We start from the raw sequence: 144179 nt of genomic DNA, 5'->3' as shown, positions 1-144179 counted from the left end.
GGAGGAGGAACTGTTACCTATCCTCACTGGTTGCAGTCTGTGGTCAGAAAGCTAAGGATCCAGTTGCAGAGGATGGAGCTGAGACCAAGGTGTCAGAGTTTTGAGATCAGTCTGGCGTTTTTATCCACGCCAGAGTGTTGAAGGCAGAGTTGAAATGCTTTAGTCGAAGAGCAGGAGTCTGAAGTAAATGTTATTGTTGTCCAGATACCTCAGAGCTGAGTGCAAGGCTAGGGAAATGGCATTCACTGTGGGCACATTATGTCGGTAGGCAAATCGTAGAAGATTGAGGCAGTTTGGAAGACTGGAGTTGACATGAGCAACCTCTGGAAGCACTCCATGATTATGGAGATCACAGCCACTGGGCAGTAGCCATTAAGGCACACTGCATGTATTTCCTTGGATATGGGGATAATGGTGTTCTTCTTGAAGCAGATGGGGACTTCAGCTTGTAGGAGAGACAGGTTGAAAGATGTCAGTGAATCCCTCCGCCAGTTGGTCCTCACAGGATCTGAGTGCTCAGCCAGGGCACCATCAGGGCCTGTAGCTTTTGTTGGGTTTACTCCCAGGGAGATGGATCTGAAGTCTGCAGCAGTCACCGAAGGAACAGATGTGTCTGAGGCTGCTGGGGCACGTGTCACCACACCATTGGCATTCTGCTCTAACCAAGCATAGAATGCATTGAGTGTCAGCGAGGGGTGTGTCTTTGTTTGCCATCTTGTTCTGCTTCATTTTGTATCCCATAATGTTGCTTAGGCCTTGCCATAGGCAGCAGAAGTCTGGTAGTTTTGAGACTCGGTCTGGGAATTTGGTCTGGTACTGCCTCTTGTCCTCCCTAATAGCTTTGTAGGAGTCATAGCTGGAGTTCCTGTATTGGTCAGGGTCATCTGACTTCAATGCTACACATCTGGTCTTCAGTATGGAGTGGGTTTTCTGGTTTATGTTTCTGTAAGATTGACTTCTGTGGCAGGCACAGTCCTCCACCCACTTGCTAATGAAGTCAACGACAGTGCTGGCGTACTTGCTGGGTTTTCCACTGAGTACTTGAATATGGTCCAGTCCACTGATTCCCAGACGGTCTTCCACAGGCTCAGACCAGCATTGTACTTCCTTTTGTGAAGGGTCCTCCCATTTCAGCTTCTGCTTGTAAGCTGGGTGGAGCTTGTAAGCCATGTGACCTGATGTTAAGAAGTGTAGTCAGGGAATGGAGCAGTAGGTATCTTTGATGGTTGTGTCGCAGTGGTCCAGAAGGTTCGGTCCTCTGGTGGAACAGGAGATGTGTTGGTGGTACTTTGGCAGCACCCTCTTGAGGTTGGCTTGGTTGAAGTGAAATGAATAAGGCCTCAGGGAATTTTGTCCCTGGAGTGTTCATGGCAGTATTGAGAAACTGAGTAACCAATGTCTACCCTGCCCCCACAGGCAGCAAGTTCAAATGAAGAAAATGAATTCTGGGTTGATTCAGCTCCCTCCCAGCAATGTAAGCCTCAGGAGTGCCGGTGAGAGGGATGAAATAAAATATCCAAAGTCCTACCAGTCCATAGGGCTGCTCCATCTTGAGAGAGAGATGATTGATGGCAGCTTAACCTGAGAGTCACCACACCTTCGGCAAGGCGAGAGTTTGAGATGGAGAATCCTTCTGGGTGACCAATGCCAGTGTATGATAGCATGCTGTTGGTATCACTCTGCATCACAAACCGGCCATGCAGCCAACCCTGAGCTCACTGATCCCAGGTTTGTTTGGGTGAGAAGGAGAAGAGCAGCAATAAGGTAGCCTGGAATTGGAGAAAACCTCCTGCTAATTCTGGCTTCACAGCAGCAAAGACTTATTTGCTAGTCATAGCCAAAGTGTAGGGCTCGACAGTTAGTGAAGGATCTTAAATAGACCTGTCCTGGCATCTGCTGTACTCATTGACAACAGCAGGATCATTCAATGCACATTAGGCCCCTTATTAACATTTCCTGGGGCCTTACTCTTGGTCTATTTGACTCTCTGGGACATCTAAAATGGACTAGATTAATTTAGTTGTGGTTCAGACTAATGGACAGTCTGAGGCTGAGGCCATCCCGCTGTTAAATTCGTCAGTCATTGCACCATTTCTCAGCTGTAAATTATATGCCAATTTAGCCCCCATTTAGCGTAGTTATGTATCGTCATTGGTGTGTGAAAACATTCTCAAAAACGGAAACCCAATTCTCACTATGGTAATATGATAAAATTACTCAACTGTGTAAAACCTTGTCATCAATCATCATGTGATCTGGAACAAGTTCAGACATTGTGACAATCGTAAATACATCTGATAAGCTAAATGACATGTACGTGTTTTCTCCTGCTATTGAAATACACCTCTTTTTGGTGTTTGAAACTGAAGAGCTCCTTATAACTGAGACAGTAATCATATGAGATACAAATGATCTCAGTGAATTCATCATGAGGGGTTCTGCTGGCCCTGGCCATTCCTGTGTGCACACACATATTGCTGTATGTGTGATCAATGTCATGGCCTATGAGTTTAACAAGTAGTGGGTCTGGCAGCCTGCCAGGCATTCACATGAGAAACGTAGTAAGTTTCAGGCATGTGTTGACCATGGGTCTGTATAAACCACACACCCATTTATTTTTAGATTGTTTTATCATGTGTACTCAAGTACAGAAGCACAGTAAAAATTGTATAATGTTGTCACAAATGGAGCTATCTCATGTACCAAGGTACCTAGGTAGAAAAAATGTTAGGTGCTAGGTAGCAATAGAAATGAGAGTTAAAAATTAAGCATTACTTCATAGAATTGTAGAAAAATAAAGAATTAAGGCAATAGTTCACAATAAAGATTTTCATACTTTCAGCTAGGAGAATAAAGGAATAAGTTAGAAGTTCATCAGTCTTTAATGAGCCGCCCTCCCCCAACACCCCCCCACCGATTTATCTCACTCTCTGGGAGACCACAGCAGTCTGTTCTCAATGCCACGCCTGCAGGTACTATTGCTGATGCTGAAACTGCCCCCTCTCCCATCTCCCAACCATTGCCTTTGGAACATGCCCAAGCAAGATCCACTTCCTTGCTGAGCCAAGACACTGCAATGAGCTGCAAAGGGGCCAGCCGTCATACTGCCGAGAGACCAGGCTGAGAGCTGCTGAGAATCCAGGCCGAGACCCACTAAAAGTCATCAAGAGACCAGGCCAGTACCCACAACGAGCCACCAAGAGACCAGGCCGGGACCCACCATGACCCACCAAGAGACCAGGCCGAGACCCACCATGACCCACCGAGACACCAGACCGGGACCCACCATGACCCACCGAGACATGAGGCCAGGACCCACCATGAGCCACCGAGAGACCAGGCCGAGACCCACAATGACCCACCGAGAGACCAGGCCAGGACCCACCATGACCCACTGAGAGACCAGGCAAGGGCCCACCACGAGTGACCGAGAGACGAGGCCGGGACCCACCATGACCCACCGAGACACCAGCTCGGGACCCACAATGACCCACCGAGAGACCAGGCCGGGATCCACCATGGCCCACCAAGATAGCAGGCCAGGACCCACCGCAAGCCACCGAGAGACCAGGCCAAGACCCACCATAACCCACCGAGACACCAGGCCGGGACTCACCATGACCCATCTAGAGGCCAGGCCAGGGTCCACCACGAGCCACCGAGAGACAAGGCCAGGCCCCACCACGAGCCACCGAGAGACCAGGCCGGGACCCATGACAAGCCACCGAGAGACCAGGCCGGGACCCATGACGAGCCACCAAGAGACCAGGCTGGGATCACCATGAGCTGTCAAAAGTCGATCTATTGTATTTCCACATTACTAAATCCTGATTCTCGAATGCTGATTAAAAATAAAGTGTGTATTCTTTCAATTCTTTAAGGCTATTGTTTATCACACACGTTGGTAATCTAATCCTAGTCATCGTTCATGCCTTTCCCTTTTCTCATTGATATAGGGCATATTAAATATTGAACTATGAGGAACATACAAGGTTATTTCACACAAAACTTTATTGGAAGACAAGGCGCATTCCTCTATCGTTCAGTTTTGCTTGACTTCAGTCTGTAATTACACTTGACGTGCAGTCTATTAGAGGAAATGCTGATTCTGCACTCCCAGCACATTCTGCAATAAGCTTCATGTAATTACACCATCAGAGCTCATGATTTTCTTGGTACTAAAACTTCTGCAAATTAAATCACTGCTACTGGAATAACTTGGGAATTCAGCATTCACGAATAAGACACAAATCACATTTTACATGTACACGTGTCGCTTGACAAGTCAGGTAGGTGTAAAACTTCATGGTCAACATGCATCAGGAATATACAGTCTATATCGTTGACTGGTAATTCATTTTGACTTTATTTAAATCAATATTAGCATAGTGGTAATGTTACTGGTAATTAGCATAGTGGTAATTGATCTAATAATCTGGACCAATGCTTCAGAGATAAATTTTAAATCCAACTTTGGTAGTGGTAGAATTTAAATTCAATTACTTGAATAAATCTGACATAAAAGATTGTTCTCAGTGAAGGAATTGATCAAATGACAAGATCGTTGGAACAACTCATCTAAAAAAGCTTACCAATGTCATTTAGGAAGGAAATCTTGCATCCTTTGCTCAACGTACAAATTGAGGCCCACAGTCATCTGGCTGATTCTTTATGGCCCTCTGAAAGTGTTCAGGAAGCTACTTAATGGTTTCAAAACTGCTACAGAAATGTCAAATACAAATTAAGCAGTTGGACCATTTGATATCAAACTATAGCTCTGGAAATGCTGATAAGATCATTCTTCCCTGCCAACTCTGCAAAGCCATCCTCGCTGACATTTGGAGATTTCTCTCAAAATTGGGAGAGCTGGACCAATGATGACTCAAACAACCAGTTGAGATGGTCTCACTTATTGAATGCTACCTGACCAATGAATGTTCCAGATGACAAATCACTATTCCTATGTATATTCTATCCCACTGCCAGAGTTAGAAGTACAGTGTATACAGTTAGAAGGGAATTACTCAAACCCAGACCACACGGGATCAGTTCAAACGAGGACAAAAAATGCCCTGTTGATTAACACGAAGCGTCTTCTTTCACATGATAATTCTATAAGCTTTAAACAATACAATTGAGACGCTTAGCTGAACTCGTCCTCACCCTCAACAATTTCTCTTTCAATTCCTCCTGCTTCCAACAGACAAAGGGGTGGCCATGGGAACCCACATGAGCCCAAACCCTGCCTCTTTGTAGGTTACGTGGAATAATCCCTCTTCTGCACCTACATTGGCCCTAAACCCCACCTCTTCCTCCATTACATTGATGACTGTATCGGCACTGCTTCATGCTCCCTCGAGGAGCTCAAACAGTTCATCCACTTCACCAACACCTTCCACCCCAACCTTAACTTCACCTGGACCATCTCCAATACTTCTCTCTCCTTCCTGGACTTCCCTATCTCCATCTCAGACAACCACCTAGAAACCAATTTCCATTTCAAGCCCACCTCCTCCCACCCACCTTCCTGCAAAAATGCCACCCCTATTCCCAATTCCCTCGCTTCCGCCGCATCTGCTCCCAGGATGAGGCATTCCACTCCCAAACATCTCAGATGTCCTCGTTTTTCAAGGACCGTAACGTCCCCCCCTCAGTGGTCGAGAACACCTTCAACCATGTCTCCCACATTTCCCGCAACTCATCCCTTACAGCCCCTCCCCACAATAATAAAACAAAACCAAAACAGAATCCCCCTTGTCCTCAAGTACCACCCCACCAACCTCTGGATCCAACGCATCATCCTCCTACACTTCGCCATCTGCAATCGGACCCCACCACCAAAGACAATTTTCTCTCCCCACCCTTATCTGCTTTCCAGAGGGCCCACTGTCTCCGTGACTTCCTTGTCCGCCCCACACTCCCCTCCAGCCCCACTACCCCCGGCACTTTTCCCTGCAACCGCAGGAAGTGCTACACCTTCCTCTACACCTCCTCTCTCACCCCCATTCCAGGTCCCAAGAAGATTTTCCACATCAAGCAGATGTTCACTTGCACATCTGCTCACGTGGTATATTGCATCCGCTGTTCTCGTTGTGGCCTCCTCTAAATCGGGGAAACCAAGCACAGGCTTGGGGACCACCTTTGCAGAACACCTACGCTCAGTTCGCACTAAACAACTGCACTTCCCAGTCACAAACCATTTCAACTCCCCCTCCCATTCCTCTGATGACATGTCCAACGTGGGCCTCCTGCAGTGCCACAGTGATGCCACCCAAAGGATGCAGGAACAGCAACTCATATTCTGCTTGAGAACTCTGTAGAACAATGGTATCAATGTGGACTTCACAAGATTCAAACTCTTCCCTCCCCTGACCACATCCCAAAACCAACCCAGCTTGTCCCTGCCTCCCTAACCTGTCCTTCCTCCCACCTATCCCCTCCTTCCACCTCATGCCCTATCCCCATCTCCTACCTACTAACTTCAACCCCCAACTTGATCTATCGGTCCTCCCTGGACTGACCTATCCCCTTCCTAACTCCCCACCTACACTCACCTTTATTGGCTCCATCCTCGCGTCTTTGACTTATCTGTCTCTTCTCCGCCTATCTTCTCTATCCATCTTCAGTCCGCCTCCCCCTCTCTCCCTATTTATTTCGGAACCCTCTTCCCCTCCCTCATTTCTGAAGAAGAGTCTAGGCCCGAAACATCAGCCTTCCTGCTCCTCTGATGCTGCTGGCCTGCTGTGTTCATCCAGCTCCGCACCTTGTTATCACAGTTCAGATGTTTCCTTATTCTACTTCGCAAATATGCTATATACGGTACAGCTATTTGATAACTTTACTCAGAAGTTGTATGTCTCAAGGGGGTGTTTCAAAGGAGGAAGATAAGGTAGAGAGGTGGAAAGGTACAGGGCAAAATCATACAGGGTCTGAGCAACATGAATCCAAGTGACGCTTATGGCAGAATTTGGTGACAAGTCTAGCAATGCCTAGCTCCACATTGGGAGTACCTTGTTGCATCTTTTCTGCAGTTGTGAGGCTAGACAGCAGAGAGTAGCCTATTAAAGAGGGAGGGCTGTACTTTGGTAAATGTCTTATTAATATTGCAGCTCATCTCATTACTATTCAGCTTCCTATCTTAGCGACTGTGGCAAACCAGATTGATGTTGAGAACTTACAATGTGGAAGCCAAAGCGGATACCTGGCTGCCGGCTTTGAACCACCTCATTGGTGCTAAGCACCAAGTGGCATCTTGGGACAAAGTCTGTGACCACCATCCTAATACATCCCTCATCCACAGACATTGGTATCTACCATTTGCCAACACCTCTTGCACCTCCCCTGTTTATTTGCAGCCCCCTTCAGAAATACAGACGAGTGCAGTATGCACTGGCAACTAGCACTGAAGTGCTGCTGCAAGGACATTGTGCACAAAGGGAGAGATTGTAGATTGGACCAGGCTATGTGTCAGGCAAGCCCAGTTGCTCTCCTAACATCTATGTACATACACTATCCATGCCGTGCCATTCCTGTTGGTGTGTTGGCACTTCAGTGGCAGACACACCGAGTGTTTACATAGCCATTTCAGAAACTGGGTAGGACCTAGTCCTCAGTTCAGTTAAAAATGGCCCTCTTTATCAGAGGGTCTTCACAGCATCAGTCGCAGGCACAGTCCACACACAGTTGGCATCTGCCTGGGGCCACTCATTGTGAGCAATGAGTAATCCACAGTCCAGTAGGGATATCCCCAGTAGCGTAGGGTATCACACATCATGTACATACTGGCGATGTCCTCTGAGCAGTTTAACTTTGTGGTTGCAGACCATTGCACTGCCACTGAGAACCAATGCTGGATTGCCAACAGGCTTCCAGGAGCGGTGGCCTTTCTAAGGTAGTACATGCGTAAGGAATGCCAGTCTTTCAGCCGGTATCTGCTGAGTGATACATTGTTCTGGATAATAAATTGTGAAGCTGGATGAACACAGCAGGCCCAGCAGCATCTCAGGTGCACAAAAGCTGACGTTTCAGGCCTAGACCCTTCATCAGAGGGGGACTGGCGCAGGGTAAGACTGGGTTAAAATCAGACGTGAGGACCAACGGGGCAGCGTAGGTAGTTAATGAGGTGAGCTTGGTAAGGTCTGGCAAACCTCAACAGGCCTCATGGCAAGAAACCCTTCAAAATATTTGATGCAAATCACCCTTGGCCAAAATAAAATATTACCCACACCACTAAGAATCATGACAGCACACAAACCAGCAGTCACACTAAGACAGCAACAGACCAGGGTTAAAGACCCAATAGATACCATGATCAGGACAAATGTAGTTTACAAAGTACTGTGCAGAGACGGCACAAAGTAGTACATGGGACAAATAGGCAGTCAGCTAGCAATCTGCATCCCCCAACACCAACTAGCAACTAAATGACACGACCAAATGTTCTTTGTTTCAATACACACAGATGAGAAAAACCGCACTTTCACATGGGACAACACTAATATCATAGGACAAGCCAAACAGAGGACACTCAGGGAATACTTGAAGGTGTTGTATTCTTCCTTGGAGCCCATCAACAAACACATTGAATTAGACCCGATATCCCCACCGTTACAACGTACAGCCAGAACTGGCACCTACCAGAAGCATATATAAACCGGACCATACATAAGTTTGAGCCAGCACAAGACAACAATGCCTCACAGGAGGCTCCACAGCACTGAGGATGTCACCTAGTAAGGGGACAAAATATCTGGTGTCAAACCTCCAAGCTTGGCGAACATACCAACATCTACGGCCAGCAGCTGAGCTAGAAATCTTCACTCAAACCCTGAAAATAATATTCAGCCTCTCGGGGAATTCTAGAGCTTGGTAGCTGGGCAACTGAAGCTGCAGTCACCAATGTTGGATCTTTGAATTTGGGTCACTCAAAACATTAGAATTAAAGATGCACGGCTATCGTTGCAGGTTTATAGGGCTGGAGGAGATTACTGAAATAGGGGTCATGGAAGAATTTAAGAACAAAGATAAGAATTTTCAAACATAAATGTTGCTTCATTTAGAGCCAACATACATCAGCAAGCAAAGGGGTGAGGTGGAAACTGGGCTTGCTGTTGGTTAAGACACAGAATACCTGAGCTTTGGATGACCTTAAATTTAAGGCTTAAATGTGGGTGATCAGGTTGGAGTGCGTTGGAATATTTGAATCTAGACAGACCAAAGACACAAATGTTGGTTTCATCAACAGATGAGATGCGACTTGGGTGATGTTGTGCAATGTCACGGAGGTGGAAGTTCATAGCCTGAGTGATCACACATCCGTGAGGGGATTGAAACAAAAACAGAAAATACTGGACAAACTCAGCATCTGTGGAAAGAAAGCAGAGTTAACATTTCGAGTCCAGAGACCCTTCTTCGAAACTGATAGGTTAGGAAAAGGTAGTATTTATGCTGATGACAGGGGGTGGGCAAAAAAGTGTGAGAAAGATTGAGTATATGCTGGCAACGGAGCCCAGAGAGAGGAAGACAGTTCAGCAGACAAAGAGGATGATAGCAACCCAGGAAAATAGAAAAGCTGATAATGGGGGCCATAAGTAGGTGAAGATGGGTGGGCTGTACAGAAAGCTGCCCATGTCACGACTGGGTCTGGCATGGGGGATGGATAAAGGATAGGAAGGACTTGTTCAGGGTCCCCAAGCAAATGAGATGGTGTTCTTCCAGCTTGGACTGAGCTTTGCTGGAGAACTGCAACAAGCCTGAGATAGAGATTAAAAAAACAGAAATTGCTGGAAAAGCTCAGCAGATCTGACAGAACCTGTGGAGAGAAATTAGAGTTAACATTTTAGGTCAGGTGATCCTTCCTCAGACCTGACGGGAGCTTGGAAAATTATTTTAATACAGATGAGGTGTTTATGAGACAGAGATGTTGGCCAGGGAGCAAGGAGGGTGTGTTGATGTAGCAGGCAACTGAGAGGGTGGGGCAATTTTTGAAGACAGACCGTAGAAATTCATTTCAGAATCAAATACGACATTAAGATTTTGAAAGCCTCATTTTATCCCAGACCATCGTTGGGGAGAAGGTTGGAGTCAATAGCTGGGGACAAGAATTTGGAGTGAGAATGAGAAAAAAAGGCTCCTGTCTTCCAAATATTTAAAATTATTTTAAAATCAAGCAATTACTTTCGTGAAGACATGCTTGCAAGTATTATTTGCCCTACACAAATAGCCCTCAAACAATATTATCATGCTTTACTGATTGTTTTCACTCCTAAATCAAAGTTGATTCTTTTAATATGCATGGTTTGCTTGCAATGTAAGAAAATAAATTAACAATAGGGCTAGACATAGAAATCGTGTGTGAGTGAAAAAATGGCTGGAAATGAAAAAAATTGGCAAAATCTGAAATATAAGCAGAAAATACTGGAAGTATACAGTCAGCACCTTTCAAGACTGAAAAAACAGTCTGGGACATTTCATATGAATCATTGTGCATCTACCCTAAGCACTGTTAAACAAAAAGGCATGTTTGCCCCTCGTTGTCCCTGTTTTTTTAAAAAAAAATTGCTCAAAGAATGTGGGTGTCACTGGCTAGGCTGGTATTTAACACCAAAGGTTTTATTTGTGTGAAGTGGAGTGTCTTTGAATAAACCTGTTGGGCTATAGCTTGATGTCATGTGATTTTTGACTTTGTTTGTGAGAGTCTTGGCTTTAGCTTTTCATCCATAGATCAATGATTGTTTTCAGCTTAGGAGATGATTCAGCTAATTTTTGCTTATGCCACCTTTTTACTAGGCTGGTACAAATGAATCACATTGGCCGACTTTCTCCATGGCTCTGTGATTCCCCTGCTTCAAATATTTACCAGCTTCTTTCTTTAAAAGATGAAATTGCCTCCACCTCAGTCATCCCTTGCAGTGAAGCATCCAACGTTCCAACTATTTGGTGACTTCAGAATAAAAATTTCTAATATTCTCTATTTCATGTTTTTGTTAAAAAAAAGTGTACCAATAATGGCATTTTCCTGGCTCCCCAAACAGAGAAAATAATTTTCCCATTCATTCTATCAGACTGCTTTCATAATTTTATTTATTTGTCTTATTCTTCACTGTTCCTGAAGAAATATACCCAAATTTTTAATTATGAAATATCACCTTAAAATGGCCAAAAATTTATTGCTTAAATGTAATTAATTAAATTAATAATGAACTAATTTAATCAGTTCAAGCTATTTACTCAATTAATTTACTTAAACTTGTTTAATTAAGTTGCCTTTTTTTTTGGTTATATATAGTATAGCAGGACCCAATTGATTATTTTCTTCTGAATTGACCAACCAACTAGTGCAGTTAATGTCTGAGAACCTACTTTCCCTGACCCTTGGATACCAAACTCAATGGGATAAATGTTTGTCTTCAATACTTCCATGCAAATGTTGAGAATTTCTCGAAATGTAACTTAACTCTCAGCACTCTAAAACCATTTACTTTTAAGTTCGTTCAGCTTTTGCAACAAATTCCTGCCACAATTCCAAAAGAATCCTGGCAGAGTGGCTTGAAATGTCAATGTGAGCAAAATATGCCAGGTTTTAAGTCTTCCAGTCGATTTGGTTTTGAGCACAGACTCTGACTCAGGATCAATGCGTAGGCCCAAATTCCTCATTTAGACAGGTAACTGATTATGCATTTGAACAAGATACCTTATACTTGAATTTCTGGAGATGGAATGCCACAGTGGTGCTTCCACACTGCCCAGAAAGTCTTCCTCCGACTCTATGATCTTTAACAACCTCAGCCACAGAATTCCACATGCGACAATCCCAACAGAATTGTCAGGAATGTGGTTCACTGGATTTTGGAGGTCATTCATCTTCACTGACCCCCAGGGCCACCCATCGATATTCCAGTGTGGAAAATTTTGCAATGGTAGTGATGAGGTGAAATAAATTTCAAGTGTGGCTTCAGCGCGAACTATGTGAAATTAGGATACCTTATTTCAACTTATAATCAAATGACCTTGAGAGAGATTCCAGTATGATTGTTCTTGTTGATAACGACTTCATCTGTTTTCATTCCTGCTTAGGTACGTGTCATGAAAGATGCAGAATTATTGTTCTGTTGTAACATTTGTTTGGAAAGCAATGCTGTTGCAAAGATCATAAATGATTACCAATGACTTATTCTTTTTAGTATTGGCCACAGTGTAGTCAAGGAATGGGAGCACTGCCACAAACAGTATAATATGATTATGGAAGAACTTAGGAGTTCTGAAAATAATACATAGCACAGTTACATTTTCAAGGAAAAAAATACCAAATATAAAACTAAATTGTTATAAAAGAACTACAAAGAATTTTGCAGGTATTAACGCCTCTCAATCTGAAGTTGGAATCAGAGAACATCCTGCTTTAGGACATTAGAAATTTCCTAGAACCATTTTTTCTCTCAACAATTTAATACTGGTTCCTTTAAAAAAAATGTTGGAATTTGGGATCTGTAGCTTTCTTACTAGGGACAGTCACATCAATCATGCATTCCTGTCCAAAATAGAGCAAAAACAGCAACTTGCACCTCCCATTCCTCATGTGGTGCCAGCCATTCACTACTGTTATTGAACTTTGGGTTGGCATTAGTGAGGTTTGAGCTTTGTGTCACTATAATGTCTTTCAGTACACAGACACAGGATGACTCCCACCATTACCTCCTCATTGCTTCCCCTTCCCCTCTCACACACCCAATCCTGCAAGCTTCCTCTTGTCTCCAGGCACCTTTCAGCCAACAGCCTGCCTGACCTGCCTTTCTGGTTGAGCCTCTTGACCGTTTGTGACTACCTCCTGACTGACTGTAGACCTACTTAACCCCATTAAGGACTGCTCCTCTTTGACATTCAGATATCAGTGTTTGACTGAATCAAAGGCAGTGTCTTTGCTGTGTAAGCTGCTGGCACATGCTCTCGGTCTGACGTTGACAAAGCACAGGCCATACGGCAACATTTCCACCCCCTTCACTGTATAGGGCGCCTAACCATGACAATCTGCCTGCCTCTCTTTCCCCATTTAAGAAAGCAGTGTAAGACAGAGGGGATGGCAGTACCCAGGTAAGCACAAAATGAGGGAGTGTTAGGAAATGAAGCTAAAGCCATAAGATGCATCCTGTTTAGATGCACGTGTAACTGAGTGCACAGGGACTTGGCAAAAACATGCAAGCCCTAAGCATGAGAGATGCAGATGCTGGAGAATCCAAGATAACAAAGTGTGAAGCTGGATGAACGCAGCAGGCCAAGCAGCATTATGCATTCCTGAGTTCCAAAGTCCAGTCCAAAAGGGTTGAAGAGATGTGAGGGGTGGACCAAAAGCAAGCATGATGTTGCAGAGGTATTTGACTTGATTTATTTATTGTCATGTGTATCTTGTTACAAAATACAGTGAAAAACATCACCACTCTCCAGTGCCATCTTAAAACACAGAAAAATAAACCAAAGCAAAGAAAATAAAGGCAGAATAATAAAGGAAGAAAGATAATATGTTCCATTTTACAGTCTCTTGCTAAGTTCTCTGTCATGGGCCATGGGCCTATTGACCAGGCATGAGACCCATTTGCGGCTCCAACACTGCTGGAACAACAGTTGCCCACTCTTCGGCACCATCTCACCTCCACCAATGCCCTCACTACTCTGAGTCCTCACTAACACAAATGGCACCAATATCATAGGGAGCAGCACCAGCTCAAACATGACTCAGCCGCTGCCACTCGGGCCCATCTCACCAATGCAGCTGCTGCGAGGTCTTGCACTGGGCCCAAACTCACCTCTGCCGCTGCCTCGGTGAATTTATGCTGGGCGCATATGCCACCACAAACACAAACTTGCCTCTGATGCTGTAGCCATGAGCCTGCGCTAGGACCATCACGATAGTGCAGAAGTCGCTGGGACCCCAGTCTAGCCTCCCACGCCATCACCACGAGTCTCCGCTGGGCCTACTCACTGGCAGCATGCCATCATCACAACTGAACTCTTCAACAAGAGATAAGTAAAATAAAAAGGAGAAAAGAAAATGAGAAAAGAGTGAAATGAAACAAAAAGAAAAGTGGACAGAGTGGACAAGCCCTAGCTCAGAAGCCCTACTCCATTGAAGCTAATGGTTTGCCTTTTTGGATAAAATATCAAGGAGGTTGGTATCCATTGAGCATTCAAGGACATTTTGATAACAAAGACTGAGTTGGATAATGGCCAGAATAAATAATCAGTGAGCTGTAGGCGTCAAGTACCCATTCTGAGCTTCATGTCAGGAATTTGCACTTTCTAGTTTCTTGGAAGGAAAACTGAATTAGATGTGCATAGCAATAAGGTGAGTTGGTCTATTAACGATTCGGAAATAATTGGAAATAAGATAGTTGCCACTCAATTGCAATATTCTGAAGTTTAACTGGAAAATTGGGAAATTTGTTCATGCCAGGGCTCACAGTGGGAAACTCTCCTAAAACTTGCCTAAACTGACACTCAGCTGATTTCTGGTAAAATTCAGCCCCATGTTGGAGAGTCCTTCCAGAACCATTCAGTATGCTGAAACATTCAGTATTAGGGCAGCACAGTGGCTCAGTGGTTAACACTGCTCTCTCACAGTGCCAGGGGCCTGAGTTTGATTCCAGCTTTGTACAACTGTCTGAGTGGAGTTTGCACATCTCCCTGTGTCTGCTTGGGTTTCTTCTGGGTGTTCCTGTTGCCCCCAAACAGTCCAAGATGTACAGCTTAGGTGGATTGGCCATGCTAAATTGCCGATAGTGTCTAGGTAGATTCGCCATGGGAAATGCAGGATTACAGGGATAGGGTAGAGGAGTGAGTCTGTGTGGGATGCTTTTCAGAGGATTGGTGTGGACTCAAAAGGCTGAATGCCTACTTTCTCATTGTAGGGATTTGATGTTTCTCTGTGTCAAAGGGCAGACAATTGCGTACACCTTATAGTGTTAATGGAAGATTTGTCAAGTTTACAATAAGGAGAGTAAACTTTGAAAGGATTGAGCTTGTTTCTAGTTCTGGATTATCGAGGACAGTCTTTAGCTTGGAAACACAGAGATTGAGAGTTGTTTGGGAATATCTTGGATGAGACCTAAATGGGCTTGGAAGCAAATTCAGTTTCCTCACCAACAAACAAATACAGGATAGCTTAATTACCTTGGGCTAAAATTCAGCTTGTAAAATTCCCGACCACAAATATTTGGCTAGAAATGTGTGAATTACTAAAAGACTGAGCTAGTCTAAGCTTTTAGTTCTGAGTATTGATGTAAGAAGACTCCCTAGCTCACAGATTAGAACAAGAGAGATGCAATTAACTCAGACCTAAAGATTTAATGTAGAATAGAAAGCAGCACCTTAAACTTGCTTTCAGATAAGATAAAAATTAGGGTCTAGGGTGTGTCCTTAATTTGAAGGAGTTTGGATTTATTCATGTCAATAGGTTTACAGCTGCTGTGGTCCTTCAATGTAAAGATCTACAGGACCTGTATGGTCTAGTGCAATAAAGGAATACTACTTATTGGTCCAATTAGAAAAGGCTCTTATCTTGAGCAAGAAGGAAGTCATTGCAGGTCAGCATCTAGTTACAGGTTACATTGATATGATTGACATTGTTATACAGGTGATGAGGAGGACCTAGATGTTCAGCTTTCTCCTTTGGCTGTTCTGACCACAAGTACATATCACATTATCATAGCTGATACTTAAGGCACTCTACAATATGAATACTTTCGGATCAACATATGATAGATACTTACACATTTTATAAGGAAATAGTGCAAAGGAGAACAGCAACAAAAGGAAAATTTAACAATAATATTTGTAGGTGATGCTTTTGTCACCTGTTACAAATGGTAAATTTCATAAAAACTTGCGTCACACTCTCACTCACAAAGACATGAATATTTCACATCATCAGTTAACTTTGAACATCATTCCTTCTGAAATGATATGACTCAAATACCCTGCCAAAAACGTTGGGATAACTTGACCACTGAAAACTGAAAATGTTGCCCTTGTGCTGGGAGAAACAAATTTATTCACAAATAATTACTGTTGAGATTGGGGTCCCTTTTTAAGAGGAATGAACAGGTCATTTTCTCATTTTCTGAGTGGTGAACAGTAGGACACTGCAGGGATCAGTCTTGGACCCGGCTATTCACTATATATATATAGATGAGGGAATGGTGGATGTCTCATCCACAGAGAGCAGCTGAGGCCAAAACATTGAATGTTTTCAAGAAGGAATTGGCTGGCATTCTTACGACTAAATGGATCAAAGGGTAAAAAGACAGAACAGGATAATGAGTTGGATGATCAGCCATGATCATATTGAATGGTGGACCAGGCTTGAAGGGCTGAATGGCCTACTCCTGATTCTATTTGCCATGTTCTTTTTTAGCTATATAAAAGAGATGAGGAATCTGAATGATTCCTCAACACAAACCACAAATACTGTGAAATCGACTTTAATGTTGAAAATGTGGAAAGGAACTCTTGTAGATATGCAATCAAAACTAAATAAACATAGAGCCCTAAAGAGGAACTATTGCACACATATGCAGGGCTAGTAACATTATCAGTGACGTTGATAACAAATGAAATTAAGCTTTTAAGAAAGAGACATTTATTGGCAGGCGCTTAGCTGCCACAGCAGACTCAGAGAAGACCTGATCCAACACTCTACTTAACACTGACAAATTTTGTTCAGGGGGTCCTCAAACAAGCATTCAACTCTTCAATGGTGTCTATGATGGGCTGGGCATATCGTCCGCATGACCAATATGAGATTCTCCAATCGGGTGCTCTATTTCAATCTTTGAAATGGCAGGTAAGCCCCAGGTAGTCAGCGGAAGCACCTCGGTGATTCCCTCAAGGCCTTGCTGGCAAAGCGTGGTATTCCCACGGACACCTGGGAATCACTGGCCCAAGACCATGCAAGGTGGAGGAGGAGCACCCAGGAGGGCATCAAGTGCCCTGGGACCTGCCATCGGGAACAAATCGAAACCAGGTGAAAATAGCGAAAGGTGCACACTGCCACACCAACGCCCCAGCCACACCTTCCTGCGACCACCACCTGCCCGAGGTGTAATACAGCCTGTGATAGCCATATGGATTTGTACAGCCAACTCTGGGCTCACCCTGAGAGTGGAAAGAGAGTCACCCTTGTCTATGAGGGACTGCCAATGATGATGACTATCTACACAAGACTCCTGATCCTCTTCAAAGTGGTTGCCTGTGAGACCTGAAAATCCTTCAATGCCAACACAGCATTTTTTACACACCTTGCGTCATAAGATGTAGTGCTGCTTCCCCCTGTATCCAATTGGACCAATTGTTACCCCTCCACCTTACCCTCAACTTATCTAACAACAAACAGCCCTGATGTTGCAGTTTTGTTTGCATTCTCAAAACCCTCGATGCTTTTCCTTATTTATGCATTTCATAACAGCATTGTCCCTTCCTGATTATGATCAAACTGCTTGTATAATAATGAAGCATATAACAGATATGCACAAATAAAATTAATAGAGTACAGACTTTTAAAATATGTTCAAGGTGAAATGTTGACTGAGGGCGCAACGTCTGAGTGAGCCTGTGATGCTGGCTGGATCCATTATGAAGTCAAGAATGTGACCTGCAAATGTTATTGATGTTTCTACAGAAAGCACGTCTCTGTAAATCCTTAAAATGTAAATCCGTGGCCTGACAGCAGACACAAACAAAGTTTCTATCTGCATGCATTCCATCACTCATCGCTCATTCATCTTCTTACAAAATGAGCCAGGTTACGCAGAATCTTTGTAATTTAGATAAGCAACAGGGAAATTAATTTACCAAACTCCACTGTTTTATAGAAGTTCACCAAAACCAATAAACTGAGGTAAATCTCAATTAATAGTCTATCTGACTCATAATCCAGCCAAAGAGCCAATATTGTATAACATGTCAGGTCATAAAAGAGTCTGCTTTGTACTTTCAATTGTCAATTTATATAAAAATCTCTGGCTTTGATTAGTGCACTTTATAATGACCATATGCAGTGAGTAATACTAACCAACATGATATGATCAGCTGAAATCATTCCTGTTTTAAGAATAAGATGACTTTGAAATGAATGCATCAAAATGTTAATGATAGAGGTAATTGCATTCTCCCAACCTGACAGCATCATTCATCAATATGTCAGACTTTATCCAGACGTGTGTGCTGTGGAAAGTATAGTTAAATTAAATGAAAGAGCTTTATTGTTATCTGATATCAATCACATCATTTATCATTGTAAAACATATCTATCCGGCAAACATTTATCAGTCCATGGAGAATGGAATTTCTACATTTAAATTTTTGTAATTCAATGCTCCTACAAATGCTTGCTGTGTAGTGGATGTGAGATTCAAACCCTCCCCATTCATCAGTCCACTTTCTTTAAGAAGAAACACATGAAGCTATGGGTAAGTAAATTAGATGAAGTGAAATCATATAATCTTGAATTAAAATTGACTTAACAAAGCAGCTAAATATCCTTGGAAAAGCAATGCAGTTACTAACTATTCATAAAATACAAAATGAAGGCTTTTCTTCAATTGACAAAAAGTGGTGAGCATATTAATTATTCCTAGTGATAGTTACATATGAGTGCTCAAAGTATTTAAGATAGCAGAGAAAGGAATTAAAACAGCAGAGCTGAATCAATTAAACCTCAATATAACACAGTATGATACCAAATACATTTTCTAAACTAAATGTCACAGATTACGTAAACATGCCAGCTAACTTGTGAACAACTATGTTCTGCAGGGAACAAATGGATAAATGGCTAGGTTTGATGATTTTATTAAAAGAGAAGTGTCAATTAGAAGACTACTATGACAAGATTTACACTGGGTCTGATAAAAATCTCAAAATGAGAATAGGAATTTAATAAATAATTCATGTGAAACAATTTTGCTGCTCAATGCAAACTGGGTGAAATTGATCTTAATTGGTAGAAAACAGATTGTGAAAGGAATGCCTTTCCTTTACATCTCCATTTCTCATGACAGTACACAGCACACATTTTTCATTTACCATAATACATTCTTTGGTGGTCGTTTGAAAATCAATCTGTATTCTGTGAGGACCTGTCTTACCCTGATGAAGGTACAATGAATATTGATCCAATTATCCAATCAAGGCAGTCTATCTTGATGGTCAGTTGACGCTTTTGCGGATAATATATGCTTCTGAGTACTCTTGTGGCACAGCAATCATGTTCCTATCTCTGAGCCAGGAGGTCCAGGTTCCAGACCCATCTGGATGAGCACTTGAAGTGCAAAACATTCAAGGCTTTGGGCCTAGTACAGGAATTAGTGCTGGTAATAATGTATTGTTGGCAGCCCAGAGTTAATGCACCAAAATGTCTCTTCCATAATATATGGTTCTCTGAATAGGACCTAACATTGAGGTCTCTCTTCTCCCTGCCTGGAGGAGGGGGAGAACAGTTTTACATCGGGTACATGCAGATGTGTTTCATAGCATGTCTGAACAGGCTAACTAAATTAACTCTAATTTTCTGCAACAGATCCCAGCAGCAAAGTGAGATTAAGTTTGAATTTATCATTTCCACAAGATCTTCTGCGAAATATTGGAAAAGATCAGGAGTTTCCCAACACAAATGATGACAAACAAAATAGTTGCTGTACATTAGCAATCAGTTATAAAGTTACTTTAGAGCGATAAACTTTGTATTAAGATGGAGATGAATTATGTCGATGAGCCTTGTTTCCTGAAGAATATGAAACAGCCCGATGTAAAACTGTTCTCCCCCTCCTCCAGGCAGGGAGAAGAGAGACCTCAATGTTAGGTCCTATTCAGAGAACCATATATTATGGAAGAGACATTTTGGTGCATTAACTCTGTGCTGCCAATAATACATTATTACCAGCACTAATTCCTGTACTAGGCCCAAAGCCTTGAATGTTTTGCACTTCAAGTGCTCATCCAAGTACATTTTAAAGATTGTGACATTTTCTGCCTCAACTACCCTCCCAAGCAGTACATTCCAGACCCCCACTACCTTCTGGGTGAAAAAAGGTTTCCCTCAAATCCCGGTTAAGCCTCTGGCTTTTCACTGTAAAATTATGCTCCCTTTTTATTGACTGAGGTGAACAGCTTCTTTCTATTCACCCTATCCATGCTCCTTGTAACAGAAAACAACTCAATCAGGTTGACTCTAACTTTCCCTGCTCCAAAGAAAGCATTCCAAGCTTATCAAACTGAAATGCTCCATCTCAAGCATACATCCTTGTGAATCTCTTCTGCAGCCCCTTGAATGCAATCACATTCTTCCTATAGGTCTGCCGTTATTTTTCTGAGTCCATTGACATAATTGAACTGAGTGATACTTAATTCATTCCTCAGTTTTGAGCCTTGACAGACCAACACAATCTTAGAGAATGCATAGAAACTTAAATGGGAGCAAAAGAATGCTATCAGGGATTGGGGGGAGACTAAATCGTCTCACTTCAGAAAATAAACAAGGGGTTTGCAGTACACAAATAGCCTTCACTCAGTCATTAAACCAAACCACTGCTGCCTGCTCCTGTTAAATGATTATTGTATTAAAATATCTTTGCTTTTCATGGCTAAAAGCATCAACAAATGAACTCAAAAGCACAATATAAAGACAGCTACACCTTTATAATGAAGTGTGTGTAGCATCAAAAAGTAGTGGAAAATTTGTTTATAAAGTGAACATAGGTGGACTTGTGATAGTTTAAAAGATAGCTAAACTTGCAGAAGTGGGGGTTCATGAATGTCTAATATTATCTCACAAGTAAGCAGCAAAAGTTTTTTTTTGTTTATTTTCTTGCCAATTGGACTCTTCTTTTTAACATGATTTGTAGAGACCCAGCTGTTCCTCAATAAATCTGTGCAGTTAAAATTTAATAGATATCTTGTCAGATTTTAGATTTTGTCATTTCTTACAATTAAATTACCATTGTACTTTAGCTTGCTTATGTTGTTGCATTTTTCAGAAAGAAATTGAAGCAGCACAATTTACTTTGATTATTTTGTGTACAGTCTATAGACAGGCTTCAAAATATCCTTTAAAAGCAAAGCTCCAAAACCACAGGGTAAACTGGGGGTCCACGTAGGCAAATCATTATTCCACACTTTTATTGTCCAAAATGATACTTGAAAACATTACAGACACCGTACAGTCTGAATTTTAATCCAGTCTACTCTTCCCCCTTCTCCACACCTCCCCTGAGTTATAATTTAGGTCTTACTCATTGTTGCTTCTCATGACTTTTCTTTTGTAGTCTCTTAAATTTCTCCAGATTATTCCTCTTCTTCCTTTAAAGTATAATTTGCGTACTGGAGATTGTTTCGGAGTGACGATTGCATTCTAAAACCTAGGCCTTTTGGGGATTATACATTTATCATTGTTAGGAGACTACTTGACCACAGGGAGACATCACAATGAAACCTGTTCCCATCTTTGTCCTACAAGAAGAGTGCATTTTTGACACAGGAGAAGGCACATTGTTCCTCTTATTAACTGAGGCATTCAGTGAACTCAGAGCTGAATCTGGACCCAACTTGATCTTTCTGACTCAGTCATTCCATGGACCAACTGACTGAGTTATTAGGGCAGTTTCTGCTTTTCTGAAAAAGCTCATAATTTATAAGTACCTTAATGTTCATAATGAAATACAATGACCTTTGTACCAATAAAAAAATCGCTCTGACTACTAGATTAGAATATGCTTCCTTGCAATGAATACCCATACTGCATCCATTAAATAGTGTTGTAATTAAACATGGGTCTTCAGGCATTATTGAGAAAGTGCTAAATAACTCATTGGCCTGGTTGAATTTGAGAATTTGAACTCCAAGCTTTCATCAGTTCCTGCTCTCAATATGCAGATGGTATAAAGGCAATGTCCCTATTGCTTCTGTATCCATGGTAAGTTAATTTCTAACAGCCTCTTAATTTTCCCAGCTGTATCTAGCACAAAGCAGTTTTAAAATTGCATCTCCAGTGGCACAAAGAACAAAGCAGCTGAAACAAATTCAGCAGCATCCTTCTCCTGAGGCACATTTAAATGTCCATGGATAAGTTCCAAGGATGTTAACATAAGCTTTATTTCAAGAGGAAAGGCGCTGATAAATTAGTGAAAAATATCGCATTGCATTACCAAATGGAGATTACCAATAGGTGGAAAATTAAATTGAAAGTTCAAGCCTTCTGCAAACAAAGGCTGGCATATGTCAGAGCAGTAATTACTGTGATGTTGCATTTAACTGATGGTGCAAAGGTCTTGTGTGGAAGATAAACAAATGCACAGAACAATTGAGATGATTGATTGGCTCATCTGCTGGAAATTGCACCTCAAAATCAGCTGAGTAGTTTTAGTAAAAATTGCCGCTTAAGTGAAATCTAAAAATCTTGGGATGTGAACCAGCAGCATCCATCTTTACTGACCCGTTCTTCCACCCTGCGTTGTTCCTCTCTGGCAAGCCCTCGACATTCGCTGGAATAACACTGTATCGGCAACACTAGGCTCTGTAGCACAGTCAAATGACTGTTGCTCCTGAAGGAAACCAAAAAGGGATGCCAGCAATTGTTTTCTTATTGTATACGTAACAGCTGAGCTTGAAGCTTCTCCAAGGTTCACACGTTGTCATAGAGTCATAGAGAGTCATACAACATAGAACCAGGCCTCACCATGTCAATGCTGACCATTGGGTGGCACGGTAGCACTGTTGCCTCACAGCACCAGGGACCTGGGTTTGACTCCAGCTTCAGGCGACTGTCTGTGTGGAGTTTGCACATTCTCTCCGTGTCTGCGTGGGTTTCCTCCAGGTGCTCCGATTTCCTCCCACAGTCCAAAGATGTGCAGGCTAGGTGGATTGGACATGCTAAATTGTCCATAGTGTTCAGGGAGGTGTAGATTAGGGGTGTGGGTCTAGGTGGGATGCTCTAAGGTTCGGTGTGGGCTTGTTGGGCCAAAGGGCCTGTTTCCACACTGTAGGGATTCTATTCAACAAACATCAACTATGCTAATGCCATTTACCTGCTCTCGGTTCATACTCTTTTAAACCTTGGTGTTTTAAGTTCTTCTCTAGATCCTTCTTAAATGTTGTGAGAGTACCTGCTTCCACCCTCCTGAGCCGCACATTTCATATAACTACCATTTTCTGGGTGAATTTTTTTCTCTTAGATCCCCTCTAAACCACTTACTCTACCTTAAACCCTCTGATCTTAGACACATCTGCATAGGTTTATTCACAGGTTGTACTACCACACATTTCAGACGGACTCATTTGTCAGCGACCAGGAGCTTGAACTCTGATACGCCCAATCAGCCCCTTAAGCCCTGCTCAGATCCTTTCACCACATCATTATCAGGCCTGCTGTGTCACTCAGATCCCTAAGGAAAAGTAGTTGTAATGTACTATTCTTATAATGAGTAAAGCAACAGTTAAAGCAGCTGAAGGCAGTGTTTGTTTCGCATCGTAATAAATCTCACTCCAAAGCATAGCAACTGACTGAGTCATTGCATTGAATGTCACAGTAACCAAAATCTACAAAATAACACCAAGTTCATTACTTCAGATGTTCAATTTACAGAACACAGATGGTCTGCTGCCTCCAGCTATAAAGTTCTTCAATGGATTAATTCCAGGAACTGCCCGTTAGTGAAGCTCACGAGCCACTATTTCAAACTTCTTGGCCTTTTAGCAGCCCTCTTTTTACAGACTAGTTTAAAAGGAAGGATGGAAAACAATTGAAATAGTTGCCTCTCAACTTCAGTGCATTTTCAAGTAACAATCAAATTATAAAGACTTGTTGATAATGAAATGATAATAGACTACTCAGAACTGTTATTTAGTAAACTAAGCTGAATATTGGAAATATGATATGTTAGATAATTTTTCTAGAACTTTACTAAAAGTTTTTTTGGTCCCCTTGATGAAAAGAGACAGAAAAATTAATATCTTACAATATTTCTGATTGTGAGCATTAATGAAAAAAGATACATTTTGTTGAAGATGTTTGTCTGGTACTCATGAGGTCAATTTGCAAGAATGTTAATAAAGAGGAAAATCAACATTATGTGAGAAAAGAGTGCTAATTGATTGGTATCGATTAGTATAGGCATTGCCATGGCATTTGTACCAGTTAATGATGATTGACTGTGAACTGCCAGATTTTACTTAGATTTCAATCCGGCAGGTTAACTCTAATTGGTCAGAATTAGTGATGATTGCCACCTATTTTGAGAAGGTTAAATCAAAACAGGCATAACATGAGCAGACTTTTATTTTCTGCCTATAAAAATACAAAGCCATATGTGTTAATCTATATTGTTCCCAGGCTACAGAATTGCACTGTACTGTGAGACTGAATGATCATCCAAAATTGGTTGTTAATGTATTCTTTGCACACTCTGTTTGATACAATCCTTTTGGCTTTGGGATGTAGAGCCCACATAGCTAGCATCACACCCTGCACAGAAATTCATGCACCACATTACTCATTTGTGTGATAGGCAGAATATCTTTTTGACTTGATGGCAGCATCCTGTTAGTTGCAAACAAACCAATGTTTCTGCTATATTGTAGCACCCAAAATTAGCTAACTTCACGTGTTGCTCAAAAGTTTGATATATCTTACCCTTCCAATGGTAAACTGAGCTGAACTGGGTACTTTTCATGAGTTTGTGTATGAAGCTGTAAGAGATGACTAATCAGTGTCTCCATTATCAAGCACAGTGGTCTTGATGCAAGCAAAAGCTAAAATCTCCATAGTCTTACCAGATCAGCGGGGTGGTCTCTCATTAGAGAAAGAGAGAGAGGGAGAGAGAGAGACAATGACGGGTGATGGTTTAAATCAAGGGTCACCATACATCAAGCGATAGGGTATAAGTTGAGAAAGACAGTCCTTCATAGTAACCTCAGCCAGTACGGAAATTGAACCCAATTTGTTGGTGTCTCTCTGCGTCATAAACTACTGTTCAGCCAACTGAATGACTCAAGTGGAGCCTATTTCAGCATCACACTATAGTAAACAAATGGCTTGAGCTCTGTTACAAGATTGACATTAAGGCGAAACTTTGAGGGTTTGGAAATGTAAGAATTTAAACGGCACTGACCAGTGAAGGTAGGCTTACTGTAGATACTTGTTATTTTTTTCCCTTTAAACCAACATCAGTAGCCATTGGTGTGGCTAACTCAATACTCACAAGCAATGCACACCATCAAAAGTGAAGGGGAGGTAGAGAGAGAGGGGAGGATGAAATCAAAAGAGATTTGGAGTGGAAAATAAAGTACTGTATCTCTCATGATGCCCACATCTCTCTAAAGGCCTGGAGATAGCTAAAGAGATGCCCTTGGTTAATTTCTCAACTAGCGTATTAAGGAAAAGGAACTCATCTGTCTGTTCCATTTCAATGTGTAATAAAACACAGGATGGAATCCATTAAGATATTAAGGAAATCCTACATGTAGCAAATTCAAACATAGCAGAATCATCTTCACATTGGAAAAACACAAGGAAGTTAAGTGTCATTGCGTCAGACACCTTTCTCATGGAATTTAACAAAAATGTTTGCTGGTTTTAAGGATTCCATGGCAACACCATTTTCTCTGGCACGTACATTGTGCTGCTAAAATTGAACTCAACTGTGCAAGTTGCTGAGATCACAAGTTCAATGAACACTGATTCACACAGTTTGCCATGGCTGTTCTTAATGGCAGGTTCTAAATTTGTTACCGTTGGACTTGCCTCTTTATGACCAGATACACTTCCAAAAAACAAGCTTACAAAGTAAAAAGCTGAATTTATCAACGATAAACCAGTGATGATGGATATCTACAATAAACTCATGGCTCACTGCATCTGAATATGTACAGGCTGCCAGGGCACACAACAATGATGTCTCTCTATTCCTTCCTGCTGACTGCTACTACATACTGTGGACTAGCTAAATAGTTGTGAGAATTGGCACAACTAACTTTAAGCAAAGTTTTGACTTACACAGTGAAGGCCACTCGGGACATGCAAATCAATAGCATTGTCCATTGTGTTCTTTCATATTGTCAGAAACCATATGACACCACATTATAACCCAACAAGTTTATCTGGAATCACAAGTTTTTGGAACACAGCCCCTTCGCCAGGTGAAGTGAGAGAGAAGGACACTGACACAGAATTTGTAGGCAGAGAGATCAAGGGCAGCAAATTCAAAAGATCATACAAATAGTGTGAGTGGAGTGTCGAATAATTATATGTTTCTATAAGATAATCAAAAGTGTCAGACAATATGAATAAATAGTCAATATCTGAATAACAAGCAAAGGGATAACCTATAATCCAATTGAGTGAGGTAGAGGGATAATTATAAAAAATTAAAAATAAGGTGATGCTGGAGACAAACCAGAAGACTGGAATAACATGGTAGGTATAAGAGTCACATGCCAAGGGTCTAACCAAAGTAATAAGTAATCTAAAACCTACAAACTAATTAAGGTAGAGAAATCATAACAATCTGTCAAGATAATAAAGTGTGGAGCTGGATGAACACAGCAGGCCAAGCAGCATCTCAGGAGCACAGAAGCTGACATTTCGGACCTAGACCCTTCATCAGAGAGAAGGGCCTCTGATGAAGGGTCTAGGCCCAAAACGTCAGCTTTTGTGCTCCTGAGATGCTGCTTGGCCTGCTGCGTTCATCCAGCTTCACACTTTATTATCTTGGATTCTCCACCATCTGCAGCTCCCATTATCACTGATACAATCTGTCAAGGTGATGGTGTCAAAACAAAACAGTAAGGAAGATACGGAACTGAGTGGGGAGGGTCACATGTAGCGACACATGAACCCAATATCAGAGCTGAGGCCGTCTTCATGGGGACAGAACTTGGCTGCCAGCTTCTGCTCAGCGATTCTACATTGTTGTGTATCTCAAAGGCTACCTTGGAGGATGCTTACCCGAAGATTGGAGGCTGAATGTCCCTGACTGCTGAAGAGTTTCCCGTCTGGGAGGGGAGCATACCTGTCTGGTCATTGTTGCATATTGTCCATTCATCCACTTCATTGATATTGCTAGCTTATTTATCAATGTCCCACTGAAGCCTTAGGCATCTACACTACAACACCAGAAGCCACATTAATACATAGTTGAGAGTTGAGAGGGTTGGATTATGAGGAGACACTGAGTGGACTGGGCATATAATCATTGGAATTCAGAAGAATGAGGGGAAATCTTATAGAAACATATAAGGTTATGAAGGGAATAGATAAAGTGGAGGCAGGGAGGTTGTTTCCACTAGCAGGTAAAACTAGATCTAGAGGGCTTCGTCTCAAAATAAAGGGAAGCAGGTGTAGGACTGAGATCAGGAGGAACTTCTTCACCCAAAGGGTTGTGAATCTGTGGAATTCCCTGCCCAGTGAAGTGGTTGAAGCTACCTCACTGAATGTTTTTAAGGCAAGGCTAGATACATTTTTGAACAGTAAAGGAATTAAGGGTTATGGTGAGTGGGCGGGTAAGTGGAGCTGAGTCTCAAAGCTCAGCCATGATTTTATTAAATGTCGGGACAGACTCAAGGGGCCAGATGGCCTACCCCTGCTCTTAGTTCTTATGTTCTTATAGAGCAATTAATACAATGTGGATCTGGAGGAACACAGCAGGCCAGGCAGCATCAGAGGAGCATGGAAATTGCATGCACTGCACCTGTTTCAAGTCAAATAAATAGCAGCCATTCATTGGTTTATGTCTCAATGCAATGTCTTGACCACACAGTCAACCTGCTTAATTTGAAATCTAAAGAAAGCCTGGCAGTTATCCATCAATCATCATTCACTGCTGTATTTTCCTTGAAAATGGAGTTACCAGTCAAGGTTCCCTTGACAACTGATCAATACTCTTCTCTCATTCAGCACAAATGCTTTTTCCTCTATGTTGCCATCTGTAGGCCTTGTTCTTCCAGATGGAAGTAGTAATAGGTTTGGAAGATGCTGTGAAAAGAGGTTGGTTGAGATGCTACAGTGTATTTTGTAGATGGTACATGCTGCTGCTGCTATACGTTAATGGTGAAGGGATTGAATGTTGAAAAAAGCTGATTGGTGTCAATCAAGTTATACCGCAAACAAGGTTTCGAACAGTTTGACAGCACGGTTGTGTATTGTTTAACTTCAGAGCACTGTGCAACAGGATCTCACCTCAGGAATTTAAAGACATTGACGTCCACGGCGATCATCTATCCACTAATTATCTTTGACGATTGGTGTTAAACATTTCCAATATGTTCTTTTGGCTCAGTAAGTTGGGAGAGTGGAATATAAAATTAACTTTCCCATGTTTTTTTCTTACAGATTTGGCAGCTGAGGACATGGAAACCAAATATTTGAGTTACAGCAGTGATTGTATGTGCCCACAGAACAAAAAAGAACTCAATAGGATGTTTCTAGTTAAAAAAAAATACTCTGAGTCGAGACTGTGCATATGATGAAGCAATGCCTTGTTGATAAAGCCACCAAATCCCTCTAAGAATGGAATGTAAACAGTTATGTATAGTTGGAAAACACTTCACAAAAATGAGATGTCAATTTTTGCCAGGTGGTTACAGGTTAGGCAGAAAACAGTTGAATCAGGGTTTGTCATTATTAAAGTGATTAGTTACGTTCAGACTCAGCAGTCTGATACATCTGCTTCATGAGTGGCATGGTGGCACAGTTGTTAGCACTGCTGCCTCACAGTGCCAGGGACCCAGATTCATGTAGAGTTTGCTTGTTATCCTCACGTCTGTATGGTTTTCCTCTTACAGCCCAAAGATGTCCAGGTTAGGTGGATTGGTCATGCTAAGTTGCTCATAGTGTCCAGGGGTGTGTTGGCTTGGTGGATTAGCCATGGGAAATGCAGGCTAAAAGGGATAGGCTGAGATACTCTTCAGAGGGTTGGTGTGGAATCAATAGACTAAATGGCCTGCTTCCAAACTGTAGGGATTCTATAAACCCTACATGGAAGGATTGTTTTCAAAGTGTTGTGCAGAACTGACCGAAGCCTTTATCTCAGCCTTACCAGATCCCTACATAATATAACCAGAAACATCAAATGAGAGAGCTGGATGAAGAGAAATGGCAGCAGGTTCATGTGGAAAGCAACTGCTGGCACAAATATAATGGGCTGAATGGCCCGCTCTGTAATTATGTGATCCCTAAATAATGCTGCTAGTATTGCAGAAAATGGTAGCTTTCAATGTTTGCACTTTCATTTCTGGAAGAATTCAGATTAATAACATAAGTAAATCACCAAGGTTTCTTTTCAGACAAACAATTTCAACAGACTTTCTAAAGAGTTTGAAGAAATTACCTATCATGTTCTCCTGTAAGAGTAAATGGACAGCTGATGTAAATCTGTCTTTTTCACATGCCTCAGCTGGTGTTTAAAGTGACTGATGATTTCTCAGAAAGCCATTCTGTGTAACAAGTCTGTATAATTACTTGATGTTTGCAGAAACTACTCAGCATCCTGGTTAATTAGGTGTTGTCTCTTATTAGAAACTACTGTTTAAGTCAAGTGTATTCCTGCCTTTTATTTAGGATGGATAAGAACCAGGCTGCGTGTCAAAGATAAACAGCTTTATGAAAGTTACATATTGACAGCACAACAGTTGTTAGCACAGCCTTTGTGAGGGAAAATAAAATGTGCAGAGCCTTTCAAAATATTGCCTGGAGCCTCAAGGTTCTTGCTGCAATCTGAGGTGATCTTTGTACAGAACCAATCTGTGACATGCAGTAACCTGATGAGACAGGTCATCCAGTCTTTATTGAACCCATCCACACTTCATTTTGTTTATACCAAGGAAAGAAAATTGAGAAGGCTCGGTATAGGACGTATTATGTACCCACAGGATTCCAGATGAATGCAGCAAATACTGAAATGCGCCACGTCGTACTTCTTGGTAATAGACCAGTTTATTTGCAGGCTGGTTAACTTACTGTTTGGTAGAAGGTAGGTGAAGCATGCCTCAAGGAGAATCAACGGTTCTGGGAAAAGGACAGGAAAGTGGACATGAGGAATGTTGGATCAGCCATGATCCTATTGAATAACAGAGCAGGCTTGAGGGGCTGAATGGCCTATTTCTTATGGTCTTATGTTCTGCACTCTTCCTGTATGATAGAACAAGCTTCACTATACAGGTACAAATTGGGCCCATATCGAGTGATAGTTGATTTTTGGGGTAAGGTGGGTGAGGGGCAGTATTGGTGGAAATAATTTTGTTTGTGCATCTGGTTGAGCACTGATGGCAGACTGCTAAAATCAGCACAACCATGGTAAACGTTCAAAGATTGAGGGATATTTCTGCTTCAACAGGAAGTGCCATTTAGGTAGGATATTCAATGGTGCACAAGCATAATTTCTGCAAGCCCTTGTGAGTAACACCCACTTCCTGAATTACAATATCTGTTTCACATAGGCAGTAGCCACTGCTCAAAAGGTTATGATGAAACACTTTGGCAGATGACATTGGATAACATCTAACTGGTAAGCAAAGTTGTCTTTATGCAGCCCATCCACACAACGTAGCGTAAATCGAAATCAGCCAATTCTGCCCTCTCTAGATATTCTCGATCATCAATAAAGTGATGGAAAGGGTTGACCACAGTGTGAGTGACTAAAGGCAGCGTGCTTTCAAATACATATCTTCACCTGAGTGCTGTAATTGTCAAGATCAGGCACGGCATGTTTTAAAATAAGCTAAATGTTTCAACGCCTGAGTGTACCCACTCTCCCGCTCATACAGACAACTAAACATTCAAGATAAGAATTACAATTAAAAAGGGATGCATTTAGGGCTTATAATTTCAAGAGTTTCATTGAGTTTCTCCTGGAGGGAAGACATGAAATAATGAAAGCGTGTAAGCATTTTTTGATTAAGAGAAGCTCTGGGCGATGAAGAAGATGGAGTTGTTGTTGTTTTATTTCTGCAGGTGTAGATTTCTATTGTTACACTCCAGCCAAGCTCTCTATGATGAAACCCTGAGGTGGATCGTTGATATCATTCCTCACGTGAAGAGTTCAAGTCTCTGTCTATGTGTTGTTGAAAACTGGTATTTCTCAAGTGTGATCATCTTTGCTAGCGTAGTTGGTTCTATCTCTGTTTGACCCAAAACTTTCTTATTAAAAACTCTGATCAGAATCTTAGGTCAGTGGAATAACTGCACAGGGGCTGGTATCCCATCACCAAGTCACCCTTTATTTACATGCGCACAGTACATGGGGTTTGACTAACCCATCTCAGAGCCAGTCCCTAGAATGAGGAGACTCTCTGAATCTCCTGTTTATATCTGTCAGCCAGGGCTCCTGATTGGCCTGTCAACAGCTCCAATCAGGGATCTCATATTCAAAGAGATCCACCAGTCCCATATTCCAATCACTGCATTCAGTTAAACTACTGAGGAAAGGGGTGGGGTATGAAAAGGTGACTTTAGTTTACAGGCTCAGAAGAGGCGTGTTCGACAGCAATAACATGCTGTGGGTGGGGCAGGCAGGCTAGCGTCAGTAATGATGGGACTTCTGCATCTCAGTGTAAGGAGGCTCCACTCCATGGATCCGACTGGTTGGTAACTCCAGCAGTCTCAAAATGCACTAAAGCTGGATAATGATTTCTGCTGGGTTAAAGCTAGCGCCAGAAGAAGGCCCAATGGATCCCAGCAACAATCTAAATCTGGGGCAGGGAGGGTTTGGCACCTTAGCAGGAGGGGGTAGCATAGGTGGTGGGGTAGATTTGAAAATCTAGTTGAAAAGCTACAAAGTAGCGGCTGATGGACAGGACAGTGAAGAAGGATTTGATATGCTTGTCTTTATTGGTCAGTGCATTGAATAGAAGAGTTAGAAAGCCATGTTGCAGCTGTACAAGACGCTGGTTAGGCCACTTTTGGAATACTGTGTGCAGTTCTGGTCTCCCTGCTATAGGAAGGTCGTTGTGAAACTTGGAAAGGCTCAGAAAAGATTTACAAGCATGTTGCCAGGCTTGGAGCGGTTAAGCTATAGGGAGGGGCTGAATAGGCTGGGGCTATTTTCCCTAGAGAGTCAGAGGCTGAAGGGTGACCTTATAGAGGTTTATAAAATCATGAAGGGCATGGATAAGGTAAATAGCCATGGTCTTTTATCTGGGCTGGGGGAAGTCCAAAACTAGAGGGGCATAGGTTTAAGGTGAGGTGGGAAAGATTTAAAAGGGACCAGAGGGGCAATATTTTCATGCAGAGGTTGGTATGGAATGAACTGCCAGAGGAAATGGTAGAGGCTGGTACAATAACAAGATTTAAAAGGCATCTGAAAGAGTAAATGAATAGGGTTTAGAGGGCTATGGGCCAAAAGGTGGCAAATGGGATGAGGTTATTTTAGGCTACTTGGTCGGCATGGACAAGTTGGAAGAAAGGGTGTTTCCGTGCTACCTATGTAGCTATGGCTGCTACCTCAGAGGGAGGGATGTCCCCAGTGCACACAGAACAACATGGTATTTCTCTTTCCTACCTGTCCTTCAAAGCCATTCTTAGAAAAACACGCTGCCCATGCCAATGAAATGATGGCTCTGACAAGATAATATAATATTGGAGTCAATTGACCCTTCATTTAGATGGGCTGGTTGTCAATTATGTCCACCCTCTGTTATGGGAGTCAGGTGCAGATGGGGAGAACAACATGGCTGAGGCATCTGCCCAATTTTACATGCCCCTGCCACCATAACCAAAACAAGCCCAGAGCGTGCATTTAAATTCCAGCCCCCGAGCAGCTGCCAAGTATCTCTTTCCATAGTCCTTAAGTAGACCATTGTCAGATAATAGAGCATGGCTATCCTCTAACTCCATGCATTGTTAAAACAGAACTCTTCGCACCCTTTTTCTGCATTGCAAACTTGGGGGAAATCAAAAACCCTAGAATGGTATTGTGAAAGCAGTCTTTTTATTAGCTGGAGAGTGTAGCTAGTAACCACAAGAAGAATTATTTGCTTTGAATGACTTCATCAAAACTTATCCAGACACGAAAACTAGCTCAGAGTCCTCAGTTTGTGAACTGGCAACAAAGAAAAAAGCCACTTGACATTTTAGCTCCATTATAGTTTACAGGAAAGTGTCCATTTAAGGTTTTATTTGATAAGCTTATATTTATAGCTCCTAAATTCATTCTGTGGGAGAACCTCACTGAGAACTCTTGTTCCTTCTAACTCCTTCAGGAATTTTCCTTTCCATTTATACATTAACAATCCCCATCTAGAAAAACCTCAGAAAATTCTCAATCAAAGTTTACTTTCAATAGTTGATCCATCCTCTTCAATAGTTGTTGCAGTTATTTAAATAATTGTTTCAAAGCCAGCAAACAAATTGGCAGCACATTGTATGTCAGTAACATATTCCCTGCTAAAGTGTTTTAATGTGACAAAATATGAAATAAGCTAATTTAGTGATCGAAAGCCATTCTTTTCACACACAGTACAGAGTTCTCCTTACATATACCTCTCGAGATAGCTAAAGAATAAAGAAATATACAAAGGAATATTTAAGATAGAAAACACCTCCAGGTAAAATTTAAAACCTTAATTATTAAGACCATAAGACATAGGAGCACAAATTAGGCCATTCAGTCCCATTTAGCCTGCTCTGCTATTCAACCATGGCTGATCATTTTCTCAATCCCATTCTCTTGCTTTCTCCCTGTAAGCTTTGATCCCCTTGACAATCAAGAACCTATCTATCTCTATCTTAAATCTGACCTCTCCCACACTCCTTCTGTGGCAGTGAAACCCATAGGTTCATCACTCTCTGACTGAAGAAGTTTCTCCTTATCTTCATTCTAAAGGGTCTTCCCTTTACTCTAACGCTGATCCCTCGAGTCCTAATTTCTCCTGCTAATGGAAATGCCTTCCCAATGTCCAGGCCATTCAGCATTCTGTAAGTTTCAATTAGACTCCCCCTCATCCTTTTAATCTTCTTCACACATAGGCGAAGAGTCCTCAAACGTTCCTCATATGTTAAGCCTTTCATTCCTGGGATCATTCTTGCGAATCTCCTCTGGATCAGCTGTTGGGCCAGTACATCCTGCTTGAGGCATGAGGCCCAAAATTGCTCACAATATTCTAAATGTGTTCTGACCAGAGTCTTAAAAAGCCTCAGAAGTACATCCCTGCTTTTATATTCTTGTCCTCCTGGCCCTATCCTTTAGATATTGGCTGGTCTTTTATTTTCTCCTGGTAAAGATCACAAAACTCTCAAAGTCAGGACTGCACTTAACTTCTAGAGCTCGTCCATGAGCATCCACTCCCAGAAGCTGTGCCTTTGGTTCTACATTTCTCAGTAGGGTTCATTGTTAAGACACCATTCTATAGCCCAATGTTAAATCAATCAATTGAAAAGAACCTTGAAGAAGTCACACCTTGTTGAATTGCATGATATGTTCAAAATTACTTGTAGGAGTCAATTACAGGTATGGAATTTTAAGACTACATTATGATAAACATATTGTAAATACATTCTAAATGTTACTTTATGTTGATACTTCAGCTTCAATCTAATTCAATATTTCTTTACTGATTCATAGCATGTATTATAGCTGGCTGGGCCAACATTTATTGCCCAATATCTGAGTATCCTTCAGAAGGCGGTGGTCATCTGCTCATTTGAACTGCTGCAGTGGTTTGGATATAGGGCCACCTGTGTTGTTAGGAAGGGAGCTCCAGCATTTTGATCCAGTAACAGCGAAGGAATGATCATTTGGATCCAAGTCAGAATGATATCTGGCTAAAGAGGAATTTTCAGGTTGTTGTATTCCCATACATCAACAGCTTCAGTCCTTCTGCATAGTGATGGTTTTGGGTTTATAAGGGCTTTTGAAGGTGGCCTAGTGAGTCATTGCCAGGCATCTTGCAGGTGGAATGCTCTATTGCCACTGATCATCTTTGTTGAAAGGAGAGAATGTGTAAGATAGAGGTAAGGGTGCCAATCAAGTGGGATTCCTTATCGTCAGTAGCATCTTGAATGTTGTTATACTCATCCAGGCAAGTAGTGAGAATTCCATCACACTCATGAAATGTACTTTGTAGATAGTGGGCGGTTTTCAAAGAGTTCAGAGTTGAATTACTCACCACAGCATTTATGCTTTATAGTAGGTGACACAGTAGCTCAGTGGTTAGCACTGCTGCCTCACCGTGCCAGGGACCTGGGTTCAATTTCACCTTTGCGCAACTATCAATGTGGAGTTTGCATGCTCTCCCCATGTGGGTTTCCTCCCATGGTCCAATGATGTGCAGGTTAGGTTTGTTAAAATGCCTGTAGTGTTCAGGGAGGTGTCGATTAGTTGGGTTATAAGGGGATGGGTCTGAGTTGGATGCTCTAAGGGTCAGTATGGAATTGTTGGTTCAAAGGGCTTGCTTCCACACTGTAGGGATTCCATGATTCATAATACCACTGAATTTTGAGGTTGGTCTAATTCAGCTTCTGCTTAATGGAAACCTCTGGGATTTTGATAGTGTGGGATTCAGAAATGGTAACTGCATTGAATATTAAAGGGGTGATAGATGAATTTTTTTATTGTTGGAGATTGCCATTGCCTGACAATTCTGTAGTGTAAATAGTATTTACCACTTATCAGCACAAGCCTTGATGTTGCCCAGCTCTTGTGACATATGGACCACTGTTTCATTACCTAAGGAGATGTGAATGGTGCTAAGCATTGTGAAATCATCAGTGAATATTATCGTTCATACCTCATGATGTAGATTGATTTTGCACATAGACGAAACAGCTGAAGAGAGTAGGGCTTAGCACAATATGCTGAGCAACTATTGCAGTGATGTTCTATGACTGAGATGATTGACCTCCAATGACCAAAACCATCATCCTTTAAGCTAGGATCAGAGATAATGGGAACTGCAGATGCTGGAGAATTCCAAGATAATAAAATGTGAGGCTGGATGAACACAGCAGGCCAAGCAGCATCTCAGGAGCACAAAAGCTGACGTTTCGGGCCTAGACCCTTCATCAGAGAGGGGGATGGGGAGAGGGAACTGGAATAAATAGGGAGAGAGGGGGAGGCGGACCGAAGATGGAGAGAAAAGAAGATAGGTGGAGAGGAGAGTATAGGTGGGGAGGTAGGGAGAGGATAGGTCAGTCCAGGGAAGACGGACAGGTCAAGGAGGTGGGATGAGGTTAGTAGGTAGCTGGGGGTGCGGCGTGGGGTGGGAGGAAGGGATGGGTGAGAGGAAGAACCGGTTAGGGAGGCAGAGACAGGTTGGACTGGTTTTGGGATGCAGTGGGTGGGGGTTAAGAGCTGGGCTGGTTGTGTGGTGCAGTGGGGGGAGGGGACGAACTAGGCTGGTTTAGGGATGCAGTAGGGGAAGGGGAGATTTTGAAACTGGTGAAGTCCACATTGATACCATATGGCTGCAGGGTTCCCAGGCGGAATATGAGTTGCTGTTCCTGCAACTTCGGGTGGCATCATTGTGGCAGTGCAGGAGGCCCATGATGGACATGTCATCTAGAGAATGGGAGGGGGAGTGGAAATGGTTTGTGACTGGGAGGTGCAGTTGTTTGTTGCGAACTGAGCGGAGGTGTTCTGCAAAGTGGTCCCCAAGCCTCCGCTTGGCTTCCCCAATGTAGAGGAAGCCACACCGGGTACAGTGGATGCAGTATACCACATTGGCAGATGTGCAGGTGAACTTCCGCTTAATGTGGAATGTCATCTTGGGGCCTGGGATAGGGGTGAGGGAGGAGGTGTGGGGACAAGTGTAGCATTTCCTGCGGTTGCAGGGGAAGGTGCCGGGTGTGGTGGGGTTGGAGGGCAGTGTGGAGCGAACAAGGGAGTCACGGAGAGAGTGGTCTCTCCGGAAAGCAGACAGGGGAGGGGATGGAAAAATGTCTTGGGTGGTGGGGTCGGATTGTAAATGGCGGAAGTGTCGGAGGATGATGCGTTGTATCCGGAGGTTGGTAGGGTGGTGTGTGAGAACGAGGGGGATCCTCTTAGGGCGGTTGTGGCGGGGGCGGGGTGTGAGGGATGTGTTACGGGAAATACGGGAGACGCGGTCAAGGGCGTTCTCGATCACTGTGGGGGGAAAGTTGCGGTCCTTAAAGACCAAACCATCATCTCCAACACCATTCACGACCTCATCACCTCAGGGGACCTCCCACCCACAGCCTCCATACTCATTGTTCCCCAACCCCGCACGGCCTGTTTCTATCTCCTTCCCAAAATCCACAAACCTGCCTGCCCTGGTCGACCCATCGTCTCAGCCTGCTCCTGCCCCACCGAACTCATCTCCACCTATCTGGGCTCCATTTTCTCCCCTTTGGTCCAGGAACTCCCCACCTACGTCCGTGACACCACCCACGCCCTCCACCTCCTCCAGGACTTCCAATTCCCTGGCCCCCAACACCTCATATTCACCATGGACGTCCAGTCCCTGTACACCTGCATTCCGCATGGAGATGGCCTCAAGGCCCTCCGCTTCTTCCTGTCCCGCAGGCCCGACCAATCCCCCTCCACCGACACTCTCATCCGCCTAGCTGAACTCGTCCTCACACTCAACTACTTCTCTTTTGACTCCTCCCACTTCCTACAGACTAAGGGGGTGACCATGGGCACCCGCATGGGCCCCAGCTATGCCTGCCTCTTTGTAGGTTACGTGGAACAGTCCCTCTTCCGCACCTACACAGGCCCCAAACCCCACCTCTTCCTCCGGTACATTGATGACTGTATCGGCGCCGCCTCTTGCTCCCCAGAGGAGCTCGAACAGTTCATCCACTTCACCAACACCTTCCACCCCAACCTTCAGTTCACCTGGGCCATCTCCAGCACATCCCTCACGTTCCTGGACCTCTCAGTCTCCATCTCAGGCAACCAGCTTGTAACCGATGTCCATTTCAAGCCCACCGACTCCCACAGCTACCTAGAATACACCTCCTCCCACCCACCCTCCTGCAAAAATTCCATCCCCTATTCCCAATTCCTCCGCCTCCGCCGCATCTGCTCCCACGATAAGACATTCCACTCCCGCACATCCCAGATGTCCAAGTTCTTTAAGGACCGCAACTTTCCCCCCACAGTGATCGAGAACGCCCTTGACCGCGTCTCCCGTATTTCCCGCAACACATCCCTCACACCCCGCCCCCGCCACAACCGCCCAAAGAGGATCCCCCTCGTTCTCACACACCACCCTACCAACCTCCGGATACAACGCATCATCCTCCGACACTTCCGCCATTTACAATCCGACCCCACCACCCAAGACATTTTTCCATCCCCTCCCCTGTCTGCTTTCCGGAGAGACCACTCTCTCCGTGACTCCCTTGTTCGCTCCACACTGCCCTCCAACCCCACCACACCCGGCACCTTCCCCTGCAACCGCAGGAAATGCTACACTTGTCCCCACACCTCCTCCCTCACCCCTATCCCAGGCCCCAAGATGACATTCCACATTAAGCGGAAGTTCACCTGCACATCTGCCAATGTGGTATACTGCATCCTCTGTACCCGGTGCGGCTTCCTCTACATTGGGGAAACCAAGCGGAGGCTTGGGGACCGCTTTGCAGAACACCTCCGCTCAGTTCGCAACAAACAACTGCACCTCCCAGTCGCAAACCATTTCCACTCCCCCTCCCATTCTCTAGATGACATGTCCATCATGGGCCTCCTGCACTGCCACAATGATGCCACCCGAAGGTTGCAGGAACAGCAACTCATATTCCGCCTGGGAACCCTGCAGCCATATGGTATCAATGTGGACTTCACCAGTTTCAAAATCTCCCCTTCCCCTACTGCATCCCTAAACCAGCCTAGTTCGTCCCCTCCCCCCACTGCACCACACAACCAGCCCAGCTCTTACCCCCCACCCACTGCATCCCAAAACCAGTCCAACCTGTTTCTGCCTCCCTAACCGGTTCTTCCTCTCACCCATCCCTTCCTCCCACCCCAAGCCGCACCCCCAGCTACCTACTAACCTCATCCCACCTCCTTGACCTGTCCGTCTTCCCTGGACTGACCTATCCCCTCCCTACCTCCCCACCTATACTCTCCTCTCCACCTATCTTCTTTTCTCTCCATCTTCGGTCCGCCTCCCCCTCTCTCCCTATTTATTCCAGTTCCCTCTCCCCATCCCCCTCTCTGATGAAGGGTCTAGGCCCGAAACGTCAGCTTTTGTGCTCCTGAGATGCTGCTTGGCCTGCTGTGTTCATCCAGCCTCACATTTTATTATCCTTTAAGCTAGGTCTGGAGTCACAGAGTCAAATAGCATGGAGACAGGTCCTTTGGTCCAACTAGTCCAATCCAACAAAGTTTTCCAAACTAAAATGGTCCCACTTGCCTACATTTGGCCCACATCTCTCCAAACCTTTCCTATTCATGTACTTACCCAAATGTCTTTTAATTGTTGTAACTATACATGTATCTATCTTATCCTCTAGCAGTTCATTCCACATACGAACCACCCTCTGTGTGAAAAAGATGCCGCTCAAGTTCCTTTTAAATCTGAAACGCCTTTTAAATCTCTCTCCTTTCACCTTAAGAATATTCCATCTAGTTTTGATTTGCCCCACCCTGCGGAAAAACCTTTGCGATTCACCTTATCTCTGCCCTGCATGATTTTATAAACTTCTACAATGTCACCCCTCAACCTCCTACACTCCAGTGAAAAATGTTCCAGCCTCTCCAGCCTGTTTTTATAACTTAAATCCTCTCGTCCCAGCAATACCCTGGTAAAACTCTTAAGTATGCTCTCCATTAAATAATATCCTTCTTATCACAGGGCAACCAGATGTGCATACAGTACTCCAAAAGTGGCCTCATCAACATCCTGTGAACTGCAATATGATGTCCCAACTCCTATACTCAATGGTGTGAACAATGAAGATAAGCGTGCCAAACATCTTCCTAACCACCCTGTCTACCTGTGGCATAACTTTCAAAGAACTTTTTATCTGAAGCTCAAGGTCTCTCAGTTTGACAACACCACCCAATAACTACTGTTAACTGTATAAATCATTCCCTTGTTCATTTTACTAAACTGCAACACCTCATATTTATTCAAATTAAACCCATCTGCCACTCCTCAGGCCTTTGGCCCAACTGATCAAGATATCTTTGTAATCTTTGATTACCTTCTTCACTGTCCACTATACCACCAATTTTGGTGTCATCCACAAACTTATTAACACACCTCAGGAAAGATCTTACACCATCCCCCAAACCTAATTCCCATTGACCCCCTTTACCTAAGCCTCCTTGATGCTACATTCTGCCAAATGCTGAACCAATATCAATGGCAGTCACTCATATCACACCTACAGAAGATTTACTTTGCTATCTGAAAAAATAAATTAAAAATGAACAGTAAATTGCAGTTAACTTGCAGCTGTGTAAAACTGAAAGAACTGCAGATGCTGTAAATCAGAAACAAAAACAGAAGTTGCTGGAAAAGCTCAGCAGGTCTGGCAGCATCTGTAATGGCTCCAGTGACCCTTCCCCAGTTGACTCTGATTTCTCATCACAGATGCTGCCAGACCTGCTAAGCTTTTCCAGCAATTTCTGTTTTTGTTTGTAACTTGAAACTGTGTTGTCTGTGAGAATACTTCGATGCGATTTACAGCATTGTGCCTTTTCACTCACAATCCTCCACTTTTCACAATGGCTCAGTGGTCAGCGCTGTTGCCTCACAGTGCCAGGGACCCAGATTTAAATCCAGACTTGGGCGACTATCTGTGTGGAATTTGCACATTCTCTCTGTGTCTGTATGGGTTTCCTCCGGGTACTCCAGTTTCCTCCCACAGTCCAGAGATGTGCGGCTTAGGTGGATTGGCCATGCTAAATTGTCCCATAATTTCCAGGGATGTGTAGGCTAGGTAGATTAGCCATGGGAAATCTGAGGTTATGGGAATGTGGTGGGAGGTCTGGATCTGGGGGAATGCTTTCGAAGAGTCGGTGTGGACTTGATGGGCCGAATGGCCTCTTTCCGCACTGTAGGGATTCTATGATTTACTGCTTATCCACTTACTGCTGTCAGATTAAACCTGCTATCAGGAAAGACAAAAAACATGCCACAGAATGTAAATCTTTGCAGGCAACTTTTGTTGAGGTCAGCCACAAACGCACTTACCTCACTGCTAACCATGATATCTAGCCTCATCTCTCAATAGGCCAGAAAAATCTGAAGCACCACTATCTATGTATTACACTTGTCTAATTTTTTATTGTTGATTTTCCAGCAACAGTTAGAAGATTATACACAGAGTTCATTAAGATTTCTGATGAATTCCAGACAGTTTAAACTTCCTACCAGTAGAACAAAATCAGAATACTATCATGAGACTAGCATTCCTCATTTTCTCTTCACTTTCTAAAATTAAACTTAACTAGAATCTTCACAAGTTAATATCACATTTTCTAAGACAAGTCAATGTCTCTGGCAGAGGAAAGCTGTATTTGAAAATAATTCATAACTTGGCACATAGATTTGAGAGAAGCACATCTCCCTGTTTAAAAACAAAAACATTTCACAATATGAAGTAGGACAGGAACAGCTACAATGAAAGCCAAATAAAACTTGAGCAAAACACTACATGGAAAATTCCAGTTCAGGATTTTTGCCACATGTTAAAGCTGTTACGTCTTGCAATTGTACTTGATATGAAAGCACTCTGCAAAATGATCCTCACTTTATAAAAATTAACTGCCTGTAAATTAATTGCTGAAGGTTAACTTAAAGTTTATTGCATTTATTTAGTTCATGCACAGAGGAGCTGTCTCCAGCAAAGGGAAACATTCCCCTTCATCAATCCCTTTAAACCCTCCATGAATTGGCTTTGTTTCAATGAGGTCCCCTTCATCCTTCTAATTTCCAGAGACCATAGATTCATTCTACTCAAATGTCTCCTCATAGGACATTCCTTTAATTTCAGGAATCAACTGAGTGAACTTTTGTTGCACTCCATCTGTCTTGAGAAATAATGGATTGCACCTAGGGTGCATGTCACTTCTAGATTAAACATTGGTTTCAGAGGCTGATTCATCAGTGTCAGCTCCAACCGCAGTTGTTACAGATAGATGGCTTTGACCCAAGATCAACTAATATGTTTCTCCTTCCAGCAGGCTCCTTGATCTCTGTTGGTCATTTCTGTTGACCCCAGTTTTTTTCATGCTTTTCCTAACTGCTCAGCTTCAGGCTCTCTGATCAGAGACAAGGGCTTCCTTCACAAGGCAACTGTTGGTCTCATGACAATGCCAAGATCACCATAGCGAACATGTCTTTGGGAATGCAGTTATCATCCATTTGTTTCATACGATCCAGTCAATGGTGTGGCCACTGTCTCGAACACACATGTTGGAGATCCCTGCATGCTGGTGTTAATCCATATTCAACTGTTTTGGTCTACCAGGAGATGCCCATTATTCATCTTAGCAATAGAGATGAAGATGTTCATCTGCTTTTCTAAGCTTGTATAAGTGGTACATGTTTTGCTACTGTAATAGTCAGTGCATAAAACATAAACTTGATTGTATTTTTGTTTAGTTTGTAGTTAGTCCACACTTGATTTCTCAATTTTGGACATGACATCTCAAGTCATGGCTTCCTTGTTGCTGATCTTGGCAGCAAAGCAAAAGTTGCTGAGAGTTATTGATCCAAGAACCATGATGCTGTGCAGAGTGAGGCCATCCATATTGATGGAATTGCTGTGCCTGGTACATTATGCTTTCCTTACTCTGCCTGGCACTTATTGTCAGTCTGTCAGTTCAGATTGAAGACTCAGGAGAACTGATCCATCTGCTGCTGGGACTGAGCTACAGTTTACTCTCACACTCTGACATTACACACAGTCGACTACAACATTACACATTCTTGGACTATAACATTGCAGACTGTGCATTCCTGCAAAGTTCAACAGTGTGCTGTCAGGTCCGGCATACAGGTGGACACCCTCGTTGAGTTACCAAAACTGTACAACGGGCAGCATGGTGAAAAATCCTTCATAGAGAAACTTGGCACAAGGGCACAGCTCTGCTTTATACCACTGCTGATCTCCAAAGTGTCGGATGATGCCCCATTACAGCTGACAAAACTCTCTGCACCTTGTGGGAAGAAAGGAAAAATGATCAGGTGTCCAAGAGAGCAGGCTATTTTGCACAGAAAGTTTAAAGAATCGGTCTCTGCTGATGAGATCAAAGATTTCAGTGAGGACTCTGAAAGTAATGTAGAGTGATGAATGCTTTTTGTTATAATTCTATTGTAATTATGAGAAAATCACCAGTCAGCTGTTAATCTGCCAGTTTTGAAGCTGCACTAAATCTCGGGGTTAAGGTACGAGATATTGCTCAGCAAACTGCCTTTCCCCACAGCACTCAATAAGGTGGTACCTTGACAATTGTTGCAAATCCCTTTGTTTTTGTACAAGTTGATGACATCATGTGCCTTTCCTTCCGACAGAGATGCATTTACAGATATACTGTCTTTCTTTTTCCACCTTTCCATTACTTCAGGTGGAATGCCAACATTTCCTGAGGCTTTCCTACAGGCGCGACCACCAGGCTCTTGTTGAGCTTTGATAAGGTGGGTACTTGCCAAATAACTCATCCATAATGCTGACAGTTGTTTCACTGCTAATGTTCTCTGTTGCAGTTTGAGGTACTCCACACATCTTTCCAACTGCTTGCTATCTCGGTGTTTGTGTTTATGGCAGTTGATTTCATTATTGCTGGGACCTGCATCTTTTTGATTCCTTCATGTATTGCTTTCACATCTCAGGATTCAACAGCAGGTAGCACGCAGTACTAATGGCTACAGCACTAAGCATCAGCTGAGATTCGATTCATGCAGCTCTGAGAGCAGCGAGATTTTGTTTCGATGGGACTCACTTGGATTTAATTAGGGATTTCCCCTATTCTGCATAATTGGCTCCAATTCTTTCCAAACAGCATCAAATCTGTCAGTATTCCTTCTTTTCCCACGCGGTGCATGAGTGCAGAGTTGCACAGATGATCCCAGTTTGACACTGCACTCCAGCATTGATCGATGTGGAGGAACTTCCTGGGTTCTCTCCAGGTCAATGACGTACCAAATGTTGATCCAAAGTCAAACTTTCTTCTTGGAATAGTAGTTTCCTTGGCTGAAACCTGACACTGCTACTCTCTGGTGGATGGTCACTGATTGGTCTGCACCATGGTCGCAAAAAGTGGATGCGCACCCTGTTGAAGAGACAATGCCTGGTGATGATGAGATCTGGCCAGCATCATGGCTTCGGGCATCTCCAGAACAGGTGGTATGGTTTGATTCACAGCAATGGCTCAGGCCCAGCAAGCTTTGTTCATTATTGTCAGCTTGTTCATTCCCTGATGCCCTGTTCATGATGGCCAAGCTGTGTGGCTGGAACTAACTCCAGAACTGACATCCCCATGAAGTTACAATCATCAATGCTGGAAATTTTGCCGATTGTGCTGTCAAAATCTTCGCTGAATTAACCCTTGCTCTTTCACCTAGAGTTTAATGTCTGAGGCATAGGTGCGCCTGAGGTTAACAGGACCCTTTCTTGTTGACAAACAGATAGTAAGAAGTCTCTCTGAACTTTATATGCCAGGGGGATGGGGAGGGGCTTCAATTATAACAAGGATAAGTGATTTTTACTACAAAACCCACTCCATGCTTGCATGTTGCCTTTTTGTAATTCTACAGCAAGGAGAATGTGTGGTGTTTATATTTTTAAGGGACCCATGTTGAGTGAGGCGAGTTTTCTGCAGCACAGCACATTGCCCACATTGATCCTTGTAAGTTCCTTGTCAAACACAGTCGTCTTGTGTACGCAACTTAGCTACAGCCAGTTGTTTGTAAAGCCAATATGCCTGGTCTTTATGTTCCAGCCTACATTGCAAAAGACCGACTGGCCTAGTGCTCAGATTAGAACATAGAACACAGAACATAGAACAATATAGCGCAGAACAGGCCCTTCGGCCCTCGATGTTGCGCAAACCTGTGAACTAATCTAAGCCCATCCCGCTACACTTTCCCATCATTATCCATATGCTTACCCAAGGGCTGTTTAAATGCCCCTAATGTGGCTGAGTTCGCTACATTGGCAGGAAGGGCGTTCCACGCCGTTACCACTCTCTGAGTAAAGAACCTGCCCCTGACATCTGTCTTAAATCTATCACCCCTCAATTTGTAGCTATGCCCCCTTGTACAAGCTGAAGCCATCATCCTCGGGAAAAGACTCTCACTGTCCGCCCTATCTAATCCGCTGATCATCTTCTATGTCTCTATTAAATCCCCTCTTAGCCTTCTTCTCTCAAATGAGAACAGACCCAAGTCCCTCAGCCTTTCTTCACAGGGCCTGTGCTCCAGACCAGGCAACATCCTGGTAAATCTCTTCTGCACCTTTTCCAATGCTTCCACATCCTTCCTGTAATGGGGCGACCAGAACTGCACGCAATATTCCAAATGAGGCCGCACTAGCATTTTGTACAGTTGCAGCATGACATCATGGCTCCGGAGCTCAATCCCTCTACCAATAAAACCTAACATACCGTAAGCCTTCTTAACAGCACAATTAGTGAGCCAATGAGTCTATAAACTTTAACCACCACTGGAGCAAGTAGGACAGAGCATGGCATGACAGCAATTGACCAGCCTGTGGCTGGTGCAGTAATCCAATTTAATGGGATGATCTTTCCCACAAAGTGACCCTTGGCACTATTGTTCTGCATCATTTGAATGACAGGTTACAACCAGTAACTGTTGAATCTGGTATTGTGCCAACATAAGCATGTCATCACAAGTGTTTTTTCCAGGGTGTGGGTAAGCGAAAATATTACAGAGAGCCTGCAATGCCCAAGAATCAGACCCCACTATCAGCATTGTTAGTATTGTCCAAAGGACAGGATGAAACCAATACTGAGCAGTCCCAGCTCTGTGCAGGATTTATTGGGGTCCTTCCTAAAAATGACTGTTTCTCTCTGATTGGATCCTGCTCCTGATTTCCAAATATTTGTCATCTAAAAATGGAAATGTTTTAAACTGCCATGTAACAATAATGTACTTCAAATTCCAAGAAATAGTGCATGATAAACACAGATTTAAATTATACTTTAATATTTTGAACACATTTTAAATCTTGGCCATACAGAAAACTCAGGTTTAGTTCAAGTTTTATCAAATATACTTAGCATGTTGGAAGTTTACCTTGAAGTATTGTTCAGGTCAGCCAACAGTAACATACAGCGATAATAAAATGTGAGGCTGGATGAACACAGCAGGCCAAGCAGCATCTCAGGAGCACAAAAGCTGACGTTTCGGGCCTAGACCCTTCATCAGAGAGGGGGATGGGGGGAGGGAACTGGAATAAATAGGGAGAGAGGGGGAGGCGGACCAAAGATGGAGAGTAAAGAAGATAGGTGGAGAGAGTGTAGGTGGGGAGGTAGGGAGGGGATAGGTCAGTCCAGGGAAGACGGACAGGTCAAGGAGGTGGGATGAGGTTAGTAGGTAGTGGGGGGTGCGGCTAGGGGTGGGAGGAAGGGATGGGTGAGAGGAAGAACCGATTAGGGAGGCAGAGACAGGTTGGACTGGTTTTGGGATGCAGTGGGTGGGGGGGAAGAGCTGGGCTGGTTGTGTGGTGCAGTGGGGGGAGGGGACGAACTGGGCTGGTTGAGGGATGCAGTAGGGGAAGGGGAGATTTTGAAACTGGTGAAGTCCACATTGATACCATATGGCTGCAGGGTTCCCAGGCGGAATATGAGTTGCTGTTCCTGCAACGTTCGGGTGGCATCATTGTGGCAGTGCAGGAGGCCCATGATGGACATGTCATCAAGAGAATGGGAGGGGGAGTGGAAATGGTTTGCGACTGGGAGGTGCAGTTGTTTTTTGCGAACTGAGCGGAGGTGTTCTGCAAAGCGGTCCCCAAGCTTCCGCTTGGTTTCCCCAATGTAGAGGAAGCCGCACCGGGTACAGTGGATGCAGTATACCACATTGGCAGATGTGCAGGTGAACCTCTGCTTGATGTGGAATGTCATCTTGGGGCCTGGGATGGGGGTGAGGGAGGAGGTGTGGGGACAAGTGTAGCATTAAATGCTACACTTGTCCCCACACCTCCTCCCTCACCCCCATCCCAGGCCCCAAGATGAAATGCTACACTTGTCCCCACACCTCCTCCCTCACCCCCATCCCAGGCCCCAAGATGACATTCCACATCAAGCAGAGGTTCACCTGCACATCTGCCAATGTGGTATACTGCATCCACTGTACCCGGTGCGGCTTCCTCTACATTGGGGAAACCAAGCGGAAGCTTGGGGACCGCTTTGCAGAACACCTCCGCTCAGTTCGCAAAAAACAACTGCACCTCCCAGTCGCAAACCATTTCCACTCCCCCTCCCATTCTCTTGATGACATGTCCATCATGGGCCTCCTGCACTGCCACAATGATGCCACCCGAACGTTGCAGGAACAGCAACTCATATTCCGCCTGGGAACCCTGCAGCCATATGGTATCAATGTGGACTTCACCAGTTTCAAAATCTCCCCTTCCCCTACTGCATCCCTCAACCAGCCCAGTTCGTCCCCTCCCCCCACTGCACCACACAACCAGCCCAGCTCTTCCCCCCCACCCACTGCATCCCAAAACCAGTCCAACCTGTCTCTGCCTCCCTAATCGGTTCTTCCTCTCACCCATCCCTTCCTCCCACCCCTAGCCGCACCCCCCACTACCTACTAACCTCATCCCACCTCCTTGACCTGTCCGTCTTCCCTGGACTGACCTATCCTCTCCCTACCTCCCCACCTACACTCCACCTATCTTCTTTACTCTCCATCTTCGGTCCGCCTCCCCCTCTCTCCCTATTTATTCCAGTTCCCTCCCCCCATCCCCCTCTCTGATGAAGGGTCTAGGCCCGAAACGTCAGCTTTTGTGCTCCTGAGATGCTGCTTGGCCTGCTGTGTTCATCCAGCCTCACATTTTATTATCTTGGAATCTCCAGCATCTGCAGTTCCCATTATCTCCAGTAACATACAGCGCTCAGTTTGTTACAATTACCATGGACCCTGAATTGACAATAACAGACAGAAAGCAAAGCGAGGAAGGGATACTAAAAATAAACAGAAGATCCTGAAACACTCCTGGTTATCTGTGGAAAAAAGAAAAATGTAAACATTTTGGATGTGGTATCTTAATTAAAATCCATTCAAACCTATTCTGGATCAGTATCAATTGATACTGATTGGAAGCAGATGACAATGACTAATAAGGACACAATTATCTCCCTATGCTAATACAGTCTGCCAGCACTGGTTGCACCGGGCTGACAGTTAAAGATAGCCACATGCGTGCATCGTGGAATTTTACTGCATAACAAGAGGCAATCCAGCCAAAAACTGCACTGGCACCTTTGACTACGACTCATCCCATTTCCACATTGTTTATTACGCTTGCAAGTTCTGTGCTATAATTTGATTTCAGAATTCTCTCTTGTACTGCACAGATGGAGGCAATTCAACTCAAATCAGCATTGGCTCCTTCCTATTTGTAATAGACACCCTCTCACCTTTATTTTAAGGTCATTAGTGTTTAATCATTTTCTCAGATTTAATAGACTAAAAAAAACTCCTAGTCTCACTCAACATGGGTCCCTTAAAAATATAAACACCACGCATTCTCCTTGCTGTAGAATTACAAAAAGACAACATGCAAGCATGGAGTGGGTTTTGTAGTAAAAATCACTTATCCTTGTTATAATTGAAGCCCCACCCCATCCCCCTGGCATATAAAGTTCAGAGAGACTCCTTAAGCTTTCTTTGTCAACAAGAAAGGGTCCTGTTAACCTCAGGTGCACCTATGCCTCAGACATTAAACTCTAGCCGAGAGGGCAAGGATTAATCCAGTGATGAGTTTCTTTCACTCAAGGAAATCTTAGAATTGGCTCTCCTTCATTTTTGGTCTGGTTCACCATGTTTAATTGAAGTATGATGGCTTGGTACTAAGGAATAAAAAAAAACACTTTTTGAGCCTGGCAGAGGGGACCTGCGACCTCTCATTGCCCACTCATAATAATGGTAAAATGGATGCATTGGGCTGGTTTTATTGCTCCACATAGAAGGAATGATGGCAAGGATGTGGAGGTGGCGGTGTTGGACTGGGCTGGAAAAGGTCAGAAATCATACGGCACCAGGTTATAGCCCAAAAGGTTTATTTGAAAGCAGAAGCTTTTGGAGCGTAGCCCTTTCATCAGATGTAGTGAGAAAGGAGCGTAGAAACATAGAATTTATAAGTAAAAGAACAAAGGGTCACACAACTGATGAGGATGTATTAAACAAACCTAAAATGCTGTTAAATCTTTAATTATTTAGAAGGTTTTATTTGATTAATAGGTATATGTAAATCCTTGATTTTTCTCTCACATCACTGCCCTGAAAGAAGTAAAGGTTTTATCAGTGTAAGGAAGAGGTGACATATTAGGTCATGTTAGGTGTGAGCCCTGGTTTAGAATCTGTTTGTGTTTTGGTTTGAAGTCAGATTAGTTTTTTTGTCGAAAGTAGGAATTTATAAAACGGCACATTGACATGATGGAGTTTCTTTTTTATCCTTCCTCAGCTCCACTGCTTCTCAGAAGCAGAGATCTGAAATAACTCTATGAAGGTCAGCATCTAGTCACCAAGTCGCCCTTTATTTACATGTGCGTAGTAGACAACACTGACCCAGCTTGCTCTGAACTGGTTCCCAGAGTGAACAGAACCCCCGACACTCCTGTTTATATCTCTAAGCTTGGGCTCCCTGATTCGGCCAGGTTAACAGCCCCAATCAGGGAGCATATTATCTATGAGATCCACCAGGCTGACCTCATTCCATTCACTATAAGATCAGCTGTCAAAACTGGTCAAATCACATCCCAAATTGTGTCAGCTCGTCCAGGAGAGAATTGTAGAAACCTAGAAAAGGAAAATACAATATTATAAAAGAATATTAAAAAGATAATGAACTAAGCCTAATCAATACATTTGGCTGTAAAGTGGAAGAGTTAATATGCAGCATTATAATGCAGAACAATGACATTACTGTGGCATCAAAATTAAATCCAAATAATGTTCCAGGAAAACAGTGGAGCAAGGTAGCCAGCCTTAAGATCTGATCAACGTCAGCTAAAACAGAGGAAGGTCATCTGCCCGATTAATTAAATGGCTCAAACATCTTGGAGTCAAACTAATGGTGACTTTTAATGACAAGACTCATCACTTTTGATAGAATCAAATCTGTTTTCCAGGTTTTAAACAACCATTAATTGAACAATAAGACTTTTACATAAGGACAGCTTATCATTATGTCAGATATTTTCATGCCTCTGGAAATACAGATACTTGAAGGATTTTAATTAACTTTTCTGATATCTTTAAATTCTCGATAGAATGTCTGTACTCACTTATTTCCTGTTTGTTCAAGAGATTAGTATTACAGGTTAAATCAATGGTGAGATTATTGTATACACTTCAGTTCAAAAAAACATAAGTATCAGCGAGGGCTTGGGTTGTTCAGCCATGATCACTTGGCTAATGATATATCGAACCAGAAGATTATATCTAAAACATAATCTTCATAAGGATTTTGTAAAACCAATTTAAGTGGAACAGATTCCTTTGGGCAATTGGATTTGCAGGAAAGTGAATCAAAGCTAAAATCAGGCAGCCCAAAATCTGAGTTCTCAAACAAGCTAAAAGGCTCCAGAGCTAAACAGAAGAGCCTCAGCAACGTCACAAACTGCTTGTGACATGAAGTTATAAATTAAAATAATTTCCCTCAAGGACTGAATTTATGGTTCACATTTCTGCTTGCACTCATTTGTATAGTCTCAAAGCTTTAATCCTCCATGCCTGATTGGAATCAGCCAAAGTTATAAAAGAAAATTGTTTCTGAGCTTTAAAGATATTCTGTGACTTGTTGAAGGGTGATAGACCAGTGTGGTTTTAATAATACTGCTGAAAACCAGTTAATCCCCAAAAATGAATACTTTTAGTAAAAGCATTTAGTCTGTACATGAAGAATCAGATTTTAAATTGCTGATGATGGTTTTATTTTAAAATTACAGAACTATATAATAGTTTGGTGTACAGAAGTAAATTTCCCAGTATATTGAATTTTTACAAGACATTTACAAGCGTCTTCCAGGTGCCAATTAGATTTGGTATTGTTGCACCAAAAACAGTTTAATTTCAGGTACTTTCATAAAGCTCAATAAATGGGCATCGTTAGCAGAAACTTAATGCAGTGAAAAACTATTTGATGAGAAAAAGGAACACAGCAAACTACCAACATCTTCTTTTCATCAAGGCGCATGGTAAATTAGCAGAGTTTTTATATATTTCTGATTGACGACACGCTACTAAGTCACAAAAGGTTAAATGTCAGTTTTATATTAAAGGCTGGAACGAAGACATTAAGCATTACCGAAAGTCAGGTTCAATCCCCTAATGAATATAAGGAGGGGCAAATGACAAATTCAGCACAGACTGCATAAATGGGAAGGTGTTTAATGCATTGAAGCAGAGATGACCCTCTTACAGGTCTAGTCAGCTGAGCCAGACAGACATGATACGGCATGTTTTGTGCTGACTTTTTTTGATCTTAGCCTCAGTGCTCATGAAGTACAAAAGGAACGTCAAATGGAATATTGTCATTCATTGCTAGAGGGATGGAGTTTAAAAACAGGGAGGTTGTGCTGCAGCTGTACAGGGAGCTGGTGAGGCCACACCTGGAATAATGTGTTCAGTTTTGGTCTCCTTAATGCCGAAAGGACGTACTGGCACTGGAGGGGGGTGCAGAGGAAGTTCATGTGGTTGATTCTGGAATTGGCTTATGAGGAGAAATTCAGTAAACTGGGACAGTACTCATTGGATAATGAAATGTGAGGCTGGATGAACACAGCAGGCCCAGCAGCATCTCAGGAGATGTGAGGCAGCAGTGCTAACCACTGAGGCACGTGAAAAGTGGAAGATCAATATAATAAGAACAAAAGAAATAGGAGCAGGAGTAGGCCAACTGGCCCCTTGAGCCGGCTCCTGAGATGCTGCTGGGCCTGCTGTGTTCATCCAGCCTCACATTTCATTATCTTGAATTCTCCAGCATCTGCAGTTCCCATTATCACTGTACTCGTTGGAATTGAGAAGAATGATGGGTGATCTTACAGAAACATATAAAATTATAGAGGGAATAGATAGGACAGAAGCAGGGAGAATGTTCCATTGGCGGGTGAAACTAGAACAAGGGGACATAGCCTTAAAATTAGCAGCAGCAGGTTTGGGACTGAGTTGAGGAGGAACTTCTTCACCCAAAGGATTGTGAGCCTGTGGAATTCCCTGCCCAGTGAAGCAGTTGAGGCTACTTTGTTGAATGCTTTTGAGGCAAAGCTGGCGATTTTTGAACAGTAATAAAATTAAAAGTTATGGTTAGCAGGTGGATAAGTAGAGCTGGCTTTGTGAAAAGATCAGCCATGATCTTATTGAATGGTGGAGCCGGCTCAAGGGGCCAGTTGGCCTTCTCCTGCTCCTATTTCTTTTGTTCTTATTATATTGATCTTCCACTTTTCACGTGCCTCAGTGGTTAGCACTGCAGCCTCACAGCACCGGGGACCCAGGTTCAATTCCAGCCTTGGGTAACTGTCTGTGTGGAGTTTGCACCTTGTCCCCACGTTTACGTGGGTTTCTTTCAGGTGCTCCTATTTCCTCCCACAGTGCAAAGAGTTGCAGGTTAGGTGGATGGGCCTTGCTAAATTGCCCATAGCATTCAGGAAAGTGAAGGCTAGGTGGAATAGCCATGGGAAATGTATGGTCATATACCATAGAATTCCTACAATATGGAAACAAGCCCTTCAGCACAACAAGTCCACACCTACCCTCAGAGCATCCCACCCAGACCCATCCCTTTATAACCTACCTAATCTACACATCCCTGAACACTACGGGCAATTTAGCATGGCCAATCCACCTAGCCTGCACATCTTTGAACTGTGGGAGGAAACCAGAGCACCCGAAGGAAACCCATGCAGACACAGGGAGAATGTGCAAACTTCATACATACACTCGCCCAAAGGTGGAATCACAGCCGGGTCCCTGGTGCTGTGAGGCAGCAGTGCAACCACTAAACCACTGTGCCGCCCCTCCAGGATCATTACAGGGATAGGGGTGAACATGGGGTCGGATGGGATGCTCTTCAAAGGGTTGATACAGACTCAATGCAGGCAAGTGGGAATAGTTTACTCTGAGATTATGTTTGGTATGGAATGATTGGACCAAAGGGTCTATTATTATGCTGTATGTCCGTATGGCCAAATCCTTCAGCACTGCATGATGTCACCAAGCTCTTTGGGGAATCTCAAGGCAGAAGAGCAGAAGCACTCGCTATTATCAGACCCTTTCATTCAACTGTTCAACACTTCTGATGCTGAGAGCCAGGAACCTGCCCTCATACTGTGCTGCCTAATCGTTATCACAAAGGCAATGGCCATGAAAGCAAAACGGTGTTCCTGCTTTGTACACAGAGAGCTGGAAGGGCTGGGCAATGTTGTGGTGGAAAAGAGGGCAGTCATTTTCCTAAAGAACTGCCACAGGAGACCATGCCACCAGACCCAACCAGCCTGGGCCCTGGTAGCGACTGGGCCAGTGCAGTGTCCTGAGTTAAATGTAGGAGGAATGATTTTAGTATGCTGCGAGGGTATGTGCTACCATCTCCTCTCTGCTACCCCATTACTCACTCTAACACTGAAACTGTGCACATATATCATGAAGAATCATGAATTTAAAATCTCAATATTGCACAGAGCACATAGTGATAACCTTGGACATCCTCAACCAGCATCTGCACTGTCTTTCAGAGAATTGAAGAAAATGACAACATGTCCTCTCAAAGCAGGGTCATCTAATTCTCATCTACCTCCTTGGCAGAGTCTCACCTGCTGTTTCTCCCATCAGTAGCAGTGTGGCAGCTGCTGGAGGTTTCTAGTACTGCTGTCGATTTGCTCTTTCCTTTTGACATTGCCTTCAGATTTGGAGTGAAGGCCCAAGGATACCAGTTACAGTATCCATGTCCATATGGACAGTAAAATTGTGAGGTAAGATAAGAAAGGATAACACCATTTTATTGCAAGGATTCCTGAGACCTCAAACCCATTATAATGAAGCTTCCTGTCAGGGCCTCATACAGAGCCATATGGAGGTTTTGCAAAAAAGTCAAAGTCATGCATTCAGAAGGAAATTTGAAGTATGTTGCCTTATCCAAATGTTTACTGCAGAACCAAAGTTTTCACACAATACTTGGGGAGTAAAACTCTGCTAGTAAGCTAAACGATGTGGAGGAGAAGCTGCAGTGGTAACGCCACTAGCCTAGTAGTCCAGGCTCATCTTCTGGAGGTACGGTTTAAATCTCACTATGACATCTGGTGAGATTTGAATTCAACTTAGAATCTGGAATAAAAAGCTGTCCTAATGCCAATCACGTAAACACAATTGATTGAGGTTAAAATCCACCTGGTTCACAAAGGCCCTTTAAGGGATGAAAAGCTGTCATCCTTCCCTGCTGTGGCCTACCTGTAACTCCAGACCCGAGCAACCTAGTTAACACTTAACTATCTGATGAACAATTAGGGATGAGCAACAAAAGCTGGCCTAACCAGAAATGCCTAAATCCCAAGAATGAATGTAGAAAAGGTCCATTTCACAATGAAACAACACCTTTGCAGAGCACAAGTAAATAAGACAGATGAAGGAAATGCAATCACTTGGAGATAATATCATTACCACTTATTAATGAGATTGTGAAGTCGCCATTTCAAGGGGAAGATGTTTTTAACATTAAAATTCTTCTTTTTTTAAAAATTTTTCCATATATTCCCCGACTTATTTTTTAACTAATGCCCATGTCACATCGGGGAGGGGAAAATTCCTACCGTTTGTTTATGAAATGCTCACCTTGTTTTTCAATCTTGCTCTCCTCTGAGGCCAACATATCAATATGCATTATCTTGATCGTTTATAGGGTCTTGCTGAGTATGTAGGTACATAAGGCCAATTTTCAACCAGAAGGCGACATACGGAGTACTATAAGTTTCCGACAAGGTCCTGGTCTGGAGTTTCTTTTCTACCTATTGTAACTTTCTTTCAAAGGAAGCCACACCATTTTTATTTGGTTTCATCAGATGTAGAAATCCTAGGTGAACTATTCTCAGTCAAAGTGTGTTTCTATGCAACAAAAATAATGGTAGATAATTACTAACCAAAATTCAGAAATCATTCAATCTTGTCTTTAGTTAGATGCACACATATTAATTACTGTAATTAAATAGACTCATACAGCACAGAAACAGATCCTTCAGTTCAACCAGTCCATGCTGAACATAATCCCAAACTAAACTAGTCCCACCTGCCTGCTCCTATTCCCTATCTCTCCAAAGCTTTTCTGTTCTGTACCGAACCAAATGTCTTTTAAACATTTGCATTTGTACCCACATCCACCACTTCCTCAGGAAGCTCATTCTCACACGAACCATTCTCTGTGTAAAAGAATTGCCCCCCATGTCCTTTTTAAATCTCGTTGCTCTCACCTTAAAAATGTGCCCCTTATAGAAACACATTATCTTTTATCACTTCTTTAATTTATATATCAGTAATGTTTAGTAAGCAAATATGGCTACCATTTTGAACAACAACAAAGCCAATGATTAATATATTGATACATGGTGCTGTTTCAGGGCAAATAATGCCTTGGGACCATGGTGCACCTCATCTACAAGATGGTAGCGTGAACAATATTTTCTCTTGGCTCAAAATATTTGCATGCCAGAATAAGTTTTATTTACGAACAGCAGGGACAGCTGAAATATTGTTGAAGAAATAAAGTGATAAGATGATGTCAAAAGTATTCATAACTCTGCTTGCACCCTCAGAGATTCAACTTTCTTTCTTCACCTGAAGCTTCCAAAGTTCACTATGGTTAAAATGTTGTTCTTGAACAGCCAAAGTACTCAGTATTGTTCGCCCCTACCCGTGAACCACGCGCAAATTCTTAAATCGCTGAAAATAAAACTGATGAGCCTGTTAAAAGAAAGATGTTGTGAAACTTGAGAGAGTACAGAAAAGATTTAAAAGGATGTTGCCAGGGTTGGAGGGTTTGAACTAAACAGAGAGGCTGAATAGGTTGGGATGTTTTGCCTCGGAGCATCGGAGGCTGAGGAGTGACCTTATAGAGGTCTATGGAATCATGAGTGGCATAGATAGGGTGAATATCCAAGGTCATTTCCCAAGGGCAGGGGATCCAAAACTTGAAGGCATGGGTTTAAGGTGAAAGGAGAAAGATTTATGAGGGATCTAAGAAGTATTTTTTTGACAATGAGGGTGGTGTGTGTATGGAATGAGGGCTGCCAGAAGAAGTAGTGGAGATTGGTACAGTTACAACACTAAAAAGTCACCTGTATATATACATAAATAGGAAGAGTTGAGGGATATGAGCTATACGCTAGCAAATGGGACTAGATTGATTTAGGATATCTGGTCCAACTCATCCATGCCGACCAGAGGGTCTGTTTCTGTGCTGTACATCTCTATGACTCTAAATTGCTGAAAGCAATGATGTGGGGCCCAGGCTTTCCTCCTCGCTTTCAGATGAGGCAGGAAATAGACAGGACTGTGGGTAATGAACAATTTCTTGTCAGAATATAACTGCATTAGGAAACTTCCAGAAGAAACAATAAAAGTTTTCAAATGGATACACGAACACGAGAAATCAGATAAACATTCACAACATGCAGCAATAGAACCGTAGTTTGGATTTGGAAAGATGCTTTTCTAAATTGCCTGGTAGCTCGCTAAGTAAACCATTTAGATGTTAATTCAATTAGTGATCCTCAACTTGAAAAAACAGTAGTATCACATTACGTCTCCTCTCTTTAACATGTTACACTTAACATATTTTTAATTTAACAAAAAGCTTCAAGAAATTTTCAATCCAATTAGTCCTCTGTCTCCCTCCAAACACAATTAACAGAACTGAAAAATACGAGGTCGTCATTGGGGCCCAAAACATTAACTCTGCTTTCTCTCCAAAGATGCTGCCAGACTTGCTGAGTTTCTCCAGCAACTTCTGTTTTTGTTTGAGGTTTCTTACAAACCTGTCTGGCACCTGTAAAATGGGGCCAGCCTATGGCTTGCCAGAGACAGAAAGCTGCAATTTGCCACGCCTAATAGTGAACTAACATGTTTCCCCTTAAGTTATATGTTTCTCATTGATAGTTTACAGTCAACAGAAACTCAATATTTTGAAGTCCATCATCAGCATTAGAAGCCTTCAGTTTCCCAGTGGCCTACTAGGTAAGGACAGCCTATTTCTGATCAGAGAATCAGAAATAAGGGCCTGGATTTCTTCGTGGCTTTTTGCACCCTGATACTAGACCAAGTGGTTTCCTACACCTTACAATGACTGACAGAGGTACTAGTGCTGCCTCCTAGAAAATTGCTATCTCCTTATTGGCTACTTCCATGTTTGCCATCCTTTGAACGAGAATGGACAGGCCCTTAATTCTGACACATCAGTTATAGACCAGCCCCTCTGGAGGCGAAGCAGTTCCACTGGGAGAAGTGGGTGTTGCTAAGGCAGGTGGTGGACCACAAGGACACATTAGAAAGGAAACATCTTTGATGGTTCTGTGCACCAGCGAAGAAATAAACAACTTTTACCGTGAAATGATTCAAGTACGGAAACAGGAGTTACTTGCTGTAATTGTACAGGGCATTGGTGAGGTCACACCTGAAATATTGTGTGTAGCTTTTGTCTCCTTTTCTGACAAAGGATGTTCTTACTATAGGAGGAACGCAGCAAAGGTTTACTAAATTGATTCCTGGGATGGCAGGATTGATGTATTGGGGCAGATTGAGATGGTCAGGATTATATTCACTGAGGGAATTATTATAGAAACCTGTGAAATTCAAACAGGACTAGACAGGGTAGATGTAAAAAAAATGTTCCCAATAGTGGGGGAATCCAGAACTGGGGTTATAGTTTAAGGATAAGGTGTGAATCTTTTAGGACTGAGAGGAGGAAAAATATCTTCACCCAGAGAGTGGCAAGCCTGTGGAATTCACTACCGCAGAAAGCGGTTGAGGCCAAAACTTTGAGTTTTCAAAGAGGAGGTAGATGTAACTCTTGTGGCTAAAGGAACAAAGATATATAGGAGGAGGACACGTTAAAGGTACTGAGCTCAATGGCCAGCCATGATCATATTGAACGGCAGAGCAGACTCAAGGCATCAAAGAGCCTTATCGTCTCCGTTTCTATAATATGGTGCTGACAGATCCATCGTGCCGAAACTTGAACCTGATACATTTGCAACCTGTCAATGAGTCATGGAGCCATCAGCTCTGATGGTCATCTAACTGCCACATGTCCAGTGGCCCTAACCAGCCTAACTGCTGCTCTACCTCTGAGGAGTGGATAGCTGCTCCAATTCCCAGTCTGTCCTGGAGAAGCTCTCTGATGTCAGGAAATTGTCCCACTCTACTTGTCCTATTTACCCAGTTCCATTGCCTGCCACGCTTCAAGCATGGAGCTAGAAAAATTCTGCCTGGTTTCGGTTTTGATTTCATGGTCTATGTTATTCGGCACTCTCAGCCAGGTTGGGGGGGGTGGGGCAGTGTGGTGCTTTACCAGAACTTCACGAAATTGAGAGACCAGGAGGAAGTGATTTGTTTTCCTCATTTTGGTCTAGATCAAAAAGAAGATGGAAGATTTTTAACCTGATGGAAAAAAAAGTTCTTTGCACATGGAAAGTTTTACCACATGTAATTAATGAGGCAGAAATTCTCATAATGACCAGTTACTGGCATGGATTAATCAGCAGGTTGCGGGTAGAGGACTGAGTAACACTAGAGGGTAGTTAGTTACACAAGAGTGGCAGGTGGTAGAAAATGGAAAAAAAAAAATCACTGATACTTACCTTTTATATTAATGATCTAGACTGGAATTACTAAGACAATTTCTAAATTTGTCAATGACATCAAACAGAGGAGGATAGTCAGTACTGACAAGGATTGCAAGCAATTACAAATCTGCACCAGTACAGAATGGAAATAAACTTGTGGAATGGGAATGTAATTGGTCCCCTGCAAATATCTTTAAAACATTACATTTTAGAGAGAAAAATAGGTCACATGTTACTTGGATTCTGTTTGTTCTTAGAAAATAAGAAACAAAGGGGCAAATATGGCAATGCAGGCTTGGAGCACCGAAGGGCTTGTTCCTGTGCTACATCGTTCTTTGCTTTTGTGCTAACAAATGGAACTGAGCGTACAGACCTGCAAATCACTAGCAATAGTAATGTAGTCTAACAGGGCCATTAAAACCATGCACTAAAGTTCACCTTTGATAGAAATAATATTGAAAAGTGGAGAACATTTGAACATGCAAACAAGGAACAGAGCCTGGTTCCCCCATTCCATAAGATCATGGCTGATCTGATTTTAATGTGAACTCTACATTACTGCATAGCCTTGCTAATCTTTCAATCCGTTGCTCACCAAGAATCTATCTACCTCTATCTTAAAAATATTTTAAGATTCTACATCCACTGCCTTTTGTGGAAGGCAATTACAAAGACTCTCAACACTTTAGGAGAAAAAGGAACGTTCCGTGTTCCTGTTTTCAGTGGGTGTGCCTTTAATCTTAAACTTTGGCTGTCTAGTTATAGATTTCTCCCATGAGAGAAAATTATGGAGTAAATCTACATAAATCTTTAGTTCAATCACACATGGCATACTGTGTACACGGTCCAAACAAGTGCGCTAAAACAAATTGCTAGGAGGCACAAAAATAAAATGATAAAAGATTAAATAGGGAAAGTTCCTTTTCTCTTGAGTCAAGAAAGGAGAGAGGGTGGCTTTCAAATTTTGGAAGATTTCAATACTGTAAACATAGGGATGATGTTTTCACTTGTGGAAATTTAAAAAGTTTAAACCAGCAATAAATTATGATGATAAAATCAAATACATCAACCATTACTAATGCTTAAAAGTGAACGTGGGGGATCTTGTGGTCGAGTATCGAGTGTTTCTGCTTCACATTCATAAGTTTTAGTTTTGAAAACCCAAAATGTTGTGGGCAAGTAAAGTAGGTTGTTAATATTCAATCTGTTTAACATTATTAAGCAGCAAATCCTTGCCATATGTCAATGACAGTAGAGATCCTTGTCCACCATATGATGGAAAGGACATTGGAATCTCTACCATCATTATTCATAGTCATCAGTGTGTATGTTGGCACGGTGTCACAACGCTGAGCAATCTGTGACACACAATCACCAAGTGTATTAAAATATATTGGCAAATATATTTAGAGGAGGCGATGGACTCATGGTAGTATCGCTAGACTCATTAATTCAGACACCCAGGTAATGGTTTGGGGACCTAGTTTCAAATCTCACCCTGGCAAATGGTGACATTCAAATTACAATTTTAAAAAAAAGAGAGTCTGGCATTAAGAGTATAAGGATGACCATGAATCCATTGTCAAGCATCGGAAAAACCCATCTTGTTCACAAATGTCCTTTATGGAAGGAAACTGCCATCCTCACCTGGTCTGACCTACATGGTTAACAAATCGGCCGCACTCTGGGCGACGAGGGATGAACAATAAATACTGGTCAACCCAGAGATGCCCACAATCTGTGAATGAAATTTTTTAAAAATGCGTGTAATAGAATTAAACTTATTATGAATGATTTGTAAATGCACAGACTAATGAGTGAGCCTTCCATTTAGCTGCTTGCAATAATGGACCTTTATTATTTTGACAAGCTTGTTTTTAACCAAGTCTAGCTGCTGTTGCAGATCACTTAATTTCACATTTTGTACCTGAAGAAGTGTCAAAACCTGTTGCTAAATTATGCAAGCTCAATATGATGCACAATTCAGACAAAAAAAAACTGCTGATGGGAGTGAAATACGCTGCAGGGATCACAGTGTATCGCATTAATGATGGAATGTGGAATCTCCATCAAGACCAGGGCTTCCACACCTTCATCACCTTACCAAAACATTGAATATAAGTCCACTACAACTGGAATTATTTGAACCTGATGCCAATTCTGCTAAAAGGAACTGCATTATAAATATAGTTTAGAGATACACAAGGGGAGAATACCCTTTTTATTCCTGGATAGCCAGCAGGAATTATGCTCTGGGCGATTATTAGGGATGGGCTATATATGCTGACCAACCAGCAATGCCCAATTCACATAAATAAGTTTTAAAAAAAACTTGTGATAAGTTCTAGAATTAAAACTAGTATTAATGTTCCCATTCATGTTATATTTTTCTAATCCATCCTTTTTACTTCAGAACATTAGCTTAACATGAATTTAATACAGCATATGAAGAAAATATGATCCAGTGGGATGAACCATACATGTGTGGGGAAACAGGTAATATTTACATATAAAAGCCCACCATGATTGGGCAAAACGTGTTTGTCTTTTGCAACCATCAGCATGTTAAGATGTGCATTTATTTTGCAATTTACCGAGATGGTAACAGCCAGAAGACAGCGAAGGTGACTGTGTTTGCTATAAAAGTGCAACATGCCAAATACAATTTACCTTCAAATTAAATGAAACTCCTGAACATATATTGTGCTTTGAGAGAGAGGAGGAGAAATTTTCAGGAAATGAACAGCAAAGGTCTCTGGAGAAATTATGGTATGGTTAGTTGCGTAAGCAGCTACTTTCCCTTTTATTTGTTAAGCTATCCCATTGATCTAATACCTCATTACTGGTTTGCTTTGTACCCCGGCAGTCTGCTTTTCAATCAAGTATAACAGCAGGGTCCATCTTGGTACATGCCAACATTTTCTTTTCAAGAAAATTCCATGCAGGTATAAATTGAAATGCACGGCACGTTTTCTGGTCTAACTGATAGGATATGCTCACAGTGGTAGATCCCAATACAACTCCGAGTAGGGCGTCTGCTGTGAAATTGGAGACTGCAGGATTAAGGTTTCAAAAGAAAATTTGAAAAATAACGCTCACTCCAAAATTTCCATCTCAGAATTGTAATCCAATAAAAATAAAACTTGCGTAAAAAGTTTACACTCTGATAAATATGCACTTTCACAAAACCTGATTTAATTTTTGATTAGAAACATGGAAGTAATTTTCCTTTTCATTGTACAGGAGAGCAGCTCACTCTTTTTATACATAATGTGTTTGATTTTCGTTTTAAATTGTTGATTCATTACAGAGAGGCACAATTTTGTTTAAAAGTAACTAAATGTGATGAAAAGTAAATGCGGATAAGGAGCAAGAAATCAAACTAAATTCCTAAACAGTCAAAAAAGTAGCATGTTATCCTGGATTCTAAAGAATTTTTCTTTAATCTAATGCAAGCATACTGTAGATTAGATTCAATATTTACAATATTCTAGTGGAAACTGACACATTTGTAGTTATTCACGTATTCAGCCTTCCTACTTATTTGCAAGTCTTGATAAACATGCTGAGTTTGAAGAGCAAGTTTTCTGGCTGGCACTCACATCAGACTATAAATCGTGGACGCCTAGTTTCCTGAAAAGAACAATGACTTTTTACTGCTCATTACAGTCTGAAAGGCTGTATGAGACAGCTATATCCTGTTATTTAATAAACACATGACACCAGAGACCCAAGAATCATACAGCAGGGTCTCAGCACCAATTTATCTCTACACAATAGTATTATCAAAGAATTGCATTGTTGCGAGTGGAGATGATTTCTGGACATTGTCAAGTTATATTTCTCAGAAATAGGTGGATACACAGTAAGCCATTAGTATGTTATTGCAAGGTTCTGGTTTCCTAATCAAGGCAGAACCCACTGCTTTTTACTGCCTTGTCCCTGCATTGCCTCAAAACTTAGCAATTAAAAATAACAAGGTGTAGAGCTGGATGAACACAGCAGGCCAGGCAGCATCAGAGGAGCAGAAGAGCTGACATTTTGGGTCCAGACCCTGCTTCAGAAAAAGTGATTCCAGACCCAAAACGTCAGCCTTCCTGCTCCTCTGACGCTGCTTGGCCTGTTACATTCAGCCAGCTCTGCACCTTGTTATCTCAGATTCTTCAGCATCAGCAGTTCAGACTATCTCTCAGCAACTAGAAAGCTGTTTTATTTTAACCAAGGAACTAGTGATTTAATGACCACCAGATTTCTCAGGTGTGAAGCAAAACTCTACTGACCAATAATGTTTCAGTGATGGTTGGACAATTACCCTAACAAAGTTGTATTTTAGTAGATATTAAGTTGCTAGGATGCCACAAGTGAAGTCACCATAGTCTTACCACACCATAGGGCTGCTCTCCTATTAGGAAGAGATGACTGGTGGTGATTTAGCCCAAGGGTCACCTTGTCCCACATGGAGGGGAGAGGTTGAGGAAGAGAGTCCTACATCGTAACCTTGCCAGTGCAGGGATTACTGTTTGCCTCACCTCTTAACTGTCCAGCCAAGCCCCTGGAATATTGTAATACTGCCAAAGCCTTAGGCAAAATGGAAGGCACCCATTATTTCAGAGTTTCTTTTACCTACCGTACAGGTATAACACGTGCCAAACCTTCATCACACAAGTATTCGATTGTTGGCTCCCTCGTCTTACTTAGGATTGGTTATAATGCTGATGCATTAAGTGTGAGGAGACAAACCAACTTCCAATAGGTGCCAGCTGGCTATCTATAAGTGACCCCTATCATTGGAGGTGGGATGTGCATGAGGCAGCAAAGAATCAGAATTAGCACTGGGGAGACGGGTACTAATGACGCACTTGTACAGATGTACCTGCCAAGCAAAACCCCATGGAGTGCTCACAGATACTTTGAGTCATCTGAAAACCTTATCCAGACTTCATTGAAAAATCAGGCATGTGAATTTTCCAGCCAATCAGTGGGAGGTGATCTCTGTCTCGCTTTAGGGAGTTAAACTGATCCAGTTGAATGAAGGCAATAAATGTTCTTCTAATAAGCATCATTGGAATAATCACAAACATCTTTATACATTTATAACAAAATTCACATCTGGCAATCAATGCTTTTTGTCACATCGACATGAAGTGGTGCAGACAGAGTTAACTGCAAAATTTGTTTTGGATTTGTCTCTTTTTATTAAAATACATCTTGCTAGGTTTAGAAGCACTTTAGTTGCCCTAAAGTACTGTCCACAGAAAATAAGTTATACACACAGGAAAACTTAGTTCAGTCCAGGCAGTACATTACATCGAGGGGAGAAAGAAACAGATCAGAGAATAGCTTCAGAAATGCTTGCACAAAGGAAATCTCTAATCAGTTACTCATTAAATTTTCCCTATGGATTATATATAATTATACCAGTTTAAGCAGAGTACCCTTCCCAAATTTGTACATGTTCAACATACAGTTAGTAACAAATCAAGAAGTCCAGAGGGCTTTTGACAGTTTTGTCTCAATTTAGATTTCTTATAGCCCTAATTAAAAAGTCAATGCTGACAATAATCAAAATGCTTCATTATTTTTACCCTTTTCTTATAGCATTGCATATTCAAAATGAATATTTCATCAGGACAGAGTATAGTTGTTAGTCTGAAGGTGATGCAAAATTTAATTTTACAAAAATGTATTGGATTTTCAGCGACATTCACCACAATTGTCAGGTGTTGCAGTGGAACTAACAACATCAACACAGGGTCAGCAGTACCTATCACACATCATCCAACTGGAAGACAACTGTTTAATTTTACATGAATCAAACTCCAGTCAAATTTTTCTGACAGTTGATAACCTAAAGAAACATGAGCATTTGCTCTAATCATGTGGGCAATAGATATGTTAAGACTGGAAGGTTACTGGAAAATGGCACTTATCAAAGCAAAGCACTTTGAGCTGCCCACCTTGACAAAACTGGCCGTCTTACTGCAGCTATCTTTCTGACACTGATGCAATATAAAAGGAGCTTTAGTTTCTCTGCCTCTATCCACAGGCAGCTGTCAGTTAATTCTCAACCCACCTCCTGTTTTGGCTGGCAGATAAATCGGCAGGATACACTGATTTAGAAAGCCTTTCTATACTCCCCGTCTACATTCACACAAGGCTTGGCTCTGGGTAAGGTGTGACAAATGTGGATTCACAGCCCATTGCCTGTTATTGAGCTTATGGATAAAGGACCACATAAGACAAGTGTGACTACAGTTTTTCTCACTACATTTGTCACCCTGTGGGCAAGTAGGCACTGGTTAAGTTACTTTTGATTGTTGAATTCAGTAGTTTTGAAAACAATAGCCTGGATAGCACGTCATTTTTTTTAAAAAAAGAAAAATAAACCATCCTCCAATACATTTGGATGAGGAATTAGCACTCAAGTTCACCTTCATGTTCTTATACCACAATGACTAAGTGAATATCCTTCACATAAAACAACATTTAAATCATATTCAAGAATTTGGAAACCAATCTGCCTTTTAAGAACATCATGAAAACATTGAAAGAAGGCTTTTTCATCTGTATCATATTTTCACTTCATATGAAACTGGAATCTCTACTCAGTTACAATTCCAGTCACCCCTTCACTTTACATCCGTGCGTATGATATTGTCATACACCTTGGGAGAAACAGTGCAAGAGTTGCATTGGTGACATTGGTTTTGTGTCTTCGTGGAGGGAGCAGGGGGTGAGGGGAAGGGTAGGGGTTGCAAGCAAGTGCAGGATCATTCAGAATTAAACATCTGCCCAAGTTCCCCCGACTTCAGGTGGCAAAAACCAGTGCGATGCCCTTTCTTCCATCTCGCTGAGATCCGGTGACTCATCATAGGCTCGTAACGAAACCAGAACCTGTTCCACCCAAGTTTGCAAAACCAACGGGAAACATGTAATCCTCCTATTTACATTGACTCGTACAAGATACTTTATTATACTCCATTGGTATGTTGAACAAGTTAACCCACACATTCTAATGCAATTTTTAATTCAAAGTTCATTACGTACAAAACCTCTCGCAAAAAACACTGTATATTTAGCAGTTAAGTGGAATAGAAAAACTGCTACTGCCACATATTATATATATCTATACTTTATATTACCTCATACATGTGGATGAATTTCTCTACAGTTTTAATTAAGCCGGAGAGAAAGCTACATTATAATAAATATTGCTGGAGAGGAACAGGGATACTTCTATTTGATCCAGACGCAAGCTTTCTCCAGTCCCAGCCTATTTTCATTTCTAATGCTGCTCCTATATTTTAATATGGCTCCTACCTCCTGCACAACATCATTTGTTGAACTGAAAGTACAGGCTGGGGTCTGAAGATCAAAGTAATAACTGAGCCACAGCCTCTCTCCAACAGATAGATATGTACATTCATTTCTGACCTTGACATAAACAATTGTAGATGGGAGAGTTCAATACCCAAATGTTAATGGATACTGCAAACTGACATTTAGAACTGATAATAATGCCAAGACACATGGATATTTTTCTTTTTGAATTTCCAAAAAAGGTCTTAATTTGTAAGGCTATATGCCATCAGAAATTTCTTTATTTCTTTCTTTTAAAAACAAATAAAGGCATCACTTCTTTGAGACTTACAAGATTGTAGAACCTTCTCTTATATTCTTGCTGCATATATATTGTCTATTTACATGGTCACCCAGCCAATGCATTTACCTGGCTATCACGACCTTCGATGGGGGAAAACAAACAAATTGTAGCTCTCTTGCTTATAATTTTATGATCCCATCTCTGAACTATGAGCAGGAACCCTTATTTTCTAATTCAGAAACTTCAGCGATTTTAAAACCTTTTCTTTGCCTCAGAAACATAAAAGTAGCAATTTTATTTAAGCCTCTTCCATCCATGGGTAAAACTGAATATTGCTGAAGATTGTTTTAGTGCATTTGGAGCTTATGATGTTTTGCTGGTAGGTCATAGAGGGTTAATACTTAATGCAGTTGCGAGATACTGCTGGACAGCCTGTTCAAAAGAGATCGAGTGTGTCACTACTCAATTTCTCATTCTCTTGAATGTACTTCAGAATATCCAGTTCATCCATGTCAGCTGCCTTGCTTTTAAAGGAACTGTGTTCTGCTGCAGGATTGTTCCTTATCTCAGGTGAGGACTCTGTCTTTTTAGGTACACTTGGCTTGGGTGGTACACCTGGCTTGGTTTTGTTGCTGGAACTTAGCTTCAATAACTTATCCAAGTCATCTTCAACCCTTAAAATAAAAAAAAAACACAAGATGAACATGAAGAATGACGTTGATAGCTGTACGTATTTTTTAAACGTATGCTGGAGTGCCAATGAGGTGGCTGCCTGTCCCCTCTCCATACCCTAAACATGAAATCAGTCACAAATTGACCACATTCTGAAAAGCCTGTCCTGCCGCTGTAGTGCTTTAGCAACAAGCCATCACCCTCGTGGGAGAAATCTCCACCTTTGTGAGCTACCAGCAGGCAGGCAGCTCTGGCTGTTCCAGACCTCAGTGGTGCTGCTGGGACTTCTAGAAGATACAGCAAGAATAGCAGTGGTGGTTGGAGACAGGAAGCTCCAGCTGAGCATTTTGAGGCCGGCACCTAGTTACCAGTGGGGTGTGGTCTCCAGAAAAAAATTAGCAACTTGTTTGCTCTAAAAACAAAAATGTTTTGGTTTGTAAAATTCATACCAGAGCACACCATGCTTGACAGAGTGTCAGCGAGTGCAGGAAGCAGATTTCCCATAGAAATTAGTAATTCAAATCGAGTATTTCATTTTTAATAATTGGCACTTCCATTTTTATAGAAACTCTGATCCCAGATTCTAAATAGAAGTCACATGAAGGCAATGTATTCTCAAAAGAAGTGAAGCATAAAAATAACTCTGTTGACATAGTTTAGTAATCCAGTTCTGACATCCTGTAGAGATAGAATAGGCAAATACAGAAGTTGTACACTGAGAGCTAAAATGCAGGTGACTACATTTAAGGAAGAAAGGACATGTCCAAAGGAAGCTGGTCAACACACAAAGACAACAGGAGACATGGCTGAGGACAGCAATGAAATAAAGGAGAAGATTTATTTACAGTTGATATGCTGGATAAAATTTAATGGGTAGGAGAGTCATTGGGGAGCTTCAATTCACTGGAGAAGTGAGCTACAACTGTCACTAGGGAGGAAATCCCAACTCAGAGCTGCTGTTTAACAGGACTGGTGAATTTCTCTGCAGACCCAAAGCACCACCAAGACCACTGGCCACATTTGGTACTGCAAGCAGTGCCCAGATTCTAAGTGTCAGAGGCAGGATTGGGGTCCCCAGGTGGAAACGGTGTGCTCGTGCCAGTGTGTGTGAGCGTGTCAGAGTGCTTGAAGGTTGGATCAGCTAAAACCACAACTATCCCTTAAACTTCTGGACAGGTCTAGGAGTGTGAGAGCAGCAGGTAGTTATCTGCAGAAATCTTACAGCCACACACCCCTCTGCCACCTGTAAAACCCACTGGTAAATGTGTGCACATTTAATGAATTTGTCTTATCACCTCAAAGTATTTTTCGGCTTTGCTCACCAACAGATACTGAATCCACATGGGAACACAAATATCCAAACGTAACATCTCTAGATTCGATGACATAATTGCGTGTTGGGCTGTAATACCAGTGGAAGACAAGGTACACACTTCCAGGAATTATTACCACAGCTATCTCTGAGGATATCTAAAGGTCCAAAATTTGTAACACTGGCCAACAGTAAAATATTTGTTCCAAAAATCCTAAAAATCAAGATAATTGCCCATCCTGTTAACAATTAAATACCTGAATAATTCTTCGGTGCTTTCATCAAAGTTTACATTTGCAGCACCAGCTTGGAGATCAAAAGCAGCTGGAAGTAATAAAGGGTCATTAGCTTGGACAGTTCCACCCAAGTCTGGATCCTCAAATAATCTGAAAGCAGCTACAGAAAGAGAGTGTGTATTAATGGATAAGTTATCACTGCATTTCAATCTGAATTTCCTGCTTATAGACCACATGATAGCTGGCTTACATCTTCTGTAGACAAACATGTCCCTCCTCCGAACCAAAGTCTGATCCTGTTTGCCTTGGGATATATTGGGATCCATGAGCTCTCACATAATGCTGCTATAAGACATCACATGCCCTGCCATCTTATATAGTGTTTCAATTAAATAAATATTATACAAATTATTAATGCCGCTTAACCTGTCTGTGCGCTTACTATTACCCGGTTTAACATCACATCCACTGGCTGTAGATCCCATCTGAATTGCATTGAAATGTCAATCTAAGTTATACACCCAAAACCCTAAAATTGGATTTAAACCTTTGACCCTCTGACTTGAGGAAGGGTCCAACCACTAAATCAGACTAATCTCCACCACTTCACCCATCTGCTTGATCAAAACCCCTTTGTACATGTTACCAAGGTATGTTTTCCTTCAATTCTTAATTTCCAGAGCATACCCAGCTGGCTGTTGACTGGATTCTACTCGTAAAGCACTCCAGACGAATTATGAACCTGCCTGTATTCTGAAGTACACTGGAAAAGATGGACCTCTTCCTGTAATTCAGGGACCCTTCCACGCTGGGCAGAAACCATGTTATCAAACCATGCATTTTTAGCCATAAATTACTGATTGAGAGAGAGGGAAGTAACGGTAAATGCATCAGTTAGCAAAATGAATGCAGTAATGGGAGTTGATTTCTCACCCACTTTGAATAATTTGAAAATTAAATCTTGAAGCTACAGAAGTTCTTGTAATATGTGACCAAGCATCTGTTAAAATGTTTTTAAATGCCAGAATTAAAGACAAACAAGAGCTTACCTTAAAGCCTAAAAGTTGGCACAGAACAAGTGAATTAAAGAATGAACACATGACAATTTTATAAACTCTTTTTCCTGACATCAAACTGAACATGCTGCAGTGGAAAAAAAATCAGATTCAGTGACAATTTTTAAAAGAACTCAATTTGAAAAGTCTTTTCATAAGCTGGTCACCATCAAACTGATCAAAAAAAAAACTCTTTCAGAGATAGTAGGAACTGCAGATGCTGGAGAATCTGAGATAACAAGGTGTAGAGCTGGATGGGCACAGCAGGCCAAGCAGCATCAGAGGAGCAGGAAAGCTGACGTTTTGGGTCTAGATCCTTCATCAGAAAAAGGACCCTTTCCGAAGAAGGGTCTAGGCACGAAACGTCAGCCTTCCTGCTCCTCTGATGTTACTTGGCCTGCTGTGTTCATCCAGCTCTACATCTTGTTATCTTAGAAAAAGAAACCTCTTCAAGTTTGATATATGCATTACATATGTTGAAGGTTACACATTTTGTTATCTCATGTGCAAAAATGTCTCTAAAATATGGAGTCCCAGTGTGTATATATTTTAGTTTCAGTGCAATTGTGTTTTGGAAATTAAGAATTGAAGGAAACCATACCTTTGGAACGTGTACAACGGGGTTTTGGTCAAGCTGATTGGTGAAGCTGGGGATATTAGTCTGATTTAGTGTAGTACCCTTCCTCAAATCAGAGGCTCAAAGGTTTAAATCCAATTTGAGAGTTTTGGGTGTATAAAACTTAGATTGACATTTCAATGCAGGTCAGATGGAATCCACACCCAGTGAATGCCATGTTAAACAGGGTAACAGTAAGCACACAGACAGGTTTAGCAGCATTATTAATTTGTATAATATTTATTTAATTGAAACGCTATATAAGATGCTAGGGTAGGCAATGTCTTAGAGCAGCATTATGTGAGGGCTCAAGGATGCCAATATACTCCAAGGCAATTATGTAACAATTCAAGGACCTATAGCCTGAGGACTTTGGCTCAGAGTCAGAGTCAATGAGCTGGAGTGAGGCCTTCTGGACACTGAGTATCAGAGACGGGCAAAGTAACCACGACAGGTTACATCCCTTGGACCAGGGTGATCGTGACCTCAAGGAGGAAGAAACTGGGCCTTGGTCACCCATTTTTCCAATGAAAAACTGGTACAATTTGCATCTAAGTTGAACCATGATGCATGTGTTATTCTGCACCTGCTTCACAGGCACTACAATATCTACAAGTTATATTAGCAGATGCCTTTACTATTTACCCAATATGATCATCTACATACATAAAACAGCATTATGACGACTGTAAGGGCCCCTCTTCTAAACGGAATGCCTCAAAGGAAGCTTGCATTATGCTCGTTTCCCCACCTAGCAAGAGACCTCATTACATTTCTTTTTAAGGCTTGTCCCCTTATCAGTTCTACACAACTCCCAAAGATGGCTGCTGGTCCAGGATTGGTACTCATCCCTTACTTTACCACTGGCGCTGCCTGTGAACCCCAACATTTACTCCACAGTCATTGCCGATGAGATGAATAGCCCAAGTAGGATCTTATAAAATGAGTGAACTAACTTTTGGAGAAATCAACTGCTACCTGGGAGGAGGGGATTAATCATATGGAGATGTAGGTGACAGTATCCATTAGTGTTGAGGAGAATGACAGGCAATCTTATTACAACATTAGATACAGAGAGAACTTAATGGGCTGGATGCTGACAGGATATTCCCTTGGGGGAAGAAGCTAGAAATGGGGAATAAAAAGAAGATGTCTCACATTTAATACAGATGAGGACACTTTCCCCTCAATGGGTTTATGAGTCTTTGGAGATTTCTTCTGGCCCCCACCAAGAGTGTCAGAGATCATTCAAAGAGCACAAGGGCAGTAGATATAGAGGAATGCCGCCCCATGCAAACTCCCCTCCAAGCCACTCACCACCTGAGTTGGAAAACATATCAACCTTCCTTCAGTGTCAGTGGGTCAAAATCCTGAAAGACAACCACCCCACCAAGGTTGTGGGTCTACCCACAGCATGTGGACTGTGGCAGTTCAACACCATCTTCAAGGGACAATTAGGTGGGTAGGGGCACCTGGTCAGCCAGCAATGCCCATGTCCCATGAGTGAATAATGAAGATATTGCAGTGGTCGATAGATTCTTGATGAACAAGGCAGTCAAAAGGTATAGGGAGCAGGCAGGAATGCAGAGTCCAGATGGAAGTCAGATCAGGCATGGTCTTTAGGCTAATTTAGGTAAGTGTGAGATGCTGCATTTTGCAAAAAGTAAATCAGGGCAGGACTTATACACTTAAATGGTAAGGTCCTGGGGAAGTGTTGCTGAGCAAACAAATCTTAGAGGACCGGTTCATAGCTCTTTGAAAGTGGAATCACAGATAGACAGGATATTGAAGGCGGTGTTTGGTTCGCTTGCCTTTAATGGTCAGTGCATTGAGTTTAGGAGTTGGGAGATCATGTTCTGGCTGTACAGGACATTAGTTAGGCCATATTTGGAATAGTGTGTGCAATTCTGGTCTCCCTACTCTAGGATGTTGTGAAACTTGAAAAGGCTCAGAAAAGATTTACAAGGATGTTGCCGGGGTTGGAAAGTTTGAGCTAAAAAGGGAGAGGGTGATTAGGCTGGGGCTATTTTGCCTGGAGCCTCGGAGGCTGAGGGATGACCTTATAGAGGTTTACAAAATCATGGGGAGGATGAATAGGGTGAATAATCTAGGTCTTTTTCCCAGAGTGGGGGCGGTCCAGAACTAGAGGGGCATAGGTCTAAAGTGAGCAGGAAAGATTTAAAAGGGACCCAAGTGGCAACATTTTCACACAGAGGGTGGTACATGTATGTAATGAATTGCCAGAGGAAATTGTGGAGGCTGCTACAACAACATTTAAAAGGCACCTGGATGGGTTTAGGAAGAGGAAGGGTTTAGTGGTTAATGGGCCAAATGTTGGCACATGGATCTAGATTAATTTAGGAGATAGGGTCAACATGGACGAGTCGGACCAAAGGGTCTGTTTCTACCTTGTACAGCCCTGTCTTATTGAATGGTGGTGTGGACTCAAGGGTCCAAATGTACTACCCTGCTCCTAATACATATGTTCATAGGAACAGGAGGTCAACAACTCAGTCATATGGGCAAAAGATGACCCTAATTTCAGATGAACCTTTGCCTTCATAATTGATGCATTCACCAACTGCATGTAATAGTTAATGTACCGAGAAATGACTGCAACCAATTTCTATCCCAACTCCAAGCAATATGTTCCGAACTTCCACCAGTTAAAATCTGGCGACTCTGAGCCGATAAAACGTCATGAATAAGTTGTATTATAGCTACTTGTCCAGCATTAATATCAATAACACAGTCATAAATGGTCATGTCTTATTTATATGCCTCAAATAAGGTTGTACTGTAAATTATCAAAGCAAAAATTCTTTAAAAATGTTGGTTAAGCCTGCAAGAAAATATCTGCACCCTCAGATAATTTGGCAATTCAGCAACAAGATTTCAGGGTGAGCTGTTTCTGCAATACAGATCATCCAGTGATGTCTTAATTAAGTGACAGATGTCTCAATGGAACAGTCATTAGGCTGATCATTTGTGGTGATCTCAGTGGATAAATGTTATCAAACTAACTTCAAATAAAACAAGTCAATAATGGCATTAAAACTAGCAGACAGATGTACATTGGAAATGAACATGTATAATCTCCATCAGGGAAATTGCAGGCACTCCACATCCATGAAAATGAGGCAGTAAATCTAACTATTAGCTCCTAAGTCAAAACGCACCATCATTCAAAAAGGATTTCTTCATGGCTGGGGTGGTGAAATTTTTCACCAGCTCGAAAAGACTAGCGTCAGCATCTACTTCCTCATCAAAAAGTGAGAGCTTTGGTTTAGCTTCCTGGTTTGAAGCCTCTGTATTCTTCAAAATGTAGCTGGAAATAACAAACAAACAAACAAACAAACAAACAGGACATTAAAGGGTAATGTCTTTCCACATAGTCCTCCCTCCAAAAGTAAGCATTTGATGCCTTGACAAAATTTACATTCTTCAAGACAGGTAATCCAATAATTACAACATCTCCAAAAGACTCACAGCTGAATAAGATTTCACAGCTATTTAAAGAGAAAATTATTGTTCCTCCAGTTTTAGAAATGTGGGATTTTTACCACGTGAAGCAAACGCTGAGATTGTAGGTCACAAAACATTGAAAAAAATTGTAAAAATCATTGTTATTAATTGTGAACGCTGCTACGTGCAATGTAATCTTTATCAGTTAACACATACATTTAAAGCTGTCACTATGATATGGCTATCGTTGCCATTTCTTCTTTTAAAAGGAAGATAACTTCTGGTCTTCAAACTCATTGTCTGTTTCTATTTTAAGGAACCATTGTTTGAATGCACAATGTGCTGACTGTGCGAATAGCTCAATTCTACTTTTTTGAGAAAGGAGGGGAAAGAGGCGCCAGGAGTTTTTGAAGATTGAAGCAATTTATTCTTAGTCCATTATGTTCAGCTGAGTCAGTAGACAAGAAACCCTGCCCTTCAAAATGAGCACTTCTGGTTTTAGTCATGTTCCTGGTCTAATTATGGATGGGCCACCACCAACAACTTTCCTTTCCCTTAAATTTATTCTCCACCTTCGAAGAATCATATTTTGCTGGGAGGTGGGGCTTAGCAGAATTGGAGCACTAGGAAGGATCTGACCAGCTATATAAGAAATATTTTAATTAGCAACAGCAGTAGGCCATTCGGCCCCTTGAAACTGCTTTGACATTTGATAAGATCATGGCTAAACTGATTGCGGCATGAACTCCATTTTTCTGCCTACCCCTACCTTCACTGATTCCCTTGTCAATCAAGATCTAACACCACTTAAAAAAATGCCAATGACCAAGACCGCACTGATGTGTGGGACAGAGAATTTCACAGACCAACAAGCCAGAGGAAAAAAAAACACCCTTACCTAATAACCCATCAGGTTCACCTTTGCCTTTTATGGAAGGATACTGTCAACTTTACGTGGTCTGGACTGAACTACATGTGACTCCAGCCCCAGAGCAATGTGGTTGACTCTTAACTGCCCTCTGGGCAATTAGATATGGGTAACAAATGCTGGCTGCACCCTCATTCCATGAGTGAATAAAAGTATAAAATAAATGGTTAAACAGTGTCCCCTATTTCATTTCCCCTTGAGGGAGAAAAATCTCCTCTGCATCCTATAATAACATTTTGTGATTTGGGTACTGAGACACTCAGATTCCTACACACAGCAGAGTTCTTTAAATATATTCTTTGGAGCTTTGGAACCTGGGCTTCAAATTGGTCTTGGTAGATGTTTTTAAATCAGTCTGTTTGGATATTTATAACATGTCCAGGGCAGTTGAGACTTGAACCTGTGCCTTTTGATTCACATTACCACTGTGTCACAAGGACCTGATCAAGCCTTACCAATAGCCCCAGTTCCCGGTCAGACTGGGCCCCTCACTGCCAATTGCTGCCTGCATAGCAATTTAACTCTGCTCTCCTCTCCACCTATCTTCTCCTCTATCCATCTTCGGTCCACCTCCCCCTCTCTCCCTATTTAATTTTCAGAACCCTCACCCCATCCCCCTTTTCTGATGAAGGGTCTAGGCCCGAAACGTCAGTTTTTGTGCTCCTGAGATGCTGCTTGGCCTGCTGCGTCCATCCAGCCTCACATTTTATTAACTTTGCTGGTAGGCTGGAGGAGTAAATGATAGGAAATAAAGCAACAACAATGGACTGGAATTTTTAAAAAAGGGGTTTACAAAGTGTTTTCAAATGCACTCTCATTCCTTGTCAAAAAATCTTCCAACCTGTTTGATATTAAATAAGCCACCTGCGAGTTTAATGAATTGTCAGCCCATACTTGTTGACATTTTTTTGGTGGGGGTTTGGAAAGTAGCAGTCCATGATTTTTATTCCAAATATCTTTATTTTTAAAAGGTAATGCCTTGACTTATAGTCAGATTAGAAAGTGTAAAGCTGCACTTTAAGCAGCTGTTTTAACTAGTTTGTCCCTTGAGGTTTTGCTTCATGAAAGGGAAGATGATACCATGACTTAAATTTCCAGTCCTTTTCGACATCTTCCATCTATATTTCCATGAAGTATTTTCCTATTTCCGATTTTACTTCAATACTTAATGTTTGCTTCATATAAATCTGTAATCTTATAATTTTCTTTGAACAATTAAATATTGTTTACAATACCCATTTTGGAGCAGATTTGTATGTTGGGTTGTGGGTGTTGAGGGTGGTTGGCTCGCCGAGCTGGTTGTTGTTCTGCAGACGTTTCATTACCATACTGGGTAACATCCTCAGTGCAGCCCCTGAAGAAGCTTCGGTGTGTTTTCCCGCCTGGTTTTTAAAGCTCTGAGGTCCGTTGCGATGGATTACCTCACTTCTGGGTTTCCTCCATAGTGGAGTGTATAAGGGGCTGAGATCAATGTGTTTATCAATAGCCTGCTTCGTGGAGCGCGACACTTCCAGGAATTCTCGTGCTTGTCTCCACCTAGCCTGTCCCTGTTGTCCCAGTGAGAGTCGTGGTTCTCCTTGTCCATGTGGACTGAGATGAGTGAGTATCGGTCGTGTCTTTTTGTAGCCAGTTGGTGTTCATGTTCTCTTGTTGTTAGTTTCCTTCCTGTTTGTCCGATGTAGTGTTTCTCACAGTCTCTGCAGGGGATCTTGTAGATGACATTGGTCCTGTCCATGGCAGGGAGTGGGTCTTTAGTTTGGGTGAGCACTTGTCGTAGGGTTGATGTGGATTTGTGTGCCTCTCTGATGCCCAGCGGTCATAGAAGTTTTGTGGTGAGTTCCGACGTGTTCCTGATGTAGGGTAGTGTGATGTGTGTCGGGGCGTGTAGAAACTCTCTGATGCTGTTCCTGTAGGCATCTCCTGACCCAGTTCTTTGGATATCCATTATCCTTCAACACTTGGAAGAGGTATTCCTCCTCCTCTTGGTGTAGTTTCATGTTGCTGCAGTGTGTTGTTGTCCTTTTAAATAGTGTTCGCATGCATCTTCGTTTGTGTGTGCTGGGACGGTTACTATTCAAGTTCAATACAACCACTGGGCATCAGAGTGGCACACAAGCCCCACATCAACCCTACGACACCCAAACTAAAGACCCACTCCCCACCATGGACAAGATCCCCTGCAGAGACTGCAAGAAACACTACATCGGACAAACAGGGAGAAACTAACAACAAGAGAACATGAACACCAACTGGCTACAAAAAGACACGACCGATATTCACTCATCTCAATCCACATGGACAAGGAGAACCACCACTTCGACTGGGACAACACCAAGATCCTGGGACAGGCTGGGCAGAGACAGGCACAAGAATTCCTGGAACCCTGGCACTCTACGAAGCAGGCTATTAATAAATACATTGAACGCAACCCCATGTAAATTCCACAATTAAGGAAACCCGAAACTGAGGCAATCCATTGCAACAGGCCCCAGAGGTTACAAACCAGGTGGGAAAACACACTGACGCTTCATCAGAGGCTGCACTGAAGATGTTACCAAGCACGGCAATGAAACGTCTGTGAAACAACAAAACAGCTCGGCAAGCCAACCATTTTTTTTAATGTCAAATCTACTTGCAAGAATAGGTGTACTGCATATATCCATGGAGGTTATTGACTTTTGCTTTCATTAAACCTGTCAGTGCTGAAGCATTGAATTGGTTTATTTTAGAGAAAGCATTTGTCAGCTCTAATTTTTGAAAAACAAGATGGAGCTGGGGCCTCAAAATTACTATACCTGAGCTTTCAGCATCATCTAACAATGGGGACCTTCCCTCTGCTTCCTGCAATTGTTTCCTTTTTCAGATGGAAACCAATCTGTACAAAATGTACTGGTTTAAAAATGCAAAAGCTGCCTTCTGACAGGAAACATCTTACTGCCCTCCCGCTGATATTGTGCACCTTAAAAAGGGAGTGTGTTCGACCAGAGACTTTTTATATTTTAAAAAAAAACGCCAATCTCAGTACAATACAAGAAATTAACAGAAAAGCAAAATGAAACAGGATGGTTAGATTGTATTGTATCTTTATGTCACTTTTCTCGAAGCGAGTTGCTCAAACTGACAATCTGACTCTGGCTGTTTTCACTGGGTTCAGAGCACATCAGTGGGTAATCATACCCTGACAATTTACACATACGATCAGACATCTTCACAAAATAACTCACCATTATAATGTGCCACACAACTCAAATCTCAGTTTCCAATCTTCACTTTTTTTGATTATCCTCTGCAATTCTTTCTGAAATGGTGAGCAGGCTGGAAATTGGAGTTGAGAAACATATACACCACTTTCGACTGGTAGAGCAGACTCGATGGACTGAATAGCCTAATTATGTTCTTTATCTCATGCTCTTTTGGAAACCAGATGCCAATATTCCAACCAAGAGAGTATTTACACAATGTAATATAATGTCTGCCTCCTCCATTAAGTACCAAGTGTCTCAGAAGTCTGTTTATATACACTTAAAGTACTTAACCTATGCTGCTGATCAGTGCTTCTTAATCTTATTATTACATTAAACACCATGTAGACTGGCTAAACAGCTCTGCTCCTCAACAGACAGCGAAGCTGACAGTGTTATTAAAGGTTGGTTGCATTGTTAATCTTAAACATTTGCATGGCATCCACATTCAAATGCTTCTGTAGAAATAGTAATACGCTGCTTTCAAATACCAGAGTCATGGCGATATACAGCATGGAAACAGACCCTTCAGTCCAACCAGTCCATGCCAAACATGGAACTAAACTAGTCCCACCTGCCTGTTCTTGGCCCATATCCCTACAAAACTTTCCTATTCATGTACTTACCCAACTGTCTTTTAAATGCTGTAATTGTGCTCACATTCGCCACTTCCTTAGGAGCAGTATTCCACACACAGGGCAATTTTTTTTACACAGCGGGTGGTCTAAGTGACAAAGGAGCATTATTGAAACCACTGCCACCAGTTTGAGGCTGTGTCTTGAAATGCGGGCAAGGGAAGATTCCTTTGAAAAATCTACCTGACTATAAAGACATAACATTGAAATTTCTGTTGGCTTAATTTCCAGACTTAAGGCAGTTTTGTTTTACATTCGGATGCTGAAGAGTCCATCAAGACTGAGCTCATCTTGGACAGGCAAAAGGTGCTCCTGACATCTGTAGTCAAGTTGAGAAGCAAACAAGTGCTTAACTATTGACTACACAAACACTAACATCAGTGCAAAAGTATGTTAGGTACAGGTGATAGTCAAACTGATGCGGAGAAAATTCCTTTGTAATTCAGCAGCATGCATAATTTAACCTATATTAAATTGCAACTTTAGCAAACCACAAAATGATTGTTCTGGTCACTCAAAATGCATAATAATTGTGAAAGCATCATTTAGAATTAAGTCCTCCTATGTTCCCATAAATATTTAATACTACCAAAGGGGAAAAGAAAAGTGTTGATTTGATGGTTATTGTTTCATTCAAATTCACATATAGCTTTCAATTCCAGCTACCTGGGAGATTTAATTATTGATTTAAAACAGAATGCCATTTTTACTACTCACTTAAAAGGAAGTCTCACTTGGACCACTGTTTTCCTCAACATGGGGCTGAAACTCGTGAATCATTGTCTCGTCATTATATTTCTGTACAAGGTCCTCAGTTGCTCTGTTTTAGCGAGGATCATACTTCAATTAAGATAGGAAATGTAAATCTGATTTGCAGCGGAGCCATTTTTGTTCAATTATCTATTCATTGATCAGAAGTGGTACCAGTTATGAACACTCCAAGTGTATTACTGTGAGTGACTTCGAAGAAGTGATATTTACACAATCGTCCCAACATAATACTATTTGAAGAGAGTTTTAGAAAATGTGCCTTTTGCAAGTCTGCTAATTGGTCATTGCTCAGTTTAAAAGCAAAGGGATGCCACTGAACACAACTGGTCACTGATCTGTGTACACCTACATGCTGAGTTGTGCAGGTGTGCAGTTATTTAAAATAAAACAGAGCCACCATCAGCACTGTCTCTTTTTTTGTTAAAAAAAAAAAGTAGCTAACATTAGGACCATGTTCCCTTTTTTTAAAAAATAAGTTTTTGGTGAGTTGTTTTTTAAATTTAAACTTGTCTGTGCAATTTAAAAACCTATGAGATGGTCATTGTTCTTAGAACACTGGATTCCTAAGTACTGAAAGCCCCTCTTGCTTTTTGTCCTATGACTTGGTCTTTTTCATCACATGCACAAGTTTGCAGTTCAATTTCCAGCTGTATACTCTATTTTAATAAAGGGGTTCTGTCCAGAAAAACAGTGGAAGAGATCATGGATTTGGAAGGTGCTGTCCAACATCTTTGCTGAATTTCAGCAGTGCATCTTGTAGATCGAGTACGCTGCTGCTACAGAGCTGTGGTAGAGGGAGCGGATGCTCGAGGATGGGATATCAATCAAGCAGGCTGCTTTATCCTGGATGGTGTCAACTTCTTGAGTATTGTTAGAGCGGTGCCCATCCAGGCATTCAACTCCTAACTTGTGCCTTGTAGCTGATGGACCGGTTTTGAGGGAGTCAGGAGGTGAGTTACTCACAGCAGGGTTCCTAGCTTCTGACCTGGTATTATAGTCACAGTATTTAAAAGGCTAGCCCAATTCAGTTTCCAGTCAATGATAACCCTCAGGATGTTAATACTGAGGCAGGGGAACATTTGGGCATGAACTGCTTCAACATCTGAGGAGTCATGAATAATTGCACAATATTCAGAAGCAGCTGAAGATGGTTGGGCCTAGGCCCTGAGGAAGACCTGCACAGAAGTCCTGGAGCTAAAATGACTGACCTCCAGTTAGGACTCCATTGGACTTTACTTTTGCTAGGCCTCCTTGCTGCCACACTCAGTCAAATGTGCTCTTGACGTCAAAGACAGTCGCTCTCACCTCACTTTGCTGTCCATTTTCTAAGAAAAGCTCAAATGAGGTCAGGAGCGGAGTGGCTGAGGCAGAACCTGACCTGAATGCCTGACCTTGCACACAATGTCATGTTGCTGCTTGAGTAATCAGCTTTTCGCATTTTGGCAGGAGTCCCCAGATGCTGGCAAGGTCAACAGGGTTGAGTGTGCCTTTGTCATTTCTGGTGCCTGAGCTTATGCCAGGCAAGACCTTGACTTTTTCCAGAGACATTCGATACAATTGAATGGTTTGAGGGGCCAATTCAGAGGGCAATGAAGAGCCAACCATGTTACGGTGGGTCTGGGGGTTACGTGTAGGCTGGAGCAAGTAAGGGTAGCAGCTTATCTTTACCAAAAGGATTATGAGTGCACAATTTAACAATGCTTTCATGGTCATCATGAGACTTTTAATTCCAGATTTTCATTGAATCCACGTTCCATTCTCTGCTGTGGTAAGACATGAAACTGGGTCCCCAGCACATAATCTGGGGTTTGTGGATTACTTGTTCATGGACAAAAAAGGTATCATCTGTCACGAAGGACCAAACATAATTTTGGTCACATTTTAAGACGGACAAACAGATGAGCAATCATCGAATGTTTTCGAACCAGAGGAATTGATGATTAAACCAGAACTTCATCTTAAATGTCAGCTCAGCGTCCAAAGCATATAGTTTAATTCCTTGCTGAGAGTAGTTTTCAAAATCTGCTCTCAGTGTGCAATAGTCTGACTGTTACTTTGTCAGAAGGCCTGCACCTTATATATTTGTGCTGCAAAATCCTAGGAACTGGCTCAATTGCTGTTGTTGGATTAACTTTCAAAGTACACACAGTTTAAATCTTACCGTCAGGTCTATCTGATTCAGTTAAAAGACTAAACAACAAACGAAACAAACTTCCAGACGATTTCAACCGGAAACTAAAGTTTAATGGGCGTCTAGACCAAGTAATCAAGATTTGCCAGCACATTGGCAACCTTCACTTAGGAGTCCTGAGCAATCATCAAAGCACCTTCCTACAAAGTTCTTTTTTATTCTAAATGAGACAGTTTTGTTGGGTTTGATTTCTTGGATCAGAGCTGGTACAACTGATTGCCAAGCTACACAAAAACTTGATGCAAAGTAAAAGGAGAAATATTTCCCGAAGGGCTGAGGAAACTAAAAATTTTAAGATCAAAGTTGTTCCTTTGAAAGCAAAAACCTACCACTTTATGGCACACTGAACTACATAACAGCTGGCACAACATTGTTCCAAAGACATTCGCACAAGCATTTCACCCAACTTTTGTCTCGAAAATCAGACTTTGATGCATTTGTAGATAACCATTTCTAAAAAGGCACAGGATAGAAGTCACATGTTTCAAAATACTTTCTCTTCTGGAAATGTCAGTCAATAACATATGCAGAAAAATGAGACCCAGCGATCCATTCCACACAATATACAGAAGTGAACAATAATGGCCAGTTATGGACACTTCAATGATGCTGTCACTTTAGCAACTATTAATTCAGCCATGTCACTGTCTAGTGTAAACTGTACAAAGTTTCAAAGTAGACAATAAAAATAAACTACAAAGAGTAGAGCACAGCCACAGAAAGAGGTTTATGCACCAAACACAATATTTTTAATGTCGTATTTAGCTACCCAATGCAGATTATTCCCACTCCGCGAAAAGGAGAAATCATGTAACTCTTCTGCATCTTTTTGCAGTCAGCTTTAGAGCTGCCCTGGCAGACAATTTTAAAGTAGGAAAAGTCACTGCATTAACTGGTAGTACAGCTAACTGTGGAAACTCTGGATGGAAAGAAAAAAAAATTACAGAAAAAGGTAGTAGAACATTTAACATAATTAAAACGTTTACTTATGAAGCTTTGCACTTTTAACAAAACTGTTCAACTTTATTTTATGCTGATTTCAACTTACAGTATGACAACACTAGAAGGGTAACAGATAAATCAAGAAAATCTAGCCACACAGAGGGTTCAGCTTAATCACAGTTGAATTAGGCACATTTCAGCTTTCTGGACACCTTTATTTATACCTTTTTGTTTCTGGTTCACCATTTTCCATCTTTGACTCTGTTAATATTCTTGCACTGAGCTTGACGTGATGGCCACCAGTTCCAAATTGTCTTCCACTCTAATTATTTATTCCATTTAGTTTTCCAGAACCGAGACAAACAATAATTGTCCCATTCATAATTACCCCTTTGTTTCTGGTTCACCATTTTCTCTGGTTCTATATGGCAAAGTGTTTCTGGCTTTCAGAAAGTGTCATATTTTCAGCCAGAGGCATCAGGTGAATAATCCATCTCCGACTCCTCTCGAGGTTTCACCATCAAATGTCAGAGTTCAGTGGTGAGGAGATGGTGTAGTGGTAATATCAGCTCACTGCTAACTTAATTGAGTAATGCACTGCGGTCAAGAGGTCAAAATCCACTCCAGCAGATGGAGAAATTTTAACGCAGTACAAATCTGGCGTTAAAAGCTACCCTCATAGTTGATTGTAAAAACGCATGTGGTTCTGTTCTGAAGAAGGGTCACTGGACTCAAAACATTAACTCTGCTTTCTCTCGCCACAGAAGCTGCCAGACTTGCTGAGTTTCTCCAGCAATCTCTGTTTTTGATTCTGGTTTACCAACATCCTTTGGGAAATGAAACCTGCACCATTTCCCAGTCTGGCCTGTATTTGACTGCGGAGCTTATGATTCACATCCTGTGAGCTTATGATGGAACAGTTTAACTGCGCTCAAACTACCCTTTGGCTCAAAGGCAGTTCGGAATGGGTGATAAACACTGACCCAGGAATGAGATACTGACGTTGCTGTAAGACTGTGTGCTAGGTCCAAGCCTCTTTAGCTGTTTCTTTCCCCCATAACTATCTTTGCATCAGGAGGGATAGTGACCGATTTCGCAGTCAGGCTGTGTGCATACATGGTCTGTGGCTGCATGCAGCATGAGTTTGACAAGGGCTATTAAGTGGCAAGGAGCTTGTCAGAAAAGTGATAGGCAATGATAATCACCTCCAAGAAAGAATTTAATCATTTTCGCCCTAATGGGACACCATATAAATACTGTGGATGCAAGAGCATGCCAGAGACTAGAAATTCTGCAACAGGTAACTCATCTCCTTACTCCCCAGTCTGTCCACCATGTGCAAGGCACAAGTGTGGAATGTAATACAAATACTCTTCACTTCCTTCTGCGAACAGCTCCAATAACATTTAACAAGCTCAATGGTATCCATGACACAGCAGCCTACTTGATTAGCGATAGTAGGAACTGCTGATGCTGAAGTCAGAGATAGCAAGGTGTAGAGCTGGATGAACACAGCAGGCCAGGCAGCATCAGAGGAGCAGGAAAGCTGACATTTTGTGTCTAGACCCTTCAGAAAATTTTCTGAAGGAGGGTCAAGGCCCGAGACATCATCTTTTCTGCTCCTCTGATGCTGCCTGGCCTGCTGTGTTCATCCAGCTCTACACCTTGCTATCTCTGACTCCAGCATCAGCTTTTCCTTCTGTCTGAGTGAGTTTTAACCACACTGCGAAGCCTACTTGATTGTCACCCCATCCATCCTCTTAAGCGTTTGATCCCTCCACTGCTGGAGCACACAGTAGAAGCTGTATGTAGCATCTATTGTTCAAGGGAAAATCAATGGTTGTGAGGAAAGGGCAACAAAGTGGATGCGAGGAATGTCAGATCAGCCACAATCATATTGAATTGTGGAGTAGACCCAAAGAGCTGAATGACCTACTCCTATTCCTATTTCTCATGGTCTTACAAGATACACTGCAGCAGGTAACCAAGACTTATATGATAGAACTAAACCCATACCTCTACCACCTCGGAGAACAAGGGCAGCAGATACGTGGAAATAGATACAACATGCTATCCAAGCCACACTCCATTCTCACCTGGAAATGCACATTTTTGAAGATTCACATCAGAGCCGAAATGTTAATGTTGTTTCTCTCTCTCTCTCTCTCGATGCTGCCAAACAGACCTGTTGAGTCTGTCCTGCACTACCGTTTTATTTCACTGGTCCAGCATCCCTGCTATTTTGCTTTTATTGTTGAAATTGTATCGTCATTCTTTCAATATTATTGGGTCAAAATCCTGGCACTCCCTTTCCAACAGCACTATTGTTGTATCCACACCACGCTGATTCAAGTTGTTCTTGCACCTCTCTTGCATTTAGAGATGGGCAATAAATGCTGACTTTAGCATGATGCCCATAAACCATGAACAAAGACATTTTTTCTTTAAAATCCACATTTCTAATACAAGAGTGAAAGAATTATTGTTTGTCTTGGTTCTGGAAAATAAAATGGAATAAATAATTAGACTGGAAGACAATTTGGAACTAGTGGCCACCACCTCAAGTTCAGTGCAAGAATAGTAACAGATTCAAAGATGGAAAATGGTGAACCAGAAACAAAAAGGTGTAAAAATGAATGGGACAATTATTACCACCCAACATCCAACTTACAAAAATGAGGGCAGAAGTTGTGATTTGAAATTGCTGAGTGCCAATGTTAAATCCAGAAAACTGAGAAGTGCCTAATTCAAATGTGATTAAGCTGAACTTTTCTTGATTTATTTGTCACCTTTCTAGCATTGTCATACCAGAGGTTGAAATCAGCACAATATGAAGCTGAATAGTTTTGTTAAAAAGTGCAAAGCTGCATAACTAAACATTTCGCTTATGTTAAATGTTCTATTACCTTTTCTGTAAGATTTTTCTTCCCATTGGCCGTGTATTTACTGTCTCTGCTTAAGTTATTAGATGTTGACAAACCAAATACAACAGGCTCATGACCTACACTATGTGAGGGTAATGACATTTTTTCAACTCACTCATCTCAATTCATTAAATTTTTCAGAAAATATTATGGATGAATTTATTAAATTTATTCTGAGACTCTTGGGAAGAAGAAGAGGTGTAATTTGGAAATCTCAGCTCCACGGTCTTCATTGTTTAACTATAGAACATTCAGAAAAACAGAAGAGAAACCAAACATCTTGATAGAATAGGTAAATTTGAAAAGTAAATAATCAAGAGTTTCTTTTCCCCCCAACTTTGTCCTGATGACTTCAGGATGATAAATTTTGAGTGTTACTTAAAAAGAGAGACACTGTCAATGTTAACACTGAAGACAGGCAGAGAATATCGTTAATGCAGAAATTTAGATTCAAACCACAGCCCTGGTTTCAACCAAATGCATAATAAATATTTCTTTTCATCCCGTAGTTTGATGACCCCACGTGGGTTCAATTTTCTCAGTCCTGGTATACACGTGCAGTGAGCCATCACCAAATACACAGATTTCCGTATCATCCTTCAGTTTCAGCAATCCATTCTAAAAGCCCTTGGGAAGAAAGATTTTATTTCTGAACAATTACATCACACATCCATTTAAAAAGGAAATGCATTGCCTCTTTCCCTCTTTAATAACTTAACCTATTCATTTCTGATCCCATTAAACATCATTGACAACTTTCCGCAGGATGTGAAAACTATGAACTGAAGCAACACTCGTACTTGGACAAATAAAAAGCTGTATTGAGATTACAACCTGAAAATGACAAAACACAGAACTCTCAGCAACACAACAAGCAAGAACAGCCCAAAATATCTACACTGGTGTCTAATCCAGCCTTCATCCATCTTACTTTATCTGACTCTCAACATATCCCTCTATGCATATCCCACTTACTTTACATTACACATTTCCTCTCTGCATTAATTCAGGGGACGTGACCTTCAGTGCTGAGTCTGCATTTATTTTTCATCCCTAAATTTCCCTTAAAAGGTGGTGGTGCGCTACCTCCTTACACCACTGCATGTAGACCCTTAATACCCTCGGGGAGGGAATTCCAGGATTTTGACCCAACAACACAGTAAAGAAACAGTATATATTTTCAAGTTAGGATGGTGAGTGGCTTGCAGAGTAACTAGCAAGATGGCACTCCCATGTACTGTTGGCCTTGCTCTTCTAGATGGTAGCAGTCATGGATTTGGAAGGTGTTGCTTCAGGGACCTTGGTGACTTTCTGCACTATGTTTTGTAGATGGTATACACCGCTGCTACTGAGCATCAGTGGCAGAGGGAGTGAATGCTCATGGATGCCGAAGCAATAAATCAGGCTGCTTTACTCTACAAGGCTTCTTGCTTCATGAATATCATTGGAGCTGCACTCATCCAGGCAAACAGGAGTGAGGAATATGCCAGGCTATGAGTTTGCAGATTGTGATCAAGTACAATTCTGCCACTGTTGCTAACAGTCCATAGCACGCCATTAAATGCATGGGAGCCTTGGCCACTTTTAGTGGCATTCCACATTCTAACCATTAAGTTTCTCTGGAATAACATGCATTCTTGATTTATATTCTTTAGTTTTTGAATGTCCTTACAACCAGATCAAAACCTTTTATACCTTTGATGAACCCCATTGTGTTATTTCAGTCCCCCCTTTCTTTGCTTCCCCCTCACCCCCAGAAAAGGCCATAAAGCACGACACTTTTCCCTGGCTGTAATACCCTTTTTGTATCATCCTTTCAAAGCTTTCATTGCATTTTCTCTATTGCTTGGACACCCTTTTGTAAAATGGAAAATGAAACTGCATATTGTACTCCCAAGTGTGATCAAACCAAGGTTCTGCACAGGTTTACACTTCTGCTTTTAATTCCATTCCAGTAGAAATTTGCTTATCATCTTTTTGTGGCTTTGTTAACCTCTGTTGCTACTTTTTGTAAGTCGAGAGTATGTGCCTCTAAACTCCTTGATGCCATCTAGACTTAATAAACATCTCCTCCTACCAGAGATGTAGGTCGATTCCTTTTCCTCCTACCAAAATGCAACATCTCACTCTTAGCTACATTGAAATTAGTTTGCCATTTCCTCACCCATCTACATTTCTAATGTCTCTTGGATATTTGCTTAAACTCTTCCTCAGTATTAAATATACCCTGAAAGTTGGTAATATCCGCAAATTTGGTACTGCACTTCTGATTCAAGAATCAAAATCACTTCTTCAAATGACATACTTTAGCGCCTATTTCTGTCAACTGACACTTTTAAAAATTCATTGATGGAACATGGGTGTTGGTAGCCGGCAAGTATTTATACTCAGGATAACTAGGGACAGGCAAAGGTTAGGAGTTGATGTCTTGAAGGGCTACAGTCCAAGTGAGGTCAGTTGACCCACAATGCCCTTAGGGAGCCAATTCCAGGTGACCAAGTGACAGTGAAGGAACAGCGATATATTGCCAAGTCTGGACAGTGAGTGGTGTGAAAGGGTACTTGCAGGCTCATGACCTACGCTATGTGAGGGTAATGACATTTTTTCAACTCACTCATCTCAATTCATTAAATTTTTCAGAAAATATTATGGATGAATTTATTCTGAGACTCTTGGGAAGAAAAATGGTGTAATCTGGAAATCTCAGCTACATGATCTTCATTTTCTACATGTTCTACTGTTAAACGAACAGAAGAGAAACCAAACATCTTGATAGCATAGGTAAATTTGAAATCTGTGGTCCTTGTCCTTCTAGATGGAAGTGGTTGTGGGTTTGGAAGGTGATGTCTGAGGATCTTTGGTGAATTTCTGCCGTGCATCTTGTAGATGGTACACACTGCTGCTACTGAGCAGTGATAGAGGGAGTAGATACTTCTCACCTTCAGTCAGACTCACTAGCTTTAAGCTCTATCTTTTGAAGCTAGTTTACTATCTGTTCTGCTTTTGTCATGAAGCTTTCATTCAAGAGATCCCCAAAAGAACATTTCACGAACTTTAAAAATAAACAAATAAAACATAAAAGCACGGTACAGCTCTATGATGTCTATCAGAAGATTTTGGCAATGTTTACTTCAAGTCTGAACGTGCGTACTATTTTAAAATTATTCGACTAGAGCCTTCAAAAAATTTAGAGGATTGTAAGTTTCGTGCAATTATGCTCCAGACCCTCCCAACGGAGCCTTGAATTCTCCAGGCAAGCAATTAAAGTAAAGTAACGCTATAATTAACAGGTGCATTTAGCAATGTTAAGTATACTCATTATAAATGAACAATTAAGTATTGTCCCTAAAGTCAAACCCTTTATTTTTGCATCACAATGTTAACATATGAAAAGTTACAATAATTTTAGTATCAACTTTCTCATATTGCAGTGATTTTTGTAAGAAATTAATTCCAACAAATTTAAGTCATTTACCTCAATTTGCATGGTCCTGCTCACAATTAAAAAACACTCCAAGAGAACGTTCAAAACTTTCGACTAAATGGTTTCATACAATATTGAAAATGCACTGTAATGTTAAAAAGCAACCAAATCAAATCACTGAAATTACAGAAAATGCAAGGGATTTACAGATCGATGTTGGGTTAAGTTGTAAAACATAATGGTTCAAGTTTTTCATCCCAAAAACTGCCTCATGCAATTAATATAACAATTACATCGCAAAATGTTTCTTGTTCAATTGCTGCTCAAATCAAAGTCATAAATATTTTGCCACATCATTAATAGTGAAGAAGTGTAATAATATTCCTTACATCACATTTCATACTCCCTGCCACGAGAGAATAATCATTTGTCATCAACTTCCCTATAAAGATGATGGGCTTTCTTAATGCCAGGTGCAAGATCCTCAAAATTCAGATATTACTTATGCTAGATGCCAAACAACTCCATCTTTGGTAGTCAACCTACAGTCACATAAATCAATCTATTTACTCACAGAAGGATGACTTTGACTTTATCAGTAATAATGTACATATTTACAACAAAAAAATGCACGGGCAATGATCAGATTGAGGTTTAAAATGCAGAGGCCGTTGTTAAACGTTCAAAATTTGCTTCTCTACCAAATTCAGAATCGAGAACGCTGGAGCAAGGTGAGAATGTGGAAAATCAACAAGCTGCGGTCCGTAAAACATAGTAAGTTATTTCTCTCAGTCACTTATTATCGAGGCCTGGTTTACATACACATTTTAATTTGGCTTTAAATCTAATCTTTCTGGTAGAGGATATTTATCCTCAAAAAGATGTCAGACCACAACTGGAGTGCAGTGAACAGTTCCGGGTACCTTATCAAAGGAAAGATGTAATGGCATGAGAGACTTTCCAGAGAAGGTTCACTGGGCTGATACCAGCTATCCCCTCCCCACCTCTACTCTCCTCTCCACCTATCTTCTTTTCTCTCCATCTTCGGTCCGCCTCCCCCTCTCTCCCTATTTATTCCAGAACCCTCATCCCATCCCCCTCTCTGATGAAGGGTCTAGGCCCGAAACGTCAGCTTTTGTGCTCCTGAGATGCTGCTGGGCCTGCTGTGTTCATCCAGCCTCACATTTCATTACCAGCTATGAAGGGACTGTTTTATGAGGGAAATTGAATATGTTGGGCCTGTACTCATTAGAACTTAGAAGAATGAGAGGCAACCCGATTGAAATGTAAAGATTCTGAGGTAACTTGACAAGGTAGATGCAGAAATATATCTTCCCTTCTGGGAGAGTCCAGAACCAGATGCCAAAATCTAAGAATTAGGAGCAGCATGTTTAAGGCAGAGATAAAAGGGGAATTTCTTCTCTCAGGGGGTAGTTAATCTGTGGATTTCTTTCCTATTGAAAACTGTTGAGACGGGGTCATTAAGTATATTCAAAGCTGAGACAAACAGTTTTTCCCATCCGTGAGGGAGTGAAGGGTTAAGGGAAAAAGGCAGTGAAGAGGATAATCAGATTAGCCTTGATCTCGTTGAACAGCAGAACAGATTCTACAGGCCAAATGGCTTCCTTCTACTCCTAAATCTTACTGTGATAAATTGTACTATCTTTTGGTGAACAGCACAATTAGAATAGGAAAGTCTAAAACTTTTGTTTTTGCTTCTGATACATCTTTGTCTATGTTATAAAAATTCCATACACACCAATAAAACACATTTTCAGTATAAAAATCAGTGATACAATTGAATGTGTACCTATTACTTTTGATTCAGCTAATGCTGAGCAGAGTGGGGGTGGCCAGTGTGCCCAGACAGGGGACGTTTGTTGGACTGGGAACTGGTGTGAGCAGTCAGCAGCTTGCAAGCCCAGTCAGACCACATGTGGAAGCCCCCTGCATTATCTACTGCAGGCCCTTTCTAGAAAGGCTGTAATGTTTATCTTTTAAAACTTACTTTCTTATTTTTCTAACTGGTATTCTGAATAATGAAGAAACTTTATTTGTTCCATTTTGTATCTAAGATTTGTACCTGGTTTCTTTGTACTTAAGATGGCACCATTGAAAACTTTTCAACGTACTCCTGTACTTGACTATATGCTATAATAAACCTAATTTTCTATCCTACATGCAAACATTGTGTCAAGATGCAAAATGAGTAAACTACAGGAATAAAGCAAAATTTCGTAAAAACCTGCAGCCTCAACTGGGAAATGCTAAAAACCAAAACATGATGGATTTCATAAAAAGGAGAAAAGCCGTTAATCAAACTCTTAAGACACCAAGTACAAAGTGGAAAATAGCTCAATGTGGCTTTCTGAAACAGTGCTGCCCCCGGCAGGCACGGCTGCAGAACTAAATAAAAACCAAAAGAACTGCGGATGCTGTAAATCAGGAACAAAAACAAAGTTGCTGGGGAAGCTCAGCAGGGCTGGCAGCATCTGTGGAGGAGAAAACAGAGTTAACGTTTCGGGTCCAGTGACCTTTCCTCAGAACTAATGGTGGCTGGGAAAATGTCAGTTTATCTGCAGAAAATAGGGAGGTGGGTGGGGTAGGGAGTAAACGATAGGATAGAGCCCAAAGAGAGAGAAAGACAGTTGGATAGACAAAAGAGTTATTAATCATCAGGATGAGAGGGTGAATAGTTGTTAATGGGGACTGTTAGTGACTAACAACTGGGGGTCTGTAGTGGCAGGCTATGTGGTAACAAGGTGGGGTGGGGGTCTGGGAAATGGGGGAGTTTAGGCCCTAAAATTATTGAACTCAATATTGAGTTCAGAGGGCTGTAGGGTCCCCAAGCAGAAAATGAGCATTCACCAAGTCTACGCTTTGTTTCTCCAATGTAGAGCAGACCACATTGTGAGCAGCGAATGTAGTAGGCTAGATTCTTGTTAGTGCAGGTGAAGCGTTGCTTCACCTGGGTGGTGTGTTTGGGCCCTTGGATACTGGGGAGGGAAGGGGTAAATGGGCAGGTGTTGCACCTTCGTCGGTTAAGGGGAAGGTGCCGTAGGGCTGTGGGGAGGTGTTGGGGGTGAAGCAGGTATGGACCAGAGTGTCCCAGAGGGAACGGTCCCTGCGGAAGGCGGACAAGGGAGGGGAGGGAAATGTGTCTGGAGGCAGTGTCTTGCTGGAGGTGGTGGAAATAGCATCTGATGATCTTCTGGATGTGGATGCTGGTGGGATGGTAGGTGAGGATAAGGGGAACACTATCGCTGTTGCGAGAGGGAAGAGAAGGGGTGAGGGCAGAAGTGAGGGAGATGGGTCGGATCCAATTGACGGCCTTGTCAACAACAGAGCTGGGGAATCCTCGGTTGAGGAAGGATGTGGACATTTCAGAGGCTCCCTAGTCAAAGTTGGCCTCATCTTAACATATGCGATGGAGATGGAGGAACTAAGAGAATGGGATGGAGTCTTTACTGGAAGTGGGGTGTGACGATGTATAGTCCAGGTAGCTGTGGGAGTTGGTGAGTTTGTAATGGACGTTGGTGGCCAGTCTATCCCCAGAAATGGAAACAGAAATGTCAAGGGACGGAAGGGAGGAGTCAGAGATAGACCAGTGAAAGTGAGGGCAGGGTGGAAATTCGAGATGAAATTGATGAAGTTTTCCAATTCTAGACGAGAGGGGGAAGCAGCACCAATGATATCATTGATGTATCGGAGAAAGAGTTGTGGGTGGGTGCCACAATAGGACTGCAACAAGGAATGTTCCACATACCCCACGAAGAGAAAGGCATAACTCGGGCCCTGTGGGTACCCATGGCAACCCCTTTAACCTGAAGAGAATGAGAGGAGTTGGAAGAGAAGTTGTTGAGGGTGAGGACCAGCGGAGGAGGGTGGTGGCGGGTGGGCATGGTTCAGGTCTTTGCTTCAGGTAGAAGTGAAGAGCCCTAAGACCCCCCTGGTGGGGAATGGATCTGTAAAAGGGATTGCACATCCATGGTAAAGAGGAGGTGGCCTGAAACGGTAAACTGGAAGCTTTGAAACTGAAACAAGGTGTCAGATGAATCATGGTTGTATGTGGGTAGGGATTGGACCGGGGGAAGAAGACCGAGTCAAGGTAGGAAGAGATGAGTTCCGTGGGGCACGAGCAGGCTGAAACAATGGGTCTGCCTGTACAGTCCTGTTTGTGGATTTTTGGCAGGACGTAGAAACAAGCCGTGCGGGGTTGGGGGACTATTAGCTTGGAAGCGGATGGGTGGAGATGACCAGATGAAATGAGATCCGTAACCATCGTGGATACATAGAGGGGATGGCACATCAGGTCAATGTCCCAGCCCCCCCCACCCCACACACCAGGCCTTGTTACCACATAGCCAGCCACTACACACCCCCTGTTAGTCACTAACAGTCCCCATTAACTATTCACCCTCCCAGCCTGATCGTTAGCAACTCCTTTGTCTGCCCAACTGTCTTTCTCTCTCAGATAATAAAATGAGAGGCTGGATGAACACAGCAGGCCCAGCAGCATCTCAGGAGCACAAAAGCTGACGTTTCGGGCCTAGACCCTTCCCGTAACGTCAGCTTTTGTGCTCCTGAGATGCTGCTGGGCCTGCTGTGTTCATCCAGCCTCACATTTTATTATCTTGGATTCTCCAGCATCTGCAGTTCCCATTATCACTGTCTCTCTCTCTCTTTGGGCTCTATCCTATCGTTAACTCCCTACCCCGCCTCCCTATTTTCTGAATATAAACTGACATTTTCCCAGCCACCATCAGTTCTGAGGATGGGTGACCAGACCCGAAACATTAACTGTTTTCTCCTCCACAGATGCTGCCAGCCTTGCTGTGCATTTCCAGCAACTTAGTTCTGCACCACAAAAAACAACCTTCCTGAAGGATTTTGCAATGTGCGCTTAATTCGCACAGCATTTTGTTCCAATTCCCGACTTGCTGAAGAGAGTTGGTGATGCCATATACTACTTGGTTAAGCAAGGTCAGAGTGTGAAACAGTAAATCCACTGCATGGGTGGGGTACAGGGCCAATTTCCTGTACTAAATCTAGGGTAGAATATCAGATCTCCTGCAGTTTAATGTTGGACGAGAGGGTTTCCAGTTATTGAGATGGGATTTGGTAGGAGGAGGGTGCAGTAACCCATCTGTGTGCTTGCACCTTTGCCAGGAAATGCGACAACAGCAAAGCAGAAGACAGCTTAACAACTGATGAGCCGCACAAGCCCATGGTTAACCATACTGGATGCATGACTTGGGCCGAAACATGCCAAATGGCCAACCATTGGTATGTAGACTAACCTGGGCAATCTCCAGGAAGCTGTGTTGATTCTCAAAATCTATCAAGATCAACCTATTGACTAAGTGGAAGGCTGCCCCCTGCAGGTCGGATAGTCACCTTGCCTCAGGTTCATTTTTCCTTCAGTCACACTGGCAGATTTGGCCCTTTCAGGTTTAAATGCTCTGTGGCCATCATCCACCATTATCCTAACCAATAAGACCATATACATAAGAAGGAAGTCTTACTGTTTTCATTATTCCTGCAGGTAAGAGCTCTCGAATTGCTTAGCAACATGCTGCCTGGCACAGAGCAAGGAAGGAACAGAGACAGAAATCAACCTGCATATCTCACTCCAACAGAAAATGAGATGATGCTTTTTAAGCTCAGTGTTTCAACATGCCCATAATTTTAATTTTAAAAACTGGCAAGTGTTTAATTTCTTCTCTTGGCACTTTGTCACCTAATTTAGCTTAGTCACTGTCTTTCATCTCCTAGCTTTCTCCATAATCTATTGCTGTTGGCCTCAGTTTGGTTCACCACTACAGAAGCATGTGCTACGAGCCCAGATGAAGTTGCTGTACATTTTCAAAAATGCCAAGTTGCCACTAGCTCAAAACACCTGAATCACTGTATTCCATTAAATGTTGTTTGAAGTTATCTACAAAAGGTAGAGTCTGATGCTAAGTTTTAAATGAACATGCCATCGGTACGATTGCAGACACTGAATACCGACAAGAAACAGCGAGTGCTTTGAAGTCATACTGAAATTTAGATTGTAGAAAGCTATGACAAATTAGGAGTGTAGAGATATTAACGCATTTCATACTTAGACAGCACAGATAACTTGAATGAGTTTTTTTTGCAAGTTAGCACCATTGAGATGCTTTTATTCCATTGTTCAGTCATACACATTAAGGCACGAGATTTTTGACCAACTGTAATTTACAAGGACTGTAATAAATTTTAAGAACATAATCATGACTTGGTTTAACATTCCAAAATTTGAGAAATAGCATGAATGAATGAGAACGAAGTCTATCAGGAAATTTCGAATAACGGGACTTGCTGTTTACTTGCTCCTCCACTAGGTTTTAAATCAGTTCTTCAAAATATTTTAAGGGTGTGGCAGTCTGGCCAGAATATGCCGCATCATCCTGACGTGCTGTGCTCTACACAACTGCATACGTAAAGGAGATGACAAGATAGACCGAGGAGCTGGGAGAATGGGAGCAGTTCTCTGGCCGAGAGGACTTTGAGCTGGAGGAAACTCTCCTCGTCTATGGCTGAGCTTGGCTGGATCGGGCACTACAAGCCAGACAGGACCTGACTGACACCAGGCCCCAGCCGTTGACAGCTGGGCCCAGCAGACCATCCACCAGTTGTAAAATAATCATTGGTGATGGTGCCAGCATTTGATTGGCATCGCGGTGGCAAACCGCAGCTTCTGCTGGTTTTGTTTGTGTTCGGGTTTACTGGCTGCAAATCAAAACTCGTTCAGAGTTGTCAGATCGCTTGCCTGTATGCGATGTTGCCCATTTGGGGCAATGTCAAAATACAGGCCCAAAGTCGTACGGGGGCAGAGTAGCAATGACACAGGAGTCTAGGAACAGACAGGTAAAGCGTGTACACTGGTATTTAACAGCAAAGTGAACCAGCTCACTAGTATTTGAGGGTGCATCTGCAAGAACAGCTCTGCGCTGTAAGCAGCCTGGATTTGTGGCTGCTGTGCCTTTACTCTGTCCGTAAGGACAAGGTCAGATTGCCAACACTTGCCCCCAGATGTACAGCAGCCTTTCAACGATAGCACAAGTGTCGACAGCGTTGGTCCATCAGTGGATTGCAAGTGAGTGGCGACTTGTTCTGGGAAACAGTGATTGTAGGATGGGGGTTAGAAGAAGGTGAGACTGATCCCATAAAACAGCAGAGCAGCAAGTTTACGAGGCAAGAGATAATGGGAACTGCAGATGCTGGAGAATCCAAGATAATAAAGTATGAAGCTGGATGAACACAGCAGGCCCAGCAGCATCTCAGGCAAGGCCTACACGTGATATTACTGGCCTCAACCACTCAGCTAAAAAAAAACTAATGTTCAGCACGAAAAATCTGCGCAGGGATATAGAGCACTAAATTGAGTGGACAGATAGTTGGCAAATGGAGTGGAATATAGGAAAATGTAAATTTATCCACTTTGGCAGGCAAAGTAAGAAAAGCAGCAAACTAGCTAAAATGGGAAGAGGCTACAAAACTCGGGTGCGGAGGAATAAAACAAAGAACTGTGGATGTTCAAAATCTGAATCAAAAGCAAATTGCTGGAGAAACTCTGCAGGCCTGGCAGTATCTGTGGACAGAAAGCAGAACCTTTTGGGTCTGAAGAGTCACTGGACTTGAAACATTAACTCTGCTTTCCACTGCCAGATCTGCCGAGCTTCCCCAGCAATTTCTGTTTTTGATACAGGTAGAGAGGAATCTGGGTCTCGTGGTCTATGAATCACAAAGCTAACGTGTGGGTGCAGCAAGTGATTAGAAAATGCAAATGGAATGTTGTTTATAGCAAGCAGGTTAACTATGGAAACAGGGAAGTTTTGCTCGTGGCATGAGCATGTTGGTGAGAGCACATCTGGAGAGTAGTGCATAGTTTCGGTCCTCTTATTTAAGAAAGGGCACTGTTAATAGTTCAGAGAAGATTCACTCAACTGATTCCTGGGATGAGGGGATTATTTTATAAGATTGTATCCGTTAGTTTTTGGAAGAATGAGAGGAGATCTTATTGAAATACAAGATCCTGAGGGTACTCGAGGGGGGTAGATATGGAAAGGATTCTTCCAGTTATGAAAAAGGGAGTTGAACCAGGATACATAGTTTGAAACTAAGGGGTCTTTTCTTGAAAAGTGTAGATAGAAGGATTTGGTTCTCTTAGAGAGCTTCAAATTTGTGGAATTCTCACCCTCCGAGAGCTTGGAAGACCGTCATTCTGATATTATTAAGACAAAATGTAAATTCTGGACTAAGGAAGTAAAAATTATTTCAGGTAGGTACATGGGATTTGACACCATAATCACATCTATCACGATCTATTTGGATGGCAGAACAGGTACAAAAAGGACAGAGAGCATGCTGTTGCTCCTAATTTGTGCCTTCATACAAATACACCAGAAAATGGCATTTCCTTCAATTGCATACAGACCACACAAGTATATGGAAAGATTGCCACAGGGTCTAGACAACAACAGGAAATAAAAGTAATGCATAGAGGCAGGTGTCAGAGTCTGTCAAATAATCTTCCATCCAAAACTCAAATTGGCACAGGGTTTGGAAAGTATAGACTCATGTCTCTAGCAATTGAGAAGGAAACAACTGTCCAGCTGTAGCATTATTAAAGCTGCAAATGCCTTAAAACAAGAGTTCAGAAAAACAGTGATTTTCTTCAGTGTTTCTAGTTCTATCTCAATGGTTACACTCAAAATGCAAACCTTCTCCCGTTTCCGTCCCATAAAGCGACTTCATAGCAAAGCCTGATCCTGTCCCATAGCGTATACAGCTACACAAGAGGACACTGGACAGCTTGCAAAGTATAAGGCAGGCTTACATTCCATTCAATAAAGGCTGGAGTGTGGAAACAGACAGACAGGCAGGCACACACGGAGTTTGCAAGGCAGAATCAGACAGATGTTCTGGCTGTTGGAGACCAAATCAATTCAGTCTTAGGATGCAGTTGCATGAATTCCTCAGGGTAGTGTCCTAGGCCAACCCATTTTTAGATACTTCATCAATCACTTCCCTACCAACTTGGGTCAAATGGGAGGACATTTGCTGATAATTGGTTATGGTTCAGCATCATTTGTTACTCGTCAGATACTGAAGCGGTCTGTATCTGCGCAAGGCAAGGCCTTCCTAACATCCAGATTTGGGCAGCTAAGCAACAAATAGCATCCTTAGTACAGAAGTGCCAAGCAATGACCATCTCCAACAAGAGAATTTAAACATCGCTCCCAGATGTTCAATCAGGTTATCAAATCTGACTACTGCACTTCTCATTCTGAGCCATCACTGAATAGGAGCTGGACTGGATCAGCTATTTAAGCAAAAACTGAAAGAAGTGTGGATGCTGTAAATCAGGAAAAAAGAGAGTTCTGAGGAAGTGTCACTGGACCCAAAATGTTAACTGATTTTTTTTTTCCTTCACAGGTGCTGCCAGGCCTGCTGAGCTTTTCCAGCAACTTCTGTTTTTGTTCCAGCTATTTAAACACTATGGCTAGAAGTGCAGGTCGGACAATAGGAATTTTACAAACGACTCATCTTCTGCTTTTCCAAGGTCTGCCTCCCTGCTACAACAGTGATGGAATACTTTCCATTTGCCTGGGTGAGTGCAGCCCCAACAACAACCAAGAAACTTCACACCACTCAGGAGCAAGCAGATTACTTGGAGTGGCATCCCTTCTGCCATCTTCAACATTCACTCACATCGCAACTGGTGCACAGTAGCGACAATGTGTAGTATCTACAAGATGCACTGCGGAAACTCTTCGTGGCCACTTCAACAACACACTCCAAATCTGCCACCACTACCATATAGAAAGGCAAGGGCAGAAGATGCATAGGAACGCCTCCGCATGCAAGTTCTCCAATATATAAAACAAGAAATATATTGCCAGTCCTTCTGTTGTTGGGTCAAAATTCTTGGACTCTCTTCTTGACAGCATTGTCAATCTTTCCTCAAGTGACATGCAATTTTCAATCTAATGAAAACATTCCCAAATAAAGAGAAATTTCAAATGATTATAGTTGGGACATTTGCAATGTTCTCACTAACTTCTTTTGTCCTGGGATTTTTCACTCTAGTGTCATAATTTGACATCTTTATTAACAGTATTATTGACATTTTTTCATATCCCAAAGACAATGTTTTAAAACGCTTGCAACAGCAATAATTACCTCATGTCTACACTTGGTAGGAAATAAGTACGTCTCCCTGCAATTGAGCATTTAACCTGAATACTATGTAATGATGTGCAACATGTTAAAAGATAATTTGTACTATTGCTGTTAATTCTTTTGTGTCAGTTGTCAACACTAGGAAATCACAAAAAAGTCAACAGCAAACTTTTTTTTCTCCCAGCATAAAATGAAGATATAACTTACTAGAAAATGGAATGGAAAAGACAGCCCTGACAAGAGAAAGCAACTCAAAACAACTTGTTCATAAAGTCACAACCAGATCTTCATAAAAGAAGTTACAGCTGTTGATAAGCATTTTGAGAATACCTAATCCCAAGCCCATTACTTCTGTTAGGATGAAATGATTGAAATATAGGAAGAGTACTCTGTCTGTTAAGAGTAAGTTCTTTTTATTTAGAAATCTATAGACACCCACATGACCAGGGTTTGCAAACAGAGGGAAAATGACAATGAACCAGGAGTGATTTGTCAATGCAAAATGACCTCCTCTTCCATCTGTCATTTAACTACCAAGAACTCAATGTTGAGAAGAACAGAACTGCAAACTACATTTTGTTTTCAAATATCAAGCACTAACTTCAGAAAGCATCCAAAGCATTTCTCTAACATATTTTCCTTTCAGAGACCTCATACCCAAACAGGAATCAAAACAGTGAGTCAACTAATACAGGCATTAGCTCATGAGCAAATATACTTTCTTGTGACTTTTAAAAAAAGTCTATTTAAGCCATTTTAAATTGACAAAAGGATGCTTTAGATTTTACAGGATTTTAATGCATCCACTCTCAAAAATGAGATGAGACTGAGGGTTGGGAGAAAAGCGTGGATGCACGGGTGCTAATTTTCTTTACATTTCCTTTATATCAATGGGAGAACTGCTCCTTAACTGGCTATTTTATACATCCAACTGACAAGAATCCCCACATTTAGGAACTAAAACGTAGCAGACTGGAGCCCATGCTACTATGCGCACAACTAGATCATCCACCAAATTAAAACAAAGAACTGCAGATGCAGATGGAAATCTGAACAGAAATTGCTGGCAAACCTCAGCAGGTCTGGCAGCATCTGTAGAGAGAAAGCATTTAATGTGGAGTTTGGTGACACTTCATTCGAGTGATTATCCTGTCTTGACCCTGGGTCACCAGAAGCTGTCAGCCAATAAGAAACCAAGAGTTTCTCAGTGTTGAAGTTTTCTGGGATTGTGGCTACTCCACGAGCAGTGAGAAGGCAAGTCCCAAAACCAGTCCAACCTGTCTCTGCCTCCCTAACCTGTTCTTCCTCTCACCCATCCCTTCCTCCCACCCCAAGCCGCACCTCCATCTTCTACCTACCAACCTCATCCCACCTCCTTGACCTGTCAGTCTTCCCTGGACTGACATTTTATTATCTTGGATTCTCCAGCATCTGCAGTTCCCATTATCACATCATCTTTTTCCATTCTTCTCATGAAGTGGGGTGTTGGAGGGAAGGGTCGGGAATGGCTTCCAAAGGCTACCTTACTGTCCCTCATTCATGCCTCTCAACACCCTTAACATTAGGATAATTGGAGATTCTCCCTCAACCACCATACTTGGCATAGTTTCCCACTCAAGAAACTCGCCAGCTTTCTCACTCAATGGGGATGCATAGGAGCAAGGATGGAGGTTGTGGAAAATCACCCAAGGACTTTCCCAGCACTAAAACACTGGGATGGTTCCCCTCTAGAGCCAACATGCTCAACTTCCTTTTGTATCACCTCCAGGGAGAATAAAATTCCACCCCCCTCCCATCCCCAGCCAAAATATTCAGATGTTTCGTCAGTCATCTCCATACTTGCATTCCAACATTAAATGTGCAAATGCAGAGCTGGAGTAGGCCACAGCTTCTTGCTCAATAATCTGCAACTCTCTTGCCAGTCAGGAATCTAACTACTTCTGACTGAAAGATACTCAATGACCTTATCTCCATAGCTCGCTGGGAGAGAGTTCCAAGTCTCACCCTCCAAGGGAAAAAATATTCTCATTTCCAGCTTAAATAGAAGACACTGAATTTTTAAATTCTTCTCCCCTTGTTCTAGTCATCCACCCAATTGGAAACACCCAACTAGTGTCCATCATGTCAAGTCCCCTCGGGATCTTAGATACATCAATAAGATCACTTCTTACAATTCTGAAGTCCATTGGACATAGACCCAGATAATTCCTCCAACCCAGTATTAGTGAAGTGAACCTCTCTAATTGGAACTCTTTCTAATATATAAATATATTTCTGTAAATTAGGAGACCAAAACTATACACCATATTCTAGAGATGGTCTCACTAATGCCATGCACAACCTCAGCAAAACACTACTACTTTTGTATTCCATTTGTCGTCTCGCAATAAACACCTACATTCCATTTGCCTTCCTAATGTCAGGAAAGGTCACTGGACCAGAAACGTTAACTCTGATTTCTCTCTACAGTTGCCACCAGACCTGCTGAGGCTTTTATAATAATTTTTGTTTTTGTTCCTTCCTAATCACATGTTCTACCCACCCACTCAAGTTTTGAAATTCATGCACCAGGACACCTATCTTCCTCTGCAGAACTCCCTCCATCTAAGCGATATGTAGTTTTTCTGTTCGTCCTGACAGTCAAGTCCTCAAATCCCATCACCCCCACAATCAACAACCCCTCCTACACTCTACTAATTCAAGCTCATGCCTCCAAATCTTGGTTGCCACTGCTCTAAGTGGTACCAAGTTCTGCTCAGGGTATCAACCGTGTCATGCAAAGTTAACTTAATTAAGTTAGTCCTCCACCCAATGTTCTTTTTCCTTTATATATCATCCATGTCTCTGCAAACAGCCTACAATCTTCTAAGGATTCAGCATTCTTCCAAATTTGGCTCACTTTGCAACCTCAGCTCCCTCTGCATAGTTACTGGTGACTATTTCAGTCATCTAGGCTCTAAGGTTCTCTCCAAAATCTCTCTTTCCTTCAGTTGCTCCTTAAAACATTTGTTCAACTATTCTAGGCACATCAGTCCCTACGTTGGCTCAATCTCAATGGGTAGCGTTGTCCCAAAGTGTTTGAAGAAGGGCAAACATTTTGCATAATTAAAGAAGCAACATAACTGCCAGTTGCTGTAAATAAGCTGCCAGAACATTTTTCATCTTTAAATAACTAGCTGTTATACATACAATTTACTGAATTAGAGTTGCTTTGAGTTTGTTCCTCTGTCGGGGATTAAACAATTGATAAAAATATATAGCATTCATAATGAGATCATTCACATGACCATTAAGGTCCCCTAACAAAGTAGCTCTAGAATATGCAACATAATATAAGTGAACTATGGAAATCTGAAACAAAAACTGAAATTGTTGAAGAAATTCAGGTCTGGCAGCTTCTGTGGCAAGCAAGCAGAATTAACATTTCAGGTGAAATGACCCAATCTTTGGAACTTACTGGGCTCGAAACAGTAACTTTGCTTCTGCAGGACCTGCTGAGTTACGGCAGCAATTTTTGCAATATAACATGCTCACTTTTAGGATTATTACACTTACTGTACAGACACAATATTAATAAATCTGGATTCAGCACTATACAACATCTAAGTGGCAAAAAGAAACAAGATGGAACAGGTCAATAAGAAGGGTTTGCTGCTATGCTAAATGAGGCACTCCCAGGTTGAATTGGGAAGATATATTAAAAAGACAGTTATAGAACATACTTCATAGTTTATTATTGGCTCAGGAACAAAAACTTATCAGTTACTGCTGCCAACATCTTTCAATCATAAAGAAGCATTGAACACCTTTTGGTTAAGATAACAAAAATGTGAGGCTGGATGAACACAGCAGGCCAAGCAGCATCTCAGGAGCACAAAAGCTGACGTTTCGGGCCTAGACCCTTCATCAGAGAGGGGGATGGGGAGAGGGAACTGGAATAAATAGGGAGAGGGAGGGGAGGCGGACCGAAGATGGAGAGTAAAGAAGATAGGTGGAGAGAGTATAGGTGGGGAGGTAGGGAGGGGATAGGTCAGTCCAGGGAAGACGGACAGGTCAAGGAGGTGGGATGAGGTTAGTAGGTAGATGGGGGTGTGGCTTGGGGTGGGAGGAAGGGATGGGTGAGAGGAAGAACCGGTTAGGGAGGCAGAGACAGGTTGAACTGGTTTTGGGATTGGGGGGGGGGGGGGGGGGGGGGGGGGGGGGGGGGGGGGGGGGGGAGAAGAAGAGCTGGGGAGGGGGGGGGGAGAAGAAGAGCTGGGGAGGGGGGGGGGGGAGAAGAAGAGCTGGGGAGGGGGGGGGGGGGAGAAGAAGAGCTGGGGAGGGGGGGGGGAGAAGAAGAGCTGGGGAGGGGGGGGGGAGAAGAAGAGCTGGGGAGGGGGGGGGGGAGAAGAAGAGCTGGGGAGGGGGGGGGGAGAAGAAGAGCTGGGGAGGGGGGGGGGAGAAGAAGAGCTGGGGAGGGGGGGGGGAGAAGAAGAGCTGGGGAGGGGGGGGGGAGAAGAAGAGCTGGGGAGGGGGGGGGGAGAAGAAGAGCTGGGGAGGGGGGGGGGAAGAAGAAGAGCTGGGGAGGGGGGGGGGAGAAGAAGAGCTGGGGAGGGGGGGGGGAAGAAGAGCTGGGGAGGGGGGGGGAGAAGAAGAGCTGGGGAGGGGGGGGGGAGAAGAAGAGCTGGGGAGGGGGGGGGAGAAGAGCTGGGGAGGGGGGGGGAGAAGAGCTGGGTGGGGGGGAAGAAGAGCTGGGGGGGGGAAGAAGAGCTGGGGGGGGGGGGAGAAGGAAGAGCTGGGGGGGGGAAGAAGAGCCGGGGGGGGGGGAGAAGGAAGAGCTGGGGGGGGGAAGAAGAGCCGGGGGGGGGGGGGGGGGGGAAGAAGAGCCGGGGGGGGGGGGGGGAGAAGAAGAGCCGGGGGGGGGGGGGGGGAGAAGAAGAGCCGGGGGGGGGGGGGGGGGAGAAGAAGAGCTGGGGAGGGGGGGGGGAGAAGAGCTGGGTGGGGGGGAAGAAGAGCTGGGGGGGGGGAAGAAGAGCTGGGGGGGGGGGAGAAGGAAGAGCTGGGGGGGGGAAGAAGAGCCGGGGGGGGGGGGGGGGGAAGAAGAGCCGGGGGGGGGGGGGGGAGAAGAAGAGCCGGGGAGGGGGGGGGGGGGAGAAGAAGAGCCGGGGAGGGGGGGGGGGAGAAGAAGAGCCGGGGAGGGGGGGGGGGAGAAGAAGAGCCGGGGAGGGGGGGGGGGGAGAAGAAGAGCCGGGGAGGGGGGGGGGGGGAGAAGAAGAGCCGGGGAGGGGGGGGAAGAAGAGCCGGGGGGGGGGGGGAAGAAGAGCTGGGGGTGGGGGGGGAAGAAGAGCTGGGGGTGGGGGGGGAAGAAGAGCTGGGGGTGGGGGGGAAGAAGAGCTGGGGGGGGGGGGAAGAAGAGCTGGGGGGGGGGGAAGAAGAGCTGGGGGGGGGGAAGAAGAGCTGGGGGGGGGGAAGAAGAGCTGGGGGGGGGGAAGAAGAGCTGGGGGGGGGGGAAGAAGAGCTGGGGGGGGGAAGAAGAGCTGGGGGGGGGGAAGAAGAGCTGGGGGGGGGGGGGGAAGAAGAGCTGGGCTGGTTGTGTGGTGCAGTGGGGGGAGGGGATGAACTGGGCTGGTTTAGGGATGCAGTAGGGGAAGGGGAGATTTTGAAACTGGTGAAGTCCACATTGATACCATTAGGCTGCAGGGTTCCCAGGCAGAATATGAGTTGCTGTTCCTGCAACCTTTGGGTGGCATCATTGTGGCACTGCAGGAGGCCCATGATGGACATGTCATCTAGAGAATGGGAGGGGGAGTGGAAATGGTTTGCGACTGGGAGGTGCAGTTGTTTGTTGCGAACTGAGCGGAGGTGTTCTGCAAAGCGGTCTCCAAGCCTCCGCTTGGTTTCCCCAATGTAGAGGAAGCTGCACCGGGTACAGTGGATGCAGTATACCACATTGGCAGATGTGCAGGTGAACCTCTGCTTAATGTGGAATGTCAACTTGGGGCCTGGGATAGGGGTGAGGGAGGAGGTGTGGAGGCAAGTGTAGCATTTCCTGCAGTTGCAGGGGAAGGTGCCGGGTGTGGTGGGGTTGGAGGGCAGTATGGAGCGAACAAGGGAGTCACGGAGAGAGTGGTCTCTCCGGAAAGCAGACAGGGGTGGGGATGGAAAAATGTCTTGGGTGGTGGGGTCGGATTGTAAATGGCGGAAGTGTCGGAGGATGATGCGTTGTATCCGGAGGTTGGTAGGGTGGTGTGTGAGAACGAGAGGGATCCTCTTAGGGCGGTTGTGGCGGGGGCGGGGTGTGAGGGATGTGTTGCGGGAAATACGGGAGACGCGGTCAAGGGCGTTGTCGATCACTGTAGGGGGAAGTTGCGGTCCTTAAAGAACTTGGACATCTGGGATGTGCGGGAGTGGAATGTCTTATCGTGGGAGAAGATGCGGCGGAGGCGGAGAAATTGGGAATAGGGGATGGAATTTTTGCAGGAGGGTGGGTGGGAGGAGGTGTATTCTAGGTAGCTGTGGGAGTCGGTGGGCTTGAAATGGACATCAGTTACAAGCTGGTTGCCTGAGATGGAGACTGAGAGGTCCAGGAAGGTGAGGGATGTGCTGGAGATGTCCCAGGTGAACTGAAGGTTGGGGTGGAAGGTGTTGGTGAAGTGGATGAACTGTTCGAGCTCCTCTGGGGAGCAAGAGGCGGCGCCGATACAGTCATCAATGTACCGGAGGAAGAGGTGGGGTTTGGGGCCTGTGTAGGTGCGGAAGAGGGACTGTTCCACGTCACCTACAAAGAGGCAGGCATAGCTGGGGCCCATGCGGGTGCCCATGGCCACCCCCTTAGTCTGAGGAAGTGGGAGGAGTCAAAAGAGAAGTTGTTGAGGGTGAGGACGAGTTCAGCTAGGCGGATGAGAGGTGTCGGTGGAGGGGGACTGGTCGGGTCTGCGGGACAGGAAGAAGCGGAGGGCCTTGAGGCCATCTGCATGCGGAATGCAGGTGTATAGGGACTGGACGACCATGGTGAATATGAGGTGTTGGGGGCCAGGGAATTGGAAGTCCTGGAGGAGGTGGAGGGCGTGGGTGGTGTCACGGACGTAGGTGGGGAGTTCCTGGACCAAAGTGGAGAAAATGGAGTCCAGATAGGTGGAGATGAGTTCGGTGGGGCAGGAGCAGGCTGAGACGATGGGTCAACCAGGGCAGGCAGGTTTGTGGATTTTGGGAAGGAGATAGAAATGGGCCGTGCGGGGTTGGGGAACAATGAGGTTGGAGGCTGTGGGTGGGAGGTCCCCTGAGGTGATGAGGTCGTGAATGGTGTTGGAGATGATGGTTTGGTGCTCGGGTGTGGGGTCATGATCGAGGGAGCGGTAGGAGGTGGTGTCGGAGAGTTGGCGTCTGGCCTCGGCGATGTCGAGGTCAGTGCGCCATACTACCACTGCGCCACCCTTGTCTGCGGGTTTGATGGTGAGGTTGGGGTTGGAGCGGAGGGAGCGGAGGGCTGCCCGTTCTGCAGGGGAGAGGTTGGAGTGGGTGAGAGGGGTGGAGAGGTTGAGGCGGTTATTCCATCCCCTATTCCCAATTCCTCCGCCTCCGCCGCATCTGCTCCCACGATAAGACATTCCACTCCCGCACATCCCAGATGTCCAAGTTCTTTAAGGACCGCAACTTTCCCCCCACAGTGATCGAGAACGCCCTTGACCGCGTCTCCCGTATTTCCCGCAACACATCCCTCACACCCCACCCCCGCCACAACCGCCCTAAGAGGATCCCTCTCGTTCTCACACACCACCCTACCAACCTCCGGATACAACGCATCATCCTCCGACACTTCCGCCATTTACAATCCGACCCCACCACCCAAGACATTTTTCCATCCCCTCCCCTGTCTGCTTTCTGGAGAGACCACTCTCTCCGTGACTCCCTTGTTCGCTCCATACTGCCCTCCAACCCCACCACACCCGGCACCTTCCCCTGCAACTGCAGGAAATGCTACACTTGCCTCCACACCTCCTCCCTCACCCCTATCCCAGGCCCCAAGTTGACATTCCACATTAAGCAGAGGTTCACCTGCACATCTGCCAATGTGGTATACTGCATCCACTGTACCCGGTGCAGCTTCCTCTACATTGGGGAAACCAAGCGGAGGCTTGGAGACCGCTTTGCAGAACACCTCCGCTCAGTTCGCAACGAACAACTGCACCTCCCAGTCGCAAACCATTTCCACTCCCCCTCCCATTCTCTTGATGACATGTCCATCATGGGCCTCCAGCAGTGCCACAATGATGCCACCCGAAGGTTGCAGGAACAGCAACTCATATTCCGCCTGGGAACCCTGCAGCCTAATGGTATCAATGTGGACTTCACCAGTATCAAAATCTCCCCTTCCCCTACTGCATCCCTAAACCAGCCCAGTTCGTCCCCTCCCCCCACTGCACCACACAACCAGCCCAGCTCTTCCCCCACCCACTGCATCGCAAAACCAGTCCAACCTGTCTCTGCCTCCCTAACCGGTTCTTCCTCTCACCCATCCCTTCCTCCCACCCCAAGCCGCACCCCCATCTACCTACTAACCTCATCCCACCTCCTTGACCTGTCCGTCTTCCCTGGACTGACCTATCCCCTCCCTACCTCCCCACCTATACTCTCTCCACCTATCTTCTTTACTCTCCATCTTCGGTCCGCCTCCCCCTCTCTCCCTATTTATTTCAGAACCCTCACTCCATCCCCCTCTCTGATGAAGGGTCCAAGGCCCGAAACGTCAGCTTATGTGCTCCTGAGATGCTGCTTGGCCTGCTGTGTTCATCGAGCCTCACATTTTGTTATCTTGGAATTCTCCAGCATCTGCAGTTCCCATTATCTCGAACACCTTTTGGTATTTTCTTTTGGAAAGAAAATGACTTCAGAAAAGTTTCTTCAGTTACTGTCTTGGCCAAGGTAGAACTGTACTGCACTCAAACAGGTTTAGTGGAAAGACCGTCTGCAGACTGAGTCAGATCATAAAGCCTTATGCACGAGAAGCGATTCCTACATTCCAAACCAATGACAGTAAGACATGATATTCCAAGAGCAGACTGTGGAATACATACACAAAATAAAACACAAATGTGCTTTGGCAAACATTATTTAGGACATACCAATGGCTTTATAATGGAGCTTGTAAATAGAATCAGCAAGTCCTTTTTGCATTGGGGGTCTCAAGATCCTCTGGGGCCAGTTTAAGTTGTTATGCAGAGATAATGGGAACTGCAGATGCTGGAGATTCCAAGATAATAAAATGTGAGGCTGGATGAACACAGCAGGCCAAGCAGCATCTCAGGAGCACAAAAGCTGACGTTTCGGGCCTCGACCCTTCATCAGAGAGGGGGATGGGGGGAGGGAACTGGAATAAATAGGGAGAGAGGGGGAGGCGGACCGAAGATGGAGAGAAAAGAAGATAGGTGGAGAGAGTGTAGGTGGGGAGGTAGGGAGGGGATAGGTCAGTCCAGGGAAGACGGACAGGTCAAGGAGGTGGGATGAGGTTAGTAGGTAGATGGGGGTGTGGCTTGGGGTGGGAGGAAGGGATGGGTGAGAGGAAGAACCGGTTAGGGAGGCAGGGACAGGTTGGACTGGTTTTGGGATGCAGTGGGTGGGGGGGAAGAGCTGGGCTGGTTGTGTGGTGCAGTGGGGGGAGGGGATGAACTGGGCTGGTTTAGGGATGCAGTGGGGCAAGGGGAGATTTTGAAACTGGTGAAGTCCACATTGATACCATATGGCTGCAGGGTTCCCAGGCGGAATATGAGTTGCTGTTCCTGCAACCTTCGGGTGGCATCATTGTGGCAGTGCAGGAGGCCCATGATGGACATGTCATCAAGAGAATGGGAGGGGGAGTGGAAATGGTTCGCGACTGGGAGGTGCAGTTGTTTGTTGCGAACTGAGCGGAGGTGTTCTGCAAAGCGGTCCCCAAGCCTCCGCTTGGTTTCCCCAATGTAGAGAAAGCCGCACCGGGTACAGTGGATGCAGTATACCACATTGGCAGATGTGCAGGTGAACCTCTGCTTAATGTGGAATGTCATCTTGGGGCCTGGGATGGGGGTGAGGGAGGAGGTTTGGGGACAAGTGTAGCATTTCCTGCGGTTGCAGGGGAAGGTGCCGGGTGTGGTGGGGTTGGAGGGCAGTGTGGAGCGAACAAGGGAGTCACGGAGAGAGTGGTCTCTCCGGAAAGCAGACAGGGGAGGGGATGGAAAAATGTCTTGGGTGGTGGGGTCGGATTGTAAATGGCGGAAGTGTCGGAGGATAATGCGTTGTATCCGGAGGTTGGTGGGGTGGTGTGTGAGAACGAGGGGGATCCTCTTGGGGCGGTTGTGGCGGGGGCGGGGTGTGAGGGATGTGTCGCGGGAAATGCGGGAGACGCGGTCAAGGGCGTTCTCAATCACCGTTGGGGGGAAGTTGCGGTCCTTAAAGAACTTGGACATCTGGGATGTGCGGGAGTGGAATGTCTTATCGTGGGAGCAGATGCGGCGGAGGCGGAGGAATTGGGAATAGGGGATGGAATTTTTGCAGGAGGGTGGGTGGGAGGAGGTGTATTCTAGGTAGCTGTGGGAGTCGGTGGGCTTGAAATGGACATCAGTTACAAGCTGGTTGCCCGAGATGGAGACTGAGAGGTCCAGGAAGGTGAGGGATGTGCTGGAGATGGCCCAGGTGAACTGAAGGTTGGGGTGGAAGGTGTTGGTGAAGTGGATGAACTGTTCGAGCTCCTCTGGGGAGCAAGAGGCGGCGCCGATACAGTCATCAATGTACCGGAGGAAGAGGTGGGGTTTGGGGCCTGTGTAGGTGCGGAAGATGGACTGTTCCACGTAACCTACAAAGACCTGTCTCTGCCTCCCTAACCGGTTCTTCCTCTCACCCATCCCTTCCTCCCACCCCAAGCCGCACCCCCAGCTACCTACCAACCTCATCCCACCTCCTTGACCTGTCCGTCTTCCCTGGACTGACCTATCCCCTCCCTACCTCCCCACCTACACCCTCTCCACCTATCTTCTTTACTCTCCATCTTCGGTCCGCCTCCCCCTCTCTCCCTATTTATTCCAGTTCCCTCCCCCCATCCCCCTCTCTGATGAAGGGTCTAGGCCCGAAACGTCAGCTTTTGTGCTCCTGAGATGCTGCTTGGCCTGCTGTGTTCATCCAGCCTCACATTTTAGTTGTTATGCATACTGCTTAAGATTTGGAAAAAAACAAACCCAAAAAACCCCCACCTCCTTGGTTTCACTATTTAGATTCCATCAGCTCACACGCCAAGCACCTGGGGAGGGGGGGGGGGTGCGGTGAACAAAAATTAATGCCAAACATAAAACAAAATTTTATTCAAAAAGGGAAAATAAAATAAATACAATTTTGAACAACCCAAAAGCTTAGATTTTTTAACATCTTTAATTATCTCAGAGGCCATAAATCAAATCCCATAATGGGAAGAATACGAGTTTGAAAGTTGTATCACAGGAACAATGGGGGCCGTATCTGCAAGTGGTCAGAGAGCTCTACAGCCATTAATCACTTGTCTGGATTGCACAATTCCCAATCGATAGGCTGTGAGATTCTCAGCTTGAAGTTATGGCCCTTTATTTCCAATAGATCAATTCCAAGACCCAGTTGAATTCTCTCCTTCAGTGGAAGTTAAAAGCCAAGTGGATGAGGAGGTCAGCTATATTGGCCCCAGCATGTGAAACTTCACGTCTTTGCAAAAAGCATTATTTTTCCATACAAAACAGGCATGTACATTCAAATAAAATTACTCCACTTACTCTTTCTCTACAATCTCCTTTCTTCCTTCTCTGTTCCTCCCTGCCCTCTAAATACTGGTTACATCGCTTTCAGAGAGGAGAGTAACTTATTTTTTTAAGAAAAGCTTAGTTGATGGAAAACTGGTCTCTTGAAGACAATCCCAAAAGGGAGCTGAAATAGATATGGTCTCTACATAAATTTAATGTTTGCTGCAAGTGGCAGACTGGAGGATTGGGAGCAATTTAAAACCAAAACATGTGCTGAGAAACTGATTAAGAAAGGTAAAAGAAAACGTGAATGCGAACAAACAAGGAAGAACCTAAAACAAGGAAATCTAAAAGTTATTTCAGATATGGGAAAAGGAAAGGATTAGCTCAGACAGATGTGAGCCAATTACAGTGGGGTAGCAGAGCTTACAGTGAGAAGCACTGAACTGCAAAACAATTACTTTGTTTTAGACTTCAGAGAAGATCATTCAGAAAATGTCTCAGCAATACTCAGCATCCCAGATGACTTGCAAAACTGTGAAACAGAAATAAATTAACATTACTGAAGAGATTAGTATTTCAGAAGGTTAATTAGATTGAAAATCCCCTAGATCAGATGAGCTTCATCCTAGAGTGTTAAAGGAAGTAGCTATAGAGATAGTGGATACATAGTGGTCATCTTTCAAAATTCTATAAATTCTGCAAATGGAAAGTAACAAATGTAACCCCAAAATTTAAGAAAGGATGGAGAGAGGGACTGAAGAGCTACAACCCTGTTAGTTTCCAAATACTGACAGGAAACTTAAGAATCTATTATAAAGCCTGTAATAATTTGACATTTAGAAAAAATGTTGGTGAAATTGAACAAAGTCAATGTGGATTTTTGAAAGGGAAACAGTGTTTCATAAACTTGTCCTTTTTTAAGAATATCACTTCTGGCATAGATCAAGGAGAACCAGTGGATGTGGTTTATTTGGATTTTCAGAACTCTTGATAAATTAGACCTAGTAGGATTGGTTGGGGTGAGTGTATGAGTATTGAGAATTGGTTAACAAACACAAAGCAGAGAGGAGGAATAAATAAATCATGATGTGGATGACAGGCCCTACAAGTGAAATTCCACAATAGTCAGTGCTATGTTCACAATCTCACTCAATAATCTAGATGTAGGGTTCAATATGATACTACTTTTACTGATGACATCACACTGGGTGGGAACAAATTGTAAGGGGAGTGTAAGGGAGTTGGAACTGGATTTTTACAGGCTTAGCGAGTAGACAGCTATGGACAGTTTTGAGATGTACAGCTAAGGCTATAGAATGCTCTTGTCAGACCACATTTAGAAGACGAAAAGCAGTTTTGGGCCCTGTATCTAAGGAAAGATGCACTGGCCTTGGACAGGGTCCAGAAGAGGTTTACGAGTATGGTCCTGGTAACGAAGGCCTTGTTGAATAAGTAATGGTTGAGCACTCCGAGTCTGTACTCAATGGATTCTAGAAAGAAGAGGGGGATCTCACTGAAATATATTACACAGAAGAGATAGGTCGGAATCTTAACTGCTCAAGTGGTGAGTGACAGGCTACCAATGATAATCATATCCCATCCTATTTGATAAAAATGCCCCAAATGAATACTGTGTAAAACAAATATGATTGTGGTGTAGGAGTGTGGCGTATTAGTATGGAGAGAAGATAGAATGGCTAACGGGAAGCATAGAATAGGGACAAATAGGCCTGTTCAAGGTTAGCAAGATGCAAAAAGTGGTGTGCCACAGAGATCAGTGCCCATTCATGTCAATGACTTAAAGGAAGGGATGGAAAGTATGGTCACCAAATTCATGGTTGACACAAAGAGAGATAGAAATCCAAGTTGTGAAGAGGACACAAGGAAGTTTCAAAAATACATTGCTAGCTTACATTTGCCGACAAAGATATGGCATATTGAGTATAATTTGGTAAGATGTAAAATTATCAATTTTGGCAGAAAGTATAAAAATGAAGCATATTACCTAAATGGTGGGAGATTGTAGAGCTCTGAAATGTACTGGATTCTGGATGTCCTAAGGTGTAAAATATTAGCATGCAGACACATTTAATGTAAAGGGGAATTGAATAATATGTAGGAAGATTATACTTCACTTATGTCAGGCACTATTAGATACCTTGAGCAGAGTGCTCAGTAATGGTCTCATTATTGAAGGATGAATATATATGCATTTGGTGGCAGTTCACAAAGTTTACTAGACTGATACCTCGAATGAGCAGGCTGTCATACGAGGATGGATTAGACAGGCTAGACTTGTATCTGCTGGTGTTTAGAAGCGTAAGAGGCAACTTGATCCAGAAACAAAAAATCCCTGAAGAGTCTTCACAGAAGAGATGCAGAGAGGACATTCCCTCTTCCTGGAGATTCTGGAATTAGGGGTCATGGTTTAAAAGTGAGGGGTCACCCAGTTAAAACAGAGATGAGGCAACTTCCAAGAGTTTTAAAGTCTTTGAAATGTTGTCCTCAAAACAAAAAAGGTGGTGGGAGCAGAAATTTTGAATACTTTCAAGGCAGAGGTAGACAGAATCTTGTTAAGCACGAGAGCGAGTGGTTATCAGAAGTGGGCAGATGTGTGGATTTAAGGTTACCCGCAGGCCAGTCATGACCTTGCTAACTGGCGAAGTAGGCTCAAGGGGCTGAATGGCCTACTCTTGCTTCTGAACTGTTCACACGAATAAATGTGCAAACGGGAAAGGACAGCGTTCTGGATTCGGTACAGTGGACATTGACTGTGATGATGCTCGGCATGAGGGCCCTCAGTTCTGTCAACAAATTCGAGAAACTATAATATTCTTCTTAGGAGAGAGCGCGCAAGAGAGATAGCTAACATTTTCAAAACTACGTCAGGATTTGATGGCTTGTTCCCAACCCCTCTACTTCCACTGGTCCAGGAACCATTGGGAATAGATTTGGCAAAAATAAAAATTTAAAAAAAAAGGTGAATCAAGAAAAAAATTTCTCCAGAGAAGCGACTGTTAACATCTAAAAGAGACTAATTGAACAAGTGGTGGCGTTAGATCCCAGAGGAACCTGCAAAGGACAACTGGACCCGTAGATGAGAAAGTATAATTTGCAGTGCTGTAAGGAAAAAAAAAAAGAGAGAGAGAACTACAAGCGCTAAATGTGTTCACTCTGGAGAGTTTTTAATAACACAGCAGACCATTTTTAAAAAAATGAAGCCAACAGAGACAACACTGGTACACATTACAGATATCCATGTCTAATAGATTTCAAGGTTTAGCTGTATTGGAGCCACAAATAAGGGATGCTGAGAAACGACATCTTTGGAATAGGGGTATTTTGGTTTTAAAGTATGATTGAGGACACTAAATTTATATTGAAAAATGATCATTTATACCAAGACAAAAAAAATGCTCAAATGCACTTATAATTATTCAGGCTGAGCAACTATTTCTTAACTTGAAATGGTAATTCTTCTAGGAAGTGACTTGAAGCTTTTAATATGTTAGAAAGTGCTCTATAAATGCAAGTATTTATAATTGTTACCTTCTGAAATTATTCAAAGCAGACATCACTATCACCACCAAATCGTTACAATTATTGAGAACAAACTGACAACATATTTTGCTTAAGGGCACAGTTTATCTTTCAGTGAGACATTGAGAGGTAAAGTGCATAAAACAGGCAGTTTGAGATAACAAGGTGTAGAGCTGGATGAACACAGCAGGCTCAGCAGCATCAGAGGAGCAGGAAAGCTGACGTTTTGGGCCTAGACCCTCCTTCAGAAAAATGTTTACTTGTTTTCAAATTACCTTTTGTTGAGTTTTGTTGGATACCTGCAAATTTGCATTTATATTTGATCCAAGTGCAATTCAAGGGCCACAAAAAAGTACAATTGTCACACGGATTTGTATACTTTCCTCGCTTTATAAAAGGAAAGTAGTCAACATCTCTTATTCCACAAAAAATGATAGCAAACAAATATCTGGAAAAGCATTCAATTTCATGCTAGTTTTGATCCACAAGACTACTTTGGACAAATAACAATACCAATGGAGGAGAAGACAGTGAGTTCAAGGATTTCATATTTTTAAAAAATTACCTAGTAACTCCCAGGGGATCAGAAATTTCTTCAATCTTCTCTTCAGTAGGAAGAAGAGATTTAAATGATCTCGGCACTCCAACATCTTCAGAGGTCTCTTGGTTGAAGAAATCTCCAGAATCATCTCCATCTTCTTGCAATTCCTCATCTGTAGAATTTCTAGTTTTAAATTTCAAGTCACCAAGGTCTTTCGTTTTTGCTCCTATTAAGACAAAAAAAGTCAATTAATTTTATTACAATTGGCAAGTTAACAAACTAAATATAAAATGCCAGCAAACAGACATTTTAAATCATTGTCCTGGACACAGAGCACCATACCACACTCGCAAAACAATATTGCAAATATCTAGAAAGAGTAGAAAATAAACCTTAAACACTATGCACAAGAACTATTGTAGCAGATCATTACCTATTTCTCCAACTTGTGCTAACAACAAGTAGAGCTGACTTGATGTCATATTTTACACACACTAGATGCCAAAGTTCACCTTTGGGAAATGGTGAGAGTCAATCTCCAGTTCAAAGCTTCTACCTTCCTTCATATTGTAACCAAAACCATCCTGATAAAGTAGTAAATATGTCAGTGTCTCCGCAGCAAAATTATTGTAGTATGTATCTTGGGCAAAAAAGTTAATCCATCTGAAAAAAAAAAGTGTACACAGAACTGAGCAAGATATCTCCCACAAGTCACATGACTGTCCCTGTTGATTCACTACAGCCTCAAAGACAGAGTGTTCTCAAAGGGAGTTATTTAGTCAAAAATAAGAAGAAAACAGAATTGTGGATGCTGGCAATCTGAGACAAAATAAAAAGAACCTCAGTAGATCTGGCAGCATCTATGGAAAGAAAGCAATGAAAAAAAAAATCTAATTACGTGAATACAGAATTCACAGCTACGATGGTGACTGACTTCATGCTTTCAATCTCCATCTCTTTAGAATGGGAATACCCAGGTAAGTATTTGGCCTGTCATGATAAAGAGGCTGATATTACATTTCTCTTCATAAAATTTTTCGATACGTGCTTTTACTTAATCTTCGAATCTGCATTTTAGCTAAAAACCGTAACGATCTTTACTTAGTAAATTTAGTGGTTGTTCCACAATTAACTAAACTCTGATCTTGCTTAAGACTAAAGCTTTGTTGCTGCATTTTTGTTAAACTCAGTGATAAAATCAGGAGTGTAAATGAGCAATACAAATTTATAGTTCATGGACCACCTGAGAAACAGATGGCATGGTTGTGAAACCAGGCTTGTCAGTTTTAGCAGTAGTGGGAGTGGCACTGATATGCAATCCTTAAAACAAAAATAATATTTGTTGCATCAGCCGAGATCTACATGGGCACTTTTGAAAAGAGAACAAAGGCAAGAAAAGTATATCTGGATAGAACCCACTCCTTCCTAATGGAAGCCATTTGCCACATTCCACCCATCACCACATTTGAGATGTTAATTGAGCAAAGAGCAGAGTTTCAACAGAGAAACTCTACTGGTGTGCATGATTTATACTTTGCACCTCAACCATCAGGGAAAAACTAAATTTAAAATTTCTAATATCACACCTTTAATTTCTGGGGCACTATTGTAGTTGTTCCAGTCTTCTTGTGCCAATACCTTTTCAAACTGCTTAATTTGCATCTCTAACAAGTGAGGCTTACTCATCACAACTCTCAAAATATTACGATCTGCATGTAAGCACAATTTGCCAATTTATTTTCCAATTATTTCACAGATTTGGCCTCAGTCTAACACCAAACAATGTCAAACACCAATGATAACGGGCAGTTCAAACTTGCCCTGGTAACTCTCTCCATATCTTCAAAACAAACAAACAAAACAAGTAGATCTTCACACTTCTTGCACAAACAAATTCACATTACTTAATTAGTCAACATAATTAAAAGGTAAAATAATTGAATATTGACTCATACAACCAGATATCTAAATTGTCTTAATGATTATGACTGGAGATAAAGATTGTTAATAGAATTCAACTCTTGTTAGACACAGGATATATTCACAATTATGCATCTCTTGCTACCTCATTTACATCAGTTGCTTTTGCCAAAGGAACCACTGTTGTTTGACACTAATTCAAAATCCCATTCACGAGATCCTGAAGTTGTACATAAAATGTACACAGCCAGTAAAGAGTAGATTCCAGGTCTCCTGTCAGCATCCTATTGCTTTTGAAAAGAAACCCCAAAAAGTCATACATTTATCATTTCTCCCTGCTCCTTCACCCTGACCCTCCCCATACTAAAAAGTGTAATTTCAATTCCTGTATAATACATTTCAAAACAGACAGAATTCAAATTCTAATCATAGACAATAAAATGTTTCTTGACTGTATTTTTTGACACCATTCCAACATCATCTTCAAATTATTTCACTGGCTGAGACAATTCTAATGCCAAAGGTCTCACATCGCAAGCAGAGAACTTTGAAATACAAAGAACACTTTAGAAAGAGAAACACAGGCAGCACGAGAGTCGAATGCTGATGTTCTTCTCCTCCTTTCCCCTACTTGGATCAAAAACAAAACTCAGCTCCAGGGTACAGTGGAGAGTCTGACATCAAAAGCAGCTACAGAAGATCTTTCTGAAAACTATAATCTCCAATACCTACACTGCTAACCATCTCTATTTTATTGTGATTTTAACGCATGGTAATGGTAAACAGGAACAGATGCAAGATATTTGATAGATGTTCCAATTCAAGGGTTAATACAATTAGCCTAATAGATTTTGCATTAAATTTAGTTCTCCTTTTCAAACTTTACTTTGCTCAGTTGTTTGATGATCTTAACTAAAACTCAACGATCTGGCTGTTACAGGGGAAGAACAACCCGTACTGGATCTTTTAATAGTGCTCACTCCCTTCCCTGCCACAGCTAATATTGTGTTGCTTTGACAAACGCCAAGGCCTTGCACTAGTTGGAAAGGAATCAAGAATCTACTGACAGGTGGGCAACTGCTCCTGACATCTTTCTGGATGGAAGCTAGAGTTTGGATCTTATAGCATTGCTCTGGCTATTTTAAATATCAGACTTAAGCTACACAGTTAGTTTGAGCATTACTCATTTTGAATTCTCATCAGTTGACCCATACGGACATTGAAATGGAGTCTGAAACCCTCTTAGAGGTTGAGACAGTATATTAATCTTTTATGCAAGCACTGCCCATGCACAGACACACACAGAACTCATTTGATACATAACGATAGTCTTATCCTCAGGGTCATCATTTTGAGTTGCGTTGGGTAATGAACTTTTTCTCAAATAGTTCAGTCATATATTTTATTGAGAAACTAAACATTACAATCAATTGTCCACATTGGTAGTGAAGAATCTCATTTGCTGAAGTTTCCCCAATTACAGATCTTTATCATTTACTGAGTTGTCAGAAACATCCTACAGACTGGATGTTGGCAAATGTAAACCTACTATTTACTCAACGAGGGGTATTTAAAAACAGAGAAGGGTATTGCTAGAGTCTGCTATTAAAGAGTGGAGCTTGGTTAGCTCAGCTGGCTTTGATGCAGAGTGACTGCAGCAGTACAGATACAATTCCTGCATTCACTGAATTTACCATGGAGGACTCTCCTTCTCAACCTTTTCCCACCCCCCACTCACCTGAGGCGTGGTGACCCTCTGGTTAAACTAACACCAGTCAGCTGTGATCTGGTAAGGCCATAACAAATTTAACTTGATAAAAAGACATGACAACAGAATACATGGAAAGCATTTATGGGATTAGACAAAGTCATCATGGGTTTATAGAAAGGAAATCATGCTGAAATAATCCATGACATTTTGAAGATTAGAAAGTAGAATAGATAAGGAAGAACTAGTGAATGGATTTGGATTTTAAAAAAAGGATCATGCTAAGGTTCCACGTAAGAGGCTAGTGGGGAATGTTAAAGCAAATGGGATTGTGGTAATGCACTAGCATGGATTGAGAACTTGTTGCTAGCCTGAAAGCAGAGAGTGGGAATAGGTGTCTTTTTCCAGGTAGCTAGCAGTGCCTAGTGGTGTACCACTGGGATCATTCCTAAGACCCCAGCTATTCACAATGTAGACAAATAACTTGCACGTGAAACCAAACGCAATACTTCAGAGCCTGCTGACCACACAGAACCAACTTCAACCAAGACCCATAAGGAGAATGCAAGGCAACTTCAGGGGAGGCCTAGATAAGTGAGTGGGGAAACATCTGGAAGTTGCAGTGTAACACAGATAAACGTAATTTGATACACTTTGGTGTGAAAAACAAAAAAGGCACAGTATTATTTAAATATATTGGGAAACATGCATGCATAAAGGGATTGGAATGCCCTTGTACAGCAGACAATGAAAGTGCAGGTGCAGCAAACAATTAAGACAGCAAATGGTAATTTGGTCTTCATTGAAAGAGGATGTGAGCTCAAAGGTAGGTATGGTTTTCTGTAGTTTTGGAGAGTCTTCGTAAGACTGGACCTCGAGTTGTGTGTGCAGTTTTAATCTCCCTATCTAAGGCAGGATAGACTTGCCAGAGAAGGACTGCAGTAAAAATTCACTAAGATGATAACACTGATTGCTGGGCTTTTGCATGAGAAGATATTGGCCTGAGTGGATCTGTATTTGCTGGAGTTTGGAACAAAGAGCTCCGATTGAAAGATATACAATTCTAATAAGGCTCGGCAAGCCGGATTTAAGGAAGATGGTTCCTGGGAGTACAGAACCAGGAGTGACAGCCTCAGGACACAAGGTAGGCCATGATGGAGGGAGACGAGGTGGAATTCACTATCACAGAAGGCCAGGTCACTGATTATATTTAAGAATGGAAATTGAAAAAAATGACAGGTACTGAGGGGTAGGAATATGATTTTGACTTAGACTCAGCTATGATTATCGACCATAGAATCCCGACAGTGGGGACACAGGCCCTTTCGGCCCAACAAGTACACACTGACCCTTAGACCATCCCACCCAGACCCAGACCCAATAACCCACACACCCCTGAACACTATGGGAAATTTAGCATGGCCAATCCACCTACCCTGCACATCTTTGGACTGTGGGAGGAAACTGGAGCACCCAGAGGAAATCCATGCAGACACGGGGAGAATTTGCAAACTCCACACTGACAGTCACCCAAGATTGGAATCGAACTCAGGTCCCTGGCGCTGTAAGGCTGCAGTGCTGACCACTGGGCCACCGCGCCGCCCCATTCAAGTACATTGAATATAATTATATTCAATTATATTGAATGGTACTGCAGACTCAAAGAATCAAAAGGCCTACTCCTGCATTTCTAAGAACTGGTAATTGGTCAAGGATGGCAAAACCTAAGCACAAGTGACTCAAACTTCATTGTTATTCTGTGCTGATGCTTGGACACTGAAGCAACTGAGCATGTGCTGGAACTGATTTCCCTTGTGTTGTGGCCACACATAAGCAGAGTCTTCAATGAAACACAAATTTCTTCTTGGACTGATAAAAATTACCTAGGAAATCCAACAATTCAGGACTTGATGCAAGAGTTGCGTCCTTAGCAATGAATCTGAAGATTTCATCAAAAATGACTCTTCTTTCCCTGATATCAGCCTCCCCTACAAATAAAACCTTTCGAGGCATGGGGGGCAGTTTTGCATTCGGATACTGGTTGCTCAGCTTTTGATACAAATCATCAATCTCACTGTACTTCTTGGGTACCTGAAAGACAGCAAAAAGAGAAAATCTTTTGTTTTATGTTCCAAATATAAATTCTAAGCCAGAAAGTACTTAACTGACAGAAGGGACTGGCACAGGCCTGTGAGCAAAGCTCTGGCATTTGCTGATGACCGCTCAACGTAACCCATACTTACTTTGATTGGAGGCTGCAGAAAAACTGGCCTCAGCTTCCAGCAGTGATAATGGGAACTGCAGATGCTGGAGAATCCGAGATAATAAAATGTGAGGCTGGATGAACACAGCAGGCCCAGCAGCATCTCAGGAGCACAAAAGCTGACGTTTCGGGCCTAGGCCCTTCATCAGAGAGGGGGATGGGGTGAGGGTTCTGGAATAAATAGGGAGAGAGGGGGAGGCGGACCGAAGATGGAGAGAAAAGAAGATAGGTGGAGAGGAGAGTATAGGTGGGGAGGTAGGGAGGGGATAGGTCAGTCCAGGGAAGACAGACAGGTCAAGGAGGTGGGATGAGGTTAGTAGGTAGGAGATGGAGGTGCGGCTTGGGGGGGGGAGGAAGGGATGGGTGAGAGGAAGAACAGGTTAAGGAGGCAGAGACAGGTTGGACTGGTTTTGGGATGCAGTGGGTGGAGGGGAAGAGCTGGGCTGGTTGTGTGCTGCAGTGCAGTGGGGGGGGGTGGGGGGGAAGGAGACGAACTGGGTTGGTTTCGGGATGCGGTGGGGGAAGGGGAGATTTTGAAGCTGGTGAAGTCCACATTGATACCATTGGGCTGCAGGGTTCCCAAGCGGAATATGAGTTGCTGTTCCTGCAACCTTCGGGTGGCATCATTGTGGCACTGCAGGAGGCCCATGATGGACATGTCGTCTAAAGAATGGGAGAGGGAGTGGAAATGGCTTGCGACTGGGAGGTGCAGTTGTTTATTGTGAACTGAGCGGAGGTGTTCTGCAAAACGGTCCCCAAGCCTCCGCTTGGTTTCCCCAATGTAGAGGGAGCCACACCGGGTACAATGGATGCAGTATACCACATTTGCAGATGTGCAGGTGAACCTCTGCTTAATATGGAAAGTCATCTTGGGGCCTGGGATAGGGGTGTGGGGGCAAGTGTAGCATTTCCTGCGGTTGCAGGGGAAGGTGCCGGGTGTGGTGGGGTTGGAGGGCAGTGTGGAGCAAACACGGGAGTCACGGAGAGAGTGGTCTCTCCGGAAAGCAGACAAGGGTGGGGATGGAAAAGTGTCTTGGGTGGTGGGGTCGGATTGTAGATGGCGGAAGTGTCAGAGGATGATGTGTATCCGGAGGTTGGTGGTGGTGGAGAGAGGACGAGGGGGATCCTCTTTGGGCGGTTCTGGTGGGGGCAGGGTGTGAGGGATATGTTGCGGGAAATGCAGGAGACGCGGTCAAGGGCGTTCTCGACCACTGTGGGGGGGGAACTTGCAGTCCTTGAAGAACTTGGACATCTGGGATGTGCGGGAGTGAAATGCCTCATCGCGGGAGCAGATGCGGCGGAGGCGGAGGAATTGGGAATAGGGAATGGAATTTTTGCAGGAGGGTGGGTGGGAGGAGGTGTATTCTGGGTAGCTGTGGGAGTCGGTGGACTTGAAATGGACATCAGTTACAAGCTGGTTGCCTGAGATGGAGACTGAGAGGTCCAGGAAGGTGAGGGATGTGCTGGAGATCCAGCCCAGCTCTTCCCCTCCACCCACTGCATCCCAAAACCAGTCCAACCTGTCTCTGCCTCCCTAACCTGTTCTTCCTCTCACCCATCCCTTCCTCCCACCCCAAGCTGCACCTCCATCTCCTACCTACTAATCTCATCCCACCTCCTTGACCTGTCCATCTTCCCTGGACTGACCTATCCCCTCCCTACCTATACTCTCCTCCCCACCTATCTTCTTTTCTCTCCATCTTCGGTCCGCCTCCCCCTCTCCCCCTATTTATTCCAGAACCCTCACCGCATCCCCCTCTCTGATGAAGGGTCTAGGCCCGAAACGTCAGCTTTTGTGCTTCTGAGATGCTGCTGGGCCTGCTGTGTTCATCCAGCCTCACATTTTATTATCTCAGCTTCCAGCAGATGGCCCTATTGTTAGGACAAGCAGCAAGGTCTTTCAGTGTGACAACTGCTGCTAAACCACACACCTCTCAATGCTGGGAGCTGAAGGCATTGGCCTCAAATCTTCTGCGGGATGACAGGCGAGGTTATAAGTTCTTAAAGATAACTGTCCATCCACCAGGCTGCTCTCTACCATGCCCACACTGTGCCAGTCTGTGGGGCTGAGGAGTGGCAGGAATGAGGAGGGCAGCAGGGGGCAAAAATAAAAAAAAACAAAGCCAATTCAATTCACAATAATTATAACCCGGTCTTCATTTCCTGTACAACGTAGCACATATGTGAAGGGCAGAGTTCTCAATTTGCGTCCCTGATTTTCAAAAACACAATGCTGTTCAGGGCAAGTTCTGAAATTGATGGTCCCTGTCACTTTAAAAATGTTAACAGCAGAGGAATCCATTTTAGATAAACTGGAACTTCTGGAAATATCTACTAGGAAAATAGAACATGTCCACAGGACTTGGAGCAGAGCATTAGATTGAGCATATTTAAAAGACTATGGAAAGAAAAAACTCAAGAGGATGAATTGTGTTGAGTGCGCAAAGTGTTCAACCCACAATCTTTATTGAAGTGAAATCAAGAGTCTGCCTATCGTACATGCCTAATGTTAGAGCTGATACGGCCACGGGAGACGAGGAAACGTTTGTACATACCTGCTTTCAGTTCAAAACAATAACTTCATACAAAAAGACATACAATGCAAACATCATGTACAGGGTTAACCAATTTACTACTGTTCTCATGCATTCGCAGTTTGTCACTCCCATCAGCATCTAAGTTTGTATTGTACACATTCGCCTTTAATCACATGGGTTTCTTAATGGTAGAGATGAGTCTCTCTGACAAAATTCATTGATGCTTGACAGAAGGCAGTAAAGTCTATTCAGGGCTTCATTTGGCTAAATGCATACTTTGAGCTTTCCTGGCTGGTTATACTGGTACCTTCCTGCTAAATAATTCTGTAGGATGTCACTTCCTTGATTATTTTCCATCTTTTCCACACAGGTCTTTCAGACCGGCTTGAAGGGCAGCTCAAAACTTCTCAGCAGATGCTGAATTGATTAACTTCAAGATAATAATCTTCTCATTTAAAAAAAAGCCTGTAAAGGCAGGGTCATTCTCTTCTAAAACCTATCCTGCAGTCAATGGTTTAGTGCACTTTGACATGTTGCAAACATCTTTTGGTACATTGAAGGTTATCAGTCCAAGCTATAGACTTGTTCTAGCGGAGATAAGCGGCACTTGCTTTTAGTCTTTAAACCAGATCCTCATTCATGTTACTGCAGTGGGCTGACACAGTCATCTGTCCTCTCAGCATGATCATATATATCCTTAAGCTCACTTTCAAGGGCCTCATTTTTGAACTACCGGGCTGAGCCACTTTGCAGAGTCAGTGAAGGTCCTGGTGTTGCGTGACGCACGAGTATCTAACTAGTATTTTATGCTGACTCCACGTTTTCCTTTTGCAGTCTTCAATCCATCAGTTACAAACTAGTCTCACCTACCAACTTGACTAAACCAAGTTGGTTCAGAGTAGCTGGTCAGAATTTGCAGCTGTTGCCTCTCCTCTGGACCTGCTTGCTAGCTTCGCCTCCAATATAAACTCATGTGCAAAATGATTTGGATTCTTGCAGTGACAACACTGCAGTTCCCCTCACTGCACAATGCTTTCTTTTGCTTTGCATGATGTCCCCTGCAGCATTTAAATTCTGTCTTTTGCCCGAGATTGTTCTTTCCTTTGTGCCCAGAGGATCTGTTAGCATAATCTAGCATGTTCTGCCGTGAATTTGATCTTGCTGATTCATTACCTCAGCGCTTCAGCACTTGAACAATATAGTGACCCTCAAAAGGGACCAACTTGCACCTCCCCAGACAGAGACAACAGTCTGCACCCTCAGTTGCTTGCAATCAAAATTTAAGCCTTACTGCATTTCTGGATTTTAATCCATCAGGTTTCACTATGAAGCAAACCGAAGATGCTGTGTGGCAACCATCTTGATTAAAGCACATAATTCAAAATTCTAGATGTTAATCCACCTCATTTATTCGAGAATGTCATACCTTTCTGGAGCTCCACTTAATGTGTTTTTGCCTCAAGCACTATGCAGAGTGCAACGGTTTAATGGTATTATCACTAGACTGCTAATGCAAATAAAGTCAGTTCATATTCTAGAGGTCTGGGTTCAAATCCTGCCATTTCAGCTACTACTTTCTGCCATTGTTGTGGAACCCCTATCATTCATCCATCAAAACTGTGCACAGTTGCAACTTTGCTGTGTAGTAAATGGGTGGGGGGGGGGGGGGGGGGTGTGAGGCACTTAAGACCTGGGTACCCTTGTGCGCCAACCACTAAAGGAAAGCCAATACAGCATGGAGCTGGAGGAATAAAGCAGGTAGGGCAGCATCAGATAAGCACCCTGATGAAGGGTGTAAACCCGAAAACATTGACTTTCCCGCTCCTGTGATGCTGCCTGACTTGCTGTGTTCCTCCAGCTCCACACTATAATGACTCCAGCTGCAGCATCTGCAGTTCTTGCTCTCACTAAAAGCAAGCCTGCAGGTGCAGCAGAAAATAAAGACTATCATGCGGTTTGTTTTCCATGAAAGCTCATTGCACTCTATATCCGTGTCCTTCTATTCTACAAGATCCAAACCCCTCCTAAACTTCAACATTGCCATCTACTTAAGCCACTTGCAAGTGGTGGGAGGATTCCCATCATTGTAATTACTGACAAATTAGCTCTTTGCATCACGGGCTCCCTTTCCCCAGCTCTGGATTCCAGTTTCTCTAAATTTACAACAAAATAATTTGTAATTTTAAAATTTTGAAAATACAAAGTAAATCAATATATCTAAATCTTCCCTGCTAGCTGCACTCTCCCCTTCCTCGTTCAAAAAGAAAACCTTCTAAATCCGTTTCCCAACACCAGCCCAACCAAGTGTTGCAAAGTCCTGTGTGTAAGATGGGAGATCAAAAATAGGCAGAATGAGTCAAGCCATCACACTTCTCTGCATGCTCAAACCTTCAACTTTAGTGCCATCTAATGGCTTCCTCTAATAATTACACCTGCTATAGGAATGCAGACAGGGCAAAGAATTTCAATTCTTTTATTATTTGTTCATGAGATGTGGCATGGAGAGTTAGCGAGTGTTTATTGCTCATCCCCATTTGCCAGGGTGGTAGTGAGTTGTGTTGTTAAATGCAGCAGTACTTGGGCTGTGGGGGGTTCCTGCAGTGCTATTAGGCAAGTTTCAAGATTTTGACTCTGAGCGATGGCACATTTTGTCAGTCAGATGGGCATGTGGCTTGCAGGCGGTGTCCCATGTATCTGCCAGCCTTGTTCTTCTGGACGACAAAGTTCATGGGTTTGTAGGTGCTGTCAAAAGAGTTATCAGTGAGAATGCAGCAAGTGCAGATGGCGCGCACTGCTGCCACCATGTGTCAGTGGTGAAAGAACTGGATGTGGTGCCAATCCGAGATAACAAAGTGTCGAGCTGGATGAACACAGCAGGCCAAACAGCATCTCAGGAGCACAAAAGCTGACGTTTCGGGCCTAGACCCTTCATCAGAAAAGGGGAATTGGGAGAGGGTTCTGAAATAAATAGGGAGAGGGGGGGAGGCGGACTGAAGATGGGTACAGAGGACAGCATGGGTGGGGAGGTAGGGAGGGGATAGATCAGTCCAGGGACGACAGACAGGTCAACAAGGCGGGATGAGGTTGGTAGGTGGGAAATGGAGGTGCGGCTTGGGGTGGGAGGAGGGGATAGGTGAGAGGAAGAACAGGTTAGGGAGGCAGGGACGAGCTGGGCTGGTTTTGTGAAGGGCTGTTTCATCTGCAAAGTGGGCCCTTGGATCTGGAAGGAGAAAGTGAAGCACAGGTGTTACACCCTCTGCAGTTGCAGGGGAAGGTGATTGGGAGTGGAAGAGGAGTGGACCAGGGTGTCCCTGAAGGAACAGTCCTGGCAGAATGCCAACAAAGGAGGAGAGGGGAATGTGTGTCTGGTGGGGGCATCCCATTATAAAGATAGCAGAAATGGCAGCTAATGAATCCTCTAGATGTGGATGCTGGTGGGATGGTAGGCGAGGATAAAGGGGGAATGCTACTGCTGTTGTAGGAGGAAAGAGAGGGTGAAGACTAAAAAGAGGGAATGGGTCAGACCAGCTGAGGGCCCTGTCAATCACAATGCTGGGAAATCCTAGGTTGAGGAAGAAGGTGGGCATTTCGGAGGCTCGTTGTCAAGTTTGGCATCATCAGAACAGAGAATGGAACAAAGTCTTTACAGAAAGCAGGGTGTGATGTTGGGGGTCATCACTGTCATGAATTGGTTATAGAAAAGTGAATTAGCTCCTCCTTGTTTTTAATCCACTCAGCCAGTCACAAACATTTCTATTTCCTTCACAGCACATATCACACTTCCATAAAAATAGTGTTCTTGTCAAAGCTGAGGCGCCAATCACAAGGTTTTCCTGAGTGAAAGACAGACTTCTTGGGTAATGATGAGACATGACGAAAAAAAACCTAGACATCGAGTACACATGTAGCTCTGGGAACAAGTTGAAAAACTGAGAGACTCTGAGCACAGGGAGTAAGAATAAAAGCAACACATTTTAAAAGTAATTGTATCAGAGATAACGGGAACTGCAAATGCTGGAGAATCTGAGATAACAAGCAATGCTCTCAAGATGCTGCTTGGCTTGCTGTGTTCATCCAGCCCCACACTTTGTTATCACATTTTAAAACTAATTTGACTCTTTGCAGATGCTGCATTTTACCTCAGACCACAGTTGTTTGATGATTGTCTGGCATTCTCAACAGTAGCAGAGTCTGTAGATATCTTTGGAAACACAGAATATAGGACCAGGTAAAGGCCATTTTGGCCTTTCAAGCTTGCTCTGCTATTCAACATTATCCTGGTTGATCAAACTCAGTATCCTGTTCCTGCTTTCTCCCCATATACTTTGAGCCCTTTAAATTAAGATCCATATGTACATCTTTCTTGAAAGTCAATGTCAGAGTTGCACAGTACAGAAGTCTTCAATGTTTTGGCCTCAACAGTTTCCCGTGGTACAGAAATCCACAGGCAGACTACTCTCTGGGTGAAGCGATTTCTCCTCGTCTCTATCCTAAACAGCCTCTTCCTTAACCTGTAACTCTATGCTCTTCAACCACTGAGATCATCCTCCAGGCAATAACCCTCTTGAATCTGGTTAGGATTTTATAGATTTCAAAGAGACCCTCTCATTCTTCTAAAGTCTTGTTAATAGAATCAAAAATGATCCAGTCTCTTGCCATGTGACATTCCCACCACCCCAGGTATTAATCTGGGGTTTGCTGTGTTCTCTCAATAGCCAGAACATCCTTCCTCAGATAAAGGAGACCAAAACTGCAGACTATACTCGAGGCATGGTCTTACCAATGCCCTGTACATTTGCAGCAAGACATGTCTATGCTCAAATCCCTTTGTTATGAACGCCAACATACAATTTGCCTTCCTCACTGCCTGCTGCACCTGCAATGTTTACTTTCAGCAAATGGTGCACTCCGTTTTCAGAAATAGTTTTCTGCAAATTTGCTTTTTCACTGGGTGCTGTCTTCCAACATGTGGACAGGGGAAGTGACGGGGCGTGGAGACAGAGAAGGACAGAAAGACAACGTGATGGAGAGACTTCCGAATTCTGTTATGAATTATCATTCCTTCTCTCGGCAATAATGCAGCGAGGTCTAGCCAAGCAATGGCTACACTCCACAAAACGGTGACATAAACCCAATGCCAATTCACCAGGGGGCTGCCTAGGAGCATTCATGCCTCATCTAAATGGGGTCAGAATTCCAATATTTGATGCACATTGAGCCTACAAATTCGGGACATGGGATTGTGGGCTGCACCCAATTCATGCTGGTACAAAATAATTTCTGGAACAAAATGCTCTATATCCAAGAAGGCAGGATAGCTCAAAGATGGTCTTGCTCGTCCTATTGAAAAGGGTATGCCTTCTTTCTTGAAGCAAGGCCAAAATGTTAGTCATCATACTGCAATTTTCAGTAAATACTTCAGGTTCTTATTTAAATTCTCCATTTTTTAAAATCAATCATTCACCGTTCCTCACCATAAATTGTCAAAATCGTGCAAGTAAACGCCAACAACTAGTTTATAACATTTTCTGCACCAAAAGCAACTCAATGTACAATGACACAGACTTTGTCAGATTCTCTCCTCCAAACACAAGTGAGTGAATCAATACAGTTTGCCAAGAAATGGCTAGACTGGTGACTTGCAGATTTTTGAACACCTTGTTAGGTGGCATGAGTACAGCTATTTTAAACCAACTTTCCTCAATAACAGTGGAAAATTGTTTTTAAACGCATTAATTTTACAAGTAGAATCAAACATAGGGAATAATAGGAACCCCACACTGTTCAAGCAGGCCATTTGACTCAGAGTCCACGCCGACCCTCCAAACAGCATTCTACCCAGACCCATGCACCCACCCCCACCCTATCTCTGTAACCCTGCATTGCTATGGCTAATCCACATCTCCAGACACTATGGGCAATTTAGCATGGCCAATCCACTTAATCTGCATATCTTTTCAAATGTTGGGCTGTTGGAGGAAATCCACACAGACACAAGGAAAATGTGCAAACTCCACATAGGCAGACAGTCACCCAGTTCTGGAATCGAACCCTGGCGCGAGGCATCTGTGTTAACCACCAAACCATTGTGCTGCCAAAAGCATTGTGAAATATTCTTCTTCACTTACCACTAACTGAACAACATCTTTAGCCTTGTGCTTTGCAGACTTGAAGGAGGCTAGCTGAGTGACAACGACAATTTGATACTCCACATGGCCTGACATCAGCTTGCCATGGATTTCCTGGTACTCTGGGACTGCCAGGTCTATTCCTGTGTGCAAGTTCTGGATTGACCTGAATTGAAAACAATCACAAGAAAGCATTTGTCACTGAAAACAGTCTCTCACTGGCTTTGCAGTTATCTGACAATCCTACTTAGGAAGTTTTAATGGCAGTTTGTGTTACCCAAACACCATAAAATGGAATTGGGGATATCCCGGGAACATTCTGAATTGAAGTATGTTATTTTCATGATTTCCCAAATGCTGCCATGTTAAACACAATCACGACCAAAACACACACAGTGAAAATGCTCACATTTTTCAGATGAGGAAGCTACAGCCAGACACCTAATAGTTATTTAAAAAGTCATACCAATTATAACGAAACATTATAGACAATTGAGATTTTGAGTCTCTTTCCTGTTCAAAATGCAACCCATCCTTGGTTTAGGCAGCTGTACACTAGTTGTCAATATTCTGTAATTTGACACAATGGTGACAGCTGCATCAAATCCATTACTGTACAATTCCAGTGTTTGGCAGATCAATGTTAAAACCAATTGTGGGCCCTATCTCTATCTGAACACTGGTATAACCAGACCATTCAGTAACAGTACAGCATTTATAAATACATAATATGATCAAGCTTCACAAAGGGGTAATCATGCTGATAAATTTACCAGAATTATGTGAGGTGGTAACAAGCAGGACAGATAAACAGAAAGAAGCGGATGTAATATACTTGATTTACAAAAGGTGTTTAATAAGGTAGCACACATTAGGCTTCTTAATAAGAGCCTGTGGTGTTGAAGGAGGCGTATGAGCATGGATAAAGGATTGGCTAACTAATAGAAAACAGACAGTTGGGATGGGAGGAACATTTCAGAATAGCAACGGTCAACTAGTGGAGGACACAGGGATCAGGGCTGAGTCACCCTTCTTTACAATATATTATGATGGCTTGGATGAGGGAAGTAAACGTACTATAGATAAGTTTGCAGACAGCAAAATTAGGAGGTAAGGCAAATCGGGAGGGTGACATTGTTTGCAAAGACATATGGGACAAGTTGCAAGAGTCGGCAAAATCTTGGCAGCTGGAATATAAGGGAAAGTGTGAAAGTGAGAAAGTTACACTTTGGTAAGAATAAAAGGTGTCAATATGGTTTAAATGGTGAAAGACTGCAGAAAGATACGGCACAGAGGGATTTGGGAGTCTTGCACCCAAATCAAAAAGCTAGCATCCAAGCTCAACAAGTAACTATGAAGGCAAATGAACTCTTGCCATTTACTTCAAAAGGGAACAGAGTATAGCAAGATAATAAAATGTGAGGCTGGATGAACACAGCAGGCCCAGCAGCACCCAAGGAGCACAAAAGCTGAAGTTTCGGGCCTAGACCCTTCATGAGATGAAGGGAGATGAAGGGTCTAGGCCCAAAACGTCAGCTTTTGTGCTCCTGAGGTGCTGCTGGGCCTGCTGTGTTCATCCAGCCTCACATTTTATTATCTTGGATTCTCCAGCATCTGCAGTTCCCATTATCGCAGAGTATAGCAAGGACTTGCTAAAACTATACAAGGCACTAGTTAGTCCACACCTGGAATACTGTAAACTGTTTTGGTCACGCTATTGTAGTTATATTGTCATTGAAGGCAGAGCAGAGAAGGTTCACAACATTCAACCCAGTTATGGAGGGATTGCCTCACGATGAGAGCGGAGGGAGGAGGTTGTGCCTGCAGTCATTTGCAGTTTTGAAGAAAGACAGGTGACCTTACCGAAACAAGGGCACTTGACAGTAGATGCAGAGAGGTTGTTTCCCGATACTGGATAGTCTAGGAGCAGAGGACATCATCTCAGAGTAAAGGAGCTGCATAGTTAAGGACAGAGATGAGGAGGAACTTACTCTCAGAGTAGTGAATCTGGGATTCCTCATTGCAGAGCACTGTGTGGGCTGGGTTAAGAATATTCTAGGTTGATATTGACGGATTTGTAACCAGGAAGGGGATCAAGAGCAATATGACACCATAGGGAGAGGCAGAAAAGTGGAGGTTGTGATGATCAGATCAGTCAGGATTTCATTGAATGGTGGAGCAGACTCTGAGCTGTATGGCCCACTTCTGCTCCTACATCGTATGACTTTACTAACATACTGCTGTGCAAATTCATGTCATTTTCAGAGGCAACAGTAAGGAATCACTTGATAAATATGTTCAAAGGCTTGAACTATCTTTTTGGTATGTTATTTACGTTACACAGAGTTCACTTTGTCAGCAGCGGCATTAAGTAGTACCAGTTAGAGTATTATTCACCACACACCTTTATCACAATGTGAGTTGCAATTAAAGTAACTGGAATATTTCCTACAACGATAAGCATTTATCTATCAGCAGTACATTTAAAAGCTCCAGGTTTTCCACAGGATAGGGGAGTCCAAAACTAGAACGGATAGGTTTAAGACAAGAGGGGAAGACTTAAAAGCAGCAAATTTTTCCACACAGAGGCTGGTGCATGCATAGAATGAGCTGCCACAGCTGCTTGGGGAGGCAGGTACATTCGCAACATTTAAAAGGCATCCGGATGGGTACATGAATAGGGAGGTTTTAGGGGAATATGGGCCAAATGGGCCACGATTGATTTAGAATACCTGGTCAGCATAGGCAAGTTGGACTGAAGGGTCTGTTCCCAAGCTGTACGTCTCTATGACTAAGTTGCTTCACAGAACATTCCAATTAAGTGTGACACCAAATGTTTCCTTCTGTGATTAGGATAGATAGCCAAACTTTGGTAAAATATGTAGAATTTAAAAAGAGTTTCTTAAAAAGGACACAAAGGAGAGGGTTAAAGTGGAAATTCCAGAGCTTAGATCACAGGTAACTCCAGCCAATTGGAAGTGAAAAACAAGGACACATACAAAGCCAGGCTTGGAGCAGTGTAAATATCTCCAGGCTGTTGTCTGGAGAAGATTACAGCAATAGGGAGGCGGTAGGCTGTACTAAGATTAAAGGAAAAGAGAAATACAAATCAATGTAGATGAGTGAGCGCAGGGTTGGGTGAACAGGACTTGGGTCAGTTAGGATGTGGGCAGGAGAGTTGTGGTTGAACTCAAGTTTACAGAAGAGACCACAGGAATGGGTGATCAGAGATAATGGGAACTGCAGATGCTGGCGAATCCAAGATAACAAAGTGTGAAGCTGGATGAACACAGCAGGCCAAGCAGCATCTCGGGAGCACAAAAGCTGACGTTTTGGGCCTAGACCCTTCATCAGAGCAAAGGTCTAGGCCTGAAACATCAGCTTTTGTGCTCCTAAGATGCTGTTCGGCCTGCTGAGTTCATCCAGCTTCACACTTTGTTATCTTATACAGGAATGGGCGAGCCTGGAAGCAATAAAAAGCTCATTACTCCACAAGTCAAATAGCAACACAGCCTGGCACCCACAGGACAGGGAGAAATCACACCCAGCAAAGAATACTGAGATTACAAGATGTAGAGCTGGATGAACACAGCAGGCCAAGCAGCATCAGAGGAGCAGGAAAGTTGACGTTTCAGATCTGGACCCTTTTTCAGAAATGGGGGAGGGGAAGGCAATTCTGGAATAAAGAGAGAGAGAGAGGGAGTGGTGGATGCAAGATGAATATTGCTTTTTTCTTAAACAGAAAGAAGCATTTCTAGCCGTGAGAAAGGAGTTAATTTGGTTTTATCAGCAACATTATATTTGTTCACTGTAGGAGTTGGGCCAAGGCTGAAAAAGCCACACAGATCTTTAGCTCCAAAGGACAAAGGCAGAATCCTGCAACACTGTTGAACCTCCAACTTAACGAACTGGTTAAATAAGTGAACATAAAGATGTGTCCTTGTCTTAAGCACCTAATGTCAGCTGGTTAAAAAGTGTACAACATTGCATTCAAGAATTAAATTTCAACAGGAATCGAATGTGAGTCACGTATAAAGTTGGTCGACACCGTGGTCCAGCAAATCTTGAGTCCACTTCCGCCCAAAATCAGAGTTGATATTCCCAGTTTGCTTTTTAATGCACTTTCCACCTAAACTCACAATTTAAACGCAGACTACGAACAGAGAGGAAGGCTGCCTGGTTTAAACGCGGAAGATCACCCCCTACCGCACCAGTGTGGCATTTCCCAGCCTGTTATCCGGAGGCCTTGGCGAAAATACAAATTCAGCGCTCATATCATTTAGTGCACCTTCCAACGGAGCAGCTGTCTTCCACAGTTATTCCAAAACTGCAGCAGTTAATTCATTTCAGAAATAAAGCACAGGCCTCCCTTGCCACAGGACGCGAGCTTCCACTTCTGCGCTCAAGTTGCTTTATTCTCGCAGTGTTTGTACTTTTATCGATGTCTCAACTTGAGCTGAAGTGGCTAGACGGAAATAATTTTTTTTTACAAAGTAGCTGAAAGAAGAACCCCGAGCAGGAAGAGCCGCGGAATCAGTGGGAGAGATCGGCGATTAAAAACAGAAACAACTGTAAAAAGCTCAACTGTCCCGGGAATTCTGGCTGCAGAAACTTTACTTACCTGGAAGTGATGAGAGCTTCAGGCATGTTGTTGGAGCTGAGTCTCCTCTCAGGGTCCGGGGTAACAAGATAGAGTGTGTACGCTACTAGGGTTTCAGGACAAGGCTCTCGCCTTGTGACAATCACGGGATCTGGGTAGAAAAGGCAATGACTATCCCGTCCAGCCCTTCAAGGGTCAAACTCCAAACACTGCCCACGTCCTGATCAATTGCAAAGACCATCTCAGCTCTTTAAGCTCAGCAGATCGCGAATTTCCCCCACCGCGATCGGGCCACGCCCGACAGCAATTAAAGCAATGGGTTGACTGTTACTCTTCAGCCAATTTCCAGCTGATCTGCTTTGCAATAAAAAGGAACAAAGTCGACACGTAGTCGGCAGGATTCGAACCTGCGCGGGGAGACCCCAATGGATTTCTAGTCCATCGCCTTAACCACTCGGCCACGACTACTGACGGCTTCCGCGTGTTGTTGCCCATTCATCCATTTGCTGGCTGCCTTTAAAATATGTGTCGTGTATTTTTGAATGTAAATTTAATTGTTATTGCAAAACACAATTAAAAACTAATAATTGCATCCATTTATGAATTAAAAGGTGCTTTCTTTCAGTCCTTGCACTGAACTGAGCCTACTATTCTGTTATGGTCTGAATTAATTCAATTTTTGACAGAATGTTTGCACCATACTAAGTTACATTTTATGGAGTAGAATACTGGAGATGCTGGAAATCTGAAACTGTAGAATCATAGAATTTTACAGCGCAGAAGGGGCTCATTCAACCCATTGTGTCTGTATTAGATCCGGGAAAGAGCTAACCAGTTAGTCCCATTCTCTAGCCCTGCCTCCATAGCCCTCAAAATTCATCACAGCCAAATGTATAGCCATCTCTCTGTTAAAACCTCCTATGGAATCTGCCTCTACCGCTTTCCCAGGCAGCGCATTCCAAATCCTAACAACTCCCTGATTGAAGAAGTTTCTCCTCATTTAAGAACCGAAACATTAACACTGTCCTCTCATGGATGTTGCCTGACCACTGAGCACTTCTCCCATTTTCTGCTTTTTTTTGTTTCAAATTTGATGAGGATGCGAGACTCAAATTCCAGAAACACAGAAGATGGGAGTGGGAGTAGGCCATTCAACTTGCATTGCCCGATGTGCCCTTCAATATGATTGTGGCCCATCAATACCCTAAACCCACACTCTGCTGCTTGGCCTGCTGTGTTCATCCAGCTTCACACTTTGTTATCTTCGATTCTCCAGCATCTGCAGTTCCCATTATCTCCATCCATATCCTTGATCCCTTCAACCATAAGAACTCTATCTATCTCCTTCATGACAATACAGAATGTTTTGGGCTCAACCATTTTCCGTGGTAGTGAAGTACACAGGCTCACTACTCTCTGGGTGAAGAAATTTCTCCTTGCCTCAGTCTTGAGAGGTTTACCTCTGATGCTAAAACTATAAACCCTGGCTCTGGACTCCCCCACCCTAGGAAATTGACTTTATCTATTCATCCTATCCATGCCCCGCATGATTTTATAAACTTCTGTAAGGATCAATGCTTTACACTTTAATACAACATTCTCTTTTCTATCTGTATAACCTATAAATAGAGCAACTTGCAAACTACAATAATGAACATTATATACATTTGTTCTCCTGCTGTGTGTGGCAGTGGCTTCAATCAGTAGTCACAGCTCATAGCTCATCAATGTTGTCACCAGCATCGTGTGTAGAAAGGGACTTGTTGGCTCTTCCACCCGACTAAGTTGTTGTGGGTTAGATAGAGTGAGGATATTTTATTGTTGTTAGTATGTTATGTTTTGTGGTTCTCACATGCTCAAAAATAATTACAGTTTTAGAAACAGATACAAACAGATACAAAACCAGGAAAATGCCAGATTATGGACATTGCCTGATTTTAGACTGAGTGCTTTGGCCCAGAGGATGCTTTTCACGCCAGACGTAAGCAAATTGCCAAGGTAAGCTCATTTCAATTGTGCATGATCATGGCACATCTGAAAATGGCCAGTTTTCAAACAATTATGGTTCTTAACCAGTCAGTTTTGAGAGTGTGCACCTGTGTCTACAGCCTCTCCTCCAAGTCGCATACCAGGCTGATTGGAAAATATATTGGCCTTCCTTCACTGGCACTGAATCAAAATTCTCAAACTCCCTCACCAACAGCACCATGGGAGCACTAACATCATATGGACTGCAACAGTTCATGAAAGTGACTCACACAAACCCTATCTCATGGTAATTATGCATGAGCAATAAATGCAGACCCAGCCAGTGATGTTGACATCTCAGGATTGAATAATAAAGCTATTAACAGGTTTCATGTATTTATTTGTGGGGTTCAGCAAAAGAAATGTCAATCAGATTGAATAAATGTCAAATACAAAAGCTATACTGTAAAATGTGTACATTTATGTAATATGTCTATATTATTTACAGGTATTTTTTAATTAATTAAAATATAGAACATGATGCAAATATAGTCCTATATGGATAATATATATTAGATTTATTTTAAGATATTTTGGATTTGATTGAGTGTCAATTCTTTCACTGATTCAAATGTAAATGTGAAATTAGCGAACTGCCATTATGAAAGGAAGAAAGCGACCGCCAAAGAGTTCCTTAGATGTTACTAGCAGTAAGTAGAAAAAGACAAAGAAATTAATTTGAAGGTACAAGACAATTTGGTGGCACACAGTGATCTCAGAGGTGGTTAGTGAGGTGAAAAACAAATATGAAATAAGAAGTTCATGTGGTTAGCTGGAAGGAAGTGGCAAGATAAAGAGTGGAGAGAAAACTGAAAAATAATGGCCCCATTAAAGTGTGACAATGTAGGATTCAGGCCCACTGACTTTAAAATCTCAGAGTCAACTCAATTCCATGAAGCAGACAACAGTTCTAGCAGCAGAAAGGGGAGGGAAATTTGAGAAAGAGCTGGCACAAGGACACAATGTCAAGGCCCAGCTTGAACAGCCACCTACCCTGTAAGTAGGCTGTAACATGTCCAAACAGGTTGGTTTTTAAAAAATATATATAGCTGTTCTTAAGGAAGGCCCTGGATAGACAGAAACAATGGTAGCTGCAGAGTAAGGAAAACTGTGTATAACTTTTCAGAGTTCCTGTTGAACTCCTATCAGAAATCAGACTTGGGAATGGGTAATATTTGTCAGAATGGATAAGATGAAGCTATCAAATTAAGTGGAATAGTTCGTATGGACTTGACTGGTACTTCAATAACCATAGAAACCTCTTTGCCTTCCAAAATGAAGCTTAATATCACACCAGCAGCAAATGTAAGTTGTTAACTGATTGTCACTAAAGCAAATAGAAGGTAAGAACATAAGAATAGGAACAGGAGAAGGCCAGCTGACTCATCGAGCCTAAGATCAAGGCTGAAAGCAGAATAGACAATAGGTGCTGGAGTAGGCCATTCGGCCCTTCGAGCCAGCACCACCATTCATTATGATCATGGCTGATCATCCACAATCAGTATCCTGTTCCTGCCTTATCCCCATAACCCTTGATCCCACTATCTTTAAGAGCTCTGTCTGTCTATCTCTTCCTTGAAATATCACTGGCCGGGTCTGCATTTATTGCTCATACATAATTACCATGAGATAGGGTGTGTGTGAGTCACTTTCATGAACTGTTGCAGTCCACTGTAGCTGTAAAAAATTACTGCTTACCCCAATATTCAACCAATATTTGGACATTATATGACACTTTTTTCTCTCACTGCACAGGGAATAGTCATTGGTAGCAATCATATAAAGAATTTTATACGCTGTCATGCCATGAAGCCTCTCAGAGTCCTGGCTGCCTTGTGCCTATCCTTACTACCATCTATCCTGTGAATCCTGCCAGCATGTAATTGTAAGATCTGGAGACTGAAGCAAACAAGTCATAAATGTGCATTCCCCTACAAAAAAAGACAATCAATGTCAGGGAAGGGCAGGCCACATGGGAACAAGATGCTTTAATCTTTACTTTAATTCACCATGAAGTGGAAGCACTAGCAATTGCATGACTAAACTTTCTTTAAAATGCACCAAGCCAGAAAAAAATACAACTATTTCTTGATGATGGGCAAAACATTGCAGGCCCATTAGATCTCAATATCACAAATGCAGAAACTGCCATTTATACTCTCTCCCAAACTGAGAATTCTTAAGTCAGTTCTGAGGATAATAGAGAGAGGAGCCTGAGCAGACTTAGTGCTGTTTGGGCTTAAACAGTAGTGAACCTGAAAAATAGAACCATCAGCAAGCACAGAGTAAAAACAATTCCTGGGGAAGGAACATGAATGAAAGAAAGAGAAATGCTCTCTGAGAGTGTTTAAAAGCACATTACTGGAGTATTTAACAAACAATAAGACAAGAATCAGGATGAAATATACAAAAACAAAAACAGGAGTCACATCTTAAACAAAGTGTGGAGCTGGATGAACACAGCAGGCCAAGCAGCATCTTAGGAGCACTTGGCCTGCTGTGTTCATCCAGCTCCACACTTTGTTACCTCGGATTCACCAGCATCTGCAGTTCCCATCATCACTGATCACATCTTAAACAGTTGGTTTGACATTGTTTAAAAAAATCTTATTAGGAAGATAGAAAGCAAACAGGAGCACTACATTTTAAGAAAAAGCAGTAGAAACAGGAGTTCATTATAAACCACTGCATCATATTACAAACAGAAACATGAGGAATCATGTATTTATATAAGTAGCAACAGCTGGACTAATAAAAGCATAAGTATCATGAGAAGTTCTTAAAAAATGCCAGCACAGGAGGTGAAGTTGAAAAATAACTGTAATAATATGAATAAAACTTTCAAAGTAGGGTAAAGACACAAATACCAGGAACATGACCTACAACAAAACAAAACAAAACACATGCAACCAGTGGTTGTAGGAAAATCAGAAACAGCAGGGGCACTCAAAAAGAAAAACTAACATTAAGAGCAAGATCAAATAAAAAAGGAATCACACTTTGACTTAAAAAATGCGAGCAACAATATAAGACAAAAACATGGTGTGGGCTTGTGTGGAACAGCACACTATGAAGTAGTGTGGATGAAAAGAAGTGTTAAGATATAGATATACAACAAATTGAAGTTAATCAGTAGGAGGCGACCTGATGTATACTTGAATAGAGGTGGCCCGCACAGGTTTCTCCTTCAGCACCACTTCAGACTATGACATTGACATTTTTGTACCACTCTTTCTCACCCTGTAAGCTAACTCGCCCATTCTACTGTGTTGGATACCTTTCTTTTAGCTTGTCACGCCCAGTTTGTGGTTCCTGCCTTCGATTTTTCTTTTTGCATACTCCTCTCCCTCTGACTCATTATCTATTATCGCTTCACATCAATTATCGGTCTTAAATACAATGAATACTGCTAACGCCTAGCACACATGGTTATTTCTATGCAAAATCTTTGCAAGACTTTCTCAACCCCTTATTTTGAACTAAATCTCAATCCGTTTTCCCTCATTCCTATATTAACGCACCTTAGGCACTAAAACTCCACACACGCTTTTGTCCTCAAGCTTCATTCTTTCACCCTGCACTGCCTCAATATTTCTTGTTCTGTTTTGTCCACTTGCTCCCTGCTGGCTATGACCCTTACTATCCTGTCTTAGTGACATGCTTCTAGTCCTTTCTGTGGCTATCGTTCCTACCATGAACTATTTCTACTTCCCCCATCTTATGTATACAACTGCTCACTGCTTTCTCTCTATTCCACCTCCTTGGCTGTTCTTCTCTCGGGCTCTATCCATCTTTTGACTCACTTCATCATGCCCTTAGCTACATTGTTGCCAAACATTAGTTGCTCTCTCATTCCCCATCAGATCTATTTCCTTACATCTCTGTCTCAATGCCTCTTCTTCAAAAACCCATTGCCCGTTCATTAGATTCTGCCCACCAAACCCAAAGTTACTCTCCACACCCTGCATCCCACTTTCCTATCCCTATCATGTTTCTGGCTGCCACATATTTATTTTTCTTTGCCTTTTTCTTTCTTTATTCATTCATGGGATGAAGGCGTTGCTGGCTAGGCAGCATTTATTGCCCAGAGGGCAGTCAAGGGTCAACCACATTGCTGAAGATCTGGAGTTTTCCTTCTATTCTCCAGTCCTCCATCTCTTGGCATCCTTCAATTTTCCATTCTATTGATATTCTGGGCTCAATTTTCCCATTTTTTGGCTAAATGTCAATGTTAGAGAGTTTCATAGGAAGTTTCTCTTCATGGGCCGTGCAATTTTTCAACTGCACGTCTTGTTAATTGTGCATCCAGCCTCTCCAGTGCCCTCCTCATTGAGTCATGCAGTAGCAGAGATGGAATGTTCACGGCTGCTGGGACCTTGCATTTTGATGCCATGGGAACTATGTTTAAACTCCTTGGCTAAGTATTAATTTAAACACTTCAAAGCCAGGAATTGCCATTCAAAGCCACTGCTTAACCACAGTTATAAAGGTGATGGCTGACAAAGGAAAGTTGGTACTCAAGCTCATTGACAGTGATGAAGCCAATCTATCAGATGCTGTCCGCAGGCACTGGAGGCAAACACCCAATGCAGTTTCCATAGTCAGAAGAAATATCCACTAATGCAATAACGAGGTCAAAGACCTTCTGTGCCCTGCAGATGGAAGTGCTACTATCTTTTCTCTACCACCTCGAACAACTCTACCATTGCACACATCTCCCTCAAGGTTGATGTCTACCATTCACACTGTTGCGTTTAAAGTCTCCTCTCAATGGCTCTCACTTTCGTCATCCTCCTAAACTAGTCAGCCTTCCAACCCTCTGCATTTCCTATTGACCCATTCAGGTTAGCTCATTTCCTATCCTACTCCTGCATCACTACTAACAGTTCTTCTAAATCATTCAATCTCTCATTATGTTTCATTGCAGAAGAAACTGACTTATAATAAAGGTAACATTTTTGGAGGACCGTTTGGCTGCTCTCTCATTAGAGAGAGACAACTGGTAGTGAGTTTAACTTTGCATTTGTGACAGTGCAGGGCATCATCCAAGGACACACACTTCCCTAGTGCAACGGTACATTTGAACTATTTGTCTTTGACTTAATCTTGAGTGATCAAAACTTCATTAACATCCACCTTCTGCCTAACAGTACATCGTTCTGGTAGGGAGAAGATGTTTTAAGTGACCATATTGTCAATTTGTTATGAAGTCTGTTAGAGCATTGCATGCTCGCTTAGCAGTCTATGTGAGCTCACAGATCCTGAAGACTGAACTGTGAGGGATGGGAAGGGTCTATCTCAGGATGCCTCTCAGACAGATAATGGTGATGGCACAGCTGTCGAATTCCTGACCATGAAGGAATGCTCAGAAGCCAACTTTCCGCAGTACCATTCAATGCTGTAACCCTGTTTGAATGAGTGCTAATCTTCCCCTAATGACCAATTAAATGTTATCATTCTTGAAGTGGAAGCAGCAGATATTGTTAAGAGTTCAAACAGTTGTTCATGATAACTTGGGTTACCCAACAGGAAAAGTGACTGCAGAATGAACAGAGAGGGTGCATTTGATTTTGTGACTGAACGGGGCTGTTCGTTTCTTCAACAACATAAAATCGTCATTCAATGAATCGTGTCTTCATCCAACATAGATGTCTTGGAAGCCAGTATCAGTTAAGTTCTTTATGCCTTGTTGCCCTCAATGTTGCATTGTCCTATTATGCTGAAAGTGACATTCCCCTCAGTCGATGTTGTCATCCTACTTCCTGGAAGATTCCTGCCACTCTCCCAGTTCACCAGCATCCATAGCATCTTTTCTTTGCCTCTTCAAGTTGCATGGAGTACATCATGCCAGAATTGCATAGCGTACTCAGTCTAGAGTGAGCTGCAAGGCCCCACCATACTGGACTAACTGCAAGCCAAACCTTGGATTATTGGGACACAAATTGCACCAAATACCCGGCTGACCATGGCCAAACCCCTGGACTGAGATCAGACAATGCCTTGACTAAGTGTGGTGGCCCCTCCTGTCTGAGCATAGTCCTCTTTCACTCAATTAAAAACTACTCCCCTCAGACGTGCAAACATGATATCTGGCTGAAGCACTTGCAGTGTGTTTGTGCTGATAACTGCTGGCACATGCTGTAAGTGCAGTGCAATGGCATATCCTCTCCCTTGACTGCTCAGTGCTGGCAACCATGACAAACTACCTGGCTTTCTGTTTGCCCCTAAGAAGTGAGGCAAAGCTTCTAAGTTCTGAATAAAGTAGCAATGCATTAAAAGGCTAGGTAACGCAAGAGATGCTGTGCACGTCCAAGTAAGCACAAAGTCAGTGAGTGCTAAGAAAACAAACTAAGAAACTGAGTCTAGGCCTGAAACGTCAGCTTTGTGCTCCTGAGATGCTGCTTAGCCTGCTGTGTTCATCCAGCTCCACACTTTTGTTATCTAAGAAACCGAGATGAATCCAGTGCTGATGAATGAGATGAGGAGCAGTGACCTGGCAGGGGTTTTGCAATGTGGGCTGTTGGTGAGTTGCAATGTGCAGTAGTGAAGTGAGTTCAAAGGCAGTTCAATGAACGCTTTCTAATTTTCCTTGAAAAGCAGAGTAGTCAATGCATGGATAATACAGGGCAGAATTATTTCAACAATGACTTCAGAAGTCATATGATAATGCAGCTGACACAGCAGAAGGGTTATACTAAAGTAAAATAAGATTGCTATATATGTTTTACATGCTGGACATGTACTGAAACTTGCTCTCCAGTTTCATTACTGTCTAGATCCAATATTTTTTGTTGCTGCTGTGCAAAAAATATACACATTCATTCTCTGCCTTTACAAAACACTGGACAGCATTCTGGGTCCTGATTTCACTGTACCAAAACATCTCTCTGATGTTAGGTGGGAAGCACATGTAAAAGCTACTCAAGCTATAGCTGAGAGTTATGATTAAATTGTTGGTGCTCTTACTGGCCTTCAAAATGATGGTAGATTCTTCGGTTTAGATTTCGGTTTTAATGTCACATGAACTCAAGTATAGGGTACAAGAGTACAATGAAAAGTGCACAAGTACCGACGTACAAAAACTTAGTTAGAGATGCAGAAAAATCAAGAAATAAGTTAAAAAGTTCAATACTACGGTTGTCATTGTGTAAAAACGGACAATAAAGAAAGAAAGTTAAAAAGTCAAACATCACGGTTCTTTCTTCAGCCATGGGCCTGCAGATGCTCCAAACTGGGTTTTCCCCAAAAGAACTCACTCTCCTCTGTACTGGGCATGTTTCCCTGTATTTACCAAATGCCCTTGCTGCCAGTCCCGACCTCCATTGAGCACGCCAGGCCTTGCCGCTGCTTGCTGCTGACCGCTAACGCGGTTGTCTTTTGCTGCTGGCTGCCATTATTGGCATCCAGGCCACCGCTGGGCCCCGACCACTGCCACGCTCCATTACAGCATTACCCGTCTCGCTCCAGAGTCTCAAACCTGCATCGCACCAGACATTGATGAAGCCACGATGACACCAACTGTAAACACCCTCCTCTGGCCAATTGTCAAATACACCATCTGCCAACGTTGCCTCCAAGTTCCAAAGAATCAAATGGAAGAAAGAGAAAAACCACAAAAGGAGAAAAAAGAAAGGCAGAGAATGAATGTGTATATTTTTTGCACAGCAGCAACAAAAAATATTGGATCTAGACAGTAATGAAACTGGAGAGCAAGTTTCAGTACATGTCCAGCATTCAGCATAATAGGACAATGCAACATTGAGGGCAACAAGGCATAAAGAACTTAACTGATACTGGCTTCCACGACATCTATGTTGGATGTTGGAAAAACCACAAAAGGAGAAAAAAGAAAACTGATTGGAGCAGACAAGCTCTGGTGAGAAATGCTACCCTGCTGCCATCTTGAAAAATGATAACAGTGAGAAAAGTGATGCAAGAAGACAAGCCAGAATTTATGTAGGACAAAATGAAGGAAACTGAGTTTGTTTTCATTGTAGAACTCTTA

General features: G+C 42.9%; 1 protein-coding gene and 1 non-coding gene across 2 annotated transcripts; both read right to left on the bottom strand.

Annotated features, from left to right (window-relative positions):
* Positions 1 to 64158: 64158 nt before the first annotated feature.
* Positions 64159 to 134489, bottom strand: hs1bp3 (HCLS1 binding protein 3). The gene is made up of 7 exons (XM_048531588.2): positions 134168 to 134489; positions 129547 to 129712; positions 120502 to 120709; positions 115015 to 115216; positions 73641 to 73789; positions 68812 to 68950; positions 64159 to 67244 (listed from the first exon to the last, which is right to left on the bottom strand). The coding sequence occupies exons 1-7, from the start codon at positions 134191 to 134193 to the stop codon at positions 67007 to 67009; spliced, it is 1128 nt and encodes a 375-aa protein (XP_048387545.1). The 5' UTR covers positions 134194 to 134489; the 3' UTR covers positions 64159 to 67006.
* Positions 134490 to 134532: 43 nt separating this feature from the next.
* trnas-aga (transfer RNA serine (anticodon AGA)) lies at positions 134533 to 134614 on the bottom strand. The gene has a single exon. It is a non-coding gene; the product is annotated as a tRNA-Ser (tRNA).
* Positions 134615 to 144179: the final 9565 nt, after the last annotated feature.

Source organism: Stegostoma tigrinum, chromosome 4, assembly GCF_030684315.1.
Source record: "Stegostoma tigrinum isolate sSteTig4 chromosome 4, sSteTig4.hap1, whole genome shotgun sequence".
NCBI classification, from domain to species: domain Eukaryota; kingdom Metazoa; phylum Chordata; class Chondrichthyes; order Orectolobiformes; family Stegostomatidae; genus Stegostoma; species Stegostoma tigrinum.
The sequence above is the reverse complement of the archived record's forward strand: the minus strand, read 5'-3'. Positions and strand labels throughout refer to the sequence as shown.

Coding starts and splice junctions, on each gene's coding strand:
- hs1bp3 (XM_048531588.2), bottom strand. CDS start 134,193: ATGCCTGAAGCTCTCATCACTTCCAG. Junction 115,217..120,501: donor TGAATTGTTGGATTTCCTAG/GTAATTTTTATC, acceptor TTGTCTTAATAG/GAGCAAAAACGAAAGACCTT. Junction 73,790..115,014: donor GATCCCCTGGGAGTTACTAG/GTAATTTTTTAA, acceptor TGTTATTTCCAG/CTACATTTTGAAGAATACAG.